The following is a 113,488-nucleotide window of genomic DNA, read 5'->3' as shown; positions in this document are numbered from 1 at the left end:
CCATGCTGGCATGCTGCCGCCAAACAAAAATGAGCATGGGCATGTGAGGTGAGGGTGGGTGGAAATTATTGTTTGACCTTGCGAGAAAGTTGGCAGCTTCAGTACTCTACTAAATTTTCAAAGCATGTTATGTATTTTTTTTTTAATATTTATTTATATATATGAAATAATGTTGGATGGCTCGTGCTCTTGACTTATTAGCCGTATAGTCTACGCATTAAAAAATTAATAAATATCCAAAGATTTTGACAAGGTGGATATTTTTATAAGCCCTAGTTAAATGTTGTTTCATTTCTTGGCCTCCGAAGGGGACGCTACCCATGTCATTATGGGCACGGATATTGAATCGTATACTAGTAGGATCTACACGCAGGTTTGTGTTCTTTAGCCGTGTTACATCCACTGTGAAGTGAAACGAAAGTTGTATCCTAACAAACACAGGAGCCAAAACGAATTGCATTGAATATGACATATGACTTGTGTTTACTTTCGAAAAATACTAAGCCTATGTTTGTTTCCGGAAAATTGGAAAGAAAATGCTAGGAAAAAAATATTTAAAAAAAATAGAAAGAAAAAAAAAAGACTAAAAATGAAAAAAATATTTTTATTTATTACTTTAAACTCGTTTTACTTATTTTAATTCATTAATATAAAAATTAAATAATTTAAAAATATATGAATTTTTAAATAATTTTAATTATATTTGATTTTTTTATATATTTTTCATTAAACAATCAAACATGAAAAAAAATCATTTTTCTTTATTTTATTTTTTTATTTTAGTATTTTCCAAGAACCAAACATGTTGAGATATTAAGAATGTTTAGATATTAAGAAAGTTAAAATATTAGGAATGTTGAGATATTAGGATATTAGTTGTTATTTTTTTATATTATTCCTTCGTTGTATCATTCTTTCTTATTCTTAAAATGATGATTACCCTCTATATATACTAAACAATGAAATAACTAATGAAAAATTAACATTCATCAATTTGAAGAAAACATAACTTAAAGAAAGAAAAATATTTTTTTTTCATGTTTAATTGTCTTATAAAAAAATCAAAAAATAAAAAATAAAATATAATTAAAATTAATTAAAAACTTATATATTTTAAAATTATTTAATTTTTATATCCATGAATTAAAATAAATAAAATCAATTTAAGGTAACATATAAAAATAATTTGATCAAAAAAAAATTTTCTCTTATACTTTTCCTTTATATTTTATTTTTCTTACATTTTCCTTCAAATTTTCCCGAAAACCGATCATAGCCTGAAGGATTTTGATTAATGGTATAGTAAAATTATTGACCTTATGTTATGAATTTAATTTTTATTTTTAAAAATTTTTATAATTAAATCGTGTTATCAAATATTTGCTTTGAAATGGCCTTCAAAGCCCAAATATTTGAAATGGCATTGAGATGTTTTGAGCTATGAAACTCCCGATTTCGTTTAACTTTTCTAGGAGATCGTACTGCATTTCAAAGTTTCTCTCGCATGTCTTGCACTGGACTTAGGCCGGAGATAATCAATATTTGTCTTGATACGAGGTAATCGAGGCGGTGTACGGTGGCTCTCCGCGTCCTCGCCCAAACATCGGGCGCTGGAATAACTTCTGTTTTGCCGTTTGGCCATACAAGCGGACGGTTCCGAGACTGTCGGGACGTCGGCCCTGTTGGACGAGGAGGCTGAGAAGGAGGAGGAGGAATCCTTTCTGCCGAAGTCAAAGACTCCGATGGATAAGGGTTCGTTGGTTGTCTTACTGGTATAGATGGAAACAGATCCGGAATGAACAGTGGCTGTGAAGTCGTCGGCAGAGACTGTGTCGGTGGCGTCTGGATCAGTGGTCGTGGCTATGACCTTGTCGGCGACGGTTCTTCCACTGGCGAGCCCCGACAAGGACCATACCAGGAGGACGTAAAGTAAGAGCGAGGCGGTCTTCTTTAGATTCACACTCCTTGTCTGTCTCTGAAACATCCTCCCTCCTCTTCTTCTCCTCGTCGGTTTCATGCTCCGTGTCTCCCATGATCATATCTAGGGTTATGGAAGAACGTGAGAACTCATTGACGGTCTCCGAAACATTCTCCCTCTCCTCCTCGATTTCTTGATCCTTTTTTTTTATTTTCTCTTCGTTGTTCATACTGGATCTTCGGCGGAAGACTGTGAGAAAGAAAAAATAACTAGGGTTAGGGGAAGAATACGAGGAACAAAAGGAAACTGCGTTGATCTTGGAGACAGACATGAAAGAAATTAATTTATATCAATTTGATTTGACGTAGACATCTTCGAAATTCAAACGGCACTTCCCATTCTTAGGGTCTATCTAGATTTCATTACTGGATACATGAATGCATGCATATTAATTCCTTAAATACGTGTATAATCAATTACCACCCTTCCCAATTTTCGATACATTAAAATCTGGAAATGGCATATTAAATAAGTCTTAGGTTGCCTAATGGTACCACAAAATTATTTACCTTAGGTTATGAATTTAATATTTATTTTTTTATAATTTTATAATTATTTTTATTTATCAAATATTTGTTAGTTTAAATACAGTGTTTTTGTTATGTTTTAAAAATAAATATAAAGACGAAAAATATGAATTTATCTTACAATTTAAAAGTTATTTTGAATTTGAAGTAGTAAAAATTTGTTGGTAATTAACCATGTTTTTGAATTTTAAAAGTTATCATTTTTTTAAGGAATCCTTGAAGAGTTTAATACTTATCTTTTTAAAGTCAGAGTTATTATTGATTTTCTATTTTTAAAAACAAACAATATCTTGTCTTTTAGAAAACATCAAACGATAACTTATAGTCTCAAAAACATTGTAATTATTCTATAAAAAATAATTATTTGCAAAAATAACTTCTATTTATTGAAAATAATAAATATAACCTTAATTTAATATTTTTACATCTACATTTAAAAAAAATGTGAGGAATTTTTTAATTAAAAAGGGTTATATTTAATATTTCAAAAAGATAAAGGTTTATTTTAATCAATTAATTCTTTTACAAAAATATACAAAAGAGAAGAGAGAGAATGTAAGGTTTCAATAAACACGAAATTTTAGCCAAATTATTACAAATTTATAAAAGAAAACAACATTAATCCTCTAATTTCCATCCGGATTAAGAATAAATCTATAAAAAAAAATCCCATCTTTAACTAACATTCATCCAAGTCTTGTAAGTTCCTAGAGATCAAGAGAGAAATCAAACAAAAAAAAAAAACCACATCTTCAACTACATCCAATCCAAATCTTATAAGTTCCTAGAGATCAAGAGACATCTCTGTAAATTAAAGATGAAAAGAAGAAAAAAAGAAAATTGATGTAATTGTATATAACGGCTGTTGATGAATTTCTCAGCGGAGAGAAAAAGGACCACTGGGATCAAGTTGTTTGCACAAATCGAGATACGTAAGATAAAGAACTCGATCCTTGCAAGCAGTTCGATGATTCTTGGTGTGTTTACAGAAGTATTTTAACTGTTCCAGTGTGCAGCAGCCGATCATCTGTCCAAGAAGCAAAAACAGCCAGTTTATGGACCTCTTCTTCGCGGAAATGCAGGGCTTCACGCTGTTTTCTGCCCCGCAGTATGTGCAGTTTGGGAGGGTAGGGCTCTTCCAATTGTCTGGAGCACGGTCTCGCATTAAGATCTTGTTTTGAGCTATGAAACTCCCGATTTCGTTGAACTTTTCTAGGAGATCGTACTGCATTTCAAAGCTTCTCTCGCATCTCTTGCACTGGACTTGCCCGGAGATAATCGATATTTGTCTTGATACGAGGTAATCGAGGCGCTGTACGGTGGCTCTCCGCGTCGTCGCCCAAACATAGGGCGCTGGAATGACTTCTGTTTTGCCGTTTGGCCATACAAGCGGACGGCTCCGAGACTGTCGGGACGTCTGCCCTGTTGGAAGAGGAAGTGGAGGAGGAGGAGGGATACTTTCCGCCGGAGTCAAAGACTCCGACGGATAAGGATTCGTTCGTTGTCTTGCTGGTTCAGATGGAAACAGATCCGGAATGAACAGTGGCGGTGAAGTCGTCGGCAGAAATTGTGTCGGTGGCGTCTGGAACAGTGGCCGTGGCCATGACCATGACCATGACCGTGGCCATGACCTCGGCGACGGTTCTTTCACTGGCGAGTCCTGGCAAGGACTATACCCAGGAGGACGTAAAGTAAGAGCTAGGCGGTCTTCTTGAGATTCACACTCCTTGTCTGTCTCTGAAACATTCTCCCTCCTCTTCTTCTCACTGTCGATTTCTTGCTTTGTGTCTCCCATGATGATATCTAGGGTTATGGAAGAACGTGATAACACATTGACTGCCTCTGAAACATTCTTCCTCTCCCTCTCCTCCTCGATTTCTTGATCCGTCTTTTTCATTAGCCCGTCGTTGTTCATACTCGAAATATCTTGGATCTTCATGAGTGGAAGACTGAGAAAGAAAAAATAACTAGGGTTGAGGAAGAATGCGAGGAAGAAAAAGAAACGGCGTTGATGTTGGAGATAGGTATGAAAGAAGTTTATTTATATCAATTTGACTTGAAGTAGACATCTTCAAAATTCAAACGACACTTCTCATTTATCCCAGAGTTTATTTATATCAATTATTACATTACTCAAATTTTGATACATTAATTAAAATCCGAAAATACCATATTAAATAAATAAAATAATAAAAATTGATACATTAAAATCCCGAAATGCCATATTAAATAAATAAAATAATAAGAATCCATTCAAAGGTAAAATTTAATTTATTCCAATTCTCAAACAACTTAAAATTGGAAAATTTGTATGTTAAATGTATTTTAAAATGATATAAAATATTTTCCAATTTTAATTTTTATATTTTAATATTAATGAATGATGTATTAATAGTGGCATGTTATTATTCAAATATTATTATTATTATTATTATTATTATGTAAGATGTAAATTTTTTTTATTCATGGAAAAGGTTGAGACAAAGTTCCATGGATTAGCCAATAACCACCTCCTGAAAGATAAGACTTATCGCTTTTGTTCAGCTTTGAATGAAAATTGATTGCCAAGTAAAGAACAGAGTTTTATCAAACTTAAGAGTTTCATTCACCCAATTAAGGTAAGGGAAGAAATTAGATATAACGATGGTTCCTGTCATATCCTGCACGCTCATTGAATTAATTCATCGATGAAACATCTTCTCATGAGGGAGGACGAAAACAAGTTGCAGAAAATGATGAGTTCTTTTGTGTTTAAGCATGAAACTTTCTATCCACATGCTTTTATCGGTCCCTTTTGATTGATTTTTATCGACTTGTGCAAATTGAAGCTTCTTTTCGTGATAGGGAGGATTACCTTGACCAATTATTATTGAGACTACAACTCATAGGAAAGAACAGAGCGGGATCGAATATATGGAAGCATTGGTTTATACATTCCTCTTAGTCTTGATTTTAGGAATAATTTTTTTCACTATCTTTTTTTGAGAACCACATAAAGAAAAAAATTAAAAAGATGAAATTCTTTTTCATTATCTCAATTTCAATAATGAGCCTCCCAAGGTAATGAGCCCTCCAGTATGGGGAGGCTCGTTACTTCAACTAGTCCTCGTGTTTCTTGAACGGATCTCTTAGTTGTTGAGAGAGTTGTCTAAAGGTGGCATATAGGACATACACAATCAAACTTAAAAGTAAACCTGATGTAGAAATTGTGATTGGGGTTATTGTTTCTATTATTATAAAATTGAATTTCAAGTAGGGCAAAACAGGATTTTCATTGTCTAGAATTTTAGATTTTTATGGAAAGTCCGAATTCAATATCTAGTCACAAGTGATCAAGATCATTTATGTGATCAAGATTATTTCCTCTGAATTTTGCTCTTTTAAGGTTAACTTGCTCACAGAGAAGCTTTTTTTTGTTTGCTTGCTGAAAATGAATGGAATACCTTGAAGCTCCATACAGTCACATACTAGTGCTAATAAGTGTATGGATCAATTATTACACTGCCCAAATTTTAATACCTTACAATACTTCAATGCCATAATAAAGAAATAAATAATAAGAACCTATTCATTAATATTTGATTGGTTAAAGGTAAAATTTAATGGATTCAAAATCTTTTCAAGTGAAGAGTCATACAAGAAAAAGGCTAAATTTCACTATAAATTGGATCTCTCATGAAATTTGGAAACTAGATAGCACTTTGGACTGTCGAAGTAATATGAGCTACCTAATGTTGCGGTTCATTTTCAACTCCCATTAGATCATAAGATTTTAAAGGCAAAGAACACTTTGGTCGAGTCTCCTATAAGATTTTGAATGCAGAGAGCGTTGGGTCTCTTGTTGTATACCAATTTGTCAAAGTGACAATGATAGGAGCTATTTGGTGTCATTGATTTTGATGTGGTTTGGGAGTTGTTATCTATTATTAAGTATTAAAAAAATCTTAATGGAGGACAAAACTATTTTTATAACACATTTTTCAAAAATTACATAAATAATGAGTCCTAAATTATATTCATGTGGAAAAAAATATGAGATTACTGAATGAGGTTAGAATTATGTGCTCAAAATGACTCTTACTTTAGCTTATATAAGAGAGTAGAAAGCTTCTGAAACCATGTGAAGCCATCTACACATCTTTACTAATAGATGAGTGTAGAAAACTATAGAGAAGTTTAGAGCTTTCACACGTTTCTACACAATGATGGAAGATAAGAGAAAGGACCATTTAAAGTCATACACATATTTCTACTAGTGGATGACTATATAAAATTTTAGAGAAGCCTAGAGACCTTCACATATCTCTACATAAGTACTAGGGAAATGTGGAGGGAATTCTAAAGAATTATAGAGATGTAAGAAACCTTTTGCGAGTTTTAAGGGGTTCCTTGGTTGCCTGTAAATAAAGGATGATCTGATTTGGCTATATATAAACAAAATGTTTTCCATATACCTTATAACCATATAACATTTGATATTTAGTTTTTGCCTATCTATAAACACAATATTTTTCATATAACTTTTGGTTACATGACTTTTGACATTTATTTTACACAGCTTTAGGTTATGAATAATTAAAATTCAAGTAATCAAATAATACAAAACGATGCATGATTATAATGATTACATAAAAGAAAATTATATTACGACATACCTTCTCGTCATATTTGATGTAGAAGCTTTGAAAAAAAAACTGAATGATGTTTCAAATGATTGGTTAGAGTCTTATACTGATAACATATTGTAAAATAAAAGGACAAAAAGAAAACAAGATGAGAGAATAAATGGGAATATTGAGAGAGAAAAAAAATAATTATAACATAATGCGACAAATACTCATATTTTATAACAAAAATTATATAAAACAAAATGAGAGAATAAATGGGAATATTGAGAGAGAAAAAAAATAATTATAACATAATGCAACAAATACACATGTTTTATAACAAAAATTATATGTACATAATCATTTTCTCCCACTCTTTGATTTTGTGCATTTTTTGTCAAAACTATTACCTTTGACCGAATTGATACTATCTTTCAATAATTTATGTACTACCTTTGACCACTCACCTTTGACTTTAAAATTTGAATTATTTGATGAAAATTTTTAGTTTGTAATTTTTTTTAAAATGTACTTATGAAAACACTTTTTTTTTTCTTTTTTTTTTTCCAAAAACAAAGGAAAAAATGTGTAGAAAAGGAAACGATGAATGTATTTGTCAAATTGTCATAGGCTCTGAGTCGTGCCTCACCAATACTAGTGATTTTTTTACAGTCGTGACATCGCTCCACCAAATCTAGTAGGAACCAAGAGGGTAGTGACACTAGTTATCCAAAATAAAGGGGAGCGATTCGCTTTGCGAACCATCACCGTTGATAAGTCTCCTTAATGAAAGAGAAAAGGTCCCTGGTGTTCGAACTAGTCATTAATAGTCAGCTTAATTGGTACCCTTTTAGTATGCATTGCAAACACTTTCAATTTTTTCGTCTCATCCTCTCTATAGAAGCGAAACTAGAATAAATAGAGCAGATAGTCTAACTACATAACTCTTTCTTTTTCATTATTTCCATGTTTGTGCCTTGTGGCCCGACATCACCCGCACTATGGAAATGGTTCATTAGTAGAAAGATTCTCATAGGTGTCCCTTCTTTCGATGGTACTATAATTCCTATTCCTATTCCTACCCCTTTATTCCCTCTTATGGTCTATCTACATTCAAAGAAATTCGTACGCTTCACCAACTAATTACTTGCCACTCATATGAATTAGGTCTCGGTACAATGATAAAATGGTGTCTATCAAAAAACAAAACTGAGAATGTCGTCATAGATATAATTTAGCTTTATTGCTTTGCGCCTAATTTTAATATAATTTCATTATATATTGACCTCAACAACATATGCTTTTATGTGGTCTTATTTATTTATACTCTCGATGTAATTTTTATTATATATTTTTATGATCAATATTATAAGTTTGATAAATATTGAATCGATATTTGTAATTTTTTAATAAAATAATAAATAAATATTCGTAAAACACATCAATGAACAAATTTAAAGAAATACTTGACATTGCTGAATAGCTTTAAATATAATCGTAGAAAATTTTGTTTTCATTAACCAAAATGCAATCTCTATAAATTAGCAATTGCCTACTCTCTAGGAGGACATCTATGAAAAAGGTTTGAGATATGTTTGAATTATATAAAATGCTGAACATTTTGATATTTTATAGATAAATTTGGTCTAACCTTTATTGATAATATTTGACTTCATGACTTAAGTTAAAAAATTCAAGAGAAAATGTAAGAAAAAGAAAATAAATTGTATTATTAATAGATACATTGAAGAGGTGTTTTAGAAAAAGTTATTAAATTTAAACTATATTTTAATATTTTAAACTTTTTTCTTTTTTTTTTTCCTTTTTTTTTAAAAAAGGTTATTGCTTTCTTTGCGTATGCCGAGTAAACATTTTTTTTTTAATATATATATATATATGGAGAAAATATTTGCTCTAGATTATTGTAAAAAATAAATAAAAATAAAAATAAAATGTAAAATAGAGATTTTTTTTAAAAAAATTTTAAAAATTTATTTCAGGACTGGTGCTCTTTTGAAAAGCAAGATAAAAACAGGGCACTTGAGAGCCGGACGAACACAGGACCGGAGGGAGCCCCTGCGGAAGATATCGTATCAGACCTCAAATATTTTAACGGTCACCTCATCATCATCATCATCTTCTTCTTCCTCCTCTCTACACCTCAAACGGTTTATTCGAATCAAATCACTCACGAGGAGGTATGGATTGATTTAATTTCACAATCAATTGGTCAAAGTTCAAACCCTAGTTCCCGAATCCCCATTTTTCTGAACTGACCACTCACTACGCATTTGAATTAATTTTAGATATGATTCTAGTGTTATGTTTTTTCGCTGTGAAAGCTGAGGAAAATTAAAGAGACTCGGAAAAAAATGTTGAGTATCATGTCTGATGCCGTGTTGGGTCATATTGTTGTTATTGACTGAAATTGAGTTGTGGGGTACAAGGTACATGAAAAGTTTTAAATTTGTTGCTCGAATTTCTTTTAATTCTGCTTCATTTTTCTCAGCTATCAAAGGGGTTGATCTGTGAATGAAACAATTTAGCAAATCTGTGATACTTTGCTGATAGGTGTGCTAGACTGCGTTTGATCTTTTGATTTATTCAATTCATGGTGTATTTGACCATACGCGTACCTCAAAATTTAGCATATTCAAGTGGGATTTTTTTTGGTTGATCTATATAAACTAAATTCAAGATTCCATTGGAAGAAATGGAAGGTTGCAATGAGACTACACATAGCTCTTGATTAAATGTTTTCCTGCATATGTTTGTCCATCTGAACCATTACCTTTTTCTTTCTTCGGACTTTAGCATGTATAAGGATTCATGTTTATTTTATGTTTTTTTTTTTCTTTTTTTGAAATTATTATTTGTGCTAATTCATGAAGTGTTGTTTGGGTATGGAATAACTATTGTTAAGATCACTAAATTCAAAGGGAGATCTACTGTTTCCCTTGAGGATGAAATTAATTTTCCATCAATTCAAGTTTCCAAATTTGATTAGAAAAGATTTCTTTGATGTGTTTAGATTCAAGATTGAAATATGTTGACCTGTGGTTTGATTTGAAATAGGTGATACAATTTAGAAACTTTAAGGTTTAATAGCCGCATACATTTGTATGCTTCAGTTTATTATTCTTGTTAAGTTTAAAACGGATAACTCTGTCTGCAAATTTGTCTCCATATCAGAAAATGGCAATAACGCTATATATAAGAAATACAAAACAAACTGGTGATATCTCTCATATAGACATGCTTTTTACTAAGTAATGTCCTTTTTACTAAGTTATCAAGTGATTGATTGCCCAATCTAGCAGGACTCTTTAGTTATATTAAGTGATCAATTGATCCGATATAGGATTGATAGGTCTCTTGAAAAACATAAGACCCCTGCTATCCTGACCTCTTTCTCCTGACCCCTTTGGTGTGTAATCAATTTCAGAAAAGTCTTTGGGCGTACTTTGCTGTATGGTCTTGCTTGATTGCCCTTAATTCTACAATTAATCCACACTGGAAGTCTGGAAGTAAACATAATTCAACACAAGTTACTTTCTTTAAGATGCCTTTAAACACATTATCTTCATGCAATAGGTGTGATCCCCTAATACACCTCCACATTTCTTCAGCACTAGACAATTAGTGATCTTTAGGCTCAAGGTATCAGGTGTCAGGAAAATGACACTGTAATAAAATTGTCAATGCGACATGATATATAGCGTATTACATGTTTACAGCTTCAAATACCCACTGATCCTTGTACTTATTGGCAGATTTTGGTGGCTGTGATGGACAACATTGTAGATGCTTTGAACAATGCATATCAGGAATTTGTTTCTGCTGCAGCCAGTGTGCTTGAAGCAAAGGAGAGTTCTGGTGCTCAGAAGACGGCAGCAACGGATGCTGCTTTAGAAAATTTTAAGCAGCGTTGGGAATTATTCAGGGTGGCCTGTGATCAAGCAGAGGAATTTGTGGAGTCGGTGAAGCAAAGAATAGGATCGGAATGCCTAGTGGATGAGGCAACTGGCTCTGTTGCTGGGAAGCCGGGGCAGGCTGTCACAACTGGTCTTCCCCCTATTAGTGCAGTTCGGTTGGAGCAGATGAGTAAAGCTGTTCGTTGGCTTGTGATTGAACTACAGCATGGTTCTGGGACTGCTGGTGGTCCATCCCATTCCCATGTTTCTGCTCCTTTTGATGCAAGATTCTCTGAAGATGCAGCTCAATAGGTAGGTAACCAACAAGTTACCATTCTTTATTCTAGATTCTGATTGGTGATGCATGTGAACTCTCGTTGTACCACCAGAATTAATTAGTTCAAAAGTAATAACATGAAAGTGATCCACTTGTTGTCTTGTGTCCAAGAAAATGATATTATCTTATCCTTTGAGTGATAATGTCTTATGCTCTTCTAAAGAGTTTTTAAGTGTTAAAAAATTATACATTCTCTGCTCTTGTAAATCTTAATTTCATATGGGCCTTGCTTCTTTTTTGATATAATTTTAACTTCATCAAAGCGACTCACACATGCAAATTTCTTTGATATGCATAAAACTGAACTTATTTGTGCATTTCAAGTGCACTAGAATCACATGGATTACTCAATATTATACATTTTTTGCTTGTAAGATAGGATTAACTTGCATCCTTACTGATTCTTTGCCAATCACCATTTTATCTGGGTGCCCGATAGGCTTTGCCACATGTCCAATTGATTGTAGTCAGTTAGAGCTATTCCTACTACTTAGATGTTCTAATTTCAAATGTAGATCTCCTAACTTGTCAATAGCCTGAGATCATTTGTACTTACTGATCTATTATTAAAGTGTGTTTTAGATTTTCCTGGTTTAACATTCTGGATGCTCATTTATGCATCGTAAATTTTCTATTATTCTTTTGAAATTTAGTTGTTCTTTAATGTCAATCTATTATAATTTCTTAGTTGCTTTATGCCTTACAGTGGTCCTTTTTATGTGAACAGGGGTTTTGTTATTAAATTCTGGTATTCATTCATTTCCATTTGGTGCGGGCTTGTTTTTCTTATGGGCCTTTCTTTTTTTTCCGTCGCTATTTTGTATTCAATTAGGTGAATCACTTGAAGCGTTAAACTATTGGAGAGAAATTGTAACTGCTGATTGTCAGGCAGAATATAGATGGAAATCATATCCTTAATCATTATGGTGTAGCAGGGAGTTGTGGCATTTGTTTTTCTTATTCCTTGGTTTCTCTTAAGTGCTGTCTTGGAGGGTGAGAGAGGTGCTTTTGGGGTGCCATGGAAGTTTTGTGGGGAAGGGAAGAATTTTTTTAATGACGAAATGATAATGTATTAAGAGTTTCAATAAAAAATATAAAAAAGGCACATACTGAGTACATAGGAAATATACATCTAAGAAACAACAAACAACCACAACCCCCATCTAATACTTAAAGAGACCCATGAGACCACATGTGTAGATTAGAAATAAAGAAGTCCTTAAGAGATTGGTGTACAGTGCACCCCTTCAAAGATTCTTCAATTACATTCCTTCCAAATTGTCTAGAATAGGCAAAGATGAGCTATTCTCTAAGACTTTCTTCTCTTCTTGGACCCAAAACTCTCATTCCAACACATTAACAAGTCTTCTACCAAAAAAGGAAAAACGCATGAAAATGCAGAAGAATTGGTAGACCATTTCCTCATCCATTTTGGGAAAGTTGTGGCACTTCCTGTTCTATTTCTTTGGTATTTCATGGGTTCTCCCTTATTCAGTGAAAGACTTGTTAATTTATTAGAATGGGAGTTTTATGGACAAGAAGAGAAGAGAAAAAAGGCTTGGAGAACAACTCTTCTTTGCGCGGGAAGCAGCTTGGGGAGGTCCCTGATGGAAATAGTTTGCTATTGTTCAAGTTAACTTTTAGCTCTGTAGAAGCCCCAAACCAAAGCAACACCCAAGCCATGTAGATCAATTGATTTGAACAAGGTTCATGAAAAAAGTTAAGGTGTCATTCGCAAATAGGAGGTGAGAAACCTCCACTCCTTCACCACTCCCCCCGCCTACCTTGAAACCCTAAATGAAGCCACACTCCCCTGCCCTTCTCAAGAGAATGCTAAGAAAATGCTACACACAAAAAATAATGACCAACTTCATTACTTCGCATATCTAACTAGTCTCTCCCTCCATCCTTTAAACTCCCTAAGGAAAGGATGTTTTTATTTTACCACAATTTAAGAGAATATGATCACTGTGTTGGGTTTTTATGCATGGGCTTCTGAGTTCTGAAATTTTTTATGGATCCATTATGCTTTGTTCAATAGGGTTTGTTTGAAATTCAAAGCTGTCAATTCCATTTCTGTATTTCACTTGTTTTAATGATATTTATTGTTTGATTGATCATAAAATTCCAGTGTAAAGTTTTTACTTTTATCTTAAGCCTACCGATTGTTGCAATACCTTTCCTCCATGACTCATTAAAATTGTTTCGTTTGCTGTCTGTGTGAAAACTATTATGATGATGTGAGTAGAAAATTTTTTAAGTTTTACTCCCAGATTTTGGTACCCATAAACAAACCAATTCATATGTCATTTCATTTAAAACTAAAGTTGATAATACTTGCATTCCTTCGGCTACAGATTTTTTGGTGCACCAAACTTAATAAAACTATTGTGTTGTCTTCTATAAGACTACAAAAGCTTTGGACCAATCTGCACTTTGGTCAAGAGCACTCCCAGTATTTGCACTCATCCAAACGCCATCTTCTCCTGAATAACTCTATTGCTTGGAAGGTCCCACAACACAACTTGATGAAGCATTCACCTTATATTGTAGGAAGCTGTGAGAATGAAGCCTTTAGGGAAGTATGTTAGGAATAAGATGGTAAGATACTAGTCCTCTGATTAGGGTGTTGCATTTAGTCTAGGAGTATGGCTTGAGTGGATGGTCTTTGTCTGTGGTTGATTCTACCGTAATTTTATGGGCCAAATATTAGTCCACGAATTCCTTGTTGAAGAGTCTTCACATAAGCATGTGTATTACCTATAAGCACTATTAAGCTATCCTATAAAATTTTGTTTTCTGTTGAAAAATAACTAATAGGGTTTATAGCATTCTAAAAGGGAAGACAAATAAGCATAGAAAGTCATAGGTTGAGTTTTGAGAACATTCCCAACTAAAAGGAAAAGAGCTTTGAGAACATTGAAATTTATGTTGATTGTCACACATTCACAAATGAATAGCAGAGAAGTTCAAAGTATGCATTCTGCAATAATGTGATTCAGAACTTAACTTTCTAATCATAAAAATTACAAAACCCTAATTTACTCAATGTTTTGATCATCAATTCTTCTGTATAAAAGTTCTACCATGTTAAGCTTCATGGTTTCTTAGGTGCCACATCTCTGCTTGAAGAAATTATTTTTCACTGAACATGAGCTGTGTGTGTTTTTTTGTGTAAGTTTCTCTTTTACTTCTAATAATCTCAATCAAGTATTGGAGCCAATGCCATGGAAAATAAAGGTTTCATGTGCCTCTTTTCAATACCATGCAGGGGTTGTGCATAGCTGGCTTCCAAAGCAAGCAGCAGAAAACACAGAGACTTTTAATATCATAGGTGAATGATACGCAACATGAAGGATGTGTTCCAAATGCAAATTTGAATCTTTCTACTGGCTCTCTTCTAGGAGCTGATGCTTGAGAGCTGCAAAAGGTGGCCAATGCAAATATAAAAGAGACAGAAGCCGACTTGTATGACATGGGAGCTGTTTGGTAACGCATTATTTTCTGGTACTTGTTTTACTTCTGCAATCTTGTTGCCACCATCTTGCCCATCCAATCGTGTATGTGGGTAAGCTTAAATAACCACAAGATTATTAAAGCTTGTTCTGGATCTTCCTAGATATTGTCTCAAATTTGAAAAAAAATTTAAATATGAAGACTCACACCTCTTTGATCATTCGACATGAAGGAAGGTCACAGAGTATTGCCTTCATGAAGGATTGGGATCAACTTTCTAATGGAAGGAGAGAGTAGTTGGATTATTATAACTGCAGCTGGGTGGGTATGAATCCCTTAGGAATTTTAGGAAGTGAGTTCAAATCTACGATCATTTTGTATGCTAACTCTGTGCATTTTATGGTCTAGGCATCCCATATCTCCTAGCGTGTTTCAGCTGGGTTTCATGTAAAATGAACAAGGATTAATACCTATGAAGAAAAAATCATAAACCCAAAATAAACAAAAAAATTTAAGTGTTTTTTTTTGTTATTTAAAAATTGTTTCAAAAAAATATCAAATATTTAATTTGAACAAGAAAGCGTTTTTGAGCCTTAAGAAACATTTTTAACATTTTTTTAAAAACATTTTCGATTTGGCTGTAGGAAAATTTGTGGGAAAATGCGAGGCAAAAATAATGAAAAGAAAAAATAAAGGAAAGAAAAAGTGAAGAAAAATAAAAATAGAGTTAAAGTTTGATGAATAATTTTTATTTGTTGTTTTAAATTTATTTTATTTATTTTAATTCATCAATATAAATATTAAATAATGTGAAAATGTATAATTTTTAATTATTTTAAAATAATTTTTAATTTTTTATAATTCAATTAAATATAAAAATATTATTATTTTTAGTACTTTTAGACAACCAAATATAATGTAACTGTTTTCTTCAAAATTAATTAAGATACAAGTTGAAAAAAACCTTTTGTTCTCCCTTTAGTTCTTTTGTCCTTTGCCCAAATTCAAAGTTTGGTATGTGAACATAAATGGAGGAGAAAGAGGAAAGGGTAAAGTCATGTACATTAAATTGATTAGTACTTGCCCAAATTCAAAGTTTGGTATGTGAACAGAAATGGAGGAGAAAGAGGAAAGGGTAAAGTCATGTACATTAAATTAATTAGTACTTCTAGATTTGAAATTTTAGTGTACGTTGGAATAGGAAAGTCATAGTATTTATGTATTTGAAATTTTAAAGTATATTGGAATCTCCATGTTGCATTGCAAGAGTAGGCTTGCTTAGCTTGGTCCAAAAAAGAACCGGGAAAAGGTTGTTTTTTACACAAAATAACTAAGTTTGAAAACTCTAAATTTAATTCATTTATAAAAAAATAATTAGAATTTTATACACTTTATTTTGTGATTATTGTCAAATGTGCGTATAAATCTATCTTAATTTTTGTCAATTAAGAAAGAGAAAATAAAAATTGTCTCTTCAAAAAAATTTATAAACTAAAATCGTTTATTGAAGAGAACAAAAAAAATTATTTTTTTAAGAGATGATTTTCATTTCCCATTTTCTCAAAATTTTAATAATGTTTATTTATTAAACTCCATATATAAAAATGATTATAATTATTAATAATAATATTTATAAAAATATAAATTAGATATTGATTTAAAAAATATTTTAATATTTATCTCTAATTTTATCTTTAAATTAATTCAATTAATTATAACTATAAATAGAAATTAATTTAGTTTTATATTATTTTTTATTTATAAAATAAATAATATTTATCTATTACTTTTTGTTTCTTTTATTTTCGTATTTAAAAAAATTATTATCAATTTTATATGAAAATTGAGTTTATAAAAAATAAATTTATTATTAATTCATTAAATAATTATTTACAAAATAAATAATTTTTTGTTTTAATTTTTAAATAAACTTTATTAGATAAGATTTAAAATTAATTTAAATAATTTTAAAATTAATAATTAATTGACAATAATTATTTAAAAAAATGAGCTTTATGTGAAAAAAAGTTGTTAATTTCAGTTTGAAAGAAAAAGGCCTCTATGTGACATTTATATAAACACTACCATATCTTAGCAGATATTATTATAATAATAATAATAAATAAATAAATAAATAATAAAAGTCAATTCACTCAAAATTAAAGCTAAAATCTCTGTGCGAGCGAATCACTCTCTGGGAGGAAGTGTTTTTAAGCAGAAAAGAAGAGGGGACCAATTGGGGTCTAAGATGAATTTGCTGAAAATGATTTAAACTTCTATGAGTAGAGTGAGACTGATGACAAGAAGCTGGATTGGTTGGATGCCATAGGCCCATAGCACGAAAGACGAAAAACAAAGAGGGTGATCGCTTCTTCCTTATTTCACTCACCTAACCGTCCAAAGTTCTCTGCTCCCTTTCCAGATTTCTCTTTTTTCTTTTTCTGGGTATTTTTTTCTTTCTTCAAAATTTTTTTCCCATGTTTCTGGGTTTTGTTGGTTATGTGCATATTTGAAAAATGCCCACATTAGATTGTTGATTTTTTTTTTTCTGTTTTCTTTTTGGCTTTAAGATTCTGTTTGGAGAAAGAAGGTTTTGCCTTGATTTTTCGGGCGGAATTTTGGAACCCAGTTGATATTTTCAATGTGAGAGGCTGATTTGCTAATTTTCTCTGTGGTTTAGATTCGTTAATTCTCTTTTTTATGTTTAATTGTTATATGAATAACTGCAATTTTATATTTTTCTCTGGGTGTTTGTTTGATTGTTGAGTAATTTTTTGTAGTTGATTTCAATTCGTTTGATAATTTATTTTCTTTGTTTCTTTTATATAGATCAATGGATTTTGGAGATGAAGTTCAGAAGGTATATTGTTGGATATCTCATGTACGTACTTAAGCTTCTTTTCCACTGCCATTGACTTGTTGGGTATCTTTTGTTTTGGATTTATATTAGTGGTGTCACTCATTATTATGAAGTTCTAAAACCTTCATCCTTACCTTTTTTTTCAATTGCTAAAAAGTGATGTATATACGGTGTGTATAGTTGCTATTTGAATAGTTTTCCATTTGTAATATCCTTGGTTTTGACCAGGTTGGTTGTTTGATTTGAGGAGGCTTGTGTTGACATGGTAGTATTAAATTTTGTTTTGTTTCAAAAAATAAATAAATTTTATTTCCTATAGCATTTGAGAATAAATGCCATCCTTTAGAATGGCGCGCTAACAAAATGAAATCGAAGCTGTAGAGAAAATACATGGTCACTGCTGGAGGAAAATGGAAGGTGTAGGTGATGTTATTTTTTGAATCCAAAAAATGTTCATATGTGCATTGTGAAGTAAGATATGTTTACAAGAAAATGGGCTTAAATATGATGAAGTATAAATTGATCTTATATTTGTGGGACAGTGAAAAGCCCCATGAATTGAAGTTTTTGACTGCAATAAGTTTGAGAGACAAACTTGACAAGTAAGAAAAGATGTACTTTGTGAGAGTGGCTTCTTTTTAGTTTTAGGGGTGGGGGAAGGTAGCAGAGGTTAAGAGCCGTTGAGGCTATGCATCAGATTTCGGAATATCTTTAACTCAAAGATCATGTGAATAAATTTCAAGGGATTTTCTTAACAGTTGTATTCCTCACTCATAATCTGTTGAAAGGGAGATTTGTTTTTATTTTTCTAGCTGACCCCAGAGGTGTTTCAGCATGAGATCCTGTGTATGAGATGTTAAAGTCTGAGGTGTAAGATGTATTATTCCTCACTTTCCAATCAACCCAAATGGGTTAACATGAAAGACAAAAAAGTATGATAGCTTTTGCTGCAAGGAGGGTACCATTTTAGAATCTTAATGAAGTAATTTTCATTTCCTTTTTTTTTCACATAATTAATATGTTGTTCATCGTGAATCAACTGAATTCAATCATTTATTTGGTGTTAGGAATCTGATAAGTTGAATTTTTGTGCTTTTTAAGAGCTTATAATTGATTAATCGTTATGTCATTTATGTCCAAAAAGGGGCAAGTCTAGGCAAGCCATCTCAATAGATGAACATGGCTTATTGACATTCATGTTGCTAGCTTTCTTAAAAACTTAAATTAGATATTCATTTGGCTTTAAGGCTTGTGCAGATCGGGAGTCTTGGACTTAAGGTACTCTGGCATTTTCTTCATTTTATTGTCAGCGTGTGGTTCCTGGCACGGCAAGCAGCTTATGTGCTAGAAAGCTGTTTTATCTCTAGTGGACTACTGAAGAGGTACGAAGCCCTTAATTTAGGCAATCTTCGTTACCTGGCCATTGTGATAGAAAGTGAAGAAGCTCATCAGATCCCTAAAGTTATCGAGCTTTTGAATTGGCTGGCAACAATTGGTGTGAAGCATGTCTGCCTTTATGATAATGAAGGTACAGATGCCTGGCAAAGCCCAGTAATTTGCTTCTCTGGTGTGCAGGTATTTTACTTCTCTGGCTATTGTTTTTAACCTTTTTTCTTTTCATTCTAGGAGTGCTGAAGAAATCAAAGGAAGCTATATTGGAGAAACTGACTGATGCTACATTGTTTGAGGTACCATCCTCTAGCATTACTTTTATTTCCTGAATTCTCCACCATTACAGGCAATATTTACTCACATTTGATGAGGCTGTTTATGGGCATGTTGCCATGATCAATCTATCAGTGACGGTTTAGTTCAAACCATTTTTGGTTTGTAGCTGCAAACCGACCTCTCTTTTGATTTGAAGCTATATTTAGAGGTTACTATCTCTAGTTGGGCTACTTGTCTGGACTTGACTTGACAAGACTTCAACCAATGAATTTAAGGCGAAGCCTGGATTTGTCTTTCATTTTTGTTGCTTTCAGCTGCTATTTGATATTCTTTGAATTCTACATGAATTTTCTTATTTTCAGACAAAATTGAAATCTAACCCTCATTTTGTTTTTTTATGCTGTTACCATAATTAATTCTTATGTCATTGTAATTCCTGTGGTAATGAAGTTGATTGGCTCCCATTTTATGCAGGGAGTCGATGAAAATAATTTACTACTTGACCAAGAACATATAACCTTGGAATTTGCTTCAATTTCTGATGGAAAGGGAGCAGTGACCAAAGCTGCTAATCTACTTTTCATGAAGTATTTGAAATCAGCTGATTCTGGTGGCAGTTCAGAGGAGTCAATCTTTACGGAACCTCATATGGCAGAGGCACTAAAAGCTGTTGGTCTGTTTTAGTTCTCAAATTTGCTTCTTAGTTTATATATCCGCTTTCCTTTCTTGTTTTTTTTTTCCCCCAATTTAACCTTTTATGTTTTTCTTGATCTTTAAGGTTGCAGAGGGCCAGACCCTGATCTCCTATTAATTTATGGACCGGTAAGATGCCACCTAGGGTTTCCTGCATGGAGAATAAGATACACTGAGATTATGTGAGTGTTCTTTCTCAATCCTGCGATCAAATTAATTTTTTAGTTAATTGAAATAATTCTTGTCCTTCCTCACCAGTCATTTAAATAGGAGAGACAAGATGAATTTTATTTTATTTTTTCTGGAAGCTTCCTTCCATTAAATAAATGCTTTGGTCCCTCTCTCAATAACTTAAAATGTCATGGCAAGGATATTTTACAGGCCTTTCAATAGTTGCTAGGGAGATGGCCATGGCCCTTGTGTTGTTGTTCAGGTTGGTTGTTAATGTGTTAGATAGAGCTTTCTGTTTCCATCTCCAATGCCTCTTAATTGGATTGGAGAGTCTTTCAAAACCTACCCTTTCATTCCCATGTTTGGTTTGTGGGTCTATTCAAAATCCAGAAGTTTTGGTGCTGCCTGAAAACTGTTTGATATGGGCATTGTTTTTTTCCATGGAAGTGATTTCCCAGTAGTATATCATGTTTCAGTTAGCTACCTCATTAAACAAACAGGCTAATGAAAATATTTTCTCAAAAACCAGGGCAGTTGTTGTTACCACCATTTTAGTTGCCTGTGATACAACGGGCATGACTGTTTGGTTTGCAACTAATTTCACTCTATTGCCTGGAAGCTATTTGCAGAAAAATGCTGTCTTGAGGAAAAAAAATCAGTGAGGGAAATATTAAACTTCATTGCTGTAATGAAGCCAGGAGCTGAACCTGGAGTCTTTACTTCTTACAGTGTTTTCCTAGAGAATGTTCGTAAACTTTTCTCCCATTTACATGTAGTCATTGTACTGGTATAATGGGGGACCAGTTCAATTACTTTATAAGTCTTTTGATTTGTCTGAACCCTCTAATGAGAGGCAAAAAGAACTTTGTGTTTGCAAAACCAGTAACCAATGTGTCCCATGTTCTCTTGTTCATCGGACTAAATGGGTTCAAAGGAGCCAACAGGTCTCAATAAAGCTATCAGAATGGACTCCCTGTGAAATATGTATATGTTGTGTACATATATATATTTTGGTGGATGTTCTAATATTTTGTCGGCCTCATGCATGAAAACTCAGACTTGATTGAGTGGTTTAGCAGTCTCATCAACTTCATAAGATGCCACAGCTTGATTGAAACTTATTAATAGCGGAGCTCAAATCTGTCTTTGGTAGACTGGAGAATTATTTTCTGTTTTGTAAGAGATTTTTGAGGACTTGAGAAGAACAAACATGGCAATTATATATGCATATGAACCAAACTTAAGTCTAGCAAGCCTTGTCCCAACTGAAAGATTTTATACATAAATAACACAAAGGTATATTGCAAAAGACTACTAAGCAATTGAAGGTGGCGGCTCCTCATTTTATTTATGTTCTACAATTTCTGTAAGTCATTGTTTTTCTAGCCTTGATTTATACTTCTGTAAAAGTTTGGATTTTGAATTTCATCCTAGCATTCTATGAGCATGGTATTTTAGCAGTAACGGAACTTCTCTCTTCTCTTTCTTGTTTATTCCTTGGATTGAGTTATGACCCTACTTTTGTGTTACAGACATATGGGGCCATTGAAGTCCATGAAATATGGCTCTTTATTAAAAGCTATCTACAAGTTCTCAATGGTGCACCAAAACTATGGTAAGTAGGTTTAGATTTAGAAATTCCTTTTTGATCTGAAATACCCTTTTTAATCCTTGAAAATTGAACCATTGCTGGTTAAAAATGAATCGTATTTATCTCTCATTACAGAAAACTTTGCATTCATTTGGAATGGACAATTAAAAATTGAACCATTCTATTGTATTTTACATGGCATCTGAAATAATTTCAGTTCATTTTTGTGAAAGATAAACGAGCCTACTTTGTGACTTCATCTTACATGACCGAAGCATCTGATTGATGAATTATTTTTTGTTCTAGTACTATTGATGTGGTGATGATTCATTCTACCAATCCTATTAGTTTGTTCAAAAGTGCAAAATAAAACACCCATGCATGCACAAAACATTGGAGCCTGTTTGGTATTGTTTTCCAGAATTGAAAATATATTTGGCAATTTTTTTTGACAAAAAACTGTTTTTTGAAAATTTGTTTTCACTTGTTTTCTAATAATTATTTAAAAAAAATAATCGTACAAATATAAAAGATGATTGCAAATAAAACACTACAGATAAAATTTATTTTTAAAAAATACTTTGAGAATGCATAAAATAAATTAAAAACATTCCAATTTCCAAACAGATTTTTATTCTACAGAATATCATAGAACTTTTTTTGAATACCGTTGTCAAAAATTGTTTTTTGAGAACTGTTTTTAAAAAAGGTCCCTAAAAAAGCCCTTGATTCTTTTTCCATAAGATGGCCTTAGACCTTCTTAGTTTCTTGTCTCCTATGGAACTGCTATGAATTCAAGGCCAGCTTTCTTTACAATCCTTTTGAGTTGTTCTGCAATCTCCTTGTTGTATCAGGTACATAACTTAGTATAACTGGAGGACATCATCTATGTTAGAGTTTGGGGTAGTGCTTGGATGACAGGGAAATGCTCAAGTTCCCAACAATGGCTGCAGACTATATAAATTTTGAGGACAATGCTGGAGTATTCAGCATCTACCCTTGAAGTTTTATAATATTATTTGTATTGCATAAATGTAGACAAGTCCATTAAGCTTCCAATCTGAAAGTTGGGAAGTATCAAATGCTGAAATCCCCAATATTTGCCTGGATAAACCTTTGTGCAAATTGCTGAATTTAAATCCATCTTTGGACATCAAAGATATTTCTGTTTATCATTTCAATCATGTGGGTGAATTTCACTTAGATTATCAAAATAGGGTTCTCTTGAGTTTTACAAGGTTTGCAAGTATTATTCATTTGGATACACTTCCTATTTTTCTTTTTTAAAATAAAAATAAAATATGATTAACTCTTGTATGAAAAGTATGAATTTACTACTTAACAATTATTTTAATTTTTTTTTTAATATCTTAGTTTTTTAGGATATAAAAGAAATTTAGGGATTAATTTCCACTCAACAGTAAAATCAATAAATTAGTCTGATAAAAAGTGAGTTAAAATAAAACAATCTTGTATTTCTATAATCAGAACCTCAACTAATTAGCATTAAAATCTATAGGCACCATGATATGGCACCATTTGCAACATCACACATGAAGGTACAATTGATCATCCTCAAAACAGCAATCTGCAGCACCAAGTTCCAAATTTGCATTGAATAATCTTCCATGGATGGCTGGAATTTTAGTACTCGGTTTCTAGGATACCGTCGATGAAACCAAACTCCATGGCCTGAAAAACAAGGCGGCAATGGCAGGTTGATGGTTAGTAGTGTTGTGACAGGGTGGATTTACAATATGCAAATATGAACTGACAGCAAAGTTAGCCCGAGAGACCCAGACACGTGCTAATTTACCAGATGTCGTATAACTAAAAAAGAAAAAGGAATTTCAAATCTGTTTGTAAGAATCTACATCGGATGTGATTTCAAGTTTATTTGCATAGGGTAGCTGCTCATGATGTTTCAAAAGCAACCCAGTTACAAACTTACAGTTAGGAGTCGATTTGTAGAACAAAGAGCTGACAACAGGAGGTTATTACCAAGAAATTGGCATTGATATCACAGACAAAAATAAATAGATAAAAGTGCAATGTACCTCAGAAGCAGATAAGAAACGATCCCTCTCAGTGTATTGTTGCACTTGCTCGAGAGGTTGGCCAGTAAAAGCAGCATACATCTTGTCAATTTTCTGCAGCAAATTATCAGGAAAGAAGTAAGATCAAAAAGGAAGCTTAGATGATGAGTCATCATACAGCCAGATACAAGGAGAAAGAAAAGCGTTACTGCAGAAACTGGAAAATTCAGGTAGCAGATCATGGAAGTTGAACCAAATCTCAGAGAAGCGCTCTCACTTTACCTCAGAAACTCCAAAATATCATATGAAAGATTTGGGCTACTATTAGGTGTCCAATTAAAGTAAACTATGGAAATGGAATCGAATAACTTCCACTATTTTGGTGCTTGACAAACTAGAATATTGATATTCATGGATTACAATTCTATCTTCCTTCAAAATGATCGAAAATGACTTCACTTTTTTTTATTTTTACTTTTGTCGTGCAATTTTCAAGAAAGTAGACTAGAGGTACCAAGCTTATCAATTTATTTCATGTAATGGCAATTCTTACATATAATGACTTCCCAATACAAAAATTGCAATGCTATGCAGCTTCTTTCAACAGTTTGGGTGTTTCTTTATCTGATTTTCCTTTCCATACTGATGGAGCCTTCATCTATGTTTTTTTTCAATGGAAAATGAAATATTGGAAAAATGAGTACTGTTGTGAAACAGGTGCAGATATCATTGGACAAAGTTAGCATGCTAAGCTATTAAAGTCTATGCATAAGGAAAACTTTTCCACAAATCATCTCAAAATTTAATAACATAAGCTCCTTTTTTTTTTCTTTCTTTTTTTTCTTTTTCAACTTTGATGATTTCTTGCACCTAAATTTCAGCTTGTAAACAGCCACACAATGTTGAAAGAATGGAAATTGGACTCGGACATCGTCTTAGCTTTCCAGTTGGAGTCAATCAACTTAACAAGAATTTCTAAACATGTTTGAAAAGTTTGAATTCAATTTGGGTTGCATTGTAATTATCAAGAAATATTCAAGAGCATGAAACTGAGTAGGAATGAGACTCACATGGCGAGATTGAACTGCTTCATTCACTTGGCGCCTTACATCCTCCACGTGGCCCTACAAGCAAGGCATGGCACAATCAAATCTATAATATTCATAATTTAAGCACTAGAAATTTGCAACAATCAATTTACCAAAACATGTTGGATTGAACAAGAAAAGATGGTTAACAGAAGCACATGCATTTTTACACTTCGGAAGGGGAAAAAAAGCCCTAATTAAATTATATTATATTTTAGAAAGATGGGCATCCAATTTTATTTTATAGAAGCTTAGATACATGGTAAGGCATATATATAGCTGTATCATTATTTGATCATCCACGGTTAAAAAGGTTTAATTTGATCCATTGCATGACAGACTCTACAAACTACAATGAGCATGTGTGAGCCAGATGTAGGAAACACAGCAGCACATCTCTCTGGTAGGCAAAATTAAGCACATAAATAAGGGATGGTATGCTCACCAAATAAACTATTAAATCTGCTTCTAATGCAATGGGCGTTTTGGCTCTAAATATGTTCTGATGGAGTGGACACGTAGTTACAGGGTTGAATAATGACAAAAGGCACCATATTTTATTGATTCCCTTAAAGAAAATATCAAGAACTAGACATCTCTAGTCTTGTCGATTCCAATGATGGAATACCAGGAACAATAGATAAAATAGAATTCTCAAAAGAAATTCCAGAAAATAGTTTATTGATAAGAAATAAAGATGTCCCTCAAGTCTAATCAAGACAAAGTATTTAGAAGCCTAAATAATCCTAGAAATAAGAGGAAAAGAATTGTAATGATAACTGACTTAATTACCTATAGATAATACAAATATAAATAAGAGACCTAAAGAAAAGAGGAGAGCTAAATAATTGAAAAACTAAAAATTAAAAAATAATCCAAAAGAAATTATCTTCATGTGGCTCTGTCAGCTTCGTAGGCTGACTCAAGCCATTTTCTGCAGAGTACATCTAATCATGCAAGACTAGCTAAGTGATTTGGCATTCCTTTATCTAGGAGACTTTGTGCCCAGTCAAAGGGACATTCTTCAGTAGTGCAACTAATTAGATTAATTCTGAGCCTCAGAGGGATGTGCCAACTGAATTAGAAGAAAAAATAAAAGTTATTGCTCAGCTCAACAGTTTTGTACAAGGAAATCCACTTAAGAGATAATAAATAGCTGTTTCCATCCCAACAAGAACAAGCAAGTGCAAGAGCAGTAGTGAAAGTGCAGTAATGTCAAACATAAGGTTCAGAACAGTATCGGAGCACGTGGAATTATGTGTTGCATGTGCAATAGAGAGAACAGCTATTTGTTGCATGTGGTGACTTTGTGTTAAGGTGATACAGTGGGTAGTTTTCCATTTCCATGTACAGCAGTGAAGGCATAAATCAGTAAAAACACCATGGGCACCTTGTATTCAGTGCAAGACTGCCAGTTTATAAATAATACACAAATGAATTTGAGTAGGACCATGATAGCCTGTTAGAGCCATAAACCATATGAAAGAGCTAATTCATACCCCACATCCACCCTGCGGTTGGTGTACCATAATACGTGCATTTGGCATTGCATAACGCATTCCCTTTTCCCCACCAGCAAGAAGAAGTGCTCCTTGACTTGCAGCTACGCCAAAACATACTGTTCCAACCTTAGGCTTTATCTGAACAATTTAAGGAGTCAGTAAATGAGTGCAGGATTAGATGGACATAAGCTTAGAGACAGAAAAGGTATGGATTCAGAGTACCATGCACACAATTTGGGGATGTAATTACACATCAAGAAGTACCATGCAGACAATTTGAGGATAAAATTACACTTAAAGAAGCTAATAATAACTAACAATGCCTGTTTTAACTATAAACAGTATCTTAGAAAAAAAAAAACTCGTCTACCAGGTTTACATAGAATGGAAAGAACAGCAATGTAATCCTACAAGGGCCTGCATGTACTTTGGAACCCATCTAGAAGGTCCCATCAAACTATTTTCTACTTACATCTCTACTTTGCTATGTACAAGCACATGCAGCAAATTAAAAATATGAAACACACATGCACACACAAATCCAACTAAGGGTACTTTAAGCCTCTAGCTGGAGGATACTAGAGCATCTCCTGAAAAGTCTTACTTAAACTGTTCACTGCAAAAGAAATGTTAACCCAAGGCCTTGGTGGTGATGAAACATAACAGAGCACACAAGAGAAAAGAAGTGAGAGTTTGTCTAATTTAAGTACTGTGTAAATGTTACTAATGCCTTGTAAGCATGAACAAAATAACAAAAACAGAATATAGAAAGGCAAACAAACAAACTTTACTATCTTACCCAAGCCATGCAATCATAGATGGCCAATACAGAATAGGTGCTTCCACCAGGGCAGTTGAGATAGATCTGATTGTAAAAAAATTCATTTCAATATTCTATACCCAATATTTGAATCCAAGAATGAAGAAACAATAGCAAGTTCAAACTATAATCACACCAGAATATCTGCATCCTCGTCAATAGCTGCGAGAGTCACAAGCTGTGAGATAACTCGCTGAGCCACCATTGAATTGATTGGCTGCCCGATGAAAATAATTCGACTCCTGAATAGAACAGTTGATAGGTCCAAAGGTCCTCCAGGAGTCATCACAGATGGCGCTACGGGTGGGTTCCCCTTTTTGGCTTCTATTGCACCATAACTGTATGCAAAATGAAAAGCTATGAAACTAGAAATATACTGAAAAGTGAAATTCAGAAAAATGAAATTCAAGAAAAGAATTGTGAAATAAATTCCACATCTGCAATAAAAAACTATTTGGAAAAGTGGATCCATGTAGCAAAATATGAATACAATTAAAGTATACATCATTGATTTTAGCAAATTTAATGGAAAAAATAGCAAAAATACAATAATTTCCCTCAATTTAGTTCTGCCCCATCATTTAATAGATGAGTCACAAGGCCTAAAATCATTATCCATTTCCCCTAACTCCACACATCATGTGTCATGTGAGTGCAACTGTGGCTCTTCCTTAAGCCCAATTAGTTATAAAATAGTTAACCTTCAAATGGCACATTGCAGGAGCTGCTTATTTAACTTGAGATTCATCAAAGTGAAGGATGAACTCCATATACAGTTATACTGTCCACAAGGTATATAAGCAATTCTAATGCATACATACACTTCAAATGCTTATATTTATTCAGCACCCTTTACTTTCTTACTTTTTGGTCCTTGACTAGGACTTTTCCTCTTGTTTCTTCTTCAACCATGAAAATTCTCATTCTCGTGCTTTTTCTGTACAAAACCAATTATCTTATAAAAATGTACAAAACTAACAGGGCAACAACTGAAGATTTGTAAAATGTAACCCTCTTCAACTTTAATAGGCTATAAAGAAAACAATTTAAAACCTCCTGTAACCAAGTGTATTGATTATAATATTCCAAAAGTTTCTAAACAACTAAGGATTATTCCAACTCTTCGGTGAATATAGCTTAAGTTTGCCATAATAAGTAGCACTGCAGATTGTGATATCCACAACGATAAATATTAAAAAAATGATAAAAATAATAGTCATGGCAATAATGATAAGTGACACTGCCATTAGAAAGAATGCAGTGTCATGCGTAAATATATATTTTCCGAGTGAAACCATCAACATGAAAGTAGCATACTCACAACACCAAACGGATAACTAACACCACCACCATAAAACATGTTTTTAATAATTTCAATTTGTTGAAAAGTCTTAAAACAATGCATGAAGCAACAATTTATGTAGCGGGATAAAGGCAGTATACCTCGGATTACCAGCATGGCGACCCCGTTCATCAACCTTTAGACTTAACCCAGAAGTTTTGCTAGATAATCCTGGAAACAGCACCATATTTAACCTGAATAATTACTATCTCCATATACACTCTCAATTGAAAGGAAAAAAAAAAAAAAAGAAGAAGAAGTCATATTTGAGTACTAATTAACATCTTCAAAATAAATTTCGAAATTCAATCAATATGTGGTTAGCATGATCAGTATCATCATTTATTTCTGCTTCTGTCATAGTCCTCAAGAAAGCAGGGCAGCAATGCATACTACAAATTGGGGATAATGAGCTGAAAAGAACTGTTATTGAATCAAGTGAACATTGAGTCGAACCCCAAATGAATCTTAATCTAGGTTTACATTCTCACAATGCTCAACAGTCTCGTTCTCAACAGAACCAATTAACAATATATCAAAAGAATAAATTGAAATCCATAAACAAACAAAAACAAAGTAGAAAATACCAATATTTGAAGATTTGGACAAAGCAGAAACAATTGGTTTTGTTGAGTATCTGCACAGAAAAAATTAAATTCCAAAAATTACTAAACAAAAATTAAAAAATAAAAAATTAACGGAACAAACAAAATTTAATTCAACCTGGGAGAAAAAAATGAAATGGACGAGGAAGTGTTGCGAGAAACAATAGAGGAACTCAAGGTCGTTGATATAGCTGAAGCTACCATTTCGTCTCTCTGCTACAGAGTGATGGACACAGAGAGAGGGAGCGAGAGAGGGAGAGAGAGCAGGGATATACGATGCTGCCAAACTGAGATTGGGTAAATACCCAATTGCAAGTAAAAATAATAATAATAATAATAATAATTTTAATATACCCTAATACTAACTAAATAAATAAAATTAAAATTAAAGAAATATCCAATTATAAAAATTAGGGCAACTTATAAAATAATTATTTTAAAAATATTAAATATAAATTATATTGTGAAATAAGAAGTTAAAATCCAAATATTTTTTAAAACCCTAAACTCATTAATTACTAATTTAATATAAATCATAATTCTCAACTCAAATTTGTGTATTCTTAATAATTAAATTAAAATAATAAATTCATTAATTTTAAATAATTTAAAAATAAAAAATGTTAAACTTTGTTGCTTTATCCTATTGTATTTTTTATCTTTTAAATAAAATAATAAATGGTATAACTAAAAATTAATAAATTAGTAATAATGTATGCAACCAAACTCAATTTTAATTAAAAAAATGATAAATTGAAAAAGTAAATGAAAAAAAAAAAAAGAGTATTATGGTAAAAAAAAAATGTTTCTTTCCATGCCATACCAAAAAGTGATAGTAAAAATGATTTAGATTAAATATTAAGTTTTACCAAAAATCAATACTTAATACATTTAATAACTTAAATTAAGTCATATTAAATAGACTAATTAATTTATCGATCTATTAACTTAATTTAAATCATTAAATTTATTTAATATATTTAGAGGGTGTTTTTTTTTTTTTGCTTTCTGTTGAAAACAATTTATTTTCAGAATTTAAGATTTTTTTTTTTTTACTTTTTCATTATTTATTATAAATTTTCTACTAAATAGAAAAAATCAAAATATTTAGCTTTTTCTAAATAAAAAAAAACACATTAATTTTTCTTTACTTTTTAATATTTAATATAAATAAAATATTATAAAAACAAATAACCTAATATTTAATATTATTAAGTATTAAAGTTCTATTTAAAATCAAGTAAAAAAACAAATATCACATTGGTAAAATAACATAAAATTGAAAATATTTGCCAATATTAAAGTTAAAATAATTTACTTATTATGAATTTAAAATCTCTTTTATTTTATTTATCCTTATCTACCGAGTTTATCTCACAACTACGACTCTACATCCATGATTATTTCTTTTATTAAATATTTTATAATTTATTTTGTATCTATAATATTTTTAATATGAATGATAAAAATTTGTTAAAGTTAATGAGAATAAATATTAAGTAAAATTATTGAAGATAAATGTGTTAATTTGATAATATACAATATATATATATTAGTTAATTTTACTAACAAAATTTTAAGTTAATAATTTAATTTAAAACCAATTTAAATACTTAAAAAATAAGTATTAGGTTTTATTATACATTTTCAAAGGAATGACTTTTAAATTATTTTTTATATATTTAAGAAATTATGATGAATAGCATCTTGTATAGATGGATATCCAAATATTGATATTTCTATTGAATTTATTTAAAGATAAGCTTTCTTGGTCTGATAAAAAAAAAAAGAAAATAAGAGGTAAGGTTTTTTTTTAATATCATAATACAATATATATATATATATATATATATATATATATATATATATATATATATTAAATGTATCGATGAAAATATCAACATCACCTTGTTTTGCAATATAGAAATAGGGAATGTGATTAAAATGGATAAAGATTATAATTAGATGATATTAAGTCATATGACTTGTGATATCCATATCGAATAGGAAATAATTTCATATTATTATATAAGTATCAGGTTCTCTTAATTTTGTAGACCCGTTTCAAAAAATAGAAAATGTGATTAAAATGGATAAAGATTATAATTAGATGATATTAAGTCATATGACTTGTGATATCCATATCGAATAGGAAATAAATTTCATAGTATTATATAAGTATCGGGTTCTCTTAATTTTGTAGACCTGTTTCAAAATCATGAAAGTCTTATTAGATTTAGAGTAACAATATGCATACTAACATATTTGGGGGAATTATCGTAGGGAACATTTTAAAAAGAATGGCCCTCTCACGTTTAATCAAATTTTGATTAACTTGATCCCATGGCGTGCAATGTGACACGTGTCTCTCTTTGGTTGGTGGTTACGGATGTTGTAGAGCAAGATACTCGTTGTCTTTATATTTGGCGATTGGTGACTTAAAAAATAACCTCATCCAGCTAGAGTCCACAATCACGCGTTTCTGCTGTCTAATTAAACACATCACTTAATATCTACACCGTTCATTTCTTCCACGTCTTCGATCCATGTGCCTCCAGATCTAACGGTCCGCACACCCTTAGAAAAAACAAATCTGATTCGGTCTCTAACCCTCGAATCGGAGTCGAACCCTACCAATTCCACTAGCGGTTAAGCACCGACCTAGAGAGAGACAATTAAGAGAGAGAGAGAGAGAGAGAGAGAGAATTCTCTCGAGCAAGAACAGGAGAGAAAGCAGACAGAAAGTAATAGAACAGAGAGGGAGAAAGGAGAGAGTGAAGCTATTCCTTCATCCGAATCTCTACAGTTTCTATATTTGTTTAGTTTTCTCTACGATAATTTGTATGTTCAATGGATACAGTCCGCAGACCCTAGGGCTTCAATTTCTTCAATGGACGAAATTTGGGAGAGAGCCGTTGAAACGGCGATCGACGGCAAAACTGATGCATCTCCGGTCCGGTCGCTAACCCTGGACGGCGCTGTGAAATGCTACAGTGGCGGTCTACCACCGCCGACACTTCTCGAGAAATTCCAAAATCTCGAACACCTATCAATCGCCAACGTCGGGTTGTCGTCGCTCGAGAAATTCCCGAGACTTGGAAATCTCCAGCGACTGATTCTCTCCGACAACAGAATCTCCGGTGGCCTCGAATTCCTCGTTGAAGCGAATCTCCAGTCGCTTCGGGACTTGGATTTGTCGAACAATCGGATTCAGTACTTCGAGGACTTGGCTCCTCTGGCTCGGCTCAAGCTAGTTTCGCTGGACTTGTATGAGTGTCCTGTGACGAAGATTAAGGATTATAGGGCTAGGGTTTTTGGATTGATTGAGACGTTGAAGTACTTGGACAAGCTAGATTTTGACGAGAATGAAGAGGACGATGAAGATGAAGACGAGGAAGATGATGGTGAAGTTGACGGTGAGGATCGATCGAGGTCGGGGGGAGTTGGTAGTAGCAGGGGTGGCGATGGAGTGATTGATGTTGATGAGGATGAGAGTGAAGAAGATGGAGTTGTTGGCCTCGAAAACGGGGATGTCGAAGATGATGGGGATGATGATGATTTAGAGGACGTTGATGTTGAGGAGAGTGGTGACGATGAGGTTGTGGAGGTTCATGAGATTGATGATAGTGACGAGGAAGAAGGGGTCGAAGAGGATGATGATGAGGAGGATGATGATGATGATGAAGAAGTGGAAGATGAAGAGGAGGATGTGAGGCCCGGGATTGAAGGCCGGGGAATCGGTAATGGTGGGGAAATTGATGGGCATGAGCAAGGTGAGGAGGACAGTGATGATGACGGTGAGTATGAGGAAGAAGACGGTGAGGACGAGGTAAGAATGCTCCCTGATTCAATTCACTATTACTGTTTGCATGTTTAGGTTCTGCATTTGGAGTATGTTTAGTTGTTTGTTGGACAACTTTATTTTTCTTATTTGGGCCTATTTTTGCTTGTTAGTTTTTATGCAAATAATTCTGGATAACACTGTGGATTTGGATGAAAGGTTAATATCAACCATCATTTCAGGTGCTGAAAGTGAAGAGGTTGATTGTATTCATTGTTAATTTTGAAAAATGGTAGAAATCAATAACAATTATGGAAATTCAGGATTAGGAATTTGAGAAGCAAATATTGATATCAATATGTTGATGTACATTTAAGACCAAGAATCAAGTTGTCTTAATTGGCCATTTGGTCTTGGAAAGGATGAGGATTACAGAAAGAAAAATGCTTGAGCAAGAAAACCAATTCTGAGCATTTTTTTTCTTTTCTAGTTTTCTATATTCTTAGAGAACCAAGTGGAAACCACGGAAATGGGAATTTATGTTTGGTTTTGGTTAGGTAATGCTTGTGATGTTGATAAATGGATGCATATGTTAAGAATGATTAGTTTCAGTGTTCTAGCACTGTTTTTACATTGCTTTATTCTAAGGCTTTGTTGAGATGAATTGAGTTAAGTTAGTAGAACATTAGATAGAGTAGGAGAAAGTGATTGAGCATTTTAAAATTGTAATCCTTTGTCTGGAGGGCAGGGAAAGCCACATACTCTGACTAAGCTTTTAATTTTGGTACCTTTTCTTTTTTGGGTAACAGATAGCAATTGACTTTATGTCCCATGTTGTTTAACAATTTCAGTGCTTTACCCACTGTTGAATTCCTTTCCCTTTTCTTCATTTAGAACATTAAACAATTTTAGAATTGTTATCACCGTGCTATTGATTTATATACTTTTTGAGGGGTGAATGATGCAATTAAATTTGGATTTTTGTGCTCTTCTTACAGATGCCTCTGATAACCTACCTTTTCATGAGGTTCATGGACACTTTTGTTCATAACTACTTTATCTGATAAATTTGGGTGCTTTAGTTTGGGACTATCTTTTGCTATAAAATTTGTAGACAGTTGTCTTTTTTTTTTGATCAGAATTGTAGACAGTTGTCTTTGGTGATAGTTTGCAAATCAAGGCCAAAAGTTTGTGAAAATGGAAATTCCTTATAGTTTGGGCACATAACTTTATTTGCCTAAGCAGCTTGAGTCCCAGCAGGGAAAAAAAGGTTACGAATGAAAAACAACCCTTATTTGCCCATGCATGCCATATTGGAAAGGAAGGTGCTAAGTGTACTGAATATTCCTATTTTCAGAACTAGGTTTCCTTGATTAGGAACTAGTCGGATTTTGACAAGTTTGTTATGGCTTTCTTAAATTCTTTTTCTCACTTTTGGATACATTATATTTCTAGAAGCAAAAAATAAAAAAAGCCACATAATATGGCTATTCGTGGTGTAGATTATCCTATTTCTGTGAAATTCTTGGAGACTTTAACAACCATCTGGTTGGCCTGTTTTGAATTTTGAAAGACAGTGGTTTGCGGTTGTCACGATTGTAAACCAGAAGCTGGGAAGCTTAATATCAGTTGTCATTTTACTGTGCTGACACTGAAATTGTTAGTGGTGATGCGGCAGTGAGCTGCCCTCCCCATTATGTGATGGAGGATAATTGTTGTGCTCACTACATGATCTTGCTCCTCTAACCAGTAGTTCTTAGTGAGTTTCTTTGATGGAGGACAATTGTGTTGGATGAATAGGAGCTTTTTCTTCCCCTGATTATGCAGACATATTTTGGTTACAGTTGTGACTCACCAGTCACCACTACAAAAATTGGAGGAAGCTTCACTGTTGTGGCATTTTTGGTTGGGGTGGGCAGCAAACATTGGTGGGTTTGGGTTATTGTTCTGTTCTTGGATTGTTTTAGAAGCTCAAATGGTTGAAAATCATGTTGTTTTAGAAGGGTTGTCTTCATGCAAGCAACATTAGTAGGGAAGTACTTGAAAGGAAAAAAATATGAATAATAGTAAAAAAGTTTCACATTGAGTTTGCTTGTTTAATGCTTTTTGCTTCACTATGTTTTGTCTTCTCTCTGGATGCTTCAATTTGTTTTTATAGTCTTTTGATCTTTCCTCCCATAATGGCAGGAAGAAGCTTTCCATATCCGCCCAGTTAGGCGTGCAGAAGAAGATGGTGAAGCAAGTGATGTGGACCCTGAAAATGAAGTAGATGATGTTGTTGAAGTGGAGGAAGAGGTTGAAGATGCGGTGCAACTACCCAGAGAAGCTCAGCTACCCTCTTCTTCCCAGTCCCGTCTCAAGAGGAAGAGAGATGAAGAAAATGACGGTGCTGACAACAGCGATGATGAAAGCGTTGAGGATGTCTCATTGAAGCCTCATTAACAACAGAGTTTTGAGGGTGTCTGGATGAAGGCCCCCTAGAGTTGACAGTTGACACCACCTCACGGGCCTATAACGTGAGATGCTTCACCTATTACTCAGAAGGAAGCTGGAGGAAAAAGGGAAGGTTTTGATTGAGGTTTTATAGGGAAAGCCATATATATAAAAATATGTGTCGGGGACGCACGAGGGAAAAGATTTCATCCTTGTGGATGGTTTTTATTAAATTGTTCAAAAAGCAGTTGGATCTTTGTCAGCACAGGCTTTTCCACTTCAATAGCCGTTGCTTATTATTCAAATGGCAGTTACATGCTGGCGGGTTCTTTCATTTATCTATTTAGGTATATATATACTATATTCCCTTATAAAAGAAAAATGAAGAAAAGATGGATATTTTAGAGGGAAAAAAAGGACATAAGGAGTTTTTACCATTTTGCCTTATTTGTCCCAGCAAATGTCTTATCGTATTAGTGTGTTTTTGGGGGGTTCTTTTCCTCATCCTTGTCAGCAGCCATGTGGATGGCCAGCACTGTCAGTGTCTTAGGAATCAATCTTAAAAAAGCCTTAATATTTACGCTCAATGATTTTTAGTATTTTAAATGAAATACCACTCATGTTATCGTACTTTTTAAGGAAACATCCTTTTTATTATTCCAAGCAAATGATTAATACAAAGGCACACATTTAAGCCTTAAATTAATGATACCAGATCCAGACAAATGGCCTTAACATTAATGTTCATAAAAGTTTATATATTTTTAAAATTTTATTTGTATTCAATTAATATTTTTTTTTTAAATCTGTTTTGTATTATTCAAGTTTACTTTTTATTTAGTTCATAAGAGAACTATTTAATTTACGAAGAAATAAAAAAAATTCCTCTACGTCTTAAAATGGTCTCATCGTGGACCCTGGGTGACCAAAGGCTCTCGATTGGGTTCAGAGGGAGGTTGGGCCTTACCCTTAGGCCTAAGTTAGGCTTCTGATGGAACCATAGCCCATATTCAAAGTCACCCAACAAACAATAATACCATATTCAATATGATCCTGATTAGTCGCATTCTCTGTTAAATGTGGAAAAAGACTGGCGTAAGCATTATGGGTACCTCGTTCCACTCAATTCATTTGACGCTTACGTTTAACCCACGGATGAATTGTACCTAAAGTTTCATCCCTGAATATATATATATATATATATACTCAAATTCAACATATAAACATGATAAAAAAATATATTTTAAATAACAAATTAATTATAATTAAATGAAAAATTTTCATCTATTTGATAAGAAAAAATATAAAAATTATCATGATAATTTTTTTTATAGTGTTTTTAATATCATTAATATATTAATTAAGTATTAAAAATTATGCATATATTATCATTTATTTTATATCATTTAATACAATTGAATTAAATGAATTATAATTTTAATATTAAATATTTTTTAAAATTGGACATATTATAATCAAATATCATAATATTATTATTGAATAATATTTGATATAATTTAATAATAAATATATACTTATGAAATTCATATTTTTTTTATTAGCATATACAATATTATTATTAAATAATAAATTATATTATATATATCAATTACAATTCTATTATACTTCTAAGTTTATTTTTAAGAGTTTTTTTTTACATTTTTATAATTTCTAATCAATTTTAATTTTATCGATATTTTGTGTCAAAATATTCATTGATATATCCGTAATTACCGATATTTTCATTCTTTTATATATATATATATATATATATATTAATTTGTAGTGAAAATAGATTGTTTTTAAAATAAATTTAAAGTGTTTTTCATTATTTTTGTACGGCGTTTTAAGGAAAAATTGAAAATATGTAAAATAATTTAAAAACTTTTACCCTTGATAAGGTAATATAATAAGAGTGTGTTTAACAATGCTTTGAAGCGTTTTTAAGGTTTCTAACAATTAAAAATTTTTATCTTTCAATAATTAGAAAAGTTAGAAACATTTTATTAAATTATTGTTAAATGCACTTTAAGTCTCATTAGAATGTTTTCTAAAATAGTTTTCAAAAATAGGTTTTGATAACAATTTTTTAAAACAATTCTAAGTTATTTTCAAAAACAAAATTTTGTTTAGGAATTTAAGTATAAAAAACAGTTTTCTTTACTTAAATTATTATTATCAAAACCTATTTTTTTGAGTTTTCAAAAACAAAAATCCCTGAGAGGCGGCCTTCTTTTCTTCTCTTGGTGGATCCCCAAAAGTGCTTACGAAGCAGATTCCTAGCACGACTTTGGGCTTTCATCTAATTATGGGCCTGAATGGAACTCTGAGGTTAGGCTTTATGGACAGGGGCTCTACCGAGCCCAATCCAGGTCGGCCACCCACACACGTAACATGAGCACAATGACAATAGTGGAGAAGAAAGGCAAAAGCATGACAGCGATGTTTTAGTATTCATCACAGCAAACAATCCAGTGTGTGCCGACAGACAGGAGCCATCAGCTTTGTTGAATTTCAACCAAGAAAAGTCAACTCATCGCCGCATCATCACAATGAACTGAGTGTACGTGACAGACTGTTACAGTCGAATCATCACAGATACCAAGCATCTTTACATAGAGAGCACATGCATGGTGGATCCTCCCTCATTGACCTTAATACTACTGACAATCCGACGGCCCAGAAGGCCCCCCACACATGATCTCTCTCTGTGTAACAGTGGAACCGACCAGTGATAGTCAACGCCACCTAATCAATGATCTCAAGAACCATAATAGAGATTCAGAGAACAACAAAAGTGGTTGGATGCAAATCCTTTGAAAAGTTTGACAAGATAAGAAGGTGGGTTTGGTTGACCAGTTTCTTCCACTTTCTATTGTTTGATTCTCATAAACCCATATAGTGGAGGTTTTGTCATTGAGATTGAAATACATCTACTTGGAAAATTAATAAATAATAAAATTAATTAATATTTTTTTAAATTAACAACCCATTTTTTTATGGATTTCAAATTAAGTGTTCTATGTTGAGGATGAATCCAAAGCCTCTTACCATGGGGAGCCGACCATGACATCAACCCAACCCTCTAGAAGGAAACAATTTTCTACCACCCTGAATTGAATTTTGGGTCTCAAAATATTTGCAATAAGATTTTATATTGAAGATAAAATTTAGATTCTTGTACTTGCTCTGGTACTCCATGGTCTCTACATACTATATTATCAAGTCTTAGTAGTTGAAGGGTCTACAATATTTTGAGTCACAGAGGAGATGAAATCTTTAGTCTTGATTCTAGTTTCCATTTCCCTTCTATTGGTAAGCATTTAATTTTCATATATATTCTCTTTATTTTACAGGTTTGTTCAGGCATCTTGTATTAGTTTTTACATTATTCTTTTGATTCCTGGATGATGATCAGCTTGTCGGCATCATTGATGGAAGAGAGAGCCCAGGAGAATACTACTGGAAGGGCATGATGAAGGACCAGCCCATGCCAGAAGCAGTTAAAGAGCTTGTTGATGATCAGGATTTTTCGTTTGTTTCCCAGGAAAATTGTCATACATCTTGTAGTGGGGCAAGAGAAAGGGACCATTTTGTTAAGGATTTCGACAGCAGGCCTAATGGTATAATATATCACGGCCATGTTGAGCCTAAAGGAGGGTAGCTAGCTAGCCTGCAATTGTCAGGGACTTGAAGCAGAAAGAAAACAGCTGATGTATGTATTCATAATATATAGAGATCAGCCCTAGAATTTCCAAGTAGTTTGTTTGTGTGCTCTGTTGTTGAAAATATATAAATGATTGATTCTTTAATAGTACCTTCCTGGGCTATGAAGAAAATCAACTCTAATCTTGTTGGTAAATGTTTTGTATATGTTAGAACTCATCAATCTGTCAACCAAATCACACTAACAAAAATAAAGAAAAGATAAGAAGTTGTTTACGTGGTTTGACGATGAATGTGATGTTTATGTCTATGAAAGTTGACATTAACACTTCAGAATTTATTAATTAAATGAAGGAGAAGGATTACAATGATGAAGTTCCTCTTTTCTCGATTACGATCGAGGTCTGGTTGAGGTCTAGTCGAGCTCGAGGATTAAAACTATAATAAGGACAAACTTGTTATATAATACATAATTTTTTTTCAATGGTGATGTGTCCATAAACCCTTATGAATTTACCATATAACTCCATCCCCACAAGCTGATCAGGTAGCTGAGAGCTCAAACCGCGACATCCCAATCCACAGTAAGACTGATTCATGCTTCAGTATGCAACACAAACATGTAAAATATGATTCAATTACTTAGTTCAAGGGTGTGGGACATGACCAATATAAAGAAGCATACAATCACTATCACAAATCAAATTATTAGTCCTGAATCAAGGCTGGTGAAGGAACCCAAATGAGGTTATCTGCTGGGAAGAAATGGCACACCGGAGAGGCTCCTGGTTGGACTCCCAGCAAGCGAAAAGACACATGGTCTTGGTTCCACTGAGAGGTATCCATGTGGCAAACAGCAACAGCTTCCACTCTATCTCCATTCTCCCCCCCAAGTGAAACCTCAAACACCTTGTTCTCACCCTCTTGGAAGTGACAGTAGAAAACTGCATAAGGGTAGGGCAAGGTATGGCAGGCCACCATTTTGGGAGCCGAGATGGGCTTGGGCAATTTCAGGATGGTATAGTTTTGCAGGAGACTGGTTGTCTTCTCTCCAAGCTTAGTGCTTATAACTTCAAAACTGGCCTTCAATCCGAATATTTTCCGGGAAAAATCAAGCATGGATTCTAAGGATGTCACGCATGACTTTGTCTCTCCTTCAATGGGCTCAGTCTCACAGTGTCTGAGTGTGTTCTCCATGGCTATGGCCTGTGGAGAACCTTGAGAAAATCCGAAGAACTGAAGAAGGTATGGGAGTTGGGCTGATGAGAAGGGGATGGACTCAACTTCTTCTCTAGGCAGCAGATAAGGAGAGGTAGCAGGGTCTCTCTTGGAGAAGTAAACAGGTATCCTTTTCCCAACCTTCAGATCAGTTATTGTGAAGAATATACGCATGGACATGTCCATATGAGTATGGATATGCTTTCTAGCCATGGCTTCTTCACCTCCATCTTCATGCTTCTGCAGACTGTATTCCCCTTTGCTGGCTTCTGCAGACTGGAATTGAATCAATAGAAAAAGCTTAGACTGATGTGTTTGATCAAAGCACTAACCAAAACTGATCAATAAAAGGTGCTTGATGAGGTGAAACAACTCTAGATAATCTCAAACTTCATGGAAACAAACTGGAAAAATTTAGAGAATACCATTAAAACAAGCAGAACACAGAAGCTGAGGCTCCATGATGAAGAAAATCCAAGACCCATCTCTCCTTTTTCCTCTTCGTCGATCTTCTGCTTAAGAAAAATGTCAACAAAACGAGTTGAGGAATGAGAACTACACTAGGATAAGCGCATGGAGCTTCTCTTTCTTTTTGTTTTTTTTTGTTTTTTTCGTGAATAAAAATAATAATTATGGAAGACTTGTTGAACTGTTGATGTTATCGTTAGAATAATAAGAAGCAAAAGTTTGACTTACATCCCTGTAGTGATTTTTAAATTTTTATACAATTTAATTTTTTAAAAAAAAAGAAAAAAAAAAATGGAAAGAAGATGAATCAAATCCAAAGTAGAATGGGCAACACTGAAGAATTTTCAAAGGTTGAAATGATTAAAGCAACTGAAAAGAGAGTGGTGTGGATGGAAGTAGGAACTCTACTTTTTGATCATTCCTGCATGAAGTACAACCAAACGTTTTTCTTACTATTCAATATTATACAATATATTGTTTCTTTTCACTTACATTTCCTGTCTTCCACCCAATAGGGTAGAAAAATGGACCAAAATTAATAAAAAAAAAAAAAAAAAAAAAAAATTAAACTTTCGGTTTTTCTTTGTATGTTTTGTCTCCTCCATGTGAAGTGAGAATCTAAGAAACCCTTTTTTGATTGTTGCATCTGGTTCATTGCACATTTCCAACTGTTCCATTCAAAACTATGGGCTTTTATTTTTTATTTTTTTAAAAATATTTTTTACTAAAGCAGACAGCTTAGCCAAACGGATTTAAAGAATCTTATGTTAGCAGGCACATGAAGTTTGAGAAGATGATAAAAATTATAATACAACATGGTTGAATCTCAGATTTAAGTGGTAGGAAATAGACCAACAATGTGAATTAATTAGGTAGGTTAAGGAGACCAATTTTTTTTTTTTAAAAAATTAAATCTGAAATTTTGAATGGGCTTGATTTTTTTTTAAATATAAAAGCGGTCGATGAATTTGCATCGATGGTCAATCAATAGGTTCGCGGATCTATTTTTCTATACGATAACCTCCCTAAAAATTAAAGTTTATATATATTATAATTAAAATAAAATATTTGAAAATGGAACTTAACTTTAAAAAAAATAATACAAATATTTTAGACCAACAAAAAAGGAAGAATAAATATTTTCTCTATGGTTCTATGGTATTTCCTTTTTCTTTTTATTTTTCTACACAACCAATCAAAAGAAGGCCCCTCCTTTCCCAAAGGGTCACATGTCCTCTCCTACATTTAAAATTCATTATCATATGTTAGGGCAGATTGAGATAATAAAGAAGGCATGCATACCTATAGATTGCCACTTCTGTGACAAATAAAAGAAAAATAATAACCTGTTTTTGTCCTTCCCCAAACCTCGCATCAACCTATATAAGAACTTCACTAGAAAACAATGACACCATGCATGACCCAAATGGAAACAAAAGCATTACAACCAGACATTTGTATATATTTTATGATCAACACAAGAAGTTGACTTTCATTTTTTTTTTTTTTCTGCTTTGGCTATTCTTAATTTATTTGTTTGGTCAATACTAGATTTTAATTATCTAGATTGATGGGGGTGTAATAATGCTACTCGATCTTAAGCCTGAATGGATCAATCCTAATGATAACTTTTATTTTATACTTAGAGTGTTTTGTCAAATATTATAGAAGATAGATTTAAGTGAGATGTAATGTAGATCTAACTTTTCATTCATTTGTGGATCTGAGCAGTCTAAGGGACCACCATTGCTTATCTCTTCTTGAGAACCCATACACCCATTATCGACGTATGGATAACCATCTCTCGAATACAAGTTTAGATTTAACGTGACTTACTTATATTAACATAACAATTAGTTTTAAGATAAAAAGGTTAAAAGTATAGACAATTGGGATGTCGTAATTTTATTTGATATTAAGTTTAGATGAATTATTCAAATGTAGCTTTTATATATTTTAGACTTATAAAATATGATACCAAAAATCATAAAATGCTTAATTTACTTTGGTTGAATATCAATTGATTTTAAGATGATATAGGTAAAGTCTGATCCAATAATTGGTATTAGAGCAAAAATCGGAAGAACAATACACAAAAATCTCATGTCGATGAGGTAATATTGAAGTCCAATAATACCAATCCAACGTAAATAAATACGACCGAGAACAAAAATTTTGAGACTTCTATCATGACTAAAAAACAATTTATTTATTTATTCTAGTTAAATTTTTTATCCAATAAGTTGGATTATTGGACATCTTGATCAGATAGTCTTGCTATTGAACATGTTCTTTACTAATCTAATTGATGAATTTGAGTCAACATGAATTGTGGCCACTAAAAATGTCTACATGCATGATAAAGCAACAAATGGATTGGTATGCTGTCCCTTCACTTAAAAAGGGTAAGAGAGAATACGTGTGTGACAAGGCTTTTTAATCACTGTTGATGACAGACAAATGTGGGCCATAGACATTGATCCTGTGGTTCGTTTCGAGATATTGCTCCAAAGTCAACTTTCACACAACATGATTAGTATCTTCTTTTTGTCTGCCATCCAATTAAAGGAAAAAAAATTAAGCTACTGAAAAGCTACCTAACCAACTTCCTTCTCCACCATTCAAAGTTGACAATAAAAATCAGCCAAAAAAAAAAAAAAAAAACGAAAAAACTAAACTATACTGTTGAAAAAGCTACCAATCTAACTTCCATTTTTCAAAATTGAAAATGCATATAAATAATTTAGATTATTGAAAAAAAGTATAAATAATAAATTAAAATAAAAAAGTATTAATTAGATATAAATTTATTTTTCTTATAAGATTTATTTTTTAAAGGATTTTAGGTAACAATATTTTAGATATAAGTGATTAAAAATTCTCTAATTCCTATAAAAATAATTGCCTTCTAGAAGAGTTTTTTAATTTAGTAGGGGAGGACCCCTAGACTCCCTAAACTTCGAGATTGAAATCTTAATGCATATATGACATGGCTTGGTACTTTTTCAATAGATAATTCCTTTTGTGAACCTTAAAGTAAAAATTAGAGGAGAAAAAAGGGAGAGTAAAATAAAAAATAAGTTTACGACATTCTTTTTAAATACGCTAAATCAAAATAAAAAAATATTAAAACAAACAAAAAGATCAAAATATTAAAATTTATTAACAACATAAAAGATGGAGCAAATAGGAGTATAGAACCTCTCTCTTTGTAATGTCTTCTACCAAATAATTAATATCAAAATTCATTTAATAATTATATAATATTTAATGTTAAATGACGATGTGACATCACTGATTACCCCAACTCAACTTACGAATTATTTTATACTATATGATCATGCAAGGGGAAAAAATATTAATTAAAGAGTTGTCAGGTTATAGTAAACTATATATTAAAATATTAGTAAAATAGTTTAGTTGTGGCAATCATTTAATCCAGATTGTACTAAATTTATGGATATTGTACGTGGAGATGACAAAACAATGTTGAATGGAAAATAGGGTTGAATGAGAGAAAAAAAACATTATTTAAAAGGTTTTTTTTCTATTATTTTTAATATATAGTAAAATTAGAGATTATCATACATCAAAATCAATATGAGACAAGAAAGAAAAAAATGGGATAAGGAAAAATTAGAGAGTTGGTAAAAGGGCATGTCCACCTTTTAGGAACTATATACTAAAAATTTAATAACTATTTTTGGGTGATGCATGAGCCATGAGCCTTTGTTGTCTCTCACTTTGGAGAAAAAAAAAATTACAATTGAAATTGAAAGCTAACGTGACATGATGGTGTGATAGGTTTCCATCACTAAACATCTAGTATAGATCTATCAACGTTGACTTCCTTGAAAAATATAGAATGATGCATGTGGCAAATCATAACTTTTGATACAAAATTTAAGTGTTGTTTGATAATTATTAACGATAATAATTCTGAAAAATAGATTTTAAAAATAATTTTTTTAAAAACTATTTGTTTATTTGGGAATTTAAAATATTTTTACCTTATTTTTCATGTTTTAAAATTAATTTTTATATATAGTGTTTTATTTTTAATTATTTTTTATATCTGTATAATTATTTTTTTAAAATAGTTATTAGAAAATAAGTGAAAATAATTTTAAAAATATTATCTGAAAACATCATATTTTATGTTTTTAAGAACAAAAAATAAAGATTTGTTTCAAAATTATTTTTTAGAATAGTTTTTTGTTTTCTAATTAAAATAAAAAACACAGAAAACATGTTTGATAACTAAAAATTGTTTTCCATTTTTTATTCTTAAGAATTAAAAAAAAAGTATTTTTGGAAAACATCTTTTAAATACTTTATATTATTTTCACTTATTTTTTTAGGGTTGTTTTGAGAAATAATTGTATATACATGTAGAATGATTAAAAATAAAACACTAGATATAAAAATTATTTTAAAAAAAATTTAAAAATATTAAAAATTGCTTAAAAACATTTTAGGTTTTTAAATGGATTTTTGTTATACAAAAATCAGAAAACAAATTTCAAAAATTATTCTCAAAAAATATATTTTTAAATTATTTTCTAAAACAATTATTAAACATGCCTTAATTTTGTATTTTCTGGTTGTCAAACATGTTTTATCATTTTTTGTTTTGAACAACAAGAAAGAGTTTTCGAAAACAATAGTCAAATACACTCTTAGAGTTTATCTTAAAAACATGTTTTTTTTTTTAATACTTTTGATAACATTTTTAAAATTTTTCTTAGAACAGTTTTTAAAAACACTTTTAATGTTTTCTAAAATAAAAATTTATTTTGAAAACTTGAAATGTTTTTAATTTGTTTCTTACCTTATAAAATATTTATTAAAATAACTTTTACACATAATATTTTATTTTTGATCTTCAAAACAGTCCCAAAAAAAAAAAAAAAATATAAATATTTTTTCAAAAAACGCTTTATTTTTCAAATAATTTCTCAAAAAAATTATTATTTATCAAAATAAATTATCAAACATGGTTTCAAATTAAAAAACACTTCCCAACCCACCTCCTTTGTGCTACCAACAAACAGTTGACAGCCCAACATCACTTGTTTAGTGGTTTTCTTTTTATCTTTCTTTGTTTGCTTATCAAAATTATATTAAAATAATATTTGAAATCACGTGCAGGTAAAGAAAAAATAAGAGGGTTCTTTTTGACTTTTGGACCATTGGATTTGAATACTTTTATTTTATATTAAATATTTGAAATAATTAAAATATTCAAATTCAGGAGTCCGTGTAAACTACGTGTTTCAAATAAAGATGATCATATAGTTTATATATATTTTTTGTTATTAAAAAATAAAAATAATAAGAAAATAAATTTGTATGTCATGGGTATTGGTCTATATATAATAAGTAGGAGAGGCAAAGTCCACCATACAGGCTAAGCAAATCTAAGGATGAGTCAATTAGTCAGCAAACAGATGAAATTTACCTTTCCTTTCTTCATTTCTTTCTTGCTCCTCTTGGTAAGCATTTTCTCATCAAACAAACAACATACATGCTAGCAAAATCTAACGTGTGCATGCCCAGTTCTCATACTCCCCAGCACTGAAATTCCCAGTCAAAATCATTCAATAAATTTTCATTTTCATTTTCATTTTCTCAGAACTAGCTAGACCTTTTTGTGTTGAGTTTTGGAGGAATCTGATATGAATAACAATATTCTTGTATATTCTTGTTTGTTTTGATCAGTTTTCAGGGCTTATTGATGGAAGGAAGGACATGGGAGACTACTGGAAGAGCATAATGAAAGGCCAACCTATGCCAGAGGCAATCAAAGGCTTTATTCATCAAGATCCAGCATCATTCTCATCAAAGGCAAGAAAAATGGACCATTTTGTTAGGGATTTTGATGCCAGGCCTAATAGTATTATATATCATGGCCATGTTGAGCGCAAGGGAGAGAAGCCTCTTGGTGTGGAGATGAAGCCTGAGCTGAACAAAGAGAAGTTCTTCGTGGAGCCTGTAAACCTGAGGGTGAATTTTCATAAGCATGGTCATGATCAGAAAGAGTATAATAACTAGGGTTCATGCTTGTACATCAATTAATCCACTAGCCTGTTTGCTGTTGGAAGTCTGAATATTTTTTTTCTCTTTCAGTTTTTGGATTTTCTGTCTGTTGTTGGTTATGGCTGGTTTAAGTGTTTGGATGTCTTGAAAAGACTAGAAAATATAATAGTAGAAAAGGTTAACTACTGAGAAAAGCTTACAATAACATTCTGTATATGGTGTTGAAGCACAGGGATGGGTATGATATATACATACAGAAGTGACAGTTTGGTGAATCCATACCAGCAATGGAAGATTACCCTGCCCCTGTTAAATTTTCTCATCAAAATTCAAGAAAACACTAGATTGTTCCCCTTTCAGTTTTGATTTTCTTTTCAGTTGGATCTTTGCCTCTGAAGGGTGTGGTGTTGAAATAAGAAACCCCAAAGAGATTGCCCTGGTTTCATCACCAAATTTCATCTTTATTTCCAAAATCACTCTGTTTTCCTTACAGTCACCGATTCTCTTTCCATATTCCTGGAAAATTTCTAGTAACTTTTATCAAGTACCCAACTCCCAAATTTTTAGATCTGAGTCAAGGAATGTCCAAATGCAAAGGTTACTGGACTATGGAAGAAAGATTTCCTAGAATGTTAGCTCTGATTTCAATCTAGAATCCAGGAAGATTTTGAAGTTCTGATTCAAGATCTAGAATCTAGGAAATTGATTCAATTTTCTGCCTGTTGACATAAAATGATTCATCAAAGAAACTGAAAATCAAGAAGCAGGGAAATTTCTTGCACAAAACTATTCAGCATGAGATGTTACCACTGATAAAAACTTGTAGTAGTAAACCTGGTGAGTCACTATTGATTGCTTGACCTTCTGAATAGACCCCTTATTTATATAGCAACATTCAAAACCTACTCATTTATTCTATATTTATGAGCCCTTCAGTTGAAAAACAAACACCAAGTGGAATACCAGATCATAGTAATAGCTTCAGTGATTACACTGCAGTTACATGACTAGTTCAGAGTAGGCCTCGGAACCCATATGAGGTTGGATGCAGGGAAGAAATGACACACAGGGGATGTCCCAGGCTCGATCCCGAGCACACGGAATGACACATGATCACGGCTCCAGGCAGAGGTATCCAAATGGCAAACAGCAAAGGCTTCCACCCTATCTCCATTTTGGCCTTCTAGTGACACCTTAAACACCTTGTTCTCACTCGCTTGGGAATGGCAGTAGAAAATTGCATAAGGGTAGGGCATAGTATGACAAGCTACCATTTTGGGAGCTGGTATCTCTGTAGGCACTTCCAAGAAGGTGTAGTTTTGGAAAAGGGTACTTGACTTTGTGAGATAGGAAGTTGTTAAGACTTGGAAATGGGACTCCAGCCCAAAGATGCTATGCACAAAATCAAGCAAGGATTCTAGGGAAGTAGCACAGAACTTGGTCTCTCCTTTGATGGGCTTAAGTCCACATTCTCTAAGTGTATTTTCCATGGCTCTGGCTTGGGGGGAGCCTTGAGAAAAGGAGAAGAATTCAAGGAGGTGTGGGAGTTGGGCAAATGAGAAAGGAATGGAATCAGCTTCTTCTTTAGGTAACATGCGAGGAGAAGAAGCAGGGTCCGTTTTGGCAAAGTAGATGGGCATTGTTTTCCCAACCTTCAGATCCTTCATAGTGAAGAAGACAACAACTGAAGGGTCCAAGTGATCCATGTGGGATGATGAATGACCATGAACATGCTCTGTGTCTTCCCTTTTTCGGGTTTCTTTGCCTCGCTTATCATGACCATGCAATCTGTCCTCCATGGCATGTTGCCCACCATCCTTTTTCTCACTTCCATCCATGCTATGGAGTTGCAATATATTAACCCCTTCTGGGAAATCATCCATGGGAAATTTTGGAGCCACCATCAACTCCTCTCTATGCATCTCCCTGGCTCCACTTCCATGGAAACACTACAAAAATGGGGAGAAATGTCTGCAGCTTAGAATATGGAGATCTGTAACATGACTTAATAAACAAGGTTTCTAAGAGAACTTCTGTCTAAAACCATGCCAAAACCCTCGAAAAGAAAACTAAAAATGGTCATGATGAAATTTAGAACTACTTATATTTACATTCAAATGGAAAATGATATTACCAGCTAAAATCTTTGTACTTTACCATGAACATCAAAATTTCCAGCTTCCACAGATTATGTCAATCAAATAATAATAATTATACCAGTATTTAACCATCATCATCATCTTGAACTGCAGGGGCATAGAAGTTCCAAGAGACTGCAAAGATGTATGCATGCTGTATGAATAAATTGAAGAGTGGAGAGGTTACCATCACAGCCAGAAAGTGAAGGAAGATGCTCCAAAAGGAAAATCTCAGGTTCATTTTTCTTCTTTTCTGGGAAATCCTTTCTTCTTCTTCTTTATCTTCTCCTTCTGGTAAGACAACAAAGAGACCAACAGAACTAGTCAGCAAACAAAAGAGCATTCAATCGAATACCACAAGGGCAAATTCATATTGCATCTGAGAGTAGTAAGGAGTTGAAGTCAGACGGCTTCCTCAAAGATATGATGCCTTTGATCACCTAGGCCAGAGCCAATTAGGCAAAACTTAAACAATCCACAGATTCTACGAGATGAAATTAAATCCACGGAAGCTTTTGATAATTCAAGGAAACAGAAAGTGGGGTTTTGAAATTACAATTGAATAGTTTTACTTGTGAAGATTTTATTTAGATTTCCTCTGTGAGAATACTTTTGACAGCAACGTTGTTTCTATAAAAAGTGTTTTTAATTAAAGTATTTTAGGAAAAATAGTTTATCAATTGTTTTCTCATAAAATATCATAAATAATTTTTTTAACTATTTAAAAATGTTTTTTAAATTTTATAAAGTGTTCGAATTTTCTTTCGAAGTGCTTTATATATGAGAAGGGTTTTTTCTAAAAATATTGTCAGATAAACTCTAAAGGTTTTTCTTAATAGACATACTTTCAAAAATCCCAAGAATCACTTTTAGAAATCACATTTTTAAAATCACTTTCAAAAAATGATATAAATAAAAACCCTTTTAGCAAAATTACTCTGAAATAAACTTTTGTTTTAATTAAATATACATTGATATTCCACTCCAACATGGTGTTCTGTTGCTTAGCAAATATATTGACAAAACCAGATGAGAAAGATGAGATTGGTAAGCGTCAAATTTCAAATGTAAGCATGACTTTTAGAGGATTGATAAGAAAATAACCTTTGAAGATGTTAATCCCATCAACTATGAACTTCAAGGATGAGTATATATCCCGTAAACTAAGCAAAATTTAAGGAATTTAAATGTGAAATCTACAAATTTTAGACCATTTTCGGTAATTATTATTGAAAATAGTTATGAACAACAGTTTTGAAAACCATATTCTTATGTTTTGTAGAATAAATGTCTATTTGAGAATATGAAATATTTTAATTTTTTTTATATTTTAAAATAATTTTTATATATGTACTTTACTTTTAATTATTATTTATATTTGTATAATTATTTTTTAAAAATAGCTCTCCAAAAGTAAGAGAAAGAACTAAAACATGTTCCCTAAAAACCCTTTTATTTATTGATTTTTAGTTGTTAAATGTGTTTTATTATTTTTTTTGTTCTAAAAAATAATTTTTGAGAACAATTTTAAAAAATTAAAAGGTTTATTTGAGAACTTAAAATATTTTTAACTTGTTTTTTAACTTTTATATGTAGAATTTTGTTTTTAACCATTTTTCATATTTGTATAATAATTTTTAAAAATGATTTTTATAAAATAAATGAAAATAATTTAAAAAATATCTTTTTTTTTTCCTTTTTAATATGAAAAAACCGTTTTTTAAAATAGTTATCAAACAATCCGTTGCTTCTGAACTCCAAACAAGCTGAACAGTGAAGCACCAATCCGAGGCCAAACCAACCCATCTCTACTGCTAGCTGGGTGGGGCACAGAAGCAATTTTTTAGGATTAGATGGGCTAGGCATGGCTCTTTGATAATTTCTCTAGCAATTCAGGTTCAGTTAAAGGCTTAAAGCATGGTCTACAAGCAGACCATCCCTCGATAATTTCTAACAATTATGAAAGACATGGGTATTTGCTTCTGATTCTCTCTGGATTCGAGCCTGCTGCCACCCATCCGAAAGAGAGAGGATTAAAAATATGCAAAGGAGATATGAATTGCTAGAAAACAAAAACAATAATGGAACACTGATATTTTTTAAGTAAAAGGGCATCCAATAATAGGAACATGGTGTGGGGTGGGCAGGCCCAACCTATTGATCGATTTGGAGGAATGATTTCAGATCGAGGGAGGGATAATTATTTTATCCAAAAATTTGTTACTTCATTCAATGAACTCTTGAATCATTATTTGATTGAGATTCAAGACTCCATCAATCGACCGACACCCTTTTTGTTAAATATTGAAAAGATATTTTATATTCTCAATAATACGATGCTATGTGTAACACATCAATTTTATTTGTTTGTATCTTTATATCTTAATTTTATTTATCTGCATCATCATTCAATGATTAATCATTCAAATTTAGACTTTTATAAGTACCATTATACAATATTTTAGCATTTTCTTAAAATTCAGTTGATATTACAAACTATGAAATCATTATTTTCTCTCATGGAAATAAAAATAATTTCTAACTTCACATCATCTTCCTCAACTGCAAGGGTATAAGGATGAACTAATAAGTATGAAGTGAAATCCAAGGAGACTATTCATAGTCCAAGAAAATTGCAAGGGAAGTTTTTTAATAATAAATTAGTGGTGCCAAATATTTTATCCTTTCTTTACATGATACTTCAAATCCAAACAAAATTTTTAATCATTAATATGAATAAAGATTTTGCTTTAAATTTCCACGAGATCTCGAATCCCATCCACTATATTTTTAATTAGGCATATATTGATGTAGGACTCAAACATTTTGCTTGCAAACGCTTGAAAAAAACAAGGGCACAAAACATGGTTGGTAAGTCGTCAAATCTTTAAGAATATATCCGGTGATTGGGTCTCTGTTATTTATTTATTTTAATTTTTTAGTAAAAACAATTGGATTTATAAAAGTAATCATTCATGTGAGACATGGGCATGGAACGTGTTTGTCATGGTTTTACTATTATATATATATATATATATATATGTATGTATGTATGTATGTATATAAATTATTTGACTCTTTTGATTTATTTATTTCCCTTTTTAGCAAAGACTTTTAAAACTTATGAGTTTTTTTACTAACCTTTATCATATTTGATTTTTCTTTATATTTATAACATTGAGATTTTGATTTGCTTCCCACTTTTCTCTATTCCATATTCCTTGTCACAATTCTAATGGAATCAAGAAGTAATTGTTTTTGTGAAAATTGTTTTTTGAAATATTAATCATAGAGACATATACAAAATCTAATTCAATCGATTATTAAGTAGGATGTTTTAATTATTAAATGAGTTATATAATGTGTTACATGTCGTAGTATTTGAGTTTATATTATTAACACTATTATTATTATGTCGGGTTTGGGTTAGAATATCGAGACTTTGACATGACGGGAAAATTGTAACCCATAAGTTAGCCGCACATTACCTATTTTCTGAAGTTAAAAACAAGAACACTTTCTAACCTCAATTCTTCTACTAAAATTTAGTTGAAAAATTCATACGAGAATATTTTAACATTACTTGGTCTTGTCATGGCTCTTACACTTAATCTTCACATCATTTGCCCACCACCAGTGTTGATATCTTCAATGCATTATTGAAGGCCGGCCAACAAGAATTGCACATCATGATATGATCAATATGCATTATTGAAGGCCAACTTGAACCTTAGTACTGCTTATCTATCTATCTATATAAAAAGTAAGTGGAGTCTCAATTCAAATAACAGAAACAAAGTTAGTGTTTTCAGATTGAGGATATGGCTTCTTCCTTGGCTTTCTTCACTATTTTCTCACTTCTCTTGGTGAGCATTTCTAAGAGGCAAAACTGAAACCAATTGATTATGAACTCAGGAAGATTTTGAATATGAATTTGTATGGTTTAATAATTCTTACAAGTTCTAACATATTTTTCTCTTAATTTGTGAGCAGGTGGGCAATGCAATAGGTGGAAGAAAAGAGCCTGGGGTATACTGGAGGGATGTTATGAAGGATGAGCCCATGCCAAAAGCAATCCAAGGCCTTCTCCCTGAAGATCAATCATCTTCTCTCTTAAGCAAGAAACCCAACTGTCAGACAATGCCAGGGGCAAGAAATGGGGGTGATATTGTCAAGGGTTTTGAGCCTAAAAAAGAGAAGGTTTTCTGGGTTTATGATGATGAGGATGCTAAACTCACAAAAGAGAAATCATTTGTTAAGGACCTTGAGCCCAGGACTAATGTCTCAGCCTACCATGATAAAGTTGCTACTAAAGAAGAGAAGGAGAAGCCATTTGTGGGTGACTTTGAACCTAGGCCTAATGTTTCTGCTTATAATGAATAAGCGAAACAGAAACCATGCATATTATTCGTTAGGTAAGAAATGGAGTGCTATTGGTAATGATTATAGAAAATGTTTCTAACATTTCAAACACTTGAATGATAAAAAATTTTAAATGTTAAAAATATTAAAAACACTTTCTAAAAATATTGTCAAATGAGCTTATAATTAAAGTCCCTAGTGTTTAATGCTTGTATTAGAATTGATGTAAAAAGTGTAAAATGATTTAATAAGAGTTGTACCACTTGGTTTCTCTCTATTTATGACTCATTACAAGTTGGTATTCCGTGTATCATCCATATTAATTAGATACATTATGACTTTAAGAGATCTTGAAGATTATTCAAGATTTGGGTTTTTTCATTTTTCCTTAATTAGATTTCATAAATGATTTTTTAACTATTTAAAAATGTTTTTAAAATTTTATAATTAGAAGTGTTTTTCTAAAAATATTGCAAACAAACTCTAAAGGTTTTTCTTAATATACATACTTTCAAAAATCCAAAGAATCACTTTTAGAAATCACATTTTTAAAATCACTTTCAAAAAATGATACAAATAAAAACCCTTTTACCAAAATTACCCTAAAACAAACTTTTGTTTTAATTAAGTACATATTGATATTCCACTCCGTGTTATGCTGCTTAACCAAGCGAGAAAGATGAGGTTGGTAAGCATCAAATCTCAAATGTAACCATGAATTTTGAGAGGATTGATAAAAAAGAGCTTTTGAAGATGGTAATCCCATCAACTAGATGAATATATATCCCATCAATTATTCAAAATTTAAGGAATTTAAATGTGAAACCTAGGTGAAAATTTTAGACCATTTTCGGTAATTATTTTCGAAAATAGTTTTAAACAACAATTTTAAAAACCATATTCTTATGTTTTGTAAAATAAATGTTTATTTGAGAATATGAAATATTTTAAACTTATTTTCTATATTTTAAAAATATATCTATATGTTTTATTTTTAATTATTCTTCATATTTGTATAATTATTTTTTAAAATAACCCTAAAAAATTAAGTGAAAATAACTAAAACATGTTATCTAAAAACGCTTTTATTTGTTGTTTTTTGGTTGCCAAATATGTTTTTTTTTATCTAAAAAAAGAAAATGTTTTGAAAATGGTTCTGAAATTTTCGATAACAGTTTTTAAAAACTATTCTTTAATATTTTATAGAATAAATAGCTAAATATTTGTCTAGGAACTTAAAATATTTTTTTTTTACTTATTTTTTATATTTTAAAAATAACTTTTATACGTAGATTTTTGTTTATAATCGTGTAGACATAAAAAAAAAAATTAGTGGATTAAATTACCACTAATGTCTTCAAAATGAATAAATTTAAAATATATATATATCCTGATAAGTTTCCTAATCTCAACTATAAAAGGATAATAATAATAATAATAAAATTTTCTTCTCCGAAAAGTTTTACCAACACAATAATAATAATAATTTATTTTATTATTATTATATTTTTATAGTTGGAGATCGGAGAAACTTATCCATAAGAGGATATATATTAAATTTATTCATTTTGAAGACCAAATTATTAGTAATTTAATCCATTAAGTTTTTTATGTCTATAAATCGTTTTTCATATTTGTATGATAAATTTTTAAAATGATATTTAAAAAATAAGTGAAAATAACTGAAAATTGTTATTAAAAAATATTTTATTTTAGTACTTAATCTTTTTCCTTTTGAACTCCAAACAAGCTGAACAGTGAAGCACCAATCCGAGGCCAAACCAACCCATCTCTAATGCTAGCTGGGTGGGCACAGAAGCAATTTTTTAGGATTAGATGGGCTAGGCATGGCTCTTCGATAATTTTTCTAGCAATTCAGGTTCAGTTAAAGCATGGCCTACAAGCAGACCATCCCTTGATAATTTCCAACAATTATGAAAGACATGGGCATTTGCTTCTGATTCTCTCTGGATTCGGACCTGCTGCCACCCATCTGAAAGAGGAGGATTAAAAAATGTGAAGGAGATATGAGTTGCTAGAAAACAAGGACGTCCCAGCTTTATAAGCTAGAAAACAAAAACAATAATGGAACACTAATATTTTTTTAAGTAAAAGGGCATCCAAAATAGGAACATGATGTGGGGTGGGCAGACCCAACCTATTGATTAATTTGGAGGAATGATTTCAGATCGAGGGAGGGATCATTATTTTATCCAAAAATTTGTTACTTCATTCAATGAACTCTTGAATCATTATTTCATCGAGATTCAAAACTCCAGCAATCATATCGATCGACACCCTTTTTGTTAAATATAAAAAGACGTTGTCAATATAATGTCACATATATTTTCGAGTTCAGTAACATACAACATTTTTATTCGTTTATTTTCTTTCATGGAAATAAAAAAGTTGATACACAATAACAAGAGTAAGTAATAAAAAAATAGAATAAAAATACACAAATTTACGTAAAAAAACTCTAGACAGGAAAAACTATAGATAAAAAAATAAAAAATCCATAATATCAAAAGATTTGTACAAGAAAATATCAGAATTGTGAACGGCTATAATAAAAACATAATCATCGTAACCCTACAACTATATATCATGACACAAACACACATCCCTCCACTACCATTATAGATAAAAAAAAAAAAAAAATTGAACTCCAAGAAGACTATTCATAGTTCAAGAAAATTGCAAAGAAAATTTTCTAATCATAAATTAGTGGTGCCAAAGATTTTACCTTTGCTTTCCATGATACTTCAAATCCTAATTATTTTTTTAATCATAAATATGAATAAAGACTTGGCTTTAGATTTCCACAAGATCTCGAATCCCATCCAGTATATTTTTAATTAGGCATATATTGATACGAGACTTAAAACATTTTACTTGCAAAAACTTAAAAAAAACAAAGGTACAAAACATAGTTGGTAAGCCGTCAAATCTAGGCATCGGGTCTTTGTTATTTATTTATTTTTATTTATTTTTAGTGAAAATGATTGGATTTATAAAAGTGATAATTCATGTGGAGGCATGGAACGTGTTTCACGGTTTTACTATTAAATATAATATATATATATAAACATAATTAATTAAATTATCTAGAACCTTCTATATTTTAAATTATTTAATTTTTATATCAAATTTTAAAATAAATAAAATAATTTTAATATATATATATATATATATATATTATATATATATATATATCTTTTTTTGTTAGATCCTTAAGATTTGAGAAAAAGAAAAGGAGAAAATATAAGGAAAATATTTAATAAATTATTTGACGTGGTTCTTTTGATATATTTATGTCCCTTTATTAGCAAAGAAATTTATTTTTATTTTTAATAATATTGAGATTTTGATTTGTTTCCCACTTTTCTCTATTTCATATTACTTGTCATAATCCAAATAAAACCGAGAACTATTTTTGTGAAAATTATTTTAATTTTGAGACATTAATTATATAAACATATATAAAATCTAATTCAACCCGATTATTAAGTAGACGAATTTAATTATTAAATGAATGAAATGAGTTATATGATGTATTACCTGTCTCATAATGGAGTAGTATTTGAGTTTATATTTTTAACATTAGTATTATTGTGTCGGGTTTGAATTGATATATGTCATAGAATATCGAGACTTTGACACAACGTGCAAATTGTAGCCCCTAAGTTTGATGCACAGTACCTATTTTCGGACGTTAGAAACAAGAACACTTTTTAACCTCAATTCTTCTACTAATATTCATTTGAAAAATTCATACGAGAATGTTTTAATATTACTTGGTCTTTTTATGGCTCTTACACTTAATCTTCACATCATTTGCCCAACACCACATTGTTGACATCTTCAATGCATTATTGAAGGTCAACAAGAATTGCACATCATGATATGATCAATATACTTTATCCAAGGCCAACTTGAACCTTAAGATTAATCCTTCTTAGCTATATGTTTGGTTTTCTTGTACTTCTTATCTATCTATTTATATAAATAGTAAGTGGAGCCTCGATTCAAATAATAGAAACAAAGTTAGGTAGTGTTTGTTTTTTATTGAATAGAAAAAGTCAAAATATTTGACTTTTTTTGTTCAGTTAAAAGTAACCTATTAACATCATTTAACATAACTAAATTGAATATATCGATAATAAGTTCACTTTACTTGTGTTGGATGATGTTTACATGTTATTTTTAGCTGAATAAAAAAAGTCAAATATTTTAGCTTTTTCTATTCAGCCAAAAAACAAACACTATCTTAGTATTTGCAAATTGAGGATATGGCTTATTCCTTGGCTTTCTTCACTATTTTCTCACTTCTCTTGGTGAGCATTTCTAAGAGGCAAACTGAAACCAATTGATTATGAACTCAGGAAAATTTTGACTATGAATTTGTATGGTTTCATAATTCTTACAAGTTCCTACATATTTTTCTCTTAATTTGTGAGCAGGTGGGCAATGCAATGGGTGGAAGAAAAGAGCCTGGGTATACTGGAGAGATGTTATGAAGGATGAGCCCATGCCAAAAGCAATCCAAGGCCTTCTCCCTGAAGATCAATCATCTTCTCCCTCAAGCAAGAAACCCAACTGTCAGACAACTACATAGGCAAGAAATGGGGATGATGTTGTCAAGGGTTTTGAGCCTAAAAAACAGAAGGTTTTCTGGGTTTATGATGATGAGGATGCTAAACTTACAGAAGAGAAATCATTTGTTAAGGACCTTGAGCCCCGGACAAATATCTCAGCCTACCATGATAAAGGTGCTACCAAAGAAGAGAAGCCATTTGTGGGTGACTATGAACCTAGGCCTAATATTTATGCTTACAATGAGTAAGCGAAAATGGTTGTATTGGAATTGATGTGAAGTGTGTGAGATGATTAAATAAAAGTTGTGCCTGGTTTCTGACTCATTACAAGTTGGTATTCTGCATACTATCTATATTAATTAAATACCTAGAAATGATTATGACTTTCAAAGATCTTGATGATTATCTAGGATGTGGGTTTTTGCTTTTTTCATTTGTTGGATGTGGGTTTTTTGGATTATCCAAGTTGATCCTAGAGAAATTCCATAGTACAGAACAACAATTGAATACTATAAATCTTCTCTCATAGCACTTAGCTAGCATCTTCATACTTTAGGTACACACCTTCTTTAAGTCAAGAACATATATACTTAGAATCAATGCCAAGCAAGATCTCAACCACTTCTTGATGCCCAATCAAGAAGAAAGCTGTGAGTTTTACCCCAATCCAAAACGACAATGATGATAAGGATGGAAGAAAAAGATGAATCAATTTCCCGAGAAAGGAACACTCAAATTTTGGAAAAACAATGAGGAGCACAAAGGGAAGGTAGATGATGACTATTGTGTTTCCCTAACCCTTTGGAAATTAAGATATAAACTATTCACAGAAGCAATAGTTTGTCATTAGCTCTTAGGTGCAACCAGCTTGGTCTCCATATCAGTGAGTTAATGTAACATAATTTGATAAATTTTCTAGCAACTAAGACCCTCTTTGGCAACAGTTTTTTAGAACAACATTTCATTTTCCAAAAAAAAAAAAAAAAACAAAAACATAGGTTAGACAACCAAAAAATTATTTTTTGTTTTCTATTCCTCAAAATAGAAAAAGTATTTTTCAAAAAATATCTTTTAGTTGTTTTAAGTTGTTTTCGTTTGTTTTTTAAGAACTATTTAAAAAAAATTATATAACTATGAAAAATGATTAAAGATAAAACACTTGACATAAAAATTATATTTAAAAATTTTAAAAATAAGTTAAAAACATTTTAAGTTCTCAAATAAAATATTTGAGAATGATTCTCAAAAATTATTTTCAAAAAACATCTTTTAGTTATTTTAAGTTGTTTTTCATTTATTTTTTAAAAGTTATTTTAAAAAATGATTAAAAATAAAACGCTTGATATAAAAATTATTTTAAAAATATATCTAAAAATATTTAAAATAAATTAAAAACATTTCAAATTTTCAAATAAAATATTTGTTCTACAAAATATTAGAGGATGATTCTCAAAAATTATTTTCAGCAAACAAGACAAAGTTCGGTTAGAACATGGTCGACAACAATCCCATCCCGTGATCATTTCAAACAATTATAAAAAGCATTGTTTATTTTTCTTCTAATTTTATATGGATTCGGTTTGTTGCCACCCCTCCAAAAGATAGAAGATTAGAAAAATACCAAGTGAATAGCTAGAAAACAAGGACATGCCAGCTTTATAAGCTAGAAAACAAAAATAATAATGGAACACCTATCTTTTTCATCTAATAATAGGAGGAAGTGGGGTGGGTAGATCCAATCTATTGAATAATTTGAGATGAATGTCGGGATCATTATTTCATTGAAATTGAAATGAAGCAATATATATATATATATATCCAAAAGATAGAAGATTAGAAAAATACCAAGTGAATAGCTAGAAAACAAGGACATGCCAGCTTTATAAGCTAGAAAACAAAAATAATAATGGAGCACCTATCTTTTCATCTAATTATAGGAGGAAGTGGGGTTGGTAGATCCAATCTATTGAATAATTTGAGATGAATGTAGGGATCATTATTTCATTGAAATTGAAATGAAGCAATATATATATATACGAAAGAGATAAAAAAAAAAAAAAATTACGTGTTTCCACGATTAATATAATTTCTATATTCATAGAATGTATTAATACTAAAAAATTAATAAATTGAAAGAAACAAGAAGAATCACAATGGTAAAACTCTCAAAAAAGATTTTTCAATTATGTCTGTATTGTCTAAAAAACAAAACCTTTAAACTTAAGACGTTAAATATATAATGGAAGCAAATTTATCATTAATTATATAGAAGAGTTACATCGCTCTCCACAAGCTCAACGGAAAGCTCGACTCCTACCATCTTAAATGAAGCACATAACATATATATGACAACAAAGAGACTACCTACATAATTTAATTCATAAGAGGGTCAATCAAAGTATTTATCTAATGTAAAAACCTTTATTAGAAATAATACAATTTCATCAAAACTAAGAAAAAGCAAACTTCAAATAATCTATGAATTCCAATATCAGCTTTAACGAGAGTAAATGATTATTTAAGAAAATCACAATGAAAATCTTTAAATCGTAAACAATTATTGTTAAAATTTTTAGTGAAGTGTTATTTGGATGTATTTATTGTTTTTTATTTTTTAAAATATTATATAAAATACAAAAATTCATAAAATCTTATTTTGATAGGATAATATCGCATTAACGAGACCTTAAAATCCCAACATTTTTTTTTAATGATAAATGAAGATTGTTGAAGATTTTACCTAGATTTCCACAAGATTTGGAAGCATTTTTTAATTGCCCTTATGTTGACACGTTACTAAAATATTGAGCGTGCAAACACGTAGAAAAAACAGGGCAGTAAAATAAGGTTGACAAGCCATCAAATCTTCAAGAGTATTTCTTGACTCTTGAGTGAATCAAGAAATTATGGGTCCACGCATTTCTTTAGGAAAGCCGTTGGTAAATAAAAACAACTATTCATGTGACATTTGAATTTTAAAATGTTTGAGGGAAAATAAATAAAAGGAAAAAATAGAAGGAAATTAAGAAATATATTGATTATTTAGAGGGTGTTTTTCGTAAAGCTTAATACTTATTATTTAAGTTGAATTCAAGTTAAATTATACTTAAATTATTAACTTAAAATTTATTATTCAATTTTTATTTATTGTTAGTATAAAAGTTGTTTGATAAAATTAATTTAAAATGTATTTTAAATCATTAAATTGACATATTCATCTTTATAAATTATGATTAAAGTGAAGGAGGTTAAATAACAGTGGAGGTTGTGGGACATCAAATGAGATTGTAGAGATAATTAAGGTAAACAATGATAAAAGTATAAAATAAATATGTGAATAATTAAGGTAAACGATGATAAAAATATAAAATAAAGATGTGAACTTAATAATAAAATTTATTATTTTTACTTATTACTTAAAGTTGTTATTAACTTTAAGTCATACTTTTAAGTTATCTTACCAAATATACTTAATTTATTTAATGATTTTAATTAAGTTATCAAATTGGTTTATCAAACACACACTTAATATGTTTTTTTTTTTTAATTTATTCCTCTTGTGAAGAATTTAAAAATTTATAAAATTTCATTGAACTTTTATTTTATTTATTTATTTGTTATTTTTAATAACACGAGATTGGATTTCTTTAGGTTATGTTTGGTTTTTGAAAAATACTAAGAAAAGAAAAAAATTATAAAAAAAAATGATTTTTTTCATATTTGATTGTCTTATGAAAAATATCAAAGAAAATAAAATATAATTAAAATTAGTTAAAATTTATATAATTTTAAATTATTTAATTTTTATATCGTTGAGTTAAAATAAGCAAAATGAGTTTAAAATAACAAATAAAAATACTTTATTGACTTTTAATCTATTTTTTATTTTTCTTCACGTTTTTTTTTCTTTTACTTTTTCTTTATATTTTATTTTCCTTACATTTTCCCTCAAATTTTCCAGGAGTCAAACATAGCCTTAATATTTTTCTTCGTTTCCTCGATCCAAAATCATTCCTATGAAATCCAAGAGGAAAGTTGAGCTCTTGTCCTTGAGCAAATGATGGATTAGAAATAAGGAAAAAAGACATAATCTGATTCTGATCCACTTGATCCTAAAGTTGGCCTGGTGCCAATATTCTATGTAGAAAATTTGGTTTGAGAGCCCTTTTCCTACAGGTAATATTTTAGCATTACGTGGGGACCTTGGTTTGCATGAAAGCAAAGGGTTGGTCACATATCTAGCCTCATGGAGGGCTTTAGCCTGAATATTTTGAACAAGTAGTAGAAAAATTCTTAAGAGAAATGTTTCAACATTACGTGGGCTTGTCATGGCTCTTAGATGGTGTTTGTTTGTTTTCACTTAAATCTAAATAAAATTTAAATTAACTTAATTTTAAATACAACTTAATACTATTAAATATTTGGTTATTCTTTTTATTATTTTATTTATGTTAAATATTTCATATTAAAAGGGTGAAGGATGCCTTGAAATTGTGTTTTGGTTGTTTCAAAAAGATATTTTTACCATTTAACAAAAAGTTAAATATTTTGACTTTTTCTATTCAATCAAAATTTTTTAAAAAATAAGTAACAAGTAAATAAAAAAAGTTAAAAATAAACAATCTAAAATTTAAAAACAAATTGTATTTAACATTAAGTTAAAAAATAAACACCACCATAAACTGTCAACATTGAATTGATCATATAATATAATGCTTAAATAGGGTTTTGGCTCGAACTTTTCTAGCAAATTATGGTTAGTTAGAGCATTGGTCTTTACCAAGCCTACCCATGAATATGATAGCATAGATGTGAGAAGTTCTCTTTTTTCTTTTCACTTTTTAGTGGAGGTTATTATAAAATTCAACTTAATGTTATTTTCTACATATTTATACTTTTGCATATTATTAAAACACATAAGAAAACCTAGTCAATGTGAATCCGAGAAAATTTGATTTCAAAAACTTCAAATTATATTATAATCTTTCTAAAATATTCTTATAATATAAAATTTTAACATTTTTTTTTTTTTTGTGAATATAAATGTTTGTTAATCTCACTTGAAGATTGTACCATACCACCATGGTATGGTATTGTTTGAGATGTTACAAACTTACAACATACCAACAACCTTTATAATATTTTTTGCTTGGGATTCTTGTCTCCTTTAGGTATGGTCCGTATGGAAGGAAACGAAAAGGCGGAAGGGCATGACAGCCCTATATGCTAGAAAACAAGACGATCATGGAAAATCTCTCTTCCATTATTAACAAAAGCAATCATGAAAATAGTAAGTGGGGACGGAGAAGGGGAAATGGGCTTAAAAAAAATGTGGTTGCCTTTTCAAAAATGCTACTTTCCATCCTCGAATGGACACAACAATATTGTATCTCTTAAACGCTATTAGCTGAGATAGGATCATGTAGTCGAAGCAATGGCCCCACTAGTACCAAATCGGTGGAACCACATTCATATCAGTTAACAAAATCACACAAATATGATATTAAGTAGGGTTGCAACGTCTTGTACTTTGTTTGTGGACAATTTTGTTCTTTTTTTGTTATGATTTATGAATCTTTTTAGACAATAACTTGTTCTTCGTTAAATATTTGATGTGAACTTTTTTATCATAATATTTTTAAATATACCCATTCAATCCCCTTTGAGTGTTACCTTCCTGGATAATAGTTTTTGAAGTATAACAGATGGAATCAAGATACAAAATAATGAGATCTCATATATGATACAAATGAATGAGAGCTTGAAAATAAAGACATGAAACCTATTTGTACTTGTAAGATTATTTTAAGCAAAAATATCATTCAATATTATAATAAGACCTTATCTTTCATCTTGATTAGAATTAATTAAGATACAGAGAGATAAGATCAAGATAAGAAATGTTGGGATCTCATATTTGATACGAATGAGTGAGACTTGGAAACAAAAGCAAGGAACCCATATTGGTATACTAATGTCTTATCGGTATGTTCCAAAAAGAGTATCATTGAGTTCTATAGTAAAACTATTTTTTATTTTTTATTTTTATTTTATCAATGTGAAAATGCTTTGATCACAAAGGCATTATTAATATCATCCTGCATTATTCGTCATCGACGTGGAATATTAAATTTTCAAATCCTTAATTAACATTTTTTGTTTTCTTGTACTTTTTGTGTGTGTATAAATAGTAAGAGCAACCTTGATGCAAATCACATAGTGGTAACCTAAGTGTTTAATTGATTGAGAACATGGAGTCTTCCTTCGCTTTGTTTGTTATTCTCTCACTTGTCTTGGTAATCTTCATTTCTGATAGCTAGGCCAAGAAAAATCAAGGCCTCGATCTTAGATATGACTTCATATGGTTTATACTAGTTCTGTAGCAGCGAGTTCTAATATATTTCCCTCTTCTCTGAGCAGGTTGGCAACACAATAGCTGCGAGAAAGGACCCTGGGGAGTATTGGAAAGATGCCATGAAGGATCAGCCCATGCCCAAGGCCATCGAAGGCGTTCTCTCCGCCAAGAACCCCAACTGCCATACAGCTACGGCGGCAAGTAACGAGCAGGCCGATCAGCTTCTAAAGGATTTTGAGCAGAAAGTAGAGAAGGCTTTTGCCGAGGACTTTGAACCAAGACCCAATGTCTCGGTTTACCATGATGATAGTAAAGTTGGAGAAGAAAAATCATTTGTTAAGGACTTTGAGCCCGGGCCTAACGTCTCAGTATACCATGACGATGAAGTTGCTTCAAAGGGAGACAAGTCATTTGTTAATGACTTTGAACCAAGGCCAAATCTCTCTGTTTATAACGACTAAGGGAAAGCCATGTATAATTGAAGCAGGTACAAGTTCTATGTGTGCATTTCACATAAGTTGATCAGCACTGAAGCTAGCTACATGTAAGAACTAAGAAGTAAGATCGATGTTTCAGGTTTGTATGAGTAATGGTGTGAAGTAGTATTGAAGTGTGGAGTGTGAATTGTATTATGATGATTTAATAAAAGCTTGTACCGGCCAGGTTTTGCTTTTTAATAGACTCAATGACACTTATTACTTAATGACTTAAGTTGATTTTAAGTTAAATTGTTCTTAAGTTATTAATTTGAAATTTATTACTTATTTTTTATTTTAAGTGTTAAAAGTTTTTTTATAAAATTTATTTTAAATTATCAAATTAACATATTTATCTTCATTGATTGTAATTAATATTTATCATCATTATTTTAATTAATATTTATTTTTATTAATTTTAAGCAATTAATTTGTTTATTAGACATTCATACTTAAAGTATTATAAATATATAAGATAACTTTAAAATATTCAATATAAAAATGAGTCATAAATATGAGGTCATGGTTGTTAAATAGATGTCTCATTAAATATGAGTAAATAAGAGCTTTTTTGGAACAAAGTTAATAGCTTTTTTTTTTGTTAATGGGCTTTCATTAGAAGCACATTCAAGGAAAATCATTGTATTTGGATATATAAAAAATAAATAAATTATGAAGGATCACTTGTCTTACACTCAATTTTGATGTACTCAATAATGAGTCAATCACACACCTAATGGGTCATAGCGTTGTGAGGTCAAATCTTTTAAGTTTAAACTTTTAAGAAAATTTATAATTTAATATACTATTAGAACTTTATTTAGTAGAAGGTTATATTTTCGAATCGTAACTTCATAATTTACATATTTTCTTTTCAGGAAAATTGATTGGTGAACACTTTCCTAACAAATCAGGGGCACTTAGAACATTCGCTTTCACCAAGCCTATCCCATGAATATAATAGCATACCCTTATGCATGAAAAGGACTATGGGCCTATGGCATGGCATATGAATATGAAAATGGCGTAACTAACAAGGAAGCCATATGGAGTAGGACATATTATGTCGAAAAAACCAATGGAGTAGGACATATATAGTGCGACCATTTATCTTCGACTATATTGTGAAAGTGTTTGATAAATCAACTTAATAACTTAATTTGATTTAATAACTTAATTTAAGTTGTTAAGTAGATTAAATAAGTTTGATAAAATAACTTAATATTATAACTTGAAATAAAAAATAATTTTAAATTTTAAATTAAAATAGTTAATTTATTCTTAATCTTAATTTTTTTTTTTGTCTCATTTGTTGATCCATCCTAGTGAGAATATATTTAGGAATTATGATTCCACATTCATAATTCATTTTTTATAATAAATATTCCATGATTATCTTGTATATCTATAATACTTTAAATATGAATGTTTTACAAATAATTTATTACTTAAAATTAATTAATGTAAATAAATCACTTAAAATCAATGAAGATAATTATTTATTATAATTAGTGAGAGTAAATATATTAATGTGATAATTTAGAATTAATTTTATTAAACAATCTTAATACTTAAAGTAAAAAATAAATAATAAGTTTTAAATTAACAACTTAAAAACAATTTAACTTAAAATAATAAGTATTAAGTTTTACCAAACACCCACTATATTAATATTCAACGATTGATGAAATAGAATCACTCAACTATACATTATCATTATAAAAATAAATAAATATAATTATTAAATACTAAAATGTCTTATTTTTTCCCATTATTTGTATCGGTATTTTAAATCACAAACTCTCGCTTCACCACTATGTGCCTTCAACTTTTTTCATATATATCTATATTAATTCAGTATAACTACACTTATATACTTATCTTCATCTCAAAACTTTTTTCTTTCTTTTATAAAAAAATTAATTTTCAAACAATATTAATATATATATTAAATAAAAAATTGAGCAACTTTTCAACAAAAACAATTAGTAGGTGACATCATAGCAGACCTTCTTCAGATAAATTTTCTAAAGATAATTTACTTGAGAAGGATTCCTTCTCATTCGATATTAACTATTTTGGCATATTACTTGGACATGGTCATGTCTCTTGAGTCTTGACAAGCAATCGGTCGGTCCAATGTAACATAGCATTGTCCTTGCAACAAGCCCCTCACGTGATCAACGACAAAATATTCAAAATATCTTTTTTCTCCTTTTTATTTTAATAATTTTTTAATCAATTTATTTTTAAAAAAAATCTTTATCAATAAATATTACTTTACAAGTTTGTAATAACATTTAAAAATATCAGAATATTCATTCTTTTTTAACAAGATGGGAATATTAATTATCGCTACGTACGTGAATGTCGAGGGTTCTAAATCATCCTTTATATCTTGTTTTTCTTGTAGTTTTGAGATATATATATGCAGATATATAGATCGAGTAGCCTCTCCATGCAAAATACAGGTAGAACATGATGAAGTCTCCTCTTGCTTTCTTGGCGATTTTCTCACTTCTCCTTGTGAGTATTCCTTTTTTTTTTTTCATCCTTTTTCTTTTAATCGCTTCAAATCTTTTATTTAAAACTTGGCCAAAACAATTAAGAATTTGAATCTGACAAAGGAAATGATTATGAAGTCAAGTTAATTTCGATTATGATTTACAAGTTAAGTTCTGACAGATTTCTCCATTGTTGTTGAGCAGTTGTACAACACTGTAGATGGAAGAAAACACCCAGAGGAATACTGGACTAGAGGGAGAAATCTGAGGATGCGGGTGCCCATGAGAAAGGTCACTAAGCAAAAGCCAGAAATTATTCTTTCCATTGACGAATTCAAGTATCACAATGCTGCTACAGACGCTGAGAATGAAGCTGAGGAGAAACCTCTTGGCACCTCCTCTGAACCAGTTGGCAGTGGTAGAGATGGCGGTGGCGATCTTAAAGAAGAGGAGCCTCTTGGCACCTCCTCTAAACCAGTTGGCAGTGGTGGTGGTACCGGTGGTGGCGACCAAGTACACAAACATCTTTTTAAGCAATATGGACCAAAAGCTCCTGCGAATTAATATAAATACCGTGTGCAAGTGTACTGTCATGGATGATAATATTTGAATGGAAGATATGTGAAATGATCTCTATCCTCTTATGGTCATTCAGGGTCCGGCAACACTACAAACATGTATTTCACAACTTAATCTCATTTCTCTGTATTCATCTACCTGTATGTCTTGTTTCTTGGTATGACCTATGTATTTTGCAACTTAATCTTATTTGCCTGTACTCATCTACCTTTGTGTCTAGTCACATGGTATGTATGCTCGTTTGTACTCATCTACCTTTATGTCTGGTCACGTGGTATGTATCCTCGTCTGTTCTCATATATGGTATTTATCCCCGTTTGATGACTTATCACCTCTGTATTTTACAACTTCATATCATTTGTCTATACTCATCTACCTTTGTGTCTAGTTACGTGGTATGTATTTTCGTTTGATGACCTAAATTTAATTAGATATATATATATATATGATTTTTCCTTCTATAAGTATTGCTATGATATTTTCACATTTTTCGATTATTTGTGATCTTATATAAAAAAATATATATACATATTAAAAGGCCTTTGATTTTACAAAAGACGCTTAGAACATGCTTCAGAACATTTTCTACAAAAGGACAGTTATGTTCAAAACAATTTTAAAAAATATTTTTTGTAAAATAAAAGTTTATTTAAAAACTTAAAATATTTTCTATCTATTTTTTATATTTTATTTAAAAAAAATATTTCTTAAAAATAATTATATGTAATGCTTTATTTTCAATCATTCTTTATATTTATATAATCATTTTTTAAAACAATATAAAAAAAACAAATGAAAATAACTAAAAATATGTTCTAGTAAATATCATATTTTCGGGACAAATTCTTAAAAAACCTATTTTATGTCAAAAAATACCAAATTCATGTTTTCGAGTCTTAAAAATAGTTCTAAGTTTAAAAATAATTCTCAATCAACCCTTATAATCTTTATGAAATGAATGTTAAACATGCATCTTTAAATATTTATGAAACTGTCCTTTCACTTAATGCAATGGCATTCTTATAATTTTGTAAATAAAATTGTAAAAACTCATTCATTTGTTAACAAAGGTAAATAAAAATCATTTTCCTATAAATAAATCAAATTACTTTTTTTTTAATAAAATTATTTCTAATAAATTATTTTACCAACGATAAGTATAAATAATTTTTTTAAGAATACAAAAATTGAATGCAAGTAAAATTGAATCAAATCATTTATGCAAAATCAATTAAAACCTTTTTATAAATAAATAAATTAATTTTTTTTAACAAACTCCTTTCGAATTTCTTAAAAAAGTAATTTTTTGAAATATTTTTTAACAATAGTTTAATAAATCAGTTTTCATAATTTTCATATTACTTATCTTGTACATTCTTGTAATCTGCTTTTATCATTATATTTTGTGTATATTAATTTAGGTTCTTAATCTTGATATTCATGATTAATTAATTAATTATCACAGTTCCCTCCATTCGTTTAGTAGAAACTGGGTTTAGAGGGATACTATGACTTATCATGATATTTTCTCGCAGATACATCTTTTCATTAAAAAAAGGAAGTTGCACAAGATTTTTTTTCTTATTTTGGTTTTCCTTTTTCAAAATAAACAAATATAAGTGATAACTCCAATTTTTTCTAAAATATAAATTTTTCACGAGTCTTGCCATCAAGTAAGAACTCACATGAAAGATGTAGATCCATCGCGATTTAAAAAAATAAAGGAAAAAGACACCTAAACTTTTTCTTTTCCATTTTCCTCAACAACAGCACAATTTTTCTTTTCCTCAACTTTTCTGTAGGTAAACAAGTAAGAGAAAAACTGTTGTCTTGCCTTTAATTTCCCACATTTTTTTTCTCAAAATTTTTTTGAAAAAAAAAATCGGTTGTAAAATATCTTGCTCTATAATTTTTGTTTTCTAGTGCTTGTTATGTATATATATACACAGAGATTTGGAGTAACCATTGTAAATCACAAAGAGAGAGAAGAAATCCAAGTCTCTTGTAAAGGATATGGAGCATTCGTTGGCTTTGTTTACTATTTTCTTACTTGTCTTGGTAAATATTTGTAGCTAATAAGATAAGTCTCCACTTCATGTTGTTAACTCTTTCTATTTAAGCAGGTTTTTAAAAGTCGGACTGATTTGATTTTTAAAACACTAATTGTAAACCATTTGTGAAGGACATTGAGGCTATGAGTATTAATACATCGGCTTACACAATGGCCAAGGATCATAAATAATCATTTGTGAGAGATTTTGAGCCCATGAAGACGAATACCTTGGCTTACACAAAGGCGTACATAAAAGGAATTTGAGCTTGTTGGGTCTAGTTTTCCATCTTTACTATGGTGAAGTTACTACTAAAGAAGTGGCAGAATAAGGGAAACTATAATGTGCACTATATATATATATGTATATATACTAAAGGTACGTAAAAAATAAACTAAAAGGCTAAAAATTATGTTTTTGGTTATCTTATTGGAAACATAAGTCATATGCCTTATCTTTTAGTCATTGTTGTATGTCAAAACTAAGAAATAGATGTTTAATGTTTGATGTTTGATGTGTGCCATAACTTCAGAGAAGTTCTACCAGTTCTACATTTTTCTTTGCGTTTGACTTCTTGCAAAAAAACACTTTTATTTTTTACTTTTTTTATTTTTTTAATCACTTTAGTTTAAAAAGAGTTTTTTCTAAAAATAAAATAAAATAAACACATAAAATTTTAAAAATATAGAAAACATTTTAAAATTTTTTTAAAATTATTTATAGTATTGAAAAATTAATGAAAACTCAATTTTTGAAATTTAACTCTCTATCATTTTTTGTCTCATTTTGACAAAAACACTTTCAATATTGGTTTTTTTTTTTTAAATAACCTTTTGTTTCAAAACTTACATATAAATATGTGAAATGGTAAATGACATTTTATGTTGAAAATTAGTTACTTTTTAAGAAAAATTTATGAGAAATATTAAATTCACAATTGGATTATTTCATCATTTTTAACCAAAAATTTTCTAAAAATACTTTGAATAAAAACATTACAAAACATACTATTAGTCAAATAAAACACGAAATTTCAACACAATGTCTAAGCCTACCTCGCTTTAGTACTAAGCTTAAGCCCGAAAACTTCTACCACCTTGGGCCATATGCACGAGGCCCAGTCGAGGATCATTTCAAATCAAACATGAAAAGATAAATTATTATTTATTAAAATGGATGAAAATACCCAAAAATTGTAAAATTAACCTCACTCATTTTTTAACTTAAAGAGTAACCTATTTTTTATATAAATACCCTTCAAATTTTCATTATTTACATGTGTCTTAAAAGAAAATACTATTTCTACAAAAAAAATATATATATTTTTGTCCAAAATAGGTATTTTTTAAATTGAAAAAAAGTGAACGGTTAGTTTTGCAAAATGGGAATGATTTCGGCCCTTTCAATCGGTTATCCCAAAAATAAATAAAGAAACAAAAGAGATCCTTTGATTGATCCTCGAGATCTCTATGATTATCCATATGGATGCCCATGCTGTCTGCCACTCAATTTTAAAAAGAAAAACAATGAAAATGTGATAAAAGCTAAAGTAACACATAACAAAAAATTTCACCACCATGGATATCTCAAAGAATAAAATATATGCCTCGTTATCTTTGGGCTTAATCCACATATTAATGACCGCCAACGTGGATCTCGAGGGTCTTGAATTGCTGTCTTATACATATTTTTTCTTGCTTTTGTAGCTATAAATATTACATAGACTGATCGGGAGTCTCTCATGAAAATTACAGAGAGGAAAGCCATGGAGTCTCCTCTCGCTTTCTTGGCCATTTTCTCGCTTCTCTTCGTAAGTATTTCCACCTTTTCTTCTATTTTCGTCAAATCTTTTTTCATTAACTTTAAATATATATTTTTTATTTTCTTGAGCATATTCATTCCTTCTATTTTTCTTTCCTATTTACTTTCCTTCTTGTTGAGCAGTTGGCCAGTGTAGAGGCAAGAAAACACCCAGGAGAAGACTGGAGTAAGGGCCCAGCAACTTTGAGGGAGAAGCAGCCGACAGTGGTAGAATCAGCTGATTCTACAATGAATGATCAGACATCAACTCTCTACGTCACCATTGCAGAAAACTGTGAAGAAGCAAAAGACAGCCCAGTTGTGGAGAGAGGGGCTTCAAAAGAAGAAGGGATAATCAACCTATCTCCTTTTCTTGTTGGAGAAACAGCAGAGGATATGAGCAAGGAGCAGATTAATGATTCAGTTGACTTTGACAAAGATCTAGATGGTCCTGCGGAGAAGTTCTGGTTCGTCTTCGACCCGAGGACTGATGCCACCATTTATCATGAGTAAGGCCTGGGAAGAGGGAGTCCTATGTCCATTAATTAATAGCATGCGTGAAGGTGTTTGGTGTTTGTATTATTAGTAGATCTGAGGCCTAGGAAGAGGAAGTCCTGTGTCCATTAATTAATAGCATGCGTGAAGGTGTTTGATGTTTGTATTATTAGTAGATCTGGTACGAAGAGTGAAAGGTTTCTCTCTTTGTTGAATATTTAATAAATGGTTGTGTGCATGGTTTCTCCCTTCATTTTCCATTATTAGAAAGCTAATTATTTATGAAAAAAATATCACAAAATGCATAATATATATTATAAACTCAAATCTTACAAACTTAAACTTTTAAAAAAATTGATCGTTTAATATTATATCAGAACCATTTGGTATTGAGGCTATGTGTGAAAGAGGGTATATGAGAGTATAACATGAATATTAGAGTGTGTTTGGGAGTAATTTTAAGCATTTCTAACATTTATAACACTTGAATGATAATAATTTTCAAGTATTAAAAATATTAAAAACGCTTCTTAGAATCGCTATCAAACAAACTCTTAAACTTATAATATCATTGAAATCATGTTGGGAGTCGAAAGTTTATCGGCATTTATAATCAAATAGTAAATTGAGATTAAGGATAATTTAATAATATATTAACCTTATCTCACTCCATTCGGGCCTCAAATATATACATATTGTCCTTTTCTCAAATATAAAGAGGAAATTGTGAAGTTAGATTCATAGATCATTACAAAGAAAAGATTTTTAATAACATCCCCAATGGAGTAATTACAATTCCAATAAATAAGTAATCTAATTCCGATGATAAGTTTTACATAATCCCTTATTATGGAACAGACAAGTTAAAGTTCGTTTCATAGTGATTTTATAAAACACTTTTACCTTAAAAGGTGTTTTTGAACAAAAAATTTTATGTTTGGAAAAATTTAGAAAACTCCTTTAAAAATTAAAAAAAAAAATCTCACTTATAATATATTTTTTTAAATACTTGATAGGTGTTTATCTTAAAAACACTTTCAGATAAAACACTTCCATTAAAAAACATTTCTAATGGAAACATCGTAAAAAAACACTCTTAGATTTAGAATACTTTTCGTAACGATTTTAAGAAGTATTTATAATGTTTCTAATATTTGAAAAATAAAAAAAATTTAAATATTAGAAATGGTAGAAATACTTCGTAAAATCACTGTTAAACGCATTCTTAGTACTTAAAAAAATATATATATTCAAAGTGGTTTATAAATACCTTCTCTTATAATCGAGTTAGACTTCGTTTGACAATGATTTTAAAAAATATTTTTTAAAAAAAGGTATTTTATAAAACTTAAAAATATTTTTAAAAATCTAAAAAATTACTTATAATATTATGTGAAAAAACACTTATATTAAAAATACTTCGGTAAAAGCAATGCCAATAGCACTTTTAGTTTGAAAGGAGACACAAAATGATAAAAAAGAAAAGGTTTGTTATTGGGTATTTTTTTAAATACCCATATAAAAATATTGTCTTCGGACCCCCTATTATCGGTCATCTATTATTGGACTTAATAATCTCGGTTGAGTTCAGGCTTGATCCCAATGAAAAAAAGTTTGGTTTGGGCTCGAATTTGCGTTTTATGTCCAAACATGGGCACTACTAGACCTGACCCAGATGGTCGACCTTGCTTGGCCTGCCCCAAAGGATTGGTCAACCTTTCATCAATCAATGGAACACTTTTAGGATGAATATGCCCATCGGAGATGGGTCACCTCATCCTAATCCTATTCCATTTATTTAAAATAATGTTCATTCCCATTTTATTAAAAAAATTAAACGGTATTTAAAACACTAATTGTAAACCATTTGTGAAGGACATTGAAGCTATGAGTATTAATACATTGGCTTATACAATGGTTAAGGATCATAAATCATTTGTGAGAGATTTTGAGCCCATGAAGACGAATACCTTGGCTTATACGAAAGCATAAAAGGAATTTGAGCTTGTTGGGTCTAGTTTTCCATCTTTACTATGGTGAAGTTACTGCTAAAGAAGTGGTAGAATAAGGGAAACTATAATGTGCACTATGTTATTCAAAATACTCCTTTAATCGCCCAATGCCTTTTTGAGCTTCATATTTTTCTTTTAAAGTTTGTTTCGCAGTATTTAAAAAGAAAAAAGAAAAAATAGGAATTTGAAAAAATTTTAAAAATTATTTATAGTATCATTTACGGTGTTTCTTAAAAAAATATTTTAAGTTTGTTTGATAATGATTTTTTTAAAAAAATTATCTTAAAAATTATTTTTTTTAAAATTTAAGTGTTTAAAAAAATTTAGAAAATACTTTCAAAAATATGAAAATCACTTGTAGTGATTTCAAAAAAAACACTTATATGTGATTCTCCTTAAAACACTTATAGAGAAAATATTTTTACTAAAAACACCATAAATATTGTGAAACACACTTTTATATGTGATTCTTCTAAAAACACTTATGTTAAAAATATGAGTTATTTGATTAAAAGGATAAGTGAAAATCCAATATTTGAAATTTAATTCTTTATTTTTTTTTGTCTCATTTTGACAAAAACGCTTTCAATAATTATTTATTTTTTAAATAACATTTTGTTTGAAAACCTACATGTAAATACTTGAAATAGTAAATGACATTTTATGTTGAAAATGAGTTACTTTTCAATAAAAAATAAAATATGAGAAGGATTAGATTCACAATTTTATGATTATTTTATCATTTTTAATCAAGTATTTTCTAAAAATGTTTTGAATAGAAATACTACAAAACATACTATTAGTCAAATAAACCACGAAATTTCAACACAATGTCTAAGCCCACCTCACTTTAGTACTAAGCTTAAGCCCGAACACTTCTAGCACCTTAGGGCACATGCACGAGGCCGAACCAAGGATCATTTCAAAACAAACATGAAAAGATGAAGGATTGATTGATTAAAAGGATGAAAAAATCTCAAATTTATAAAATTAATCTCCCTCATTTCTTAACTTAAAGAGTAACATATTTTTGACATAAATACCTTTTAAATTTTCATTATTTACATTTTAAAAGAAAATACTATTTCTATAAAAAAAAATATGAAAATATGTTTATCTAAAATAGGTATTTTTTTAAGTTAAAAAAGTTGAAGGGTTGGATTTGCAAAACGGGTATGATTTCCCCCTATCAATCGGATATCCCAAAAATAAATAAAGAAACAAAAGAAATCCTTTGGTTGATCCTCGAAATCTCTGTGATTTCCTTGGATGGCCATGCTGTCTCCCTCTCAATTTTAAGAAGAAAAACAAATGAAAAACGTGATAAAAGCTAAAGAAACACATGACAACAAAAAGTGTGACCACCATGTATGTCACAAAGAATAAAACATATGCCTCGTTATCTTTGGGCTTAATCCACATATTAATGGCCGCCCACGTGGATCTCGAGGGTCTTGAATTGCTCTTATACATATTTTTTCTTGCTTTTGTAGCTATATATATTACATGGATTGATCGGAAGTCTCTCATGAAAATTGCAAAGAGGAAAGCCATAGAGTCTCCTCTTGCTTTCTTGGCCATTTTCTCGCTTCTCCTCGTAAGTATTTCCACCTTTTCTTCTATTTTCGTCAAATCTTTTTTTATTAACTCTAAATATATATTGTTTATTTTCCTGAGCATATTCATTCCTTCTATTTTTCTTTCCTATTTACTTTCCTTCTTATTTTCCTTCTTGTTCAGCAGTTGGCCAGTGTAGAGGCAAGAAAACACCCAGGAGAAGACTGGAGTAAGGGCCCAGCAACTTTGAGGGAGAAGCAGTCGGCCATGGTAGAATCAGCTGATTATACAATGAAGGATCAGACATCAACTCTCTTCATCACCATTGAAGAAAACTGTGGAGAAGCAAAAGACAGCCCAGTTGTGGAGAGAGGGGCTTCAAAAGAAGAAGGGACAATCAACCTACCTCCTTTTCTTGCTGGAGAAACAGCAGAGGATATGAGCAAGGAGCGGATTAATGATTCAGTTGACTATGATAAAGATCTAGATGGTCCTGCGGAGAAGTTTTCGCTCGTCTTCGACCCGAGGACTGATGTCACCATTTATCATGAGTAAGGCCTGGGAAGAGGGAGTCCTATGTCCATTAATTAATAGCATGCGTGAAGGTGTTTGGTGTATGTATTATTAGTAGATCCGAGGCCTAGGAAGAGGGAGTCCTATGTCCATTAATTAATAGCATGCGTGAAGGTGTTTGATGTTTGTATTATTAGTAGATCTGGTACGAAGAGTGAAAGGTTTCTCTCTCTGTTGAATATTTAATAAATGGTTGTGTGCATGGTTTCTCCCTTCATTTTCCACTATTAGAAAGCTAATTATTTGTGAAAAAAAATATCACAAAATGCATGATATATATTATAAACTCAAATCTTCCAAACTCAAACTTTTAAAAAAATTAATAGTTCAATATGATATCAAAACTATTTGGTATTGATGCTACGTGTGAAGGAGGAGGGTGTATGAGGGTGTATGAGAGTATAATATGTATATTAGAGTGCGCTTCGAAGTGATTCTGTAAAGCGTTTCTAGCATTTTTAACACATGAATGATATAAAATTTTAAATATTAAAAATATTTTTTAGAATCACTACAAAACGAACTTTTAAACTTACAATATCAGTGAAATCATGTTGGGGAGCCGAAAGTTTATCGTTATTTATAATCGAATAACAAATCAAGATTAAGGATAAATTTATAATATATGAACCTTATCTCACTCCATTCGGGGTTCAAATATAATATCTATTGCCATTTTCTCAAATATAAAGAGGAAAATGTGAAGTTAGCTTCATAAATCATTACAAATAAAAGATTTTTAATAACTCCCCCAATGGAGTAATTACAATTCCAATAAATATGTAATCTAATTCCAATGATAACTTTTACATAATCCATTATCATGGAATAGGCAAGTTAGAGTTTGTTTGATAATAATTTTAGAAAACCATTTTATCTTAAAAAGTGTTTTTTAACAAAAATTTTGATGTTCGACAAAATTTAGAAAACTCTTTTTTTTTAAAAAAAAATCACTTATAATATTAAAAAAAAAATTGATAGGTGTTTCTTTTAAAAATACTTTCAGATAAAACACTTTTACTAAAAACATTTCTTATAGAAACATCATAAAAATCGCTCTTAAATTTAGTATACATTTCATAGTAACTTTAGGAAGTATTTATAATATTTGAAAAATAAAAAATTTTAATTATTATAAATGGTATAAACACTTCCTAAAATCATTATCAAGCGCACTTTTAGTACTTAAAAAAAAAAAATACTCAAAGTGGTTTCAAAGACCCTCTCTTATAATTGAGTTAGACTTCATTTGATAATGATTTTAAGAAATGTTTTTAATTTAAAAAATATTTTTAAAAGATAGGTATTTAATCAAATTTAAAAAATATTTTTAAAAATCTAAAAAATTACTTTGTGAAAAAACACTTCAGTAAAACACTTTTAGTTTGAAAGGAGACACAAAATGATAAAAAAGAAAAGGTTTGCTATTGGGTTATTAAAAATTTACCCATAAAAAAATATTGTCTTGGACCCCCTATTATCAGTCATCTATTATTGGACTTAATCATCTCGGTTGAGTTCGGGCTTGATCCCAATGAAGAAAATTTTGGTTTGGGCTCGAATTTGCCTTTTATGTCCAAACCTGATAGTGGGCTACACATGGGCTCTACTAGACCTGACCCAGATGGTCGACCTTGCTTGGCCTGCCCCAAAGGATTGGTCAACCTTCCATCAATCAATGGAACACTTACAGGATGGGATGAATATGAAAACGAGGGTTGGAGATGGGTCACCCCATTCCAATCCTATTCCATTTACACGACGGTTATGAGAAATTCTCATATCAGCTTCTTCTTACCCGATTTAACCTTTTAATTACATTAAAATAAATATGTTTTATAAATAATTAAATTATTATTTTTTTATAATTTATTTTATTAAAAAAATATTATTATTATTATTATTATTATTATCTATATATTAAAAATTAAATTAATATATATATATATATATATATATATATATATATGATCGGACGAGACAAAACAAGATAAGATAATATTCTAATCCGTTTTGGGTTTTAAAAAAAAATTCAAACTCATCCCATTGGAATGAGTACTCGAAAAAAAAATCGTCTTATTACCATCCCTACTAAATAATAGATTATGAACCAATTTACTACAATTTACCTCAAAAAATGGTTTTTTTATATTATTTAAAATTTATTTGAAATAAAGGTACGTCTATTTATTGTTTTATAAAATAAAACTATACCTACCATGTTTGGTTACAACATTATTTTTGAATCAAAATTAAAAAAAAAAAAAAATTAAAATCCTATTTTTCTAACATTAAGGAAAATGTAAAGACTTTAGTAGTTAAAAACATATTTACATTTGAGAGAACAAAAATACTTTCCATAAAACCACTTGTGCTTGGATACCAAACTGATGTCAGACAATAAACTTTCGGCTCCCCACTACGCAGGCGAGATTTCAATTTTCAATGATACTGTGAGCTCCTGCAAACAAAACGACGACACTTTGATTGTAATATACACCTTCATCAAGAAAAATGGCGCAGGCCAATTACCGTATCTACGATTTTAATCTGCACCGTCAAAATAGCGAAAATCATGAGAGTGCAGGGAACGAATATGGACCGCCGCTACACCAAAGTTTCAAATGTTAAAGAAGTAGATCTACAAACGCAACGATCAGAGTGAACGAAACCCTCGATGGAGGAGAAGCGTCGAGAGGCCGGAAGTCTGCCGCCGGCGAGCTCTTCTGCTGGGACGGTTACAGCAAAGGTGACTGAAACGGAGCCTAAATCGGAGCCTCCGTCGTCTCGCCGGAGAGCCGGAGGCCAGAAGAGGAAATCCAATAACCTCAGCGCTTCTAATTCGACGCCGTCGAAGCGCCTCGCCCGCGAGAAAGCTTTAGCTCCTCCTCTCGCTTCGATCCACAATGGTCCTTGCACCAGAGCTCGCCAATCTCCAAACAACGTTTCATCGGCTGCTGCTGCCACTGCCGCGGCGTCTGGTGCCTTGCAGAAGTTGGATCAGCCGGACGCGGCTCCAGGGGCTTCATCCAGTGGAGCTGGGCTGACTGCAGAAGAATTGAATGTGAAAAATGAAGATTGGGAGGCCTTGGAGGCTGAGATGGCCGCTGAGTTTGAAGCTATAAGGTCTCGTGATGCTAATGTTCATGTGGTTCCGAGCTCATCAGGCGAGTCTGAATATCCCAAAACCCTAATTTCTGTGCATTTGATTATGTTTGTTTGCTGAGAAAAGGAAAAGAAAATGAATATTTGTCTCGTATTTTACGAAGTTGGTATTGAATAAGGAAATATTCACATCTACTGAGCTAAATAGAAGCATTAGGTTTATCATTTTCTAGGGTTTGAAATTGGAACTCCAAATCCATAGTCTGCATCTTTTCTAAATTTTCCGAGTAACCAAAAGGAGCATCAATTTTTTTACCTGTAATTCAATTTAGCTTGCCTCTTAATAATACCCTAGTTTTTGTTCCTTTGGTTTGGTTGAGGATATAGACTAGTTTACTAGAAGACTCCTTTTCCAGTGGTTAATTGCTGAGGAAACTAATGAAAAGGAAAGAAAATGAAATCTTGAATTTTGTGCTTTTTTGGTTATTTTGGTTTTTGAAAAATACAAAATTCAGATAAGCCAAGGTGAATATCTCTTAGAGCCCATTTGGGAGTGATTCTGGTTAAGACAATTTTGTTTATAGCTACTTTTGTTACATTTCTTATTTTATGTTTTTGAATTCATAAAATCATAGTATCTTTTATATAAAATACAAGAACTCTTTAGAGGTTTACAATGAGAAGGTAATGGTTTTAAAATCATTTTCAAAAAAAATTAAGGTATTAGGAAATTTTTACTACCTCAAATTTTAGAAAATTTTAAAATGATTTTTAAAGACATAATGTAAATTTATATTTGTTGTACAAGGTGTTATACTTTTTATATAAAATTTATCACTATTTCTTATTTTTAAAAGCAAAAAATAAGAAGTGCATCCAAACAAACACTTGGTGTTTAGATATAAATTAAAAAAAAAAAAAGTGGTTTAATTGTATTTTTGGTAATGTATTATATAACAAAAAAATGACTTTTGGAAGAATCATTTACCAAGTTATTATCGAGGAACCACTTGGAGCGATCCTCTAGATTTTTGAAATATTTTCAAAATCTTGTCAAGGACCAAATTTTTTTGTAAGAAATCTCTTCCAAGCATTAGGAAGTGCATTTAGCCCATTTCAAAATCAGTCCCAAATGGGCTCAATCTAAGTTGACTAGTGTCTTTTTATTTTTCTCACCTATCAAATAATGAAATTTTGTATTTTTTCTCTTTTCCCACATATTAGCAACCAAGTAGGACACCTTTGGTTTTTATTTTAGTGTTACGGAATAAACTATTCTCATAAAGATGAAGGGTTTTGGAATGGACTACATTCATAATTTTTTATTTTTTATTTTAAGTAAGAGAATGTATTAAAACTGCATAAAAGCGCACAAGAGTGCACTAGACATAAACAGTGAGCGAAAAAAGCAAAACTAAAAGGAAAGAAAACAAAAAACTACCCTCTCCCTCAACAAGAGCCCCATCCATTCAATCTACACAATCAATTAAGGAAAAAGAACTCTCATTTATGTTCTCCCAAATCCGCATAGCAAGATTGTTAAAGAAAGAACTTTTTTCTTTTTTTGATAGATAGAAAAAGATGTATGTAAAGAAAAGAAGAGACACCAAACGCAATGCCCTCAAAGTATACAGAGAGTTAAAAGAAAGAACTTTTAAGACCTTGATTTGACGTTTCCTCGTCTTTGAACACTCTTTAATTTCCTCTCTAAATAGTCCAAATTATACATAATGGGGTTGCTCTTCAAGCCTTCCTACACTTTCTTCCCTCAAAAGAACCTTGTAACCCTAGTAGGGTGTCCCTAACAGAGGCAGAAATAACCTTGGGAATGTTAAATAAAGAGAACACCAACAACCATAAGATTCTTGCCTTGTAGAAGAATGCGGTTAATGGATGTTGCCTCCTCTTTGCAAAGAGCTCACCTATTAACTAATGACTAACCTCTTCTTTGGAGCCGATCTAAAGTCAATACATTCCCCCCAACAAGCTTCTCAAGCAAAAAGCTTGCTTTAGAAGGAATCCAGGAGTTTTGAATAATCCCTGAAGGAAAAGGGGTGACACAATCTGATTTTAACAGAGAGGAAAGGTCTCTTACAAAAAACCTTCCTTTGTTTTTTTTGTTTTTTGATAGATAAAGTGAATTATATTAAACGGAAAGAGGAAACACCAAAATAGTGCCCTCTAAGTATATAGGGAGTATGCTAAAGCAGCCCAAAAGCTCGAAACCAAGGGAGGAGGAAATAAACAACAAAACCCCTACCCTTACTTAGAGCCTAGCCACTTAAAAAAGCTAACAAGAGAAGAAAAGCTCAAAACTATAAACTCCTTAACCCAAGACCAAAGATTGCATACAAAAGAATATTTCAGTCTTTGAAGCGAAAGTTCCTCATTCCCAAAGCTAACAAATTCCTTTCCTTCCAGACTGACCAAAATATACATTAGGAGGCCATTTGCCAAGCCTTTTTACGGGTTTTCCCCACAAACGCTCAATGTCACCCAATGAGAGTTTCCTTCACTGAACCAGAGAGAACCCAAGCCACACCAAGTAGGGAGAAAATAAGATTCCACAATGCCCGCATCTTTACACAATGAAGTAAAAGGTGATCCACTATTTCTACTTCAGAAAGGCATAGAAAATACCTATTTGCCAAAGAGTACCCCTCCTCTGGAGTTGCTCCAAAGTTAAAATTTTACCCCAGGAAACCTCCCAAGCAAAGAAAGCTACCTTAGGAGGTACATTCGCCCTCCAAATACTACCACAAGGGAACAAAGAAGAACCTCCGGGCTCCATAATAGAATAAAGCAACTTGACTGAGAAAGCTCCACTCTTAGATGCTATCCACACCACTTTATCCTCGTCCTTCCTTTGCACCCTAAATGCTTAGATCTTAAGCATAAAACGCTCCACCATCTCAATCTCTCAATCATTAAATGCCCTTGAGAAAAGAGGGGTCCAACCATCCCCAACACCGTCTGGGCTCCAAATATCTGATACCCAAGCATCTTTAGCCATGGAAATGGCAAATAAAGAAGGGAATGACTTGCAAAGAGGCTCATCTCCACACCACTTGTCCTTCTAGAATCTCACTCTCCTACCACAACCCACACAGTAGGCTAAACTACTATTCAAACACAACCACTCCTTTCTAATTGCTTTCCAAAGCCCGACACCATACCTCCCGCTTACGGCCTGAGTGTACCATTCCCCCCTCCTCTACATCATATTTGTGACTGATGACTTGCTTCCACAAAGCCTCACTTTCAATGGCAAAGTGCCAATTCCACTTACTCTAGAAAGCTTTATTCATCAAAGCTAAATTTCTCACACCCAAACCACCTTTCTTTCTTTCCAAGCAAACCAATTTCCACCTAACAAGATGTGGCATCTGCACAAGAGTTCCTCTACCCCACAGAAAATTCCTCTGGATCTTCTCCAATCTCAACCTTACTTTTCTAGGCAAATAAAAAAGAGACATGAAGTAAATACGCATGCTAGAGAGAGTGCTCCGGATTAGAGTGAGTCTTCCACCTTTTGATATATACTGTCTCTTCCACATTGCAAGCCTTTTTCAAAACCTCTCTTCAACTCCATCCCAAACCACCTCTGATTTGAAGGGTGTCCCTAAAGGCAGACTCAAATAACAGGATGGCAGACCACCCACTTTACAACCCAACTCCAAGGCTAAATCCTCTATATCATGTACCCTCCCCACCGGGATAAGCTCGTTTTTCTCCAAATTAACTCTCAATCCTGAGCAAGCCTCAAACCACGTGAGAAGCCAGCTTAGATACGTCAACTGATCATGAGACTCCTCACAAAACACCAAAGTGCTATGCGCAAATAGCAAGTGTGAGATCAGTATCCCCTCACCTCTCCAGCCTCTCACCTTCCACCCTAATAAAAATCCTCCACTAATAGCCCTTCTCAATAAGCAACTAAACATCTCCATGGCTATCACAAACAAATAAGGGGAGAGAGGGTCTCCTTGTCTCAAACCCCTCGAACTTTGGAAAAAACCGGAAGGAGAGCCATTTATAAGAATAGAAAATCTCACAGTAGAGATGCACCACTCTATCCACTTAATCCATCTCTCCCCAAAGCCCATTTTTTTAAGCACTGCCAACAAGAACTTCCAGCTGACATGATGATAGGCCTTCTCTATATCCAACTTGCACAACACACCCCCTTGATTGCTTTTCAACCTAGAATCCACAACCTCATTTGCAATCAAAACTGCATCTAGAATTTGTCTACCCTCCACAAAGGCATTTTGGGGTTTCGAAATCACTTTCCCCATAACCTTCTTGATTCTATTTGCCAACACCTTGGCCAACGACTTGTAAAGGCTTCCCACAAGGCTAATTGGCTTGAAATCTTTCAAATCTTCTACACCACCCTTCTTTGGGACTAAAACCAGGAATGTGGCATTCAAAGACTTTACAAATCTGCTCCTTTCATGAAATTCTCTAAAAAAACCCATAATCTTCACCACATCTCAACAAAAAAGCTAAAAAGTCATGGTAAATCCATTGGGCCCCCGGGGGCTTTGTCCTTGCCTAGATCTGATAGAGCTACAAACACCTCTTCTTTCGAAAAAGGAATCTCCAAACCCTCAACCTCACTGCTGACTAACCCCATAAAAGACAGCCCGTCGATACAAGGGCGCCACCCCTCTTCTTCTGAATATAGCTTTTGAAATGCCCCCACTACACTATTTTTTAAATTAATCTTCTCCGAGTGCCATCAACCATTCACTTTCAACTTGGACAATCAGTTTCTTCTACTGTGAACATTCGCCATCCTATGAAAAAATCTGGTATTATTGTCCCCTTCCTTCAGCCACAACTCCCTAGAGTAATCTGGCCAAATTACTCTATCCTCCTACTCCTTCATTGACTAACCTTGAAGTTGAAAGAGGAACCTCTCCATAGAAGCTAACTCCTAATCATTTAGATTCCTAGCGAAATGGAAGTTCTAATCCCCTCCTCCCTCCCTTCACTCCTATAAATCTACCACCCACACCTCTTCTGCATCGGATAAGGCAAACAAATTGGGGAACATCACGTTTAAAGTCTCCGCACTATACCAATTATCTTTCCAAAACTTCACTCTTTTCCTACCCGCAACAACATAGGGAACTCTTGAATTGAAGAAATCTCACTCTTTACTTATAGCTTTCCATAAAGACCCCATAAGTGTTTCTCACCCAATGATGAAAAAATCGGTAATTACGGATATATCGAAGATATATTGACAGATGTTTTGACATAAAATATCGGTGAACTTAAAATTGATCAGAAATTATAAAAATCTAAGAAAAAACTCTTAAAAATAAAATTAGAAGTATAATAGAATTGTAATGATATATATATATATATATATATATATAATATAATTTATTATATTTGATAATAATATTGTACGTGCTAATAAAAAAATATGAATTTCATAAGTATATATTTATTATTAAATTATATCAAATATTATTCGACAATAATATTGTGATATTTGATTATAATATGTCTAATTTAAAAATATATTTAATATTAAAATTATAATTCATTTAATTCAATTATTTTTTTTTGATAAGTAAGCACAGAATATATAGATAAGAGGCCAAAAAGCCACACGTATACAGGGGGTATACAAATTAGCTAAGCCTCACCACCAAAAAACAACAAAAAACCCACCAGCCCTTAATTGGAGGCTATCCACTCCAACGAGCCTATAAGAGACATCGACCTCTCTCCACTATACATTCTCGCCCAACACCATAAATTACAGACAAAAGAATTTTTAAGTTTCTGAATATCTATCATCCCTCCCCTAAAAGCAAGCCTATTTCTTTCCTTCCAAAGGGTCCAAAAAATGTACAACGGTATAGACTTCCATATCTTTTTCCTTTTTTCCCTACAAAAGGGCCCCTCCAGCTTAACAAGACCTCCTTTACAGTTTCTGGAAAGACCCACTGAACACCAACCAAAGCACATATCATATCCCATAGGACTTTTGCCACTGTACAATGTATGAGGATGTGATTTACAGTCTCCTCTTCGCAACCACACAAGAAGCACCGATTAGGGAGATGCCATCCTCTTTTCTGAAGCCTATCAAGCGTAAGCACCTTACCCCAAGTAGCTTCCCAAGCAAAAAACAGAATTTTTGTTGGGACTTTATCCACCCAAATGTTGTTCTTCGGGAAATTATTAGTCACGGTATTTACCACCAAGTTGTATGCTTCTTTTACTTTAAACTGTCCGTTTCTCCCCCCTTTCCAAAAAACAGCATCCTCTTCTAAAGTAGGCTTGAACCCCCTCAAAAGATGGAGCATATTACCTACCATTTCCAGCTCCCAATCATTGAAACCCCTCACAAATCTTAAATCCCAATCACCATGGCCCACATTCTGATCCCACATTTCTTCTACTGTGCCATTCCTATTAACAGCCATCTCATAAAGGTGAGGAAACCTTTGGGACAGCACTGTACAACCGCACCAAGAGTCATTCCAAAAGCTGATTTTGGAACCATTCCCCATATTAAACGCCATGTTTTCCCAACACCACTCTTTTTCCTTCATAATTTCCTTCCAAACCCCTACTCCAAACGCCCCATTAGCCTTTTTGGTCATCCAACCAAGACCCTCTTGCCCGTATTTCGCCAAAAGCACTTGTTTCCACAGATTTTCCTTTTCACAAGCAAACCTCCAAATCCATTTTCCCAACAACGCCTTGTTTAGCGGGGTTAGCTTCCTTAGACCAAGCCCCCCCTTTTCCTTCTCCGTACACACAACCTCCCACTTAACAAGGTGCACTTTCCTTTCCAAGTTTCCTCCTCCCCAAAGAAAATCCCTTTGCACTTTTTCAAGCCTTCTCGCAACCGACTTTGGCATACGGAAAAGAGACATTTGATACAATGGTATACTAGCCATTGTGCTCTTAATAAGAATGAGTCTCCCGCCTTTGGAGATATATTGACGCTTCCAATGCGCAAGTCTTCTTCTCATCTTCTCTTCCACCCCATCCCACACGGCAGCACTCTTGTTAGGAGCCCCCAAAGGCAACCCTAGATACACCGAAGGCAAAGAGCCCACCTTGCAGCCCAATTCCGCAGCCATCTCCTCCATCTCTTCCACCTCTCCAACCGGGAATATTTCACTTTTATCCAGATTTATCCTTAATCCTGAGGCGGCTTCAAACCAAAATAGAATCCAACCCAAATAAGTTAGGAACTCCTTCTTGGCTTCACAAAAAACTATAGTATCATCCGCAAAAAGTAGATGGGAAACATGCACAGGCTGCCCTCCTCCTTGGATCCTACATCCCGACAAAAACCCCCCTTCAACAGCCCTCCTAATCAGATTGCTCAACACCTCCATCCCCATCACAAAAAGGTAAGGGGAAAGGGGATCTCCTTGCCTCATCCCCTTAGAACTAGGAAAGAACCCAGCCGACACTCCATTCACCAACACCGAAAACTTGGCTGTGGATATGCAACTCCACATCCACCCCATCCACTTTGGACCGAACCCCATCTTTCTCATGACTTTCATCAAAAATTGCCAATTTAAACTGTCGTAGGCTTTCTCTATGTCCAGCTTACAGATAAGACCTCTCTCTCCCCTTTTTTGCCATGCATCAATTACTTCATTTGCAATTAAGGAGGCATCAAGGATCTGCCTCCCCATTACAAAAGCATTCTGATCAGTTGATACCACTCTCCCTATCACTTTTTTGAGTCTATTGGCTAAAACCTTGGCCAAGAGTTTGTACAGCCCCCCCAAGAGACTGATTGGCCTAAAATCCGCAAGATCCTCTGCCCCCCCCTTCTTGGGAATCAAAACCAGAAACGAATTGTTAATGCTCTTGACGAAGGCCCCTTGCTCATAGAACTCTTTGAAAAATTCCAGCACCTCCTCTTTAACCAGGCCCCAGCATCTTTGCCAAAAAGCCATAGTAAAGCCGTCCGGTCCCGGGGCTTTGTCCCCATTCATCTCCAACAGGGCACTATGGATTTCCTCCTCTGAGAAGGGGTGCTCCAAATTCTCTGCCTCTTGCTGATTTAGATGCTCTAACTGTAGCATTTCAATATCCGCCTTCCAATCTGAATTTTCCATAAGTAAATGTTGGAAAGCATTAACAACCCCTTCTCTCACATCCTTCTCCTCAGTCATCCACACCCCATTTATCTTAATTCTGTCCATATGATTGAATCTGCGATGGGCAGCCACCATGCGATGGAAGTAGCCTGTATTTTTGTCCCCTTCCCTTAGCCATAATTCTCTAGAATGCTGCCTCCAGTGAGTTTCCTCCAATGAGACCCACTTAGCAAAACTGTCCTTTGCTTCCTTTTTTGATATTGTTTCCTCCTCTGATAGTCTTCTCTCACATTCCACCTTGTCCCAATGATCCACTAATTGAAGGGCAGCAGCTTTATTATCTTCCAATCTCCCAAACACTTCCCTATTCCACACTTTAATAAATGATAATATATGTATAATTTTTAATACTTAATTAATATATTAATGATATTAAAAACACTATGAAGAAAATTATCACGATAATTTTATATTTTTGGTATTCAAATAGATAAAAAAAATTCATTTAATTATAAAATAATTATAATCGATTTGTTCTTTAAAACATTTTTTTAAAATTATGTTTATATGTTGAATTTGAATATATATTTATTTGGTGCAACTTATATAACAAGGGATAAATTTGCCCCAATGGTTGGCTCAACACATCGCAAACCTTTTGGCAGGGGTTCGAGCCCTTGTAGTGAAGAAAAATGTAGTCATTTTTGAAGTTTGATTGCACATGCTGCGTTGACCACCCCTTGACCGCCCTAAAATATCGTGATAAACCGACAATAAATAGGTAAAATTCCAAAAAATAAGCGAGATCTGCAATAAATTGCCAAAATATTGCAACACCTATATTTCTTTCCCATATATCGTGTCGAGGTCTATTGATACTCAATATTTTAATCACTGCTCTCACCCCACATGATCGCCACCCACCCCCCTTCTTCCTTCCCATATTTCCCCTTAATGACCTTCTTCCAAAGTGTTCCCCTTTTACTTGAGTAACATCAACACTATTTGCAAAGAAGAGTTTCATGTAGCAAAAAGAGAGAGAACAAACACCTAATCCACCTTTCTCCTTTACCTTACAAATGGACAACCACTTCACTAAGTGGGCTTTGTTCTTTAAGGCTCCTCCTCCCCAAAGAAAGTCCCTTTGAGTTTTCTCTAGTCTCAACCTCATTGTTCTTGGGATAGTGAACAAAGACATGAAGTAAATTGGTAAGCTAGAAAAACTGCTACGAATTAGCTAAAATTTGTCCCCTTTTAGAGATGTATTGTCTTTTCCACAAAAAGAGCCTTTTGCAAAACCGCTCTTCAACCTCATCCCATACCACTTTTGACTTGTAAGAGGCCCCAGTGGAAGACCTAAGTAAAATGACTGTAGTTCCCCTACCTTACAATTAATCTTTGAAGTCAACACCTCCAGATTGTCCACTGAACCTACTAGAATCATCTCACTCTTATCCAAATTTATCTTTAGCCCTAAAATAGCTTTGAACCACATGAGGAGCCAAAATAAGTTAGTGACTTGATCTAGAGAAGCCCCGCAAAACACAATAGCATCATCAGCAAAGAGCAGACTACATTCATTAAAAAATCTTAAATGTGGGGTTTGTACTAATTGCATTTTGATTTCAAGGATGAATTCTGAAAATTGCATTTGGTTAGTTGACTTGAGAATGCATTCTTGGAAAATGAATCCTCTATTTGTATTGGAGTCCCATAATTTCAAAAAAGTAAGAATTTATTACTTTGCCAAGTTGTTGGTGCAACATGGAATATATTTTACCATGCTTTAGACACAAAAAACTTATCTCTCATTTGAATACACTTCCTGTTTTTTGTTTTAAAAACAGAAAATAGTAATAACTTCTATGTAAGAAGTAGAAACATTTATGCAAAAAGTATAGGCTTACCTTATGTTCTTAAAAATTGCTTTCAAAAATTGTAAAATTCGAGATAAAAAAAAAAAAAATTTAATACCTTTTTATACACCATTACATTTTTAATATAAGCCTCTGAAAGTTTTTGTATTTTATATAAAAGGTGCTACTATTTTCTGTCTTTAGAAATAAAAAAAAGGAAGTATATCTAAACAAACACTTTAAAAGTAGGTTTCCCTGCTTGATAAGACATCACCACTTCAATGCCTCTACTGCCACTGCCAACACTGCAATGTCATTCTTATGAAATGGTAAGTGCCAGTCTGCCACGGTTACCATCATCTTGCCTTTCTCTCTCTAACATTCTCACAATTCCTGTGTCCATTACCAACACCTCCTCCACCAGTCACTGGCACTGCATTATTGCCTTTTCCACTGCCTCAGTGTGGCCATTGCAATTGCTGGCACTATTATTGTCATCATTGTTGCCTTTTCCACCACTCACAAGGGAAGTTCATTTTTCTAACTGGTTCATCTATTTACTTATATAAGTTTGAGATTTAGTAAGGAAATCTCAAACATTATTTCTTGCATCCCTTAACCCGATTTTTTCCACCACCTATAAGGGGAGTTTATTTTTTCAACTGGTTCATCTAGGTAATCATATAAGTTTGAGATTTAGTGAGGAAATCTCAAACATTGTTTTTTTTCATGCCTTAACCAGATTTTTCATTTTGGAAAATTTTATTGTTAAGGTTCATTTTAAGGTTCATACTATTTCGGAAATGTTATCTTAATTTCATGACACTGTCACAATCCTGATTTAGGATTTTGACTTCAAGATGTAGAATTCATTTGTTTACAACTCTCTCTACAGGTTGGTTTTCATGGACAAAAGTTCACCCTCTTGAGGAGCAGGCAATGCCTTCATTCTTCAATGGAAAGTCTGAGAACCGGAATCCTGATATGTACAAACAAATACGTGACTGGATTATGAAGAGATTTCATGGAAATCCAAACACGCAAATTGAAGTAAAAGATCTATCAGAACTCGAAATTGGAGAACTGGATGCAAGACAAGAGGTGATGGAGTTTCTGGATTACTGGGGCTTGATTAATTTCCATCCATTCCTACCTGCAGAATCTAGTGTGGCAAATGGTGATGATGATACGGCTAAACAACTGGATTCTTCCGTTGAAAAATTGTATCGCTTTGACATGGTACAATCGTGTCCACCAGTGGTCCCAAAAGCCAATATGTCCGCACCAACCATGGCATCTGGGTTGTTTCCTGAGTCTGCCTTCGTTGAAGAGTTGGTTAGGTCTGAGGGTCCATCTGTTGAGTACCATTGTAACTCCTGCTCAGCTGATTGCTCCCGCAAGCGTTACCATTGCCAGAAGCAGGTTGGTTGTTTCCTAAGAATCTTTGTTTAAATATGGAGTTGTATTGGTTATGCTTTGAAGATCCATGGCAGAAAAGAGGTTAGTGGTGTCTAGCAACTGATATGATTTTGGGGGTGGGGGGTTCGTGAATGTTTATTGAGGTTAGCCGTTTTACCTCTATCAATAACATAAATGTTGTGTCCACAAGAAACAAAATTGCCAAAGTATTTGTAGCTGAGGCATACCATCTCAATCTTTGATCACACAAAACCCATAAACTCCTCAAACAAGTGAATATAAATTATGAAATGGGAGAAAAACCAATTCTATAATCCTTTCCAAATTCATTGTGCAACAAAACAAATTTCAATATTAATTTTTATACGAGTTTCATTGGAAAAAAGGAGTGCAATTTATGGGGAAAAAGAGACTAAACAACTGATTTCCCAAAAAGAAATTTAAAAAAAAAAAAAAAAAAAAAAAAAGAGAGAGAGAGAGAGGAGAAGAATTCACTAGATGAGAATAGAGGAGAGAATACACTATTAATTGCAAGTGGAGAAAGATTAATGGCTTGATTATTGTTCACAGCATTTGGTGGCAGCTTGACTAAGATTTTACTTGGTGACTAAAACCTCTCTCCTGCACATATGTACTTGCCGTACACATCTACACATCACTCTTCCTTGCCTTTAGTACATAGCAAGCAAATTTAACTTTTTGCAAGAGGTATTGGAAAAGTATACTTGGAGTAATTTCAAGTTTCTCTCTTTTCTAAATTTTATTTTTGTAATTTTTGGTCTCTTGTGGACATCATGCTCAGCTTAAGGAATATCTAGCATCTATTTTAGATTTTCCTACTCTTCTCTAGGTTAAGATTTATTGATGATTTTTCTTTTATTAGGATTCATAGTTGAGAGATAAGTGCTGTATCATTTTATTTATGATTAATTTATTTTGACTGCCATCTGTCAGCTATGTCTTCTATTTGTGATTCATTTACATGCTTGCAAGCTAGGAGCATATTGTCCAGTTCCAGTTGGAATTTGCGCAACAACTAATGCACAACTTGACTGGAAAAGCCTTGTTGCTTAAGAATATTTGGTCAATTCAACATGTTTGAGCATCAAACCCCTATTTTTTTTTTTTTTTTTTTTTTTGTGGCAATGCTTCTTGTCTTGTTGAAGGCTTGGTGTTCCTTCAAAACTACTACTGATTGTGGTGGCTGAGACTGAAAGCTTAACCGATTCATAAATTAACCAAATGAATTGGATTCTTGAGATATTATATCCTATATGATTTTAACACATTTTGGTTGCAAAATTTGGTGAAGAAAATTCAAACACAATCAATATATCATCAAAGAGAAAGAAATTGGGAACCAATTTACTGGAGTCAGATAAATTTGACATTTTATATGTTGAACATGCAAAATTATTTGCTATTAACAATCAACAAAAGAAAATAAGAGTTCTTATAAATACAAACAGTTACTTCTTTTGCTACTCACAGACCAAGTGATAGTAAGGTTGTTTGCTATTTCTTTTTGAATTTTCCATTTCCTTCTTTATTTTTTAGGGATTGGAAATAAGTTGTAGTCTTGTCCAATATGTTAGCCAAATCAGTAGGAGGGGCTGTAATTGTCATTAATGAATGACTGTAAGAATGGAATATGGCACCTTGAGTCAAAGAACTAGTATGTGGTATTCTTTTTGCAATAAGCAATTGGCCAATGTATAATCAGGTGGTCTATCATATATGTGTGTGCATTTTCCTGCAGATAATGCCAGAGCTTCGAATCTTGCACTTCAAGATAAGGGAATAAATCATGAGAAGTTTATTTAAAATTTCATTCATGCATATGGATTAAAATTCAAATTTGTAGCATATATCTTTTTTGAGAAAGTGGGATAGGATGATTTATGAACATTTTTTCTTATCTCAATTTCTTTTAATGTGTATTCTATTTGCTGATATTATTTTTGGTTCACAGGCAGATTTCGACTTGTGTACTGAATGCTTCAATAACCAAAAGTTTGGCTCTGACATGTCCTCATCAGATTTCATTCTCATGGAGCCTGCTGAGGCGCCTGGAGTAAGTGGCGGGAAGTGGACTGATCAGGAGACCCTCCTACTCCTTGAAGCATTGGAGCTATATAAAGAAAACTGGAATGAGATTGCTGAGCATGTTGCCACGAAAACAAAAGCTCAGTGTATATTGCACTTTGTTCAAATGCCAATTGAGGACACCTTTATTGATTGTGATGATGAAACTAATGTGAATCCCCAAGAAAATGCTGATCCAGTTTCAGCTAATAATGACTCGTCTGTTCCTAAAGACATCCCTGAATCAACAGAGAGCAAAACTGATGTTAGCGAGGGTCATCCCCCATCATCTGCAATGGAAACTTCAAAACCAGAGGGTCCACCTCTGTCTTCTCCAATGGAAACTTCAAAACCTGAGAGTCAGCCCCCACCATCCCCAATGGAAACTTCAAAACCAGAAGGAGGCAACGAAATGAAAGATAATCAGGAGACAGGTGAAGCTTGTGCCCTGAAGGCCCTTAGAGAAGCTTTTGAAGCAGTTGGTTCTCTTCCAACGCCTGGAGCCCCACTTACTTTTACTGATGCTGGGAACCCTGTCATGGCATTGGTAAGTTGAATACTTTTATGTTCTAGACGCTTTTCCATGATGGATGGCTTCTAATTAGTGTACATTTTCTGGTGTTTGTAACTTAAATGAACTCAGTTTGAGTGATTCTTTGACACAAGCTCAACATTGTTTATACTCATTTGATGTCTAAGAGTAAGTTACTCGTACAAAAAAATTTGTATGAGTTCCTCTTTCATGTCTCAGATAAATTATAGTGTAATTTCAGTGTTTATCTAGCTGCAAAGACATTTATGATTGTTAACCCCACCCCATCCCCTTGAAGTAGCATCTAAAACTGTTCCTTAACCCTTATAGTAATCAGTGGCAATTGTTCTTCCTTGAAGTTGGTGGCAAGCACCCTGGCTGGGAACATGCTTGTGTTTAAAAGCTTCTTGAGGCTCCTCAAGGATTTGGCAGAGAACTTTTTGAGACTTCAAAAATTAAGCAGGGGGTTTCCTAGGCATACACCTGGTAGTCAAGGCACGGTGAAAGTTGCATTTTCTTGTGCCCCATATATGCTTAACCATGTTTCTTTATCAGACAATATTCCACCCCTTTTGTTATTTCTATTTACAGTTTTCATGGAATGTTGGTGGATGAGGTTTAGTCTTTTTAATAGATACTTTCGATAGTGAAGGTTAGACACCATACCTTAGGGCTTATGCCTTACCATGGATGGGAGTAAATATGCTATAACCTGATTTTGCTTTTGGAAACACTGTTGATGTGTTAAATTTTGGTTGTCCTTGTACAGGCAGTATTCCTGACCCAATTGGTGGGATCTGGTCGTGCTTCTGCTGCAGTTCATAGTTCTTTAAAATCCATGTCTAGCAATTCTCCTGGCATGCAACTAGCTGCAAGGCACTGCTATATTTTGGAAGATCCACCAGATGACAAGAAGGAGCAAGTTGGTTCTGAGAGGTGTGTTGACCTTATTTATATCTTATATCTACAAGGGTTTCTTAATATTGTGTCTGATATCAGTGAAAGATTTGCAGTGCTACTGCTGAAATGGTTGATCAGGATGCAAACAAAGATGAAAACATGAAAGATGTGAACGAGAAAGATGAAAAACAGAAGGACGTAAACCAGAAAGATGAAAGCCAGGAGGACGAAAACCAGAAACATGAAAACCAGAAGGAATTGAATCAAAAAGAGGAAAACCAGAAGGATGTAAACCAGAGAGAGGAACACTCCATATCAGTTTTGGAGGGCAGTGATACGTTAAAAGATCAGAATGAAAATAAAATTGAGGATTCTGTTCCAGAAGAAAAGTTATCGGTTCCTCCCAATGGTGAATGCACTGAGAAATCACTTGCTGCAAAAGAACCAGATGTTGTGGTTTCTAATGACAGTGAACCTGGTATTTTGAGTCAATCAAGCAATTCAGATTTGCCGAAGGATTGCCCGCCCAATTCTGTGGACAAATCAGATGATTTGACACCAAAGGCAGGGCTTCTGCCTAGTTCTATGAAGGAGTCGGGAGATGGAGCTTCAGTAAAGGACCACTCTCAACCTTCTGAGGCACCAAAGGATGTGGATACAGTGCCCGAGTCTCTGCCCCTACAAACAAAAGAGCCCCGGCAATCTCTTACCTCTAACACTTTGGTTGAGAATGGAGCAAATACAGGTATTCTTTCTTCAAAATTTTCTTGTTGGGTCAGAGAATCATGTTGTTTATACATGATGGATAATTAGGAACCATTTGGTGCCAACTTGGGAATTACCATTAAAAATATTGTTTATGAAAGCTGGTGTAAAGAAGTTTGAGGAATACTTCAAGAAAACCATTCATCAATTAATTTGATCACGTCATTCTTTTACTTTATTTTTTTGTGCGTGTGTGGGTGGAGCGGGGTTTGTCTTGGAGGAAGCAATGTATGTGATAAAACTTTAAAACCATATAAGCATATTTTGCCATTAGAAGAAGTTTAGAATGGTTTAGTAATATTTTGAATAACTTTGAATGGTGTTGTATATCTTTTCTTTTTATGTGAAAAAATATTTGGTTGCAAATTATATAATGTGCTGGTGTGTGCGTGTGAGTGGATGGTGACTATTTGTATTAGAGGGAGCAACATACGTGATAATGCAGCATAACTATGTAAGCATACTCTATTATTTAGAGCATGTTCCAAATGGTTCAGGAAATTTTCAAATAATTTTGGATGAATTCTAGTAACTGACTTGAGTTGTGAAATTATGTGGGTAGGTGTGGCTATTGATGTCGGTGTCACTGGGGGTATAGCCAAGAGATATTAACAAAAGTATCAAACTGCATGATGGTTGTCATTTGCACGAGGGTGTGAGAATTTTTAGTAACGGTTATGTTTTGCCGAGTGCCTGTCTTTTCTTATGATTTTCTTGTGTTGTTGCAGGCAGGGATCAAACAAAGGAAGGTAAAAGCGAGAGCCATGACTCAAGCAAGACAAAACCGGATCCTAGTATTGATAAAATAAAGCGGGCTGCAACTTCTGCACTCTCAGCGGCAGCAGTGAAAGCAAAGCTTCTTGCAAATCAAGAAGAAGATCAAATCCAACAGCTTGCTACATTGTTGATTGAAAAGCAGGTATTCAATGGCGAAAAAGGCTCCAGGTGTTGTAGTCATTGATTAAAAGTTCGGGAATTTAATTAACTTGAGAGTTTTGCTTTCATTGCAGCTGCATAAGCTAGAAACCAAATTGGCTTTCTTCAACGAGATGGAAAGTGTCATTACGAGGGTTAGGGAACAAATGGACAGGTCTAGGCAAAGACTTTACCATGAGCGGGCACAGATAATTGCAGCGCGACTTGGCTTTGCGGGTTCCTCATCTAGACCAACAGCCCCATCATTACCTATCAATAGACCTGGAATGAGCTTTCCAACTTCAGTTCCAAGGCCTCCAATGGGCATGACCTCTCAAAGGCCACCAATGTCGAGACCCATGATGATGGCTCCTTCCTCATTAAATACACTTGTATCTAGTACAGTGGCAGGAAGTTCAATTCGGCCTCCCAGCCAGGATAAACTTTCATCAGTCGGCACAAAGTAACATTTAGTCAAGGACATATGGGTGCAATCTCGTTCACTCTACTACAGTGTTTATCTGCGCCCGATTTTACTAAGTAAGTAATTTTGGTTATTCCCATTATTATATTATTATGTTGATTATTGAGGTGCTGCTTTAGAAACTCCAAACATAGGGCTAACTGAATGCGACCTCAGTCCAAATTTGCCATTGTTGTGATACACATGAACACATGCTAGCTTACTTTGTGGAAAAAGAAAATTGGGACAATGGGTTGATTTCATTTGTCTCCCAAGAGGTTTTAACTAAATACATCTGACTTCCATTGGTTTGAAACTTCATTTAAACTCTTTATCATTTTCATATATTATTTTCATTCACCTCCTTTCTTGCTCGAAATAACAAAAGTTTTAAATGAAATTTCAAAATAATGGGAGTTTGGTGTATTTAGACAAAACCTAAAGGGAGGTGAGTGAAATTAACCTTAGAGACAATTCTAATAAAAACACGACTGCTCAACTGTGACATTGAACTAGTTGGCCTTCTTTGGGTTTGCCAAAGAAGGGCTTTGAGAGGATGAGATTTCTTATGCAGAAGTTAGTGTTGTGAACTTGTAAACTTAAGACATCTCTAGTTCAACGTGAAAATTAGATGGAAAACAAGGTGGAGCGAGGGAGATTTCATTGCACTCTATGGGAGTGCAGAGACTTCATTAGCTGCCAGAATGATACCATTTCTGGAGGACAGTCTAAACATGTTATTATTTTGTCTCATATTTTATTTAGCGAGTGATGCGGGGTGATATTTTTCCCCTTTTCTCTTAACTCTGACACTTGGGGTGCTTCATTTTTTTATTCAGCCAAATCTTGGAAAGCTATTGCTCAAGTTTGAGTTGAAGAGCCCGACAGCTACCTGTGTAGGATTTTTGCAGGCCTGAAACCTATTCTCATCTCCTCTTCTGCATCATTATGGGAAGAGCGGATTGATGCTCATTGGCATCCTTCCCTTGCTGGCCCCCTTTGAAGCAAAAAGCGAAAGCCTTGTTTGTGATGGAAATTCGAGGGAAAGTAGTTTGGTAACTTAAATAGCCCTCAGCTGCTAAGGGGGTTAAATTTGTCCTTTCAAAGATCTGTATCTTTTTCTTTGACCTTGTCCAAACACCTTAGAAGCTTCAATGTTGAAAAGTAGAGGCTTCATTTGGATGCCCATGGTTTAAAATTTCCATGTCATAGTCTAGCTTTGATTTGGTGTTTGCTAGAAGTTAATCTGAGTCATATTTGGAAAAATAAAAAATAAAAAATCCGAGTGCCTCTCTTCTTGTAACTTTGAAAATTTACATAAATATGTGATCCATTAAATCTTTGTGAAATAAGATGCATTGAAAGATCTTGAGGTCGATTGTCTCATGATTAAACCCAAATAAATTAGAAAAGGGGAGAGAGAAATTGACAGGTCCACGGGCCTATGAATGAAACGGAACAAAAAGAAAGAAGTTCTCTCTTCAAAGACCCGGCAAGTTTAAAGCATAAAATAAACAAATAAAAGAGATTTTCTTTTTTCATAGACCCGTTCCCACAAAGCTTTTCTACTAGTAGTACTATTGACAACACTAGAGCTGAAATATCAATTTTACCGGAATCACACTTACACTGGTCCTACATGTCACTTTTATCATAATCAGTCTCAACCGGCCCTGCATCTTCCTCAGTAACAGCTTAAAGCGGTAACGCTAGAGAGGCCAGAAACCTCACATGTCAATATAAGCAACCCAATAAAAGACACTTGATCTTGACAATAATACATATTCAAAAACCAAATCTCAGTATTTGACAAGGAACACCTTAAATCGTTAGAATAATACGACGATCTTAACAGTCAACAATAATGGAATGGTGCCTGAAAACAAATAAAAATGTAACTCCTATCAAATGAAAGCAGATGCGATACAGAAAGCAATCAACACCCAAGACCAAGACCAACCGACACTATTAAGACCACAGAGTTTTTCCTCCCATGCCAACACTAATGTACAAGTGCAGCGTCAGATAAACAAATGAAACGGCAGTAAGGAGCCAAATTGTTTGTTGTACTTCTCAAGATTCTCATATTGTTCTGAAAGATAAGGCAATATGTTTAGCATTCACATCCACTTGACCTTTGCTGGCTGCTGCTTCCAACATCAATGGTGTCAGGCAAGTATCTTCATAACACACAGGGCAACATAGAAGAAAATTAGTGTTAGTTTCGCATGTAGTTGATACAAAGGATGATTACATATTGAATATATATAATATTTCAAACAGTTGAGTGCAGAATAAACATAAGAGGCAATTGAAGGTACTGCAAAGTCCTCATGGACACATCAAGGAAGCTTGCTCAAGAGATAACCCACACCGACATCTTATTTATAGGTCATTCTTCTAATTTTAGTTGAAAATAATTGTAACAAAGTTTAGGTCGATACTTTCTATCATCCAAAGAAATCAACTCATGATACCCCTGGAAGGATACACATAACCCACCCTCCCCAGCTGCTTAATGCCCTGGAGAGAGAGAAAGAGAGAGAGTTTGTTGATTGTTGGTTTTATAATTTAACTGATGGAACCGTTGGATTGCTGGTTTTATATTACTTGCATAAGTTTGTGGTTGTTTTTGAAGCTACGAAGGTAAAGCCAGTTTGTTTCTCCTAATCTTTCTGTAAAACAAACTAATGAAAATTATAGGATATTTGAGTTAAGTGTGTTGAGAGAGAGTTTATCTTTTGAGCTTACATCTCTTCCTCTTCCCCAGTCTTGAGGGCATTCTTTGCTATGCACTGGAAGGCTTCTTCAACGTTGATACCCTCTTTGGCAGAGGTCTCAAAGTATGGAATATTTCCTTTTGAGGCACACCAAGCTCGAGCTTTTTTGTCTGAAACCTGGAGTAGTCCACAAAAGAAAAGCATGTTGATTTCAAAAGCAACAGAGAATCACATCATATAACAAATAAATTTATAGCACCCTAACAATGAATTCCAAGACATACCACCCTGCTGTTTCCACCATCCACATCAACCTTGTTTCCTAGAACAACAAAAGGGAAATTTTCTGGATCTGAAGGACTTGCCTGCAGAAGAACCTCCAAATCATCAGCACAACTTCCAACTTTTCTAATTAACAAATCATAGATAAATGCCTAAGGACATTATTCTAGTTAACCCTATTCAACATCATTCTCAAGTGAAGCAGTTAACCTTGTATTGTTACAAAATTTATCCACTGCCATGAGCAACTCTAAATTCTTTTTGAGAATGAAAATATCATGCATTAAACTTATTATTATACTGTTGATAAGGACCCAAAAGAAGAACACACTACAAAGCCAAACAAACAATGAAACAACCCAGAGATAGATGCTATCAAAAAAGAAAGTAACAACATCACCAATGAGCATTCCTAACCAGCAGTGAAGGAACAAGAACTCATAGTGACATGCATGTTCCAAAAAGAGGTTTCATCGTAGTAGCCCTCTTCTGTGGCCAAAAGTAAAATATACTAAAAGAACATAAGAACTACCTGAATGAGAAATTCTTCCCTCCAATTGTTTAGATTGTCAAATGACTTCATCACATTAACATCATATACAAGAACACAGCAATCAGCACCACGGTAGAAAGCAACACCTAGACTTTGGAATCTTTCCTGGCCAGCTGTATCCCAGATCTGCCAAAACGAAAGGAAGTGGACTAGATTTTAGCGCAAAAAGTGTTAGCATGTTACCCAAGTAAAAACTCAGAAAGACATACCCAGAATTTAATGGTACCAAATACTAAGAACCAGAAACATCCTTATCCCAATTATTTGGTCTAGATTTTATATTATGATACAACTGGATCTCACCCTGACATCAACCTTGTGAAAATGGATGTGAAAACCTGAGCTGGGGCTTGCCATGAACCTCGTCCAAGATAAGTATATGCAGATAGGGAGACCTAACTCATTGGTTATATAGTCATAATTCATGCAATCAAGGCGCAATCTCTCTTGAGTTGCCCAAAGACTCTTAATGGGGCTTCTATGAAAAGGGTATAAAACACTTTTGATATAGAGAACAAAATTAATCTTTTAAATATTTGGCCACCTAAGAGTGCCAAATATCATACCAAGTCTACGGGAACAGGTGGCAAGTTAAAAAACCTTATGGTGCTAACTATAGAAAACATATCCAACTTGCACTTCATTACAAAACAATTAGTTGTCAAGCAAATGAATTCTGCCTGATAATGCCATGCTTACATCAAGGGCATGCAAACATTGATGACTATGCTTACAGAATCATTACACAATCAAATAATGACATGTTGTCCAATAACAAATGAAAATTAAGGGATTTTGTACAACAGCAGCCTAAATATGCATGATGTAGCAATAATATAACTAGACTTATTTGTGTTGGAATGGTAATGACTATAAACATTCTGATGGAACTAACAACAAAGGATAAATGCTTGCCTCCACACATGCAAGAGCATCCTTTCTTTACATACGGAAACAAAAGATACATTAAAAGCTCCAAGAGCGCACCAAAGTACACAGGATGTATACATGGGCCGCCTAGAGATGGTCCACACATGCAAGAATAATGTGACACACAATTTTGGCAAAACTAACTTAACAATAATTTCCTGATTAATACAACTGGCCTGTCTTTGAGGAAGAGCAGCAGTCAAATTTCATGAATGCTTCTCATGTAGATGAGTTTGGCAAACTCCTCCAATCCAAAAATTAATATGCCACATCTGACACTCAAGAATCAAGTGGGGTGCTCCACCACCTTTACTCCGCACATGGCATATTATTAGAAGTCTATGCTCACCATGAGTGCTTATACATTGGGACAGCCAGGTAACAAAAACTTTAATCTATTTTGTTAGTTTTCCTTTATTTTACCCTTTTACTCTTCATTAAACCATTACAGTATATAAAATCCTTATCACCAGGGGATGACATCAACAAATTATTTTTCGGATCTGCATGTTTAGCATTAACCGCAAAACATCACTTAAAGAATGAATATAATCTGGTCAATATCATGTGGTAAACATACAATAAATTGAGGATAATTAAAAAAAAAATTGTGACAAATTAAGCTTATAAATTGTTTTCTCAAAATTAAAATGAAGGACTAAAAATTGTATGCCCCCTCCCCCCAAATGCTAGGCAAAAAGATAACCCACAAGCTAAAGTCGTAATTGAAATCTATGACAATTTTAAAATATAAAATCTGGATGAACTTCAATTTAATTAAGGGTGAGAAAAACAAAAACAATCACAAGTAATTCACTCTTCATTTTCTGAAACTTCATTCACATTTCTTTTTTCTTTTTCTTTTAACAGAGAAACATATGATAATAGGATGATATAATCTCATTAAAAAAATGCAGTGACGATAAGCGAAATTGAAAATGGGGTAAGAGATTTTAAAAGCATTGCCTAAATTACTTCATGGAACAAGGCACTCTTTTTTTTTTATTCAAACAAGAAAAAAAGAAGCCAATGTAAAGCTTTTAAACCTAAGTAAAGATCAGATAAGCAATTCCAAAACAAAGACATAAAAACCAACTGAAAAGGCCAAATCAAGCACATCGAATTTTGGAACACACGCCCCCACATACAATAAGCTTACAAGTTTTTGCCAGTTGAGCAAGAAACTCAAAATTATCACTAACCTGTAAAGTGAAGAGCCTATCTTCGAACTGCACTTCCTTCGTCAAAAAATCAGCTCCGATAGTTGCCTTGTATTGATTGCTAAACTTCTTATTCACATATCTAAAATCAAATTCTCAAGGCAAACACACCAAAACCAAATGTCCTTTTTCATGGAGAAATCACATTATTTGAAATAATGGTATTAGATGTATTAGCTTCACTGACAACCAACATGAACTTTAAACTCATGAAATTTCAGTCCAATAAAGGAGCCCCAAAGGATACTGGTTCATCAAAGAGGTCTTCCCCACCCTGTAAAATCCCAAACAGACTAAATTAAAAACAAACAAGAGACAGATTCAAACCATATTCCCTAGAACATCTCCGAGAAATTCAAGTCAATATGCAAAACTACATAAACTCAACAAGTAATCCAGATTCATCTAATCCTCAGCTTGGTTGCTGAGAAAAACGAGGGAAAAAAACGAAATTATATTCCGAATCTCACTACTTTTCCTTGGTTTCCCACCCATAAAACAAAACAAATCCACCACAACCAAACCAAACATCCGAATCATCCATGGGAAATTTTTTGTCCCAAAGAGATCCCAAACAATTCAAAACCCAAAATTAAAATCCCAAAGCTCAAAAAACTCCAAAAATTCCAATACCTTTCCCTTTCCTACTGTTCCTCACCAACCAGAAAAATCCCCTAGGGTTTCAAATGAACCTCCGCCTAGAACGATCTAGAAAGATCCGCAAATCCAAAATCTCCTAGAAGCACAAAAAAAAAAAACAAAAACAAAAACAAAAAATATATGTACACACCGCTATCGCCGAGGATGATGACCTTGAGAAGCGTTCTCCTGCGAGAAGGCATTGTAGGGAGTCGGGACAGAGAATTCGATGGATCTAGAGAGAAAAAAGCAGAAGGATGATAGAGAAGGAAGGAGTAGCGTTTAGCGTTTGATTGACTGAATCATAAACAGCTGTATGTCTCTAAATAGTTGTTTCGCTGGGCTTACCTGTACTCCCCCCTCTCTCTACTCGCCCCCTCTTCTGAATCTTGATCCTTCCTTCTGTTTGTTTCTGGTTACTTCTTTATCCTTAGTTCCTGACTGTCCCATTTTTTTAATTAATTGCCCTCCATTTACGTAATAATATTTTTTTTTTTTCAAAATTAATATCATTCACCTTACAAAATGACTTCTAACAAATCATGAATCTAGAGAAATTATACAAAAAATTAAAAAATACTAAAATTAAAAAATAAAATAAAATATAAAAAAAAACTTGGAAAAGTTGACTCTTACAAAGAAACTTTATTGAATTATTTACGTGGTGGTGGAATGAATTTCATTATCTTTATTATAAAGTTTCTTCATATTTATTTTGTAATTGAGTGGAAATATACAAAGTTAATAGTCAAGCACGATTTACGATATTACAACTCACTCTATTCATATTGTGTACTCCTTTAAAACATGTTTATATAATTAAAAGAAACCATCTATTATAGTATCGCTTTCATAATTAAAATAACACACTACCGTATTATTTTCTCGAGAAAAAAGTCTAATAATTTTAAAATGTATTTATATAATTTATATAAGGGGTCTAACTAAATCATTATTAATTTCTTAAATTGTGTTGATGTATTTTATTTAATTGATTTTTTTTTTTAATTTCTTACATATGAGACATGACTTACTTTCTTTAAAGTCTTATATGTTTCTAGATAATTTCTAATTTCAACATATTTAGATTTAAGTTAGTTCGAAGAAATCAAATTCAAGGTAAGTGTTAGGATTGGCAATGGGGTGGGTTTGGGCGGGGCCACCCTTACCCCATTCTCGTCCCAATTAGATAAATCTCTTTCCCATCCCCGTCCCATACCCAAGGCTAGGCGGGTTAATGGGATCCCATCCCCATACCAAATGTGTTTTCGGGGCGGGGCGGGGTCCGCTGAGACCATCAGCAGCATCTTCCAATTCCGGAACAGCTTTAGAATCTCGACGGTCTCCGTCGACACATCGGAGTACTTGATGTTGGTATAGTGGTTGTCGTCGTCCCGAACCACGTAGCTCAAGTGCAGGATTGCCAGCATGAGGACGATGTCGGCGAACATGAAGCACATAAACCCAATGTAAGTATCATCGTTCACGAACGTAGCCTCGCTCCGGTTGTAGTTCAGAATGAAGGGGATGAGCCTGCCGATGACGCCCCCCATATTGAAGATACTCCAAAACAGCGATATGTATGAACCCTTCCTCCCCGGTGGGGGGTACGACGTCATGATAGCTCCCTGCCCCGCCCAGAGCAGTCCTACTCCGATTCCGAGGATGGCGCCGACGACAATGGCGAAGCCTTGGTGCTGGTAGTGGTTGTAGTAAAGGAAAGAGTCGGCGTAGAGGACGTATGTTAAGCAACCAGCGAATAGGGTGAAATGAGGGTCGAGGATGTTGTAGATGCCACCACCCAAGACGTCGAAGATGGCGAAGGTGGTGTAGAGGGCGGTGTTGGCGTTATTGGCGGCGGTGGCGTCCACCTGCCCACCTTCCCCCATCCCGGAGAGGGCGTTGAACATGCCTGGACAGCAGAAGCATACCAAGCCAATCAAACAGACCTAAACCAATGGGGAATTGTATTTGAAAATGGATTTGTTGGGCAACCCCACCACTGACTCTTCATTTTCCCCAAACCCCATTTCTCTTCTTACCCACTAGATCATATCAGAATCATATTCAAACCCAGAGTCTCTATGAATGTTGGTAATTATAATTTCGGGGCAGGGAGGGGTGGGTATCTACAAACCCATACCCGCCCTGAACCTGATTCGGGTTTCACAAAACTTTCTCATACCCGTCCCATATCCGATTAATTTATCCCATACCCGTCCCAATAAGGGCGGGGCAGGACGGGTGATCAGATTGACCCATGAAATTGCCATTCCTAGTAAGTGTGCATCGATTGATAATTTATGAAATGACTAACACATAAAAATAGATTAAAAATCCTAGAGAAAAGAGGGATAAATTGAAAAATCAAAAGTTTCATACATTCAACAACCCCTAATCACCCCGAGGTTTCAAATTTTCGGAACATGGTTTGAGTTTGTCACTTCGTTTTTAGGTAAAAAAACTAGTTCTTTGAATGTTTTAAAATTAGAAACTCTCTATAATTCTTATGGTTTTTTAAGTATAAATGGGCATGTTTTATTAAAAATTGTTTCACTCAAAAACCCTATAGTATAGTCATTTTTCAAAACTTTAACTCCCATCTCTTAAACTCTACAAACTTTAACCCTATAGTATTAATTCTTGAAAGCACTATTCAACTCTACAAATGTCGAAGATTTTGACCTTAAAACTTCAATAAGGGTTTCAAATAATTTACTAAAAAGTATGAGGGAATATTGTGTTGGGGTGTGAAAAATGGAATATAGTTGCTAATAGTATAAGACTTTAAGGAGTTAGATGCATTTAGTTATGTAAAGGTTAACAATTATAACAATTAACTAGGGTCAAACAAGTCAAAGTTAATAACTTTTTATTTCATTTATTTAAATTTACAAAAACATAATATCCCCGTTTTTTATTGTAAATAATTAAAGATTATCAAATGTATTTTTTATACACAAGCGTATTGGATTCATTACATGGGATGTCTGTGCCCGTGAGAAATCGGGGAGCCACCCATTAATAGTAATGGAACTTTGCGCAAAGTTTCTTCCCATGATATGAGTTAACACCCCTTTATCACTTATACTCCCCTAAACATCTCAGTGCATTTTCTAATTAATATGAAATATTACTATTGAAATTATACATCTAGAGTAGCCCTAAGAAGACATGATCCCAAGCTAAACTTGACATGTATCCCTCTTCCAAGTCTATCACATGGAAAACAAAAACCAAGGTTTGTTTTATCTGGTATTAAATGAGAGCTACGAGCACATGGATCGTAAATGCATGAATGTGATGTACCAAAAAAATTTGTAATTCCTAACGAAATAGGAAAATGGAGCAATTCCCCTAGAAAAAGTAGAACATTAGTTACTCACAAGAGCAAGAACAAAAGGCTTATGAACTATTGAATTGAACCTAAAACACCAAAGTTATTTTCAAGTTTTTCCTGCAATTAAGAACATTGCTTAATTGTAGTGTAGAGAAACAAAATCATTTTACATAATTTTAAAATAATGTATAAAAATAAAATATTATATTTTATAAAATTTGTATTAATTTCTCATCACTTAGCATAACATAAGAAAACGATTGTTACTATTAACTATAACTCTAAAATTATAAAATTTGACAAACATTTTTATCACTAATATTATTTTCAACTTCCTCAAGTAATAATAATTTAATTAGTGAGTTTTCAAATTTTCATAAAACTTATATTCCTTCCAAATTATATTTCAAGAATTTATTCATTTTTCCTTATTTATTTAAATTAAATCTCTAAAAAATATTTATTTCCATTATACCCTTGTTATCGGTGCTGTTGTTTGCGAAGAATAGTTCATTATACTTTTTCACTCCTTTCCATAAAACTATAATCTTAGCATACTTAAAAAAGCAACTGCCATATGTCCTCATCTTCTCATTCAAGGCAAGATTATTATTATTATTTTTCTATCATTCTCCACTCTGCATTGCCATGGCATTGGCATCTCCTTTTCATGTGCTATGGCCATTCTTTGGCTTCTTTATTATTATTCTTTTCTCTTCTCCACAAACATTCCACATGTTTTTCGTGCCATTTTTTCCTTATTATTATTATTATTATTATTATTAATCAATTTCAATTTGAAGTTTTTTTGTAAGAACTTTTCATTTTTACTTATTTGTTTAAGGTAAATTTATTCCTTTTATTTAAATAAATATATTTTCCTATTATATTATTATTATTATTATATTAAATTTTTAAAAAGTTTTAGAACCATAACCATCGTATTCATTACGTACCCAAGCGCCACGTCATCTTAGCTTTTTTTTTTTCTTCTTGTAATCAATATTTTTTTTTTTAAATCCAAGATACACGATTTCTTTGAATTTTCATACTTTTCCTACTCCATCATTACTTTTTCTTATCTTTATTAATAAATCTACATATATTCATATATATTTAATATTTCCAAATTTTTTTTACCTAAAAATTAAATGAATCATACATTAATTTAAATTAAGATTTTTCAAAAGAATATTTAAACAGCTCAAAATTATTTATTTTATTTTTATTTTTTAAATTACCATTTTACCCTTATACTTTAACTTGGGGTGTTACATAACACGTTGTTAGATGTTTTTTTTCCGGTTCATTATGCCATTCGAGTTATACTTATATGCATGGGACTAATAACACATTGTTCATCATTAAATAAGTTGAATAAAACAACTAAACTTAGGATTCATTTATAATCGGCCTATTCACCCCTTTTAGGTAATTTCATGTGTATCAAAATATAAAATTTCTTTTCATATTGTACATTGTTGATAAAAAGGCCCATATTTATGATGACACTCCTTTTATATTATTTACCTAATTTATTGGTACAAAATAATAAGACCTAAATATACATATAATGTGAACTAATTCCTTCGGATCCTGATGGACCTTATATTTAATAATGATATTATTCTTTTTATACTCACATTTTATTTATTTGTATATATTTTAAAGTGTGATCGATAGTAATTCAGTATTTTTAATATTAAAGAAAAAGTTTTATATCGATTTTTTAATAATATATGATATAAAATTATAAAAAAATTCTTCGGGTTTTTAAAAAAGGTTTAGAAAAATTTGCTAAACATCCCAATATTTTTTATTTTTTATTTAAAAAAAAAAAAAAAAACCTTTTAACCACTTTCAAAAATCTTCACGCGTGTGTCAATAAGCGCCTGTGGTGAATAGAGAGGACAAACGTTGGGCCAATTGCAAATTTGCAACTTTGCAGGTAACAAATAACAATCGGGCTGAAACATGGGTGGTCTCTAATTCCCTCGCCCTTAATTAGTAAGCCCCCAAACTACCTCCGCTCCAATAATAAACTTCCCTTACAGCCACCAACCCAATTTCCCAAATTAAGAAAGAAAGATAAAAGAATTACGAATATGCCACATTAAAGAAAATTTCATCATTAAAAAAAGTACTTGTCACATATTTATAATTCTAAATAGAAATAAATGGTGGAAAATAAATTTTATTAATGTACTTCAACTTGAAATTCAAATTACACAAGTAAAATAAAGTTTGTACGACATGCTTTTTATTTTAAAAAAAATTATGCATATAAAAGCTATTTTTGAGATTTAAAAAAGGCTTTTGGGTGGTCAAAGCGGATAATCCAAACAATCCAAACAGGGCCTAGGAAAATTTCCTGTTATGTAGGAGGTGAAAGGGGAGGAAATGCAGGGTGACCCTTGTCCAACGAGAGTATTACCAAGGCACATGCATTTGCCCGTTTTCTTTGAGAATCATCATCTTTACCGCAGGTACTTTCTCTCTTATCCTTTCCAATCCAATGTCAGGAATAGCGAGTAGATTCAACAACATATCAAACGACATTTTTTTTTTTTTTTTTGATTTTGATGGAGCTGAGTTTCTGAATTTTTGTTTATCTGACTCTTCACTAGGGGTAATCTTATTGGAGAAGTGGTGTAGAGGAATTTGTGGCCTTTTTTGAAGATAATTAATCCAGGCCAGATACTCCTTCTCCAATGGCTTCAGCCCCTGTAGGTGCTCCTCCGGATTCTCCATCAGCATCACCACCACCACCTCCTTCCCCGGATTCATCATCATCAGCGTCTCCCCCACCACCATCATCACCGCCGCCGCCAGATTCTTCGCCACCTCCCCCATCTTCATCCTCCCCGCCTCCTCCTTTAGCATCGCCACCGCCATCGCCACCTCCACCCGGCGCTCCACCCCCGAAGAACTCATCTCCACCACCCCTCCGCAAAATTCAAAGTCCCCACCCCCTCCTCCACCCTCCAACAACACCTCCGGACCAGCAACTTCTCCGCCGCCACCACCGCCACCTTCCTCGCCCCCACCACCGTCCAGTAATTTTGTCCCGCCTCCACCGCGTTCCTCACTATCGCCTCCACATGCAGCAACACGCAAGCCCCCGCCACCGCCACACAAGTCTCCGCCTTCGAATCATGGCAAATCAACCCCACCGCCACCACCGTCGTCTTCGTCGTCGTCATCATCAAAATTGCCGATTATAATAGGAGTCGTGGCCGGTGCGGGGTTGCTGCTCTTTGTCATGGTAATCTTCCTCTGCTGCTGCAACAAAAAGAAGAAAAGAAAGAATGATCAAATACAATACTACCACGACCCTCCTCATGATTATAAAGGTAGCATATCCAACTTAACCTTCAAACAATGAATCATCTTCAGTACCGCAAATGAGAATCGGAAAAAAGTGGGTTTTGACTCATTGAGAAAACAACTATAAATCTTATAATTCAATTTTATAATAGTTTATTTTAAAATATATGTATTTTTTCGTAAATAAGATATTTATTTTCTAAAATACTAATATTAAATAAAATTATCAAAAAAATTAATTTAACAAAAATATCTTACAAATAAATATATTATAATTTTTTTATTAAATAATATTAGATACCAAAATCCTTAAGTGATAAATAAAATTTTTATAATTCTCTAATTAATAATGATTTAAAATACTGTATTATATAAATATATTTATCTTCTTATTTTTCTTTAATAAAATTAAATAAAAATTTTATTAGTTGGTATCAACGATAAAATTAAAAAATTTAAAATACAATTAAAACTAAAATACTTAAAAATTAAATACAATTAAAACAAAAAATAAGTTAATTATAATTAAAACCAAAAAACTTAAAAATTTTAAAAATAAAATAGTAACTTCCATTATATTTCTAAATATCTATATTTTCTATTAGTATCATTTAAAAAATAAAGTTAATATTTTATTTTTATATTTTTAGATTTAAAGTTTTTTAATTTTAATTATATTTTTCAATTTCTTATTTTAATCGGTTTAAAAAAAATTGTTTAAAAGATCATTTTAGAAAATAAATATTTGATTTATGAAAATAATGCATATATTTTAAAATATTTTTAAATAGATAAAGGTAGAATTGATTTATAAAAATTAAGGGTGATTTTCCTATATTTTTTAAAATTAATGAATCCAAATCCACATCTCCCTTAACATTATTTGCCGTATTTATTTATTTATATATCATGCAGACCGGAGATGATAATGGACTTGAATTTTTTGCATTTTACTAATTTATGTGTATGTGCAGGCGCTGAACAGTACTACAGCAATTGGAGCAGCGGTCCTCAAAATTCCAAGCTCCCTCCACCTCCTGGTGCAATAATGGGTGTGCAACACGGCGTAGGGTGGCCGTCACCACCTCCACCACCACCCAACATGATGAGTGGGGAGATGAGCAGCTCCAATTTCTCTGGTCCCTTCCAACCTCCGTTGCCGCCTCCACACCCTTCTTTGGCTCTCGGGTTCAGCAAGAGTACCTTCAATTACGATGAGCTAGCCGTCGCAACAGCAGGGTTCTCTCAGGCTAATCTATTGGGTCAAGGAGGGTTCGGGTATGTACACAAAGGGGTGTTGCCAAATGGCAAGGAAATAGCAGTGAAGAGCCTTAAAGCGGGGAGCGGGCAAGGAGAACGCGAGTTTCAGGCGGAGGTTGAGATTATCAGCCGTGTCCATCACCGCCACCTTGTGTCCCTTGTTGGGTATTGCATTGCAGGAAGCCAAAGGATGTTGGTTTATGAATTTGTCCCTAATAACACCCTTGAATACCATCTCCATGGTATGCTCCATACTCTCAAATCGATTTTTCTAGTTCAAAAAACTTACCTGAATGTTCAAAATTTTACCTGCCAGTGCTAGCTAGTTTCCGATTTACTGATCAAACCATAATTGAATTTGCAGGAAAGGGTCGTCCAACCATGGAATGGTCTACGAGGCTCAAAATTGCAATGGGATCAGCCAAGGGGCTTGCTTACCTTCATGAAGATTGTAAGTGATTTATAAGATCAGTCTTCAATAATCTCTCTCTCAAATTCATGTGTCTCCAACTTTGCAGGTCACCCCCGTATTATTCATAGAGACATCAAAACTGCGAACATTCTTCTCGACTTCAATTTTGAAGCCAAGGTATGTGCACCATTTTAGTTGCATTTCAATAATAGTTGTTAAACTAATATCGGGATATCTTACATTTGATAAGAGAAAGATTTTTACGCTATATATGAATAATTTTATTTTATTTTTGCAATTTTATAAGCGCATTTTAAAGTTACGAGAATTTATTTGATGTAAAACGGGTAATATTTACTCAATTGGAAATCGATTATTACAAATAATATTATAATCAATCTCTGATCTTAATACGAAGGTTTATTTGGCCTCGTAAGGATGTCTATGTGTTTGTCTTGTAATTTTATAGAGATAAGATTATTGTGATATTCCACATTAAACGTTATATATGTATGATTCTTAATTTTGAAGACACGTTTTAAAATTAGCAAATGATATATTGAGAGCGTATTATTACAAATATATGTTATACGCTGAGACATATAGTATTTATATATTTTCAGGTGGCAGATTTTGGACTAGCTAAGCTTTCTTCCGACACAAATACTCATGTGTCAACACGCATCATGGGAACATTCGGGTAAGGACCATTAAACCCAATCAATCTCAAGCCAAAGGCAAACTCCAATCTCCTGAATTTTTTTTCTATATTTTCATTCTGCAACTTACTATTGCAGGTATCTGGCCCCTGAGTATGCGTCAAGTGGCAAGCTAACCGAGAAATCCGACGTGTTTTCATTCGGTGTTATGCTTCTTGAACTCATAACTGGAAAACGCCCTGTAGAAGCTGATATGGAAGACAGCTTAGTAGACTGGGTTTGATAATCCTTCTTCAATTTGTCTATTTTCTCTCTGTAGATAAAAATGGTGTTTTTTTACCTATATGTGTCCGTTATCTGCTTATATTTTATGTTTATGCAAACAGGCTAGGCCTATTCTGTTGCGGGCATTGGAAGACGGAAACTATGAAGAGCTGGTTGATCCTCGCCTGGAGAAAAATTACAAACCCCAGGAGATGGTGCGCCTCATCGCTTGCGCCGCTGCATGCATCAGGCATTCTGCAAGGCGGCGACCGAAAATGAGCCAGGCATGAAGTCTGGCTATGGTAAATTAAATTAAATTAAATGTATTATTTCATTAATATTTATGTGTGTGAATTTTGAAACAGACTGTACGAGCTTTGGAAGGGGACGTCTCACTGGATGACTTGAACGAGGGCGTGAAACCAGGCCAAAGTTCAGTATTTGGCTCCGATGGCAGCACTGACTACGACAAGGGCTCATATAATGCGGATATGAAGAAGTTCAGGCGGATGGCGTTGTCGAGCCAGGATTATGAAAGCAGTACTGAGTATGGATTCACCAGCGACTACGGAAACAACGAAGCCTCCTCCAGCGCCAGCGGTGACTCGCTAGAACTGGGTCAGCGTAGGGCCTCAAGGCGGACTTGAGCTCACACTCACATTTGCAAACCGAAGAAAATGACAAGGATATGATCGAAACTGATCATTTTGGTTGTCCGGATACCATTTAAATGTTGTTTTACCTTCCAATGCAAGTTTTTTTTTTTTTTTTTGCTCATTTTCAGTAGCGATCACAGACTCTGTCATTCGGGATTCTTCATGAAATGATGCATTCAGCACCATTTTGCATGTCTTTGACTACTAATGCTGATATCTCAGAGAGCGGCCATGGTAAAGGATCTGAGAAGCTGTTTGAGTACTAGTTTCCCATTTTGGAGACTCATTATGTATGCTATGGTCCGTTGCAGCATCTCATTTATTTATGTCTGAGGATAAGGATAAATATTGCTTCCAATTGAGAAGAATTCAAGTGGCAGATGAATTGATACCAGGTTGGTTCCGCCATGCCACCCATTGAATTCGTTATTAATGGAATCTTCTGCATTCACAGGCGTCCGTGGTTCGGGTTCCCATCGACGCTTAATTAATTGTTAGGCCTGCAATTAATCTACTCTGGAGCTTTTGCTCTTGAGTCAATCTTCTGATTCTTCTCAGTCTAATGGCTCTAGGCCCTTGATTTTTTTTCTAAGAGAAAAGTAAACTAGACATTTGGGGAACTTAATTTGTAGGAAGTTGTAGAGAAAAGAAAATAAAAAGAAAAATGAAGAGGAAAAAAAATAAAAGAAAATAAAAATTATTATTATGTGTTTTTTTTTTTACAAACCAAGAGGCGTGTCTAAACCAAATTATTATTTTTCAAAGAATTTTTCTAATTCCACCACAG

The 113,488-nt window shown here is 32.7% G+C and overlaps 18 protein-coding genes across 35 annotated transcripts; 12 read left to right on the top strand and 6 right to left on the bottom strand.

Moving 5' to 3' along the window:
- Nucleotides 1-3,256: 3,256 nt before the first annotated feature.
- Nucleotides 3,257-4,420, bottom strand: LOC117911614. The gene has a single exon (XM_034826015.1). The coding sequence runs from the start codon at nucleotides 4,418-4,420 to the stop codon at nucleotides 3,383-3,385; it is 1,038 nt and encodes a 345-aa protein (XP_034681906.1). The 3' UTR covers nucleotides 3,257-3,382.
- Nucleotides 4,421-9,145: 4,725 nt separating this feature from the next.
- Nucleotides 9,146-15,054, top strand: LOC117909641 (mediator of RNA polymerase II transcription subunit 32). Of its 4 annotated transcripts, none has more exons than XM_034823742.1 (3): nucleotides 9,146-9,310; nucleotides 10,886-11,342; nucleotides 14,635-15,054. In XM_034823742.1, the coding sequence occupies exon 2, from the start codon at nucleotides 10,901-10,903 to the stop codon at nucleotides 11,336-11,338; it is 438 nt and encodes a 145-aa protein (XP_034679633.1). In that variant the 5' UTR covers nucleotides 9,146-9,310; nucleotides 10,886-10,900; the 3' UTR covers nucleotides 11,339-11,342; nucleotides 14,635-15,054. The 4 variants fall into 4 exon arrangements, with proteins under 4 accessions (XP_034679633.1, XP_034679641.1, XP_034679649.1 ...); XM_034823750.1 differs by lacking the exon at nucleotides 14,635-15,054 and adding an exon at nucleotides 12,091-12,310 and having other exon boundaries at nucleotides 10,886-11,338; XM_034823758.1 differs by lacking the exon at nucleotides 14,635-15,054 and adding an exon at nucleotides 12,091-12,310.
- Nucleotides 15,055-17,002: 1,948 nt separating this feature from the next.
- Nucleotides 17,003-22,986, top strand: LOC117908646 (dehydrodolichyl diphosphate synthase complex subunit NUS1). 12 transcript variants are annotated; one of them, XM_034822344.1, is made up of 9 exons: nucleotides 17,189-17,264; nucleotides 17,390-17,462; nucleotides 17,649-17,679; nucleotides 18,937-19,207; nucleotides 19,306-19,367; nucleotides 19,822-20,020; nucleotides 20,126-20,222; nucleotides 21,744-21,826; nucleotides 22,657-22,986. In XM_034822344.1, the coding sequence occupies exons 3-9, from the start codon at nucleotides 17,653-17,655 to the stop codon at nucleotides 22,662-22,664; spliced, it is 747 nt and encodes a 248-aa protein (XP_034678235.1). In that variant the 5' UTR covers nucleotides 17,189-17,264; nucleotides 17,390-17,462; nucleotides 17,649-17,652; the 3' UTR covers nucleotides 22,665-22,986. The 12 variants fall into 12 exon arrangements, with proteins under 12 accessions (XP_034678279.1, XP_034678228.1, XP_034678249.1 ...); XM_034822366.1 differs by having other exon boundaries at nucleotides 18,927-19,207; XM_034822382.1 differs by having other exon boundaries at nucleotides 17,649-17,700; nucleotides 18,990-19,207.
- A 223-nt stretch (nucleotides 22,987-23,209) lies between these two features.
- LOC117908767 (ATP-dependent Clp protease proteolytic subunit 6, chloroplastic) lies at nucleotides 23,210-29,481 on the bottom strand. 2 transcript variants are annotated; one of them, XM_034822488.1, is made up of 9 exons: nucleotides 29,314-29,481; nucleotides 29,178-29,227; nucleotides 28,692-28,761; nucleotides 27,385-27,586; nucleotides 27,228-27,293; nucleotides 26,426-26,566; nucleotides 24,909-24,962; nucleotides 23,860-23,952; nucleotides 23,210-23,494 (listed from the first exon to the last, which is right to left on the bottom strand). In XM_034822488.1, exons 1-9 carry the CDS (start codon nucleotides 29,397-29,399, stop codon nucleotides 23,447-23,449), a joined length of 810 nt encoding a protein of 269 aa, XP_034678379.1. In that variant the 5' UTR covers nucleotides 29,400-29,481; the 3' UTR covers nucleotides 23,210-23,446. The 2 variants fall into 2 exon arrangements, with proteins under 2 accessions (XP_034678379.1, XP_034678389.1); XM_034822498.1 differs by having other exon boundaries at nucleotides 29,184-29,227; nucleotides 29,314-29,480.
- Nucleotides 29,482-31,853: 2,372 nt separating this feature from the next.
- LOC117911476 (acidic leucine-rich nuclear phosphoprotein 32-related protein-like) lies at nucleotides 31,854-35,743 on the top strand. The gene is made up of 2 exons (XM_034825874.1): nucleotides 31,854-33,024; nucleotides 35,164-35,743. The coding sequence occupies exons 1-2, from the start codon at nucleotides 32,086-32,088 to the stop codon at nucleotides 35,416-35,418; spliced, it is 1,194 nt and encodes a 397-aa protein (XP_034681765.1). The 5' UTR covers nucleotides 31,854-32,085; the 3' UTR covers nucleotides 35,419-35,743.
- A 2,936-nt stretch (nucleotides 35,744-38,679) lies between these two features.
- On the top strand, nucleotides 38,680-39,084 carry LOC117911877 (organ-specific protein P4-like). Its single transcript, XM_034826302.1, has 2 exons — nucleotides 38,680-38,724; nucleotides 38,828-39,084. The coding sequence occupies exons 1-2, from the start codon at nucleotides 38,680-38,682 to the stop codon at nucleotides 39,071-39,073; spliced, it is 291 nt and encodes a 96-aa protein (XP_034682193.1). The 3' UTR covers nucleotides 39,074-39,084.
- A 297-nt stretch (nucleotides 39,085-39,381) lies between these two features.
- On the bottom strand, nucleotides 39,382-40,883 carry LOC117910820 (BURP domain-containing protein BNM2C-like). The gene is made up of 2 exons (XM_034824980.1): nucleotides 40,719-40,883; nucleotides 39,382-40,569 (listed from the first exon to the last, which is right to left on the bottom strand). The coding sequence occupies exons 1-2, from the start codon at nucleotides 40,776-40,778 to the stop codon at nucleotides 39,784-39,786; spliced, it is 846 nt and encodes a 281-aa protein (XP_034680871.1). The 5' UTR covers nucleotides 40,779-40,883; the 3' UTR covers nucleotides 39,382-39,783.
- A 5,294-nt stretch (nucleotides 40,884-46,177) lies between these two features.
- LOC117908451 (organ-specific protein P4-like) lies at nucleotides 46,178-47,014 on the top strand. Its single transcript, XM_034822046.1, has 2 exons — nucleotides 46,178-46,256; nucleotides 46,483-47,014. The coding sequence occupies exons 1-2, from the start codon at nucleotides 46,188-46,190 to the stop codon at nucleotides 46,813-46,815; spliced, it is 402 nt and encodes a 133-aa protein (XP_034677937.1). The 5' UTR covers nucleotides 46,178-46,187; the 3' UTR covers nucleotides 46,816-47,014.
- A 609-nt stretch (nucleotides 47,015-47,623) lies between these two features.
- Nucleotides 47,624-49,473, bottom strand: LOC117908442 (BURP domain-containing protein BNM2A-like). Of its 2 annotated transcripts, XM_034822033.1 has the most exons (3): nucleotides 49,316-49,473; nucleotides 49,126-49,229; nucleotides 47,624-48,749 (listed from the first exon to the last, which is right to left on the bottom strand). In XM_034822033.1, exons 2-3 carry the CDS (start codon nucleotides 49,177-49,179, stop codon nucleotides 47,808-47,810), a joined length of 996 nt encoding a protein of 331 aa, XP_034677924.1. In that variant the 5' UTR covers nucleotides 49,180-49,229; nucleotides 49,316-49,473; the 3' UTR covers nucleotides 47,624-47,807. The 2 variants fall into 2 exon arrangements, with proteins under 2 accessions (XP_034677924.1, XP_034677914.1); XM_034822023.1 differs by having other exon boundaries at nucleotides 49,126-49,473.
- A 3,225-nt stretch (nucleotides 49,474-52,698) lies between these two features.
- LOC117911509 (organ-specific protein P4-like) lies at nucleotides 52,699-53,387 on the top strand. The gene is made up of 2 exons (XM_034825913.1): nucleotides 52,699-52,804; nucleotides 52,932-53,387. The coding sequence occupies exons 1-2, from the start codon at nucleotides 52,760-52,762 to the stop codon at nucleotides 53,319-53,321; spliced, it is 435 nt and encodes a 144-aa protein (XP_034681804.1). The 5' UTR covers nucleotides 52,699-52,759; the 3' UTR covers nucleotides 53,322-53,387.
- Nucleotides 53,388-64,092: 10,705 nt separating this feature from the next.
- Nucleotides 64,093-64,932, top strand: LOC117911409 (organ-specific protein P4-like). Its single transcript, XM_034825772.1, has 2 exons — nucleotides 64,093-64,194; nucleotides 64,319-64,932. Exons 1-2 carry the CDS (start codon nucleotides 64,150-64,152, stop codon nucleotides 64,712-64,714), a joined length of 441 nt encoding a protein of 146 aa, XP_034681663.1. The 5' UTR covers nucleotides 64,093-64,149; the 3' UTR covers nucleotides 64,715-64,932.
- Nucleotides 64,933-67,206: 2,274 nt separating this feature from the next.
- LOC117911915 lies at nucleotides 67,207-68,115 on the top strand. Its single transcript, XM_034826351.1, has 2 exons — nucleotides 67,207-67,255; nucleotides 67,438-68,115. The coding sequence occupies exons 1-2, from the start codon at nucleotides 67,208-67,210 to the stop codon at nucleotides 67,795-67,797; spliced, it is 408 nt and encodes a 135-aa protein (XP_034682242.1). The 5' UTR covers nucleotide 67,207; the 3' UTR covers nucleotides 67,798-68,115.
- Nucleotides 68,116-71,565: 3,450 nt separating this feature from the next.
- Nucleotides 71,566-72,411, top strand: LOC117911622. The gene is made up of 2 exons (XM_034826025.1): nucleotides 71,566-71,673; nucleotides 71,808-72,411. The coding sequence occupies exons 1-2, from the start codon at nucleotides 71,605-71,607 to the stop codon at nucleotides 72,174-72,176; spliced, it is 438 nt and encodes a 145-aa protein (XP_034681916.1). The 5' UTR covers nucleotides 71,566-71,604; the 3' UTR covers nucleotides 72,177-72,411.
- A 3,280-nt stretch (nucleotides 72,412-75,691) lies between these two features.
- On the top strand, nucleotides 75,692-76,471 carry LOC117911766. The gene is made up of 2 exons (XM_034826191.1): nucleotides 75,692-75,767; nucleotides 75,914-76,471. The coding sequence occupies exons 1-2, from the start codon at nucleotides 75,699-75,701 to the stop codon at nucleotides 76,280-76,282; spliced, it is 438 nt and encodes a 145-aa protein (XP_034682082.1). The 5' UTR covers nucleotides 75,692-75,698; the 3' UTR covers nucleotides 76,283-76,471.
- A 2,338-nt stretch (nucleotides 76,472-78,809) lies between these two features.
- On the top strand, nucleotides 78,810-97,673 carry LOC117911308 (SWI/SNF complex subunit SWI3D). Its single transcript, XM_034825629.1, has 8 exons — nucleotides 78,810-79,467; nucleotides 90,256-90,782; nucleotides 92,752-93,411; nucleotides 94,166-94,332; nucleotides 94,410-95,041; nucleotides 95,790-95,980; nucleotides 96,072-96,516; nucleotides 97,279-97,673. The coding sequence occupies exons 1-7, from the start codon at nucleotides 78,978-78,980 to the stop codon at nucleotides 96,441-96,443; spliced, it is 3,039 nt and encodes a 1,012-aa protein (XP_034681520.1). The 5' UTR covers nucleotides 78,810-78,977; the 3' UTR covers nucleotides 96,444-96,516; nucleotides 97,279-97,673.
- Nucleotides 97,674-98,196: 523 nt separating this feature from the next.
- Nucleotides 98,197-103,229, bottom strand: LOC117911311 (ras-related protein Rab7). Of its 2 annotated transcripts, XM_034825631.1 has the most exons (8): nucleotides 103,132-103,229; nucleotides 102,935-103,018; nucleotides 102,392-102,419; nucleotides 102,127-102,226; nucleotides 99,974-100,120; nucleotides 99,444-99,524; nucleotides 99,191-99,336; nucleotides 98,197-98,619 (listed from the first exon to the last, which is right to left on the bottom strand). In XM_034825631.1, exons 2-8 carry the CDS (start codon nucleotides 102,984-102,986, stop codon nucleotides 98,553-98,555), a joined length of 621 nt encoding a protein of 206 aa, XP_034681522.1. In that variant the 5' UTR covers nucleotides 102,987-103,018; nucleotides 103,132-103,229; the 3' UTR covers nucleotides 98,197-98,552. The 2 variants fall into 2 exon arrangements, with proteins under 2 accessions (XP_034681522.1, XP_034681521.1); XM_034825630.1 differs by lacking the exon at nucleotides 103,132-103,229 and having other exon boundaries at nucleotides 102,935-103,125.
- Nucleotides 103,230-103,877: 648 nt separating this feature from the next.
- Nucleotides 103,878-105,056, bottom strand: LOC117911613 (UNC93-like protein 1). The gene is made up of 2 exons (XM_034826014.1): nucleotides 104,927-105,056; nucleotides 103,878-104,695 (listed from the first exon to the last, which is right to left on the bottom strand). The coding sequence occupies exons 1-2, from the start codon at nucleotides 105,054-105,056 to the stop codon at nucleotides 103,878-103,880; spliced, it is 948 nt and encodes a 315-aa protein (XP_034681905.1).
- A 3,753-nt stretch (nucleotides 105,057-108,809) lies between these two features.
- Nucleotides 108,810-112,893, top strand: LOC117911612 (proline-rich receptor-like protein kinase PERK4; the record flags this gene model as incomplete). Its single annotated transcript, XM_034826013.1, has 8 exons — nucleotides 108,810-109,476; nucleotides 110,425-110,952; nucleotides 111,075-111,161; nucleotides 111,229-111,299; nucleotides 111,746-111,822; nucleotides 111,920-112,058; nucleotides 112,168-112,329; nucleotides 112,411-112,893. Coding segments are annotated over 8 exons (2,013 nt in total), but the record flags the coding sequence as incomplete, so codon positions are not given.
- Nucleotides 112,894-113,488: the final 595 nt, after the last annotated feature.

The sequence above is a fragment of the Vitis riparia genome, chromosome 3 (genome assembly GCF_004353265.1).
Source record: "Vitis riparia cultivar Riparia Gloire de Montpellier isolate 1030 chromosome 3, EGFV_Vit.rip_1.0, whole genome shotgun sequence".
Lineage (NCBI taxonomy): Eukaryota > Viridiplantae > Streptophyta > Magnoliopsida > Vitales > Vitaceae > Vitis > Vitis riparia.
This window is presented reverse-complemented; position numbering and strand designations above follow the sequence as displayed.

Coding starts and splice junctions, on each gene's coding strand:
- LOC117911614 (XM_034826015.1), bottom strand. CDS start 4,420: ATGAACAACGACGGGCTAATGAAAAAGACGGATCAAGAAATCGAGGAG.
- LOC117909641 (XM_034823742.1), top strand. CDS start 10,901: ATGGACAACATTGTAGATGCTTTGAACAATGCATATCAGGAATTTGTT.
- LOC117908646 (XM_034822317.1), top strand. CDS start 17,653: ATGGATTTTGGAGATGAAGTTCAGAAGGTATATTGTTGGATATCTCAT. Junction 17,701..18,936: donor TATATTGTTGGATATCTCAT/GTACGTACTTAA, acceptor AGGCTTGTGCAG/ATCGGGAGTCTTGGACTTAA. Junction 20,021..20,125: donor AGAGGCACTAAAAGCTGTTG/GTCTGTTTTAGT, acceptor TTGATCTTTAAG/GTTGCAGAGGGCCAGACCCT.
- LOC117908767 (XM_034822488.1), bottom strand. CDS start 29,399: ATGGTAGCTTCAGCTATATCAACGACCTTGAGTTCCTCTATTGTTTCT. Junction 29,228..29,313: donor ATTTCATTTTTTTCTCCCAG/GTTGAATTAAAT, acceptor TTTTCTGTGCAG/ATACTCAACAAAACCAATTG. Junction 23,953..24,908: donor AAGCAGTTCAATCTCGCCAT/GTGAGTCTCATT, acceptor AATTTGCTGCAG/AAAATTGACAAGATGTATGC.
- LOC117911476 (XM_034825874.1), top strand. CDS start 32,086: ATGGACGAAATTTGGGAGAGAGCCGTTGAAACGGCGATCGACGGCAAA. Junction 33,025..35,163: donor AAGAAGACGGTGAGGACGAG/GTAAGAATGCTC, acceptor CCATAATGGCAG/GAAGAAGCTTTCCATATCCG.
- LOC117911877 (XM_034826302.1), top strand. CDS start 38,680: ATGAAATCTTTAGTCTTGATTCTAGTTTCCATTTCCCTTCTATTG. Junction 38,725..38,827: donor TTTCCATTTCCCTTCTATTG/GTAAGCATTTAA, acceptor GATGATGATCAG/CTTGTCGGCATCATTGATGG.
- LOC117910820 (XM_034824980.1), bottom strand. CDS start 40,778: ATGGGTCTTGGATTTTCTTCATCATGGAGCCTCAGCTTCTGTGTTCTG. Junction 40,570..40,718: donor GTGTTCTGCTTGTTTTAATG/GTATTCTCTAAA, acceptor ATTCAATTCCAG/TCTGCAGAAGCCAGCAAAGG.
- LOC117908451 (XM_034822046.1), top strand. CDS start 46,188: ATGAGTCAATTAGTCAGCAAACAGATGAAATTTACCTTTCCTTTCTTC. Junction 46,257..46,482: donor TTTCTTTCTTGCTCCTCTTG/GTAAGCATTTTC, acceptor TGTTTTGATCAG/TTTTCAGGGCTTATTGATGG.
- LOC117908442 (XM_034822023.1), bottom strand. CDS start 49,281: ATGCTCTTTTGTTTGCTGACTAGTTCTGTTGGTCTCTTTGTTGTCTTA. Junction 48,750..49,125: donor TTCACTTTCTGGCTGTGATG/GTAACCTCTCCA, acceptor CCATTTTTGTAG/TGTTTCCATGGAAGTGGAGC.
- LOC117911509 (XM_034825913.1), top strand. CDS start 52,760: ATGGCTTCTTCCTTGGCTTTCTTCACTATTTTCTCACTTCTCTTG. Junction 52,805..52,931: donor CTATTTTCTCACTTCTCTTG/GTGAGCATTTCT, acceptor ATTTGTGAGCAG/GTGGGCAATGCAATAGGTGG.
- LOC117911409 (XM_034825772.1), top strand. CDS start 64,150: ATGGAGTCTTCCTTCGCTTTGTTTGTTATTCTCTCACTTGTCTTG. Junction 64,195..64,318: donor TTATTCTCTCACTTGTCTTG/GTAATCTTCATT, acceptor TTCTCTGAGCAG/GTTGGCAACACAATAGCTGC.
- LOC117911915 (XM_034826351.1), top strand. CDS start 67,208: ATGATGAAGTCTCCTCTTGCTTTCTTGGCGATTTTCTCACTTCTCCTT. Junction 67,256..67,437: donor CGATTTTCTCACTTCTCCTT/GTGAGTATTCCT, acceptor GTTGTTGAGCAG/TTGTACAACACTGTAGATGG.
- LOC117911622 (XM_034826025.1), top strand. CDS start 71,605: ATGAAAATTACAGAGAGGAAAGCCATGGAGTCTCCTCTCGCTTTCTTG. Junction 71,674..71,807: donor CCATTTTCTCGCTTCTCTTC/GTAAGTATTTCC, acceptor CTTGTTGAGCAG/TTGGCCAGTGTAGAGGCAAG.
- LOC117911766 (XM_034826191.1), top strand. CDS start 75,699: ATGAAAATTGCAAAGAGGAAAGCCATAGAGTCTCCTCTTGCTTTCTTG. Junction 75,768..75,913: donor CCATTTTCTCGCTTCTCCTC/GTAAGTATTTCC, acceptor CTTGTTCAGCAG/TTGGCCAGTGTAGAGGCAAG.
- LOC117911308 (XM_034825629.1), top strand. CDS start 78,978: ATGGAGGAGAAGCGTCGAGAGGCCGGAAGTCTGCCGCCGGCGAGCTCT. Junction 90,783..92,751: donor GTTACCATTGCCAGAAGCAG/GTTGGTTGTTTC, acceptor TTTGGTTCACAG/GCAGATTTCGACTTGTGTAC. Junction 94,333..94,409: donor GAGCAAGTTGGTTCTGAGAG/GTGTGTTGACCT, acceptor AAAGATTTGCAG/TGCTACTGCTGAAATGGTTG.
- LOC117911311 (XM_034825631.1), bottom strand. CDS start 102,986: ATGCCTTCTCGCAGGAGAACGCTTCTCAAGGTCATCATCCTCGGCGAT. Junction 102,420..102,934: donor CATCATCCTCGGCGATAGCG/GTGTGTACATAT, acceptor TGGGATTTTACA/GGGTGGGGAAGACCTCTTTG. Junction 99,525..99,973: donor GGGAAGAATTTCTCATTCAG/GTAGTTCTTATG, acceptor GTTCTTCTGCAG/GCAAGTCCTTCAGATCCAGA.
- LOC117911613 (XM_034826014.1), bottom strand. CDS start 105,056: ATGGCAATTTCATGGGTCAATCTGATCACCCGTCCTGCCCCGCCCTTA. Junction 104,696..104,926: donor CCGAATCAGGTTCAGGGCGG/GTATGGGTTTGT, acceptor TCTGCTGTCCAG/GCATGTTCAACGCCCTCTCC.